At 30.5% G+C, this 144179-nt stretch overlaps 8 protein-coding genes across 16 annotated transcripts in view; 3 read left to right on the plus strand and 5 right to left on the minus strand.

Annotated features, from left to right (window-relative positions):
• Positions 1 to 55630: 55630 nt before the first annotated feature.
• LOC107174041 (uncharacterized) lies at positions 55631 to 58726 on the minus strand. 2 transcript variants are annotated; one of them, XM_089224276.1, is made up of 2 exons: positions 58012 to 58726; positions 55631 to 57637 (listed from the first exon to the last, which is right to left on the minus strand). In XM_089224276.1, the coding sequence occupies exons 1-2, from the start codon at positions 58371 to 58373 to the stop codon at positions 56902 to 56904; spliced, it is 1098 nt and encodes a 365-aa protein (XP_089080402.1). In that variant the 5' UTR covers positions 58374 to 58726; the 3' UTR covers positions 55631 to 56901. The 2 variants fall into 2 exon arrangements, with proteins under 2 accessions (XP_089080402.1, XP_015380325.2); XM_015524839.2 differs by having other exon boundaries at positions 58021 to 58725.
• A 12290-nt stretch (positions 58727 to 71016) lies between these two features.
• LOC107169386 (uncharacterized) lies at positions 71017 to 72690 on the minus strand. Its single transcript, XM_089223610.1, has 3 exons — positions 71983 to 72690; positions 71779 to 71916; positions 71017 to 71716 (listed from the first exon to the last, which is right to left on the minus strand). The coding sequence occupies exons 1-3, from the start codon at positions 72688 to 72690 to the stop codon at positions 71513 to 71515; spliced, it is 1050 nt and encodes a 349-aa protein (XP_089079736.1). The 3' UTR covers positions 71017 to 71512.
• An 866-nt stretch (positions 72691 to 73556) lies between these two features.
• LOC107174017 (uncharacterized) lies at positions 73557 to 78650 on the plus strand. Of its 2 annotated transcripts, XM_089222502.1 has the most exons (4): positions 73557 to 73900; positions 75546 to 76085; positions 76487 to 76676; positions 77896 to 78650. In XM_089222502.1, the coding sequence occupies exons 2-4, from the start codon at positions 75779 to 75781 to the stop codon at positions 78182 to 78184; spliced, it is 786 nt and encodes a 261-aa protein (XP_089078628.1). In that variant the 5' UTR covers positions 73557 to 73900; positions 75546 to 75778; the 3' UTR covers positions 78185 to 78650. The 2 variants fall into 2 exon arrangements, with proteins under 2 accessions (XP_089078628.1, XP_089078629.1); XM_089222503.1 differs by lacking the exon at positions 75546 to 76085 and having other exon boundaries at positions 73557 to 73883.
• A 3280-nt stretch (positions 78651 to 81930) lies between these two features.
• LOC107174060 (histone acetyltransferase enoki mushroom) lies at positions 81931 to 98824 on the minus strand. Of its 5 annotated transcripts, none has more exons than XM_089222469.1 (14): positions 98565 to 98824; positions 90654 to 91363; positions 90365 to 90595; positions 90110 to 90303; positions 87703 to 88952; positions 87096 to 87196; positions 86764 to 87030; positions 86560 to 86691; positions 86356 to 86479; positions 86127 to 86294; positions 85833 to 86044; positions 85343 to 85770; positions 85036 to 85249; positions 81931 to 84942 (listed from the first exon to the last, which is right to left on the minus strand). In XM_089222469.1, exons 1-14 carry the CDS (start codon positions 98635 to 98637, stop codon positions 82477 to 82479), a joined length of 6570 nt encoding a protein of 2189 aa, XP_089078595.1. In that variant the 5' UTR covers positions 98638 to 98824; the 3' UTR covers positions 81931 to 82476. The 5 variants fall into 5 exon arrangements, with proteins under 5 accessions (XP_089078595.1, XP_089078596.1, XP_089078597.1 ...); XM_089222470.1 differs by having other exon boundaries at positions 90663 to 91363; positions 98565 to 98823; XM_089222471.1 differs by having other exon boundaries at positions 88852 to 88952; positions 98565 to 98814.
• Positions 98825 to 99184: 360 nt separating this feature from the next.
• On the plus strand, positions 99185 to 102464 carry LOC107174018 (cytochrome b5 reductase 4). Its single transcript, XM_089222489.1, has 8 exons — positions 99185 to 99735; positions 100300 to 100571; positions 100653 to 100847; positions 101131 to 101473; positions 101549 to 101837; positions 101908 to 102000; positions 102074 to 102244; positions 102303 to 102464. Exons 1-8 carry the CDS (start codon positions 99726 to 99728, stop codon positions 102352 to 102354), a joined length of 1425 nt encoding a protein of 474 aa, XP_089078615.1. The 5' UTR covers positions 99185 to 99725; the 3' UTR covers positions 102355 to 102464.
• A 1096-nt stretch (positions 102465 to 103560) lies between these two features.
• On the minus strand, positions 103561 to 121561 carry LOC107174019 (uncharacterized). 3 transcript variants are annotated; one of them, XM_089222473.1, is made up of 20 exons: positions 121474 to 121561; positions 120733 to 120937; positions 119593 to 119749; positions 119366 to 119517; positions 119029 to 119212; positions 117022 to 117164; positions 116745 to 116895; positions 115690 to 115829; positions 114472 to 114640; positions 112798 to 113252; positions 111464 to 111744; positions 110863 to 111009; positions 110369 to 110782; positions 110087 to 110287; positions 108168 to 108283; positions 107861 to 108062; positions 106635 to 106697; positions 106128 to 106332; positions 104705 to 104754; positions 103561 to 103966 (listed from the first exon to the last, which is right to left on the minus strand). In XM_089222473.1, the coding sequence occupies exons 2-20, from the start codon at positions 120821 to 120823 to the stop codon at positions 103760 to 103762; spliced, it is 3528 nt and encodes a 1175-aa protein (XP_089078599.1). In that variant the 5' UTR covers positions 120824 to 120937; positions 121474 to 121561; the 3' UTR covers positions 103561 to 103759. The 3 variants fall into 3 exon arrangements, with proteins under 3 accessions (XP_089078599.1, XP_089078600.1, XP_089078601.1); XM_089222474.1 differs by lacking the exon at positions 121474 to 121561 and having other exon boundaries at positions 103561 to 103702; positions 103799 to 103966; positions 120733 to 121377; XM_089222475.1 differs by lacking the exon at positions 121474 to 121561 and having other exon boundaries at positions 111464 to 111708; positions 120733 to 121378.
• Positions 121562 to 132055: 10494 nt separating this feature from the next.
• Positions 132056 to 135593, plus strand: LOC107174042 (uncharacterized). The gene is made up of 8 exons (XM_015524841.2): positions 132056 to 132670; positions 132747 to 132850; positions 132909 to 133051; positions 133138 to 133304; positions 133369 to 133537; positions 133621 to 133809; positions 134789 to 134981; positions 135051 to 135593. The coding sequence occupies exons 1-8, from the start codon at positions 132527 to 132529 to the stop codon at positions 135436 to 135438; spliced, it is 1497 nt and encodes a 498-aa protein (XP_015380327.1). The 5' UTR covers positions 132056 to 132526; the 3' UTR covers positions 135439 to 135593.
• A 4365-nt stretch (positions 135594 to 139958) lies between these two features.
• The window catches only part of LOC107174020 (matrix metalloproteinase-2-like), a 47255-nt gene continuing 43034 nt past the window's right edge, over positions 139959 to 144179 (minus strand). The window contains exons 8-10 of the mRNA XM_089222482.1: positions 143843 to 144179; positions 142979 to 143242; positions 139959 to 142297 (exon numbers count right to left, since the gene is read on the minus strand). The exon at positions 143843 to 144179 is cut by the window's right edge and continues 98 nt beyond it. Of these exons, the coding sequence (XP_089078608.1) occupies positions 141948 to 142297; positions 142979 to 143242; positions 143843 to 144179 (951 nt within the window). The 3' untranslated portion in view covers positions 139959 to 141947. The remainder of the gene's footprint in view (positions 142298 to 142978; positions 143243 to 143842) is intronic.

The following is a 144179-nucleotide window of genomic DNA, read 5'->3' on the forward strand; positions in this document are numbered from 1 at the left end:
ATGTAACAACGATAAAACCATTACTAGGTATAATATGATCGGTTATACCGGCATTATTGTCACTTCTACTCGTATGCGTGTCGTAAAAGAAATATATTTACTATTTTTTTTTTTTGAACAAATATTTTTACTCTGCTTACTCATAATAATATATTAATTATAATGTGTTCGGTATAATTAATATCGATGAGATGTATAGGTATAATAACACAATTATCTATCATCGTTACATACCAAACGGTGTAAAATAAAATAATATTAACATTCGGTGTTTTATAAAAAGAAGAGATCTTTTTGGTGGAATTACAAAATATTATTGTATTCATATTTTCATATATATATTTTATATCTTATAATTTATGAGTATATAATAATAATTATTATAGATATTCGAAGATTGGAAAAAACGCTGGCATAAGTGTATTATATCTGGGGGGGGGGGGGCACATTGATGTAGACGAATAATTAAATATTTTTCTGAAAAACGAAAACTTTTTGAACACACCTCGTACACCATATACATATACTATACAATAATATTACAATCCCGCAAATTGGCATTCGACACAATACAACAACCACGATGTAGTAGACACGTCGTTAACTTGAAACGAAAACTATTTCACCGAAATAATTTGAAAACTTTTTATAAACCGACCGTTTTCGTTTTAGATGCACAAATACAATATAAAATACAGTCTTGACGGGTTGATTAAATCGAATTTACTTAATATAATAATATAATAAAGTATGTATATAATATATATATATATATCTATCTATCATAAAAGCGAATAATAACGCCTGAATGCACCCTTTAACGTCTGTAAAACGATGTCCTGCGCGTCGAATACATAATAATATGTTATATTTTCAACAATAACAATAATACATTATATCGCAATAAAGAGTCAGCCTGATGATAATATGGATGCATGTGACGGTCGCGGCCGTTTCGTCAAAAGTGCATTTTGATTTCGTCATGACGGACCAGCGCCAAACCTATATAATATACTACGGCCTCTCAGACCTATATATTGTATATATGTTATATTATACGCACGGGTTAGCCTAATATCACACATGGTTTGACAGATAATTGACAACCGTGTGTCCAGGTGATCCGAGACGCGTTTTTCTTTTCAGTTGTCGGTGTATCTCGACCCCTCACGGTTGCGACTTGCGCACCTTTGTACATATAACATATATATATATATATATATATATATATATATAGGAATATCCGAATATGACACGGATCCGTGTCACTGCAGAGAGCGATGCGCGTAATATATGCCAGTTTATGTTTTTTTTAAATGTATATAGCTTTATACTTAAAAATATTATAATATTATTATATCGAAGGCGTTCGACCGCGGTTAAAATTTTCATAAGGACGTCGCATCGCATTGCAGCAGTGTTACAATATAATATGAAACCTCTTTATATTATGTATACCTATACATACATACTAAATATAATATATGGGCACGTAGTAGAGTACAATAACATATAATATGGAAAACGTCAAACGTTAGATTCTACCATAATAGCTCTTTGGAAGCATACGATTAGGTACTACATACATGTTGTTGATGCGTATTCAAGTATACACACATCATACGCGATACAGTATAATACACAATACGAGTATATTATGCTCACTCAAATCGTCCGAAATCGATAACAATAAAAACGCCATGTCCTGCGAACGAAATAATTTGTTGTACGGGTAGAAACGCGTCTTAGATACAAATAATAATATAAAAAAGTGTATCGAAATCAAACAATAAATATATGCACCCGATTTAATTTGTATTCTGAATCACAGAAATAAAAATATAATACATATACTCAGTAGCATAATATTATTATAATAATAAAATAACGTGAAGGAAATATTAATGACTTGTGAGCAGCTATAATGGTGTTTTCAACAATCAAATAACTGAAATACATTAAAAAGTTATACTACAATGAAAAATAGAAATCGGAATTAAAAAGAAAAATCCAGATTTAAATTTTGCATTTTTAATTTTTATAATTTCCGTTAAATCTCAATAATAAATAATACGGTTTATTTTCCAAAATCTTAAACATAAATATTAAATAAATAATACTGGAGCAATGCTGAGCAGAACATGATAATAGTTAATGTGATATGTGACAACGACTTATACATTTAACTAAACATATACGTCTTACACGTACATTTCTACAGCATTTAAACTGATATATTAATATAAGTTTCAAACTTCCAGTTGGATATTTAGGTGCCCTCGAAAATAAAACACAAAAAATATCTTTAATGATATCCGCTTTGCAGAAACTAAATTCTTATCTCTCTTAATAACATTATGAGCCCAAATAAATTTCAAAGTAGCTACAAACTAAAGAGGTAAATGGTCTTAATCCACATTTCGTACCTGCATCGGAATGCAGATAATAATATCAACAAGCGAGACTACACCATATTTGATATAAAAATATATCTTAAAATATTATAGTTTATAGTATTATTTATATTGTATTATAGTTACTAAACAACTATATTATAATAATAGATGATTGTTTTTTTTTTTTTTTAAATCATTGTCAATAGCGAATATTAGAGGAAAGCTACGATGCGTTATTCAAAGGAAATAAGTACGAAACAAATTTATATTTTCTACTCGGCAAAAAAATGTGCTTACAACCATAAACATTGTATATAATACTAATATAGTATAAACCGGAACATTATCACTGGAACAGGACTATCCGAAAACCCGACGGATGCGGAAAGGGTAGTCATATGGCTGCAGTGTATACATCAAATATCATGTTCTATAGTTATTGTAATAGTGCTACAGCAGCGAGTGGAGCGGTGGTGTAGGTTCGTAATTATTATTGTTCGTTTCTATCGCGAAACCGTGGCTAACGCGTTATACACGCGCTTAGGGTGAGCGGTAAAAATTGTTATTTAATTAGAATATTATTGTATCTGTCGAGGGCGGTTTGTCGCGCGGCGGCGGTGGGGGTCCCTCAACCGGAACTTGATTCATCGTATTTTATTGGGGTCATTATTGTCAGTATTATTGCTTTGAAATATATAAAAATATATATATGTACACCCATCTTCTACACAGCTGTACTTTTTATATATGTATGTATACGAAGACCGTATAACTACCACCACGAGATATATTTATATACATAGTTCCGAGGGACGTTATGGATGGTCGATGGGGTTGCCGTTTGGTGGTGTTCGTTTTTTTTTCGCAAAATAAATCGGGTACACATTCTGTGAAAAGTAAAATTATATTTCAAGCTCGATTTAAAAATAAAAGCCATGCCATGTACGCGCAGCCTTTTCATCGTGCACGCGCGGCTTGCACCCCCGTACTTCTATGTTTAAGTATAAATATATATATTATATAATAACATTGCAGTAATAATAATGAAAAGCCACTTTATGTTCACGGCGTGTTGAACACCGCCGCTCCGTGGAAATGAACTACCAGAGTCGTCGTCGTCGCCGTCGAGGCGGTAACTATATTATTATAATATATATATATATAATAAATCCAGGAAATATTATTTCGATTGCATTTAAAAGGGAAATGACTTTTTAGTGATCACGCGTGGTTTTCTTTTTTTCTTTTGTCCAATCGGTTCTACGTGACTTTTTGAACATAATAACATTAATATTATATATATATATGAGTGTTCTCGTCCGAGAATGAAAACTATGACGTTCCCCATTTTCTGTATCGTAAACTGCAGCCCAACTATTGAGGCGAATAATATTATAAATTATTTCTGATATATAACGAAAATGACATTGAAAAGTATGAAAAAATCCCAAACCTGGGTTAAAATTTTTGGCAAAATTATTGCTGTATAGTTCTATGACATATTAACGGTACAATGGGAATTCGTTTTTTATCACTACTTTTGGGAAAACAGATGTTCAAGCACGACAATGAGTAGCTTTTTTTTAGTATTGCAAACATTTTATTTGCCTAGAAAGTGGGGGGGGGGGTCTAGATTAATTTTTGGATCCTAGGTTTTTAAAATTGATCCTATACCTTTAATGAGGAGGAGTAAGAGGAAAAGAGTATCTTTCTTGTAGCAGTTGAACCTGAGTATTCTACTCCTTTATAGGAGTATCTGCACTGGTGGTGCCATGTGGCCTATCAAACCACTTTATTTTTTTAATTATAGTCAACCATCGGCGATAAGTCGTAATGATAGACTGTGTAAGTGGTTTGAAGAAATGGAACTATGGAAGATTTTTTGTTAGCGTTTCCTTCAACTATTAACTAGACTCTAGTAACTAGGGACTATCCCCGGGTCAGCATGTGATCTTTAACCAGAAAATAGTTCTTGCTATCACCTAAAGGTCTGAGAACAGGTCTGGACTAGTTATCATTATATTTTGTGAAGGGTCAACTTTCCTTAGTTAACCAAAGACTGTGGGCCTTCTTACCATCTCATGGGCACCAGCATCGCTCTAGTAAAAAAAAATAAAAAAATCATCTGATATTAGGAATATTTTAGTTATGTCCTCTCTAAATTTAGGTGATGCGCCAGTGCTTATGGTTTGCCATCAATACCTTACCGTATGGCAACCACAACGTTTTAAAATTTGATTATCATTGTTATCCTTTTTTTTATCTCTTACGATCAAGAAGAATTTACACTGTTTCTGTATTTCTACCACCGTCAGCAGGGTTTACATGTATACATCAGTGGCGTAGCCAGAGGGAGGGCTGATGGGGCTGCAGCCCCCCCTCCCCCCGAAATGTTTAATAAAATTTAAAAATTATTTTAATGGTCAATAATATTCACTCAAAAAGTCTTAAATTGTATTTTACTAATTTTAAATTGTCATCTTTATTTTGTTAGTTTTCTATAGCTTCGGCCGTGCTAGTAAGTATTTAATGCACCGCTGTGTAAAAAATTGATCAGCCCCCCCTCCGAAAAAAAATCCTGGGTACGCCGCTGATATACATTAAGCAACTTAATAAAGACGGAATATTTTCCGAACCTAGCCTAACCTTTGGATTATAAACCCCTTGCCCCCCCCCGTTATACGCCTAGCCTATACGAGATAGATTAAATAGAATCAATTACGTTTATCGAAAATACATGTAGTTATGAAACTATCGAAATCCGTGCGGGACCGTTTGAAAACAAAAATGTAAAAAACACGCACATGAAATTATATCACTCAGTCAATAGTTTATGTATAGCCACTAAACATTTGGGATAGAATATCAATTAAATAACTGAATAATATCACATTAATTTTTACAATTATTTATAGATTTTATAAAATAAACGCCCAAGCAATTTTTTATTAAAATTCATACTCGTATAATACCCGCCATAACATAAATCTTCTATATAATGGCTTCTATATATTATATTCACTTAAATATTACATTTGTTATAGATAATCAGAGATGCAGTAAGATGTTTATAAATATACTTTGGGAACCACGACTGCAGAACGGTACACGTGCGCGGTCCACTCCAGGCACAGAACATAATATCATCATCGGCGGCGGCAGGCAACAGAGAACAGTTTTGTCCTCGCGCGGTGTACCTATGTATTAATATATAGTATAGTAGGTACATATTATATTCATCATCATGTTATACATTTAGTTTTACCCAGCGTGAAGCTGCTCCTCGAGCGGCCAAACATTTATAATCATATATATATTACACGTATATAGGTACGATTATTATTATTATTATTATTATTATTTTATTTTTCATTATTCAATAGGTACACTGCAAGCTGAGCACGGCGGAGTTGACTCGGACCGACGACAGAGTTCCGCGGTCGGAAGGTATATTATAATTTATAGGTACGTTCGGGGGTTGTGGTCGGAGGGGTGTTCTGGAACCGATTACAAATGAAATTTCCCATTGTTGTGTTTGCTTTGATTTCGTTACGTTTGAAGAGACGAAATGTTTGTTGTTTTGTTGTACGTGTATATATCGTGTTGTCTACGATTTCAATGCCACCGCTGTGTGTGTATAATTATATATATAAGTAAACCATTTGTACAAACGTATATTATGTACGTGGCTAGATACATAGAGACTGTGAGAGAAATACACATACAAACACATCGCGGGAAAAAAATATTATATTATGTACATATACACAGAAAGAGATGGATAAGAAGAAGAAAAAAAAAATTAAAGAATAAAATAAAATATTATCTTCGATTGTTATTACCGGTCGGCGACGACCATTATACGGAGTCGACGAATTCGACGACGACTACGATTGTTATTATTATTATTATTATTATATTGTATAGTCAGCCGTTATTGTTATTATTATTATTGTTATTGTATAACTCTTTGTTGTGTGATTCTGTAACACCTCACACCTCATTACCTGTCCTAACACGGCGGGCTATCATTGTCCGTGTACAGTCTTCTGCGCAGGTGTCTTTATAAGCGTTGTTGTTTTATATATATTTATATTTATTTATTTTTTGTTTCTCGTGAAAAAAAAATATACAGACATAACGTATTTGTCTTTGCCCCGGCCGACTTGGTAAAATATTTGTCGACACGCTGCCGTCGTCGGATATCCGCCATGCCGCACACCACGGTTTGAGCAGGATACATACATTTCTGGGATGCCCCGGCGCTCGGACATAACTACTCAGCCACCGTCAACGGCTCGACCCTCTCCCCTCGTCATCGTACTGCTATTACGGTTTCTATGAAATTCTTCCTCCGCTGCCCACTACTGCAATCGCGCCAACTGTGTATACCTATATACGCACGGATAACCCGGCTCCACTCGGGCACTCGGGTGAGAAATTAGTTTTATGATATAATTTTCATAATTTTTCTGGGCACAATAATAGTTGGGTCAATCGTATAGATATTAGTATTCTATCTTTCCCGTATCCTTCTTTGAAAAAATTATATTATCTATACTACCTATTCTATATTGTATAATATTATTGTATAATATAGACAGTCAATAAAATAAATATGATTTTATCAATAGATATGTAAAAACTAAAGATATATTTTAGAAACTAAATACCTAATTTATATAGGTCAGACCAACGAACCTATGTATTTATTTTGTGCTGAGGTGGACCTCAACTTTTATTATTTTACACCATCGTAAGTGCAGGCTCGAGAAGTCTCTCTGTTGCCATTAAATTCAGTATGAGGGTACATAGGTGTGACGGTTGTGGGACGCAGGGGAGAGAGATAGTGTCTGTAGCACGAGCCAATTATATTTTGCAAGTTTCTATGTTTATATTGTTGATACTAATAAAAGTGTTTCAGGCTAAAAACTATGTTCGATCTTCATTGGTGCCCGGATATAGCCATATAATATAGGTACGTAATTTGATTCAAAGAAGTTTGTTCAAAATGAATAGTGCAATGGTGCATGAATTGCAATGTTGCAGAATTTCACCCGCTGTATAAAAATGTTCATAGAAGTCTTATATACGTATAATATATAATATATAATATGTATATCATATTTACATCCGATGATATTGAATTGAGTCCATGCTACTTTTATGTGTTTGAATTGAGTCAAGGGTATTATCTTAATATCTTTGAATTGAGTCCGTATAGATAAAATGTCATAAGTACTTGTTAAGCCGATGAACTTGAACCTTGCATATCATATTATACCGGATACGCAACTATAACGGATATTAAACAACGGTCAGGTGGTATAAATGTACTCGTTCATAATCAATCAGTCGCCAGTCGTGCTGAATTCTTCATGAACACACAATTAGTTAATACTTTCACAGTAATTATCAAATTATTACGAATGAAAAATTGAGTGTATGTTAAGCGAAAAACAAAAAACAATAAAAATTATTTTAAAATAAAGTTTTTAGTTTCGATTCCATGAAATGTTGCAAGACGAGGTTCAACGGTGGACATGTGGTAAAAACTCTTGTAAGTGTTTTTTTTAAATTTACCTCTGATAATGTTACCTATGTCAGAAATCTTCAATGAACATAGACATGATAAGTGTGATGAAAATGTACTTACTATACAGAAAATCAGTAACTCTGTTAAAAAAAAAAACTGTGGATGATATTTCTGTCCAGCCATCGAAGATTTTATATAATGAGTTTAAAAATTGTGACATTTCAACTCTCACGACAAAAGAAGTTATTTTAATCAAACAAAACATTCACCATGCTCGTTCGCTGCTTCATCCAAAATTATCTAAAAGTACCCGTAGGCCGTAAGACTCAAAATGCATTAAAATCAATGAATATTATAACAAATAATGACGAGAACTTTATGCTTTTGAATGATTTCGAAAATTCGGTAGTAGGATTTTCAAAAAAAATGAATTTAGATGTTTTGAGTGATGTAATATATTTATTGACGGGACTTAGGATATATATATATATATATATATATATATATATATTATTAAGAGCTGTTCTAAATGCTTTACCCAAATTTTTACGATTCATGATTACTATAAAGTTTCATAATATGTTCCTCTTGTGTTTTTATTGTTGGCCACGAAAGAGTCGAATATTTATGTAAAAGCATTTCAACATATTATCAACTATTGTATATCACTAAGATTAACATTTAGCCCTTCAGAAATGTATGTATATCTTGAAAATGGAATCCATAATGCAATTAAACAAGTCTGGACCGATGTTAGAATTAAAGGATGTAGATGCCATTTGGGTCAAAATTGGTTGCGCACAGTTCAGAAGTTAGGTCTGCCTATAAAGAATACAAGTCTGGTCCTGAGAAAAGTAGATATCTCAAGTATTTTTTTGGATTGTCATTTTTAAACGAAAATTACGTAGTCCAATGTTTTACCGAAGATTTGATGGCAATAAAACCATGTGATGACGAAACATTGATAGTTTTACAGATTACATTTTAAATAATTACGTTGACAATGTTTTGCACAGTTTCCCCCCAAAGTTTGGATTGATTTTAAAATTAAATGCCTTTTTTCATTCGGAACCTCCAAATATTTCTATTCATGTGGACACTCTTCTGAGAATGCAGTCCGATACATATATAAAACTAAGACTAAGAAGCAAAGCAAAAAGACCATGTAAAAAAAACATAAGAAAAAGAACATTTTTCACGAAAGCAGACTAACAAATATATAAATATGCAAATTAGCAGATTTGACTTTTTAAAATCTGTATCATTTAAATTTTTACCAGCAACTATCTAATTATTAATATTATTATATTACACATCATTATTATTATTTTTAATTGACTCTTTATTCTTACTTATTATTATTCATTATGGGTATGATTAAAAAAAAAAAAAAAAACAGTGTACCTACCTATACAATCATACATAATAATTATTATTCTTAATATTTTTTTAATTAATAAACTCTTTATAATAACTATTATTATTATGATTAAAAATATACAATCACACACATTTTTTGGGAGACGTGGTGTCTTTTGGGTAACGCTAATAGGCTGAAGGGACTCAACTCGAAAAACCTAAAAATATTGGTCGAACTCATCTCCGATAACCTAAAAGTATTTGAGGGATTCAATTTAATCCTTTACATCTGTATACTAACGAAGTATTTTTTTAACTTCGCCGCCGTCGACTGGTATCAATATAATAATTATTATATTATTACTATTTATATTATGCAGTGGGGTCGATCCTGTGGATCACCCGTGGCAAATTTCAGATAATTTAAGGGGCTCGTGGGTGGGATTTTTATGATAGAATTAATTTCTAATGGGTTGTGTTGGAGTAGATTTCAGCTGGTGAGTACATTATTTTAAATGATATCAGCACCACTGCTCCTATTATATATCTTTTACTATGACATATATATTGACCTATTTCTATTTCAGTTATATACGAATATATAATATCGATATGTTACGATCATATTCAGACATATAATAATATTATAATGTATAAAATGTATTTACTGTACTTAATTTTGACTAGATACTTATAGAGTTAAAATTGCAATTATTTTTTGAAAAAAATGTCATTTTCTCAATAGAATATAGGTATATATAATACATACATAACAAAACACGCTATGCAGGCTGAAATACATTATACGTATTTAATAAAATAATTTAAATAATTGACGAATCGTTAAAAAAAAATAAAACACAACAAAAATGGGTAAACAAGTATTTAAAGCCTATATATTATGTATATCATAATATATGGATGTAAATGATTTTTTTCTTATTAAAAAATTTAAGCAATATAAAAAAATTATATTTATAATAATTTTAAAATATGTGATTAACTTTAATTCTAGTTTATGTAAGTAAATAGATAATATTAAATCACGTTTTTAACATGAATATTTGTAAGTTCTATAGGAAATGATTTGATCGAGTGCTTGCAATTTGAAAACTACCCATTTTTAACCCGAGTATATACTTTAGTTCAAAAATTAGCTTTTTTGAATCTAAGTTTAATTTTAAAATTTCGGTTTAGGAGCATGGTATTTCGCAGTTCATCAATTCTCCTGTTCCCATATTTATTATATATACATAGTAGTAGTACTAGTAGTTATATTTTCTTGTTAAAAATGTTTTTCGTCCATTCAAGTATTACAATGCCTATTATCCAATTTTTAGACTCAGTCCTCCGAGTTAGTAACAATACGGACACGACGATTTAATATCTTACTACGGTCTACGGTACACAATATAACGTCCAGACATTATTTAATGCATAGTTAGTTGCATAACGTCATAACAGTCATTATGTACCATTCGTGCGGTTTGCAATTTTATTCGTCTGAGTTCAATTTTACGCAATTGTGCTAAATTGAATCTTTTGTATAAATATGAAGAAATCATATAAGTACCTACTTTGAGACTTGAGTAATAAAATAAAAATAATAAACCTAAACGCGAATAATGAATTAACGACCCGCAATGAAAATGGTGAACATAATTTAATAACGAATATAACAAACGTATATGTAATGGAAAATAATGGTGACAATAGTATTATTTACTACGCTCAAATATTAAATTAAAATGATTATAATATCATTCCTAATATGTTAACTAGGCCGGTGAACTATACATAAATATAATAAACCTTGTAGAAATACAAATGTATTATACCTAGTGTGGAATCGTAGTTTTTGTTTCATTAATTGTGGGGCGACAATGCAAAACGTACTATTTGCGTTTTACATATTTTTCAGGAAAGGTCATTTTCTGCTGTGCATTAAATATTTGAGATATACATGTTGTGAAAATGTTTAAAAATAGATAAAAAACTATGAAATAAATTTCTGCAGGTAAAAGTATTTTAAAATGTATTTTTTGTACTTAAATATAACTTTTTAAATTTTGAATTGGATCAAAACGTACTATTTACAACAAATGGTACGTTTTGCTTTGATTAACCAAAATAGTACGTTTTGACCAATATTTTTACAAAACGTTCTATTTGCATAAATTACATTTTACAATAAATATAATTTAATATAATTATATGTTAAGAAATTAAAATACTTTGACTCAACTAAGTGTAATAATATTACACTTACTAGTTACTTATACTTATTCAATTAAGTTTATTTAAATTAAGAAAATATATAACATATAGGGAACCGATGGTAGCATCCATATAGGTGAAAGGAATACAAGTTAGGTATAATATATTTTAATAAAACACTTTTTTAATAACTTTTAATTAATAAAAACTAAAACAAGGTAAATAAAAGATTAAAGAACACTTAAAAAAGTAAAAAAAAAGAATAATATAATATCAAGTTTTAAATATTTAAAATGTAAAAATTGTGTAAAATATATTTAGACAATGTTCTTATAATTGAAAATTTTTAAAAATAAAACAACTAATAGGTACTGTATTATGATAGAATACATCTAGTTAAGTTATGAAGTATAATTAAGTTTTTATTTAGAAGTAATATCTATTAAGTACCTATTTATTAAGTTAATGATAACATAGTGTTGTTAGGAAAATAATATTTTGTACCTATCTACAATTAAATCAAAATATAGTTCTTAATGTACGTCATCCATCAGTATTATTTTAAAGTTTAGTCTTACATGTGATGAAGAAAATTATAAATTAAAATAAAAAAAATTAACTCAACATAATATAATATGCAGTAATTAAGTGCATTACATAATCTTTAATTTTAGTGTTAACTGTTAATTTGTAAAAAATCTATAATAATATATTCCTTTTCAAAAATAGGTTGTTTAAAAATAGTATAAATAATATGCTTAGAAAAATATATTCTTAAAATAATAATGAATTAGTGTTATATCCAATAAAAGCACTGTTGTATTTAAATAGTTTACCATACATATCTAAGAATATAAACAAAATAATGATACAACTTTTAACTGAATTAAAACCTTATATTTATAAACTTTAATTTAATTTAAATAAAGTAGGTGACTATTATAAAATACAAATACAAATATCTGATACCTGTAACCATTGTGCACATATCTTGTCATTAGATACAGCTTGTTGTGATTCATAATCATAACTTTTTTTTTTTTAATGAACTTACTGTCAGTGGTCCATGATTTGAATCATTGGCAACTAAAATAGGTATCTATAATATAATAATTAGTAATTATTATAATTGCATTAGAACAAAAATGTAGATGACTATTACTACTCTAGACAAAATATACATATAATAAATTAATAAGTTAGTATAAAATAGTAGTTTTCTAATAGGTTAGAAAACAATTTTTATAGGTGTAAGCATTACCTTATTTCTAGCAGTATTAAGAATGTTGATGCTCTACAGCTTCTTAGCATCAACTACCTGAAGATATGAGTTATAGAAATTAAAAAATAGTTATTGATTATTGTATTATAGAATTGGTAGTATACAAAATATTAAAAGTTTTTTCATGTTATTTTTTAAATAGTACAATAATATATATTGTTTTACTAGATGTATGTACCTACCTTGTTTTTCGCCTTGTCCATCATCAATTTTATTCTTTTCGACATGGTAAATTATAATAAATTATAATAATTATAAAAAACATTAAGTACCTAAATAGCAAGCTGCAAGAGTAAGGTACTTTAAAAATAGAATATGTGTTATCATAAATGAATTAATGAAATAGTTTCATTGATTAGACCTTATCACTAAGTTTTGGCGCGCATAATAATTAATGTTTCAAAGTTATAAACGATTTTTTTTTTTTATAATTTAGGTTAGCACGTAGATAATATGTTAAACAAAATACGTATATCATATATTAAATCTATATAATTTAATAAAATGTAACAATAAAAACAAATTTTAAAACACAGTCGTTTTTGTAAATAGTACGTTTTGCATCAATACATTTTTAGTCCTATACCGTGTACATTGGAAATAGTACATTTTGCATTATGAATGGAAATAGTACGTTTTGGAAAAATTGATGTAATTAGCACGTTTTGACAAATTTTTTTTTACTTTTTATTACGGAATCTATAGCAAATAGTACGTTCTGCATCAAACAGTAAATAGATCGTTTTGACAAAATGTATATTGTGCAAATAGTACGTTTTGCTTCAATTTACTATTTTAAAAACGGTTATTGAATGGGAAATAGTACGTTTTTACCTAATCTGATGATGCCAATCGATCCGCCGCCATTTCAAACATATAATTCAATGTATAACTCCATTTTGACAAAAATGCAAATAGTACGTTTTGCATTGTCGCCCCACAATTAGATATTAGTGAAATCATAATAAATTAAGTAAATATGCATGAAAAACAGTTGTGTGACTTTAGAAAAAATATTTTACTTCACGAGAATAACTTTTATGAAACTTATATTTATAGTGTGCTATAAATTGATAAAATACCCCATCACCATATATTCGAATTCTACACAAAATCTAATCATAAATGAATCATAACACTATGATAATAGATATAGATGAGAAATGATGAAGCTTACATTAGATAATCAACCATGTCAACCTTCCTGAAGAATATTTAATGCATTATAGAAACTATGATATCAAATAAGAGAAATTAATTTTGAGCCAAGAAACAGAATAATCCTGCTGACATTCTGCATTGATTTGAAATATAACTCAATCCTCGGAGGAGAATAGGATTGGAAAAATATTGTAATATTGAATCACAACTCTCACGTTTAGAATATATTATTATCACCATAGTCTACTGTCTATTTAGATTGCGTTCGTTGTGATACTAAAATTACATTGATTTAAATATAGGTGCTATATCTTTTATGCGAAAATCGATTGAATTGTAACAATATACAAATAATATATAGGTGCTTATTGTTTGACAATTGATTTTGAGTGTAGTAATAATATAATACTTAACTTTAGACCCAATATTACATTTTTGTATGGTATTCATTCCATTGTCATAATTTTATTTGAATTATAATATGTGAAGTATAATCTCCCGTAAAAAACTCACATTACAAGTCTTTTTTATATGATATTCCATTGTATAGTTTATTCTATAAGTAATATGTATTGGAATATTGGATATATTATACAACTAAAGCACTATCTTTATTTCTTTGGAATTAATGTCCCTTAAGAAAACAAAATTAATATACAATGTATATTATATATTACATTAAATGTACTGTCGTGACAGTCGTAAATAATATAATAAGACCAATTTGAAATTTAATTTAAATTATATAGGTACTTACATATAATAGAGAGATATCGAGATATGTGTAACTAATAATTGAAAATGGAATTTAAACAGATTTTGAAATAAGTGACTATTTTATTTTAATCCAAGACTTACAATACTGCTTGTGGTGTGTTACGAAAATCTAAATATTTTACCCTTTAAACATGAGGTATATTACCACTTGATACACTCTAATAGCGAAGGGTCAAAATAAAAATACCAAGTTTTTCTCCAAGCCATCACAGGTATTTTTTGTAAAGGTATTTGGCGTATTTCTCCTCGAGTTGACCTAAATAGCTCATATTGTATCCAATACTGTTTATATTTTGACATGTTTTTAGATAAACGGCTCACTTAGACTTACGCCATGCTAAAAGTAAATTAATTACAGTTCCACCAAAGATACAAAAGAATCTACATTCTTTTGAATACATATTCAAAGATCAATCTTAACTGTATGCATTTATCATATAAAAAACACTGCTGTTGTCTATATATTTTATGGCATCAAAATATGGACAGCCTCAAACCTTCAAATTTACAAAAGAAAATAATGTTATCAACCAACAATATTTCATTTTATTGACAAAACTTTTCCTAAGGTTCTAGAGACTTTAGACTTATATAAGCATGTAATTAAGTAGTATCAAATTCAACCCAGCATCATTCATCAGCTACTATAACCAATCATCCAAATCCCCTCATTAGAGAACTCGACACAAACAATACACTTGAAAATTCATTTAAATACTAATAGCTCGCTGATGGTGCAGATATTTAAAAAAAATTAATACAAAAAATGAGTTAAATTTAAAAAAATATATATGTCACAATTGGGTTACTTCTTATTTCTGTTCTGGATCAAATCAAACCAGTATTTATAACTTAAATATTTACAGATTGTTTAAACAACCAATAAAAAAATAAAATAAAATATTGGTAGGTACCTATAGATGAAAAATTCATATTATATGTAATATATTTGATACACGCCTGAATGTATTATTTGTAATATGTATATATAATATATATACCTCGTATACATCATATATTGTATATTATGCGCAGCAATTAAATGTATTTTTTGTAATATTAATCTATGGATCACTGCGCTCTTTCATGTTTACCTTAAATATTTAAAAGTTACGACTAATAATCGTAAGTATTAATTAACAAGGCATAAATTAAAAAAAAAAAAAACTTGGTCAGCCAATAAAGAAATTAGCATGGTATGTTTACTATTACCATTCTATCTACTGTATGGTTGTCTTAAAAATGAGTTTTAAATAGCACAAATTTGTGATCGTTCAGCAGTTATACAAAAAATACAAACACAGTAATTAGGTAAGTATCTTCTCATATAAACTTGAACTTGGCAAGTAGCTATATTTAAAATGACTTGTAGTAATAGACAATATTGTAGTTATATAGAAATATGCTATTTGTTAATACATAATTTGCGTTGGTGATAAAAACCGGTATGATTACAAGATTTAACAACAATAATACAGCGAAATTCATTTGACGGTACGAAAAATAAAGTTAAAATTTACAATTTATAAATATACACCTGCATTTGTAAAAAAATATTATTAAATCATACAAGCATAACATATAAAATACCAATCGTAACGTTACTGTCAAACGATAAGTAGCAGTTATGAATACGATTAGTATAAATTGAATTTAAAAAAAAAAAATAAATAATAAAATGTGCCCATAGTATGGGTTTAGACTGTGCGTTCAACGCATTTTTGTGAATATATATATTTTATATTCTATGATTTATGAATATTATATTATATTATACAGATACGTCCTACTTAGTAGGTATATACATATAGGTACGCGTTGTAATAAGTGGACGAAAAAAAAACCGGACCAATAATGAATTTAGTATATTAATATATACACGTTTAAAAGATACATATCATTATATGAACGAATAAATTTAAAGAACGAAATATTATAACGATAATGATACGCAGTTTACTCACACGTACATATTATTATAGAAGACGCACATAAACAAACCGGCATAATATAATAATAATATTGTATCGTGAAAATTATTAAAAATTCATTGCAAACCGTGAAATAATTTTCCGAGAGACGCGCGTACACCTATTATATGGGGACTACCTCTAACCTACCCACACACACACACACACACACACACACACACACGACCAGAGAATAATAGTAATAAAGATACTCACTACTCGCGTATATAATATTATAATATGTGAACAGTTAATCATCATCCGCGATGATGTGCAGTGTGATTCCACAGCAGCCGCATTATGCACCTTGAGTAATATCATGAAAACCATAATATACAATAGTAATAGGTAATAATATATATTAAACCTACTCGCTTTAGTCCTGTGTTGCATGCTGCAGCTGCACGTATCTACACGTATCCATTAGCGTGGCACAATATCTATGCGCATGCCGCGGTGCACGAATTCTCGTTTTCTATATAATAATATTATATACTATGGGTATGTAGGTAAGTTATTTCCAAAAAAAACTAATTATTTAATATGGCGCAAATTATATTTTAGTAATAATTATATTGTAATGCCTAATCATGATTCCGTTTTTCTTTCGGCTCGAAATCGGCGTGTACAAAAAACACACACGTGCACAAATAATAATAATAATAATATACTCACGGACGGATGCCTCAGCTATAATACTACCGCTGTAGCACAAATACGAGTACCTAACCTAACCGCGAATTTTGGTATACACTACATGTAGGATCGCATTATTAGACGAAAATTATTAGTAAAAAAAAAAAAAAAAGAGTGGCGGTCACTATTCAGCAGTATACTTAATCATGTCATATATGGATATATGTATACCTTTATAATATTATTATAGACGCGTGTATAATGTGATCGGTCGCCTGCAGAACGCGGTGACTTCAAGTGCCTTGCCTATATGGAAAATAAATTGGTTGAAATGAGTAATGGATCGCTAGTAAAATATAAATGATATAGTATCATACGCCTGCGTTCGTTTATTTATTATAATACGTATAATACCTACTACGTATACATTGCAAACAGCAGTTGGAAAAATTATTGCGTTTGTCGGTTTTTATAATGATGACGATTGGACTGCCGCGGGTTGGATAGATAAAATCTAGGTTTGAAATGTACATATTTTTATTTATCCGTGATGAGTTTGAGCCGAACGGAAATTTGTATGCCCAGCGATATATTATATAATTCTATATATACATATATGTAAATACAATTAATAATATTGTGAGCGTGGCAGTTTTAGTCATATAATATTATAATATATATATACCTATACAAATGACAAATGCAAAACAAATTATAATGCAGTATATAATCGAGGTATCGCGACATTTATAAAATATCCCTATAGTGATTTTTCAATAATGTTATAAGTTAATATTATATAAACAGAAAATTAATTTTTCTATTATCAACAATATTATGTATAATAGTATGTAGTTGTTTTAAACGTCTGTAACAATAGACTTAAATAGAGCTCATCAATGATCACAAAAGTATACCTAGGTACCCATCTAATAATATAAATTAGTGATTTTAATATTAATGCTTTCAATTAAAAAATGCTTCTTTGTTTAATAGATAAATAAAATTACATATAACTTCATTACATTATATATTATACCCAGTATAATACATTTTTACCATATGTATAATCACGCCTATAAGAAAACTATTGAGGTAATAGAATATTAGAATAGAACATTTCGGTCAAGAGATGCCCAGTAACTAACCACACCATACACACAATTATTCATAGTATTCAGTACGGAACGGTTTCCAAAAACTGAATTGTATTCATTGGTCGAATTAATGTAATTTTTGTTACTTGGAACTTTTTACCAGAAAAACGCGTGACCAATGAGATACGATCATTATACTACGTGTAGAGTACGAATAATCAAGACCTATACCATAATATTTAAAAATCAAAAATGTTTGGTTAATCGAATGTCACATTGATATAATATTTTACACGTTATAATAATATTGAGTTTACGAAAATCCGACAATGACTGCAACCAGTGGTGGATATTCAGGGGGTAGTGATGCAAGAAGAGCACGCCCTTTCTTATTTAGTTGAAAAAATATTTTCATATAATAATCATGAGAGCATAATAAGACGCTTTTCTAAGTCCCAAATTGTCGGCAAACCGCCCGTGGAAGTATGTGTGTCGTATATAAAGTCAATTTAAACTAAAAGGTTTGAAAATTCCATGAAATTTAATATCTATAAATAGAAAATTGGTACCAAGATAATAATTTTATATCTATATAGAAGTCATCAATATTATAATTATAAATGATGCATTTCTACAAGTTTACTTCTGATTATTATTATTATTTATAAACTAAAAGTAAATATTACATTCAAATCATTTTCAGGCAACGATATTCTTGGAAAATTCCTGGATCCACCCCTGAAAGCAACTACAATAATAGGTACTTAAACTATACCAGTTGACCACAATGGTGCTACCACATTAATTATATAGGTATATATGACAATAAGAGTGTATGCGCAGAATGCAATACATCCAGAGACTTACTTAGAAATTTTGGGACGCTGCATGCATAATATTTTGGTGTGACCTCCTAACTTAAACTATAAATTCAGTGTTTTGCTGTGATATTTTTTTTTGTATTCATTTTACTTTTAAGAATATATATATATAAATAATAAAAAGAATATAAATATTGCACACAATATTAGCTTTATAAGTCTATAAGTAATTATTTAATGTTGACTAGTATAAATAAAACGTGTATGACTGTTTTACAATAATATTTTACGAGCGCTCCCAATGATGTTGGTGCCCAGGGCTGCAGCCTCCCCTTATTCACCTCGAAGTAGAGCTCTGACTACGTCAACATTCACCATGCTTATATAGACATCATAACAATCATAATAATCATAATAACGCAATATATATTATACCCACACATATTTCCATTTACCCCGATTGATCCGATAAGAATCATGTCGTATAGTTCATGCGTGTATGACTAAATAAATTGACCCGAAATACAATAACATAAGATATTAATAAAGGGGTAGGCATATCTATTACTTATTTGTTGTATCCCCCCACCACCGCATCGTATACAATTGAAAGCATGTTATTCTATTCCATTATTTTTTTATCATTTATACAAAACACAATCGTACAAATAAATAATACATAAAATATATGCATTTTACTCACACTATTTTATATTGGTAATTTTAATGTTCAAATGCGTTACAAATTGTAGCATGGATAATAATTATTTTTTTTGGATAATTGTTAGTTTTATATCCGGTAGTTGAAAAAAAATGAAAACATAAAATCGCGTATTATATAGGTATGCTTTTATACGGCACCGAGGTAAATTTCGAATATATTTCAAATATTTACTTATATTCACGAAACGGCGAAACCCATACCCCTTCATTTCGTATGACATATACAGATTTAATGAAATAGCTGTATTTTCCGTGTGTGATTTTTATTGCCCGTTGACATGAATGCGTACATATATATTACACATACAATCCGGATTTTGATCTGATACACGGTTTTTATTATTATTATTATATTATTATTATAACCGCTACCCTCACCACTCGGCTTTTTTGAAAAGAAATCTCGCAACCCAACAAATTATACGGTTTTGTCATCATTATATATGTATTAATAAGTATAATAACACGCGGCGCTGTTGTAATTTCACTGTTATTTTATTTTACTGTCGGTTAAAGACATAAAGTATTCATTTTAAATTGCTTTTTCCCGTGTTCGTATTTATTTTAAAAATCTTTTTTTTTTTTTTGATTTTCCAAACATGAAAGTAAAAATTATTATTGAAATAATATTACCTATAAATATTACAGTTGCATATTTGTTCAATCAGACTATATGTTTTCACAGTTATTAAAAAAATAGAAAAATTAATAATAGATTTGATATAAATAATTTGATGTTTTTAATTATACAGTTTTTCTAAAAATCACAATGATACATCATCAAATTATTTTTTATTTCCTAAAGAAAAACTTATACAAAATTATTTATAGATAATTTTAAAATGAAGTGTCCTATAACTCTATCCTAGCTGTTTCGTGGCCGAATAAAATCCATTCTAATAACTGCCACACATACCTATTACCTACAATTTAATACAAAAAAAATTTTTAATTATTATAAAGCTTAGTAATTACATATTGTAACCTTACCTTGTTAATAATTACGCTGTTGTTGATTTTTAATATAACACGTACCTGTTAGTATATAAAATATCCTATACCTATTATAGCCATATTGGTACGCCACATATATAATTTTTTCCAACCGACCACGGTTAAGGTTAGAAAATATTTTATAAGCTTAATGATTTTAATACTTAAAACACTTTTATTTCACTACTAAACCCATTATACACCTGCTGTAAATACTCTCACATATATATATATAGATATTATAATAGTTTAATAAACAGTACCTATAAGTTGGTGTATATAAAACAAAATATACATAAAATAGGTGTAAGCTGCTAACCATTTATGTATATATACGTTATAATAAATACATACGTTGTGTATGTATATTTGTTTTTTAATAGTTTACGTCACACTTAGACCTACACATAAATACCAAATAATAAACTTTACACATGACGTTAAATACGACATTCAGCTGGTTTACGAAGTTTCACAATATGTATATTAAATGCCTAATAATACGGATGATTATAAAACGAATAAGTCAACGAAAATAAAAATCAAACAATAACACAATACGTATAACTCACACATACTTGCATATACAAGTATAATGTAGTGAAATCGTTCGGTTTCATATAACTATGCAGTATAATAGTATAAATTATAATAAAACATACTTTTAATCTTTTTATACGTATACATAATTGTATGGAGTTTTGGGGGGAAAGTTTTTATATTATAATCGAGCAATACAAACCATTTGGAGTAAAAATTTTTAACAAAAAAAAAGATAAAATTTTAAGGAAGTAAAATAATTATTGATGGGACTTATAAAAAATAACTTAGCAATATATAATAATCTAAAGTTCTCTCTAACTCTTTAAATTTCTTTCTGTAGGTTATTGCTATAATAACTTATTGGCATACCTGCAATAGAACTGTACCAAAAATGTTTAGTAAAAATTCAAAAATATTCGATCAAAAAGGTTCGGATTTCTAATGTGTATTATACGTTTCAGTAAAATATAAATAAACTAGTAATTTTAAATAGACCTTAATTATTGGCATCATTTGTGCAATACACAATTTTTATTTAATACCGATGTAAAAACATTTTATTATTATATATTACTAATATATTTTGGTGAGTGGAATCAGTAATATATAATAAAATCATTTTATAAGTTACAACATACGGTTAAACATTAAATGAAACGATGATGATGAATGATGATGTTTGTTAAATACAGAATGTCACGCACACAACGCGTGTTATTTGTAATTTTATTTCATGCGTATTATGATAATCAAAGATTTTCATTTGTACGATGTAAAAAAATAAAATATAACGTAAAATATACACAGATTATAATATAAATGCATATACACATTCACATACGGATAATCTAAAACGATACATTGCACTCAAAAACATAGTAGTGTGTATATTTGTATCCTATATGGCTATATGGGTTATATGATGTTACTGAAGTCATCAAAGCATAATGAAAAAAAATATAGGATACTTACATAATATATTTATATATATTTTTAAACATTCTGACCGCGTAAATCGTTACCCTCTGCGGTTAGTGAAAAACCTAAACAATGAAAAGCCCCATTTGGTGTTTTATAAAATTCCATTGTCGATTCGGTTAGCCAAATTGAAAACCATAGTATAGGATTGGATTTTTTTTTTAACGCGAATTGACTGATCGGAGACCGGGGTAAATACTTTTTATTATAACGTATTTTTTTTCATTTTGGGTTTTTTTTTTTTTTTTTGTTTCAATGCACGTATCAAAACCTTACAATATATAGGGTGGACGAGTGATTTATTCTAGGGTCGTGTGCGACAGACAAATTGCACGCATTGGTATATATAGTATATAACACGTATGTATGGTATACATATATATAAATATGTGTGTGTGTGTGTGTGTGTGTGTGTGTGTGTGTGTGTGTGTGTGTGTGTGTGTGTGTGTGTGTGTGTGTGTGTGTGTGTGTGTGTGTGTGTGTGTGTGTGTGTGTGTGTGTGTGTGTGTGTGTGTGTGTGTGTGTGTGTGTGTGTGTGTGTGTGTGTGTGTGTGTTTGTCAGGCATAAAAAAATCAACCCAAAACATTTGGCCATCGAAAAAAAGACCACAGCAAAGTGTATAGATAGGTATTATAATGAAAATAAAAAAGGCATATTGTTAAAATGTCCCTTGCAAGTTGATTTAAAATGTATAAACTCAAACCATCAGTCCATTACTGATTATATAATAGGTTGAAAAAATAATAATATCAAACCTTACTAATTACTGACATTAATGCTTTGACCTAGATTGGTGTAATAATTTAGATTTAAGTTTACAATTTTTCATTTGTATCAGCGTGATTTACTCATATTTTAGCATTTACCCGAATCCCATAATATCTCCAGGGACAATTATTTCAAAATAGTTTTTATAACAAAATAATTATATAATATTTTATAATCAATAGTATACTTAATTATAAATTTCACGCATAACTCTTTGTTTTCAAGTACATTATATATTTCCAATATGTATTTTTATAATATATACATATACCTATTACGTTATTAATAAATTCTATACTTGAATATATGTAATTTCAAGATAACATTGAAAACATTAAAAAAATTTATCTAATTCAATTTAAATGACGAAATAGCTAATTTAAGACGTAATATCAACGTTTATCAACGTTTTTAAAAATATTTTTAATCCCGTAGGATATACAAAACTATAGTTTTGAAAAAAAAAGTATGCATAGAATATTATTTATTGTTATCAATTTTAAGTTAAAAATTTTCTGCAGTTGTCATTCAGAAAAGCTTTTTAAAATATTTTTTGGGAATTTCCATGTATAAAATTAAAATGTTGAACGAATAATTAATTAGATATACCTAAGCGTAGACTTTGATGAAGAGTTGTACGCTAGAGGTACCTATACTGTAAAACATTGGTCCACGATTCCACTCAACAAAACAGTAAAACTTAATAAGATTTTACTCATACGTTATAGGTCATAACTAATTAATTATTTGTTAAAAATTTGATTTTTATACAATCCTGTTATATAAATTCATAGAAAAATATTTTAGTTTGAAATTAGAAATTATAGATGTACCTATGTTTATATCATTCAATAAAGTAAAAACATCAAAGTTTTCTCCATTTTGATCCGTTTCCTGGTATCCACTCATGATACTATGACTGTTGAAATCTTCCAAAACTATCTTTGTACCACAGTAATTGAAATTATTCGGGTTTTCAAAGGTGAACGCGATGTTTGGTGGTTTGTTAATCGAAGTGTAATTGTACAATATTACTTACCTCAATAGTTAGTATCTCGATCTGAGTGCTATATTCTGTTTTATACTGAATATTGCACTTCTATACTGTGAATATGGTAATTTAATTACTATAGATTCATTTTTGGTATTTTTAGCCCTACGATGGTCTCATTCCGGTATGTTTCTTGGATATATATAATACGTTACACCTTTGTGACTTACAAATTGAAGCAAGAACCTCAATTTTAGTCACAGAAAAGTCTTGGATATTTTGTGTTATCACATTAATTGCTGACAGAGGTGGCCCTAAAAAAGGCCTTATCGAGTTTGAATTCTTACGCGTTCTAGAATCGGTATTGGTAAAATTAGTTCGAGATATTTCATATCCTGGTATGGAATCATAAATCACGATGCATTGAACGCCACGTGCAAGCTCTTACCATGTCCACCATATGGAAGACATTAAATAGGTTAAGAGCAAGAGTATAGCTAAAACAAAAGCTAACATGATAAAATGGGGATACCGGAAAGAACTGAACATACTATGTGAATATGGCAAAGACCAATCAGATAACCACTTACTACAGTGCGCCCTATCCTAGCCCTGATGCATAATCGACGGCTTAGCTATTTAGCCAACGAAAAGCTTCTCACTGGTTAAAACAATATCATTATTTAAACATTTATTTTATATTCATATTTTAATTTTAACCTACTTTATTTTTAAATTACTTTATGTATTTATTAATTTAAAAACATACAGCCCCAGCACCGAACACGATAAGAAGAAAAAATAATAACATATAACAATTATAACTGCTTATAATATAAATATTTTTAAAAATGTCAAATGGTTTATAATTGTATATAATATTATTTATATGAGCAGAGAAGAATCTTTAATGTACCAAACCTAAGTAAAACCTCTTGCAGCTAAACACTTGTCTACCTACTGTCAAAATTACATAGAAACCAGAAATAGCCTAGGAATGTGTTAATCTCATCGTAGCCCTTAGCCTAATCGAAGACAACGTCAACAAAACCATCTCATTTTTTAAATTTACTGATATGTACAACTTAATATAAGAAATTCATGACATCTATAAGTAGCTAATATTTAATTTGTTGTAAGCTAATAATCTAGTATAGTTGATGGCGTACCATATGAATAACAAAAAAATAAAATAAAAGTATTATTTGAGTTTGTAAATTCCCCTTAATTGTGGCGATTATTAGCTATAACATTTCATTCTATGCAAGTGTTCGACTTTGAATGAAGTATAATTGATTTTATGCAATTTATTAAAATAATCCATTTATGTTCAATTTAGGTTCCTATTGAAATTCACAGCACATATTAATTTTTTCACAAAGGGATAATAAAAACAAACTGTATCAGAATTTGTAATTATTTATATTTTATACCGCTATATAGGTAGTGTCGATTTATTACCTTAGCAGTATAAATCAGGTACCTAAACAGAAGAATTGGGTGGCCAAAAATAAAAAATAAATGCTTAGCTTACAGTAGTTGTAACATGCGTTTTTACTGCATGTTTACCATTTAATCGTTATCAACTATACATTCGTCATTCACCTATTTCAACCATTTTATCTAAACAATCTCAACAAAATAAGATAAGTGGGAAGGTGAATAGTTGATTCATTGCAAATAAACAACTACATTAATTTATACTAACCTTAATTTTTGTCTCGCGGCATTGTTAGATTTTATATATGATATAATACAATACATAGCCGTTGATTAATAAATATAATAATATATTGACGAAAAATTGGTCAATTGACTATGCCCAGTGGGTCCACGAAAAAATGTTGGACCACCCTATTCAGTCACACCATACACACACACACACACACACATGCACACGTACGCACGTATACGCACTAATTTACGGTTTTTGGACGTCATCCCCGAGATTGTTAACAAATTGCTTATTCTTCGATTTGCGCCAGCCCCGTCGGCGTCGTATGTGAAATGAACCGAGACAAATTTTTCCCCACGCGCGTTTATATATATATATATTGTTTCGATTCACACGCAGATTCCCATTCTGAAGGATCCGCGGCGTTGGGCGTAGAGAAGGTAGTCGTGGTGGATATAGCAGGCGATTATTATTCGTCGTAGGTATAGATGTGTGTGTGTAGCATATATGAACGGCGCGGCGGTGTATCAGTGAGAATTATTGTACATGCAAAGAAAGAGAGAGAAAAAGAGAGAGAGAATCCCATCTTCAAAAATCATCAACACTATCATTGTCGTCGTCTTGGTGTTTTTTTGTTGTATTAAATTTATAACAAACACCAAAGCGGCGCGCACCGACAAAAAGCCTCGATCGGCTCACACACACACATCTTAAGGCGCATGCAATAATAATAATGATAATAATGTAATGTATTATTTGTTATTATACGGTGCGAATTGTGTGCGGAGTGTTACTAACCCAAAGGATGCCGCGCGCGCGAGGTGTTTGTGCAGTTAGAGTGTGTGTCGGCGACTGCGCGTGGTGTTAGACATATATTATTATTCACCAGCCGATGTTTACCGCGCGCCCCGGGGGGTTTCGTCGGGATTTTTATTTATTTCATTTTTTTCCACTACTAATTTCTTGACGGAACGACGCATACCTTCACGTATGTTATATATATATATGTGTGTGTGTGTGTGTGTGTGTATAGATACACTGCACGCGCTGTTATATCACATCATATTATATTATAAAGGTGTCAATGGGACGGGAAAATTGGCTGCCGAATATAATTATACCTGTATATACGTATATTGAATGTGTGTGTTTCCAGCCCTTTTGCGCGCGCCATAAGGACGAAATCGTCGTCGTCCTGCTGCTGCTTCGGTTATGTATAATAAGCGTATGCATATAATATGGTCCTGCTGCATCTTCACCGATAGGTTTTAAAATACGCGTTTACATAATGTTATATAGGTACATGGTACCTGCGGACTGCAGCTGAATATCGTCCAACTCATTAGTCACATGCAATCATATAGGTCTGCGATGTCGATGATTGGCTTATGTTTCTATAGCATCGTTGTTAGTTCCAAAGTCAGTGTTTCCACACCAAGGAGCAAGGCATGTACACGTTGCTGAGGATTCGCAAATAGCCGTCCCGGAGTAAAATTTGTATTTTCATTTGTAGGGAATAATGAAAAACTAATAATGAGTAATGACTGGTTATCGGATATCGACAAAGAATACAAGGGTTTAGACTTGAGCCGCTAATAGTATTCATAACATAATCGTTTCACGACAGAAAAGCACCATTTTGTCTTTCTGGATTGAAAAATATATAGAGAATAAGCATCTTGACTGATAAGTTCATACGATATTTTCCAGATGTTTCGAAATTTGGCAATAACAAACCATTCAACAAACGCCAACAAATCCATTCACTTCTAACGTATAGATACATTGCCAGATGTACACTTCATGAACAGGTAATCAATATAGACGATTCAAGTGTGAAAATTGATTTTAACAGTTGTAGTTTTTTGGAAAAGTTTTAAATAAAATACCAACACATTTATCTTGAAATTTTAAATGAAGCATTAAAAACCTTGTACAATCAAAACGGATTTGAGTGCTCTTTACTAATTCGAGCCAAATATAAAAAAATTGTCAAAAAAAAGTGCTGTCAAACTTCACGTTATAATCGTTAATTTCATTATATTATGTTCTATATACTATTATTTATATTTTATAATAATTTATTATTCACATTAATTAATTATTCCATAATATTAATTGCACAAACTATATATAATATATATTATCATCATATTACCTATTAATAATCAATCATTTTATTTATGTTTAGTAATTATATTCATCAATAAAAAAAATAGACATTTTGAATCCCTATTGTATAGTTTGTAAAGTAAACACAAAAAAAATTATATTTTTATTCAATTTTCAAGGGATGGACGTGAGATTTTTGAAAATCTACAAATGGGGCGTATCAATAGAAAAGATTTGGAACCACTATCCTAGGTGGATAGGTTATCAAAATTGTAAATGGCAGACGTCATTGTACACGTCCTTTTTTATGGATCGATTTAAAAAATATCTCAATTTCGTATCTATTACATTCCATGCTTTATTAATTTCCATATATGTTAATAAGTTATCCATTCATTTTTAATGGATGATTATTGATTTTAAATTAATATGGGTAAAAAATTCAAAAACTATTTCTTCAAAAAAAAAAAAAAGATGAGGAATTTTTTTTTAACTCTAATTAATGCAAATCAAAAATAACTTATGGAAAATTTTTAATTGCGATGATTATCAACCTACTAAAAATACTCAATTCTTATAATTTTTCGAACGATATGTTCAACCTAACTATCTTACATAATTATACGTACCTATACTACCAAATGTACCACATACAAAGGAAACATCGTATTTTATTCATATTTTCTTCACTCGGCCGTCAATATGTAATCAACTATCAACGCATGAAAATGTATAATTCATGAAATGTACAAATTTAATAAAGATTTTTGTCGGTGAATTATATTTACTTTCGTATAATACCCATAATGTATTATTTATTAGGGTCTCGGTGTATTATTTGAACGCAATGGCCAATGCATCATGAACAGTTTCTAAAGCCAACCGACCAAAATAAATGAAACATTTCTCTTTTCTTGTAGAATTAACTCACTCGTAGCTATAGTTTTTTTTCTATTTCGAGAATAATACTTATAATATACCTTCAGTTAGTTTTTTACAATTTATGTGTTACTTTTTCGACCAATTATTTGACTTCCCTTATATTATTTTATTATTATTTATTCATCACATATAAGTTGCACGCCGAGTATGCGAAATTGGAAATTTTTGTTGTAAATAACAACTTATTACACTTTATTATTATTTATATAATATCGTGGACATTTTTAATAAAGTATTTTAAAAAAATAACATAAATTTAAAACACTGGTGGATTTACTATGGATTATATTTATATACCTATATAAGTCCCTAGCTGCAGCACTAATATGTCGATATAAATTATAATGTACATTTATATTGTATAACGATAAAATGTATTGACGTTTGATTGAATTGAGTATACAATGCTATCATTCATACTATCATACAAAATAATTGTTTAGTCCATGTCCATTTGAAGACTTTTTACCGACAACATACAAATTAACTAGCAATATAAGAATACCACACGTGTTAAGATGATATATCACTCTTTTGATTCAAATTATTATTATTATTATTATTATTATTGTTACTAGTATTATTACAATACCGGTGTAATTTCAATAACGTTCCATAACAAACCATTAGTACGTGGACGTCGGACAGATTGAACCCTGCAGGCGGTTTTAATAGACATAACGTAAAATGTATTTTACATTAATTTATATTACAATATTACAGGTATACACACAAGTACGAAATCCGTGTATCTCTATATACTTGCTCTATGCTTTCTACTCATCCGCCTTATTATTGTGTTTATATTGTACGGCAATAAATTATATTTTATACAATATACCTACCAACATATTTTTTTAAATTTATATTTAATATTTTTAGAAGACTTTTAATACCTGGTACCTATAATAAGTATAATGGTAAAAAGTAAACAATCCAAAATATTTATTCTTCGATTTGTAAATTTGTAATATTAATTTAGAAATATTAAGTCAAATGAAAATATTATTTTAAGTTTTTTTTAAGCATAAAATATTATAAATAAAGTACTTTTTTTTTTAAATTTTATATATATCTTCAGCAACATGGGCCATAAAAAAATTAAGTACTATTCACTATTTTGTATCTCTATTTAGCTATATATTTACGTCATGTATGAAATCAATACCTAATACAGTCAAAACGAAAGATATTTTATTCATACGAGTATAGGTATTATAAAAATATAAGTAAATTAGTTATATGAAATGCTAAGTGGTAGTTCTTTATTAAACTAACGAGTTCGTTCATTATTTTTATATAAAAGCTTGAAAGTATTATTAATAATATAGGCACTTGATGAAATATGGACTTACTTAACTATTATAACCATATTATAATATTGTATAGGTAATCAATATAATAATAGGTACCTATTTATACACTTAGAATTTGCCATTTATATGTTGTAATAGAAATCATAAATAACTATATTATTAAGAAAGAAAACGTTTCAACCGTTATGGTATCATAACTTCGCAGTTTAATTTCAGTGCTTCTGAAAAAACTGCAATAGAAACAGATTCAATGATAAAATGTAAGCATAATTAATACATTTCACACTGAAAACTGATTGGCACTTTCACATTTAATTGCTAATATTTAACTAAAGCAACGTTTATCTATAAACTAATAGTATCCATTAATAGGTACTTTAGTACTTAATAGTTAATAGATATAAAAATGCACAGTCTCTGTATAAGTTAAAGTATTTGGTATACATATAATTTCCAGCGTAATATAATTTAATAAAACGAGTGAAAGTATTAATATTGAAAGTAAGTTAAAAAAAAATATTGATTCCCATACATATTTTCAAATAAAAGAGGTAACAATTTTCCTGAATGTTTTAATCCTGTTATTAAGCTATATATATCTACTATTTATATTATAGTTTATAAAGTAGGTGTATAGCTCAATAACAGGATTACATTCAGGAAAATCTTATATATCTATAATGTTACATATTTATTTATTTATTTTCACGTATTAACTTAACTGTTATTAAAAAAAAAATAAAGCTCAATTCTTGTTTAAATTGTATCAAAATAAATTATTTATCACAATAGTATATCCTTTTTCGTCTTATGATAAACGAAAATGTTTAATTGAATTATTCCATCATCGGATATTCTAAATATCTTGAAATTAAGTTTCGTTAGAACACTATAAAGTGTTGTTTTAGTTTTTAGTTTGATGTTAAATTCTATATTAGGGTTTTGAACATATTCACCCTCTATTGGCCATAATATATGACTAATACTTACCTACACCGCTACACTAGCTGTCTCGGTCTAGAAATGAATAATATTCAATTGAGACAAATGTAGAGCTGTACTCTAAATTTAAACATAATCCCATCTACTTAAAATTTCAACAAACTAAATGAGAATTTATTGAGAAAACGTGAACGTGAATAAAACATATTATTATGTGTTTTACATATACATAATAAATATATATCTATATAATATTATGTGACAGTTTTTCGATAGTGAATTAGGTTTAACTAATTATGTTGTATTCAGATGTGATCGTAATAGCGTTACTAGTAATTTTTATAGAGGCTCTCATTGCCATTCGTAATGATGTTGTCTGTGAATTATTACCTACCACAGCCAATACTGTAGACTCTACAGTGTAGAGCATTTATTTATAAAATTCCATGTTCAAAATGTCACCTTTGTTGTTTGTTCCGTTTACATCCCTCCTAATAGCCCAGCGCCTGTCTTTGAGTCTTTTATGTCAGCATTCCAGTCTACTACCTCTCTCAATCCTGGTTGTGTATTCATGATTTGTAGTGACTTCAACTTACCTGATACCTCATGGTCTAATGACGACTATGGCCTAATCTATATTGTTCATCTTCTAGCCCTAGAGTGCATTGTGTTTCTGATATATTTGCTTTTAATAATTTTTTTCAGCTTATTGGGATTTGTAATTACTTTGGGGGAATTCTTGATCTATTGTTTTCCAACAATTACAGTGCTTTGGTAGAAAAATCAGATGTTGTCTCTGTTCCAGGGACGTTCCTATATAATATAAGATCCACTCTCTGCTTTCCATTATAGTTGATATTTCGATGTTCCCTTGACACGGGAATTTTCCTATCTTTATTTAAGATTAGTTCAGTCACATCTGTACAAGAGACTGGTGTTAAGACTGATGTAAAGAACTAAAGAATTATAATAGACCGATTACTATCCAAAATCACATTGCCAAAATCTTTGAGCTGCTTGTCCTGAAGAGTATTCGGTCAATTCTATTTTAGTCGACGAACAATATGGATAGTTTTTCATAATTTTATACTGGAAGCCTTTGAAAACCAAACTCAGGTGGGTGTTATTTTTACGGATTTCTCCAAAGCGTTTGATCGTTTAGACCATAATATATTAATTGAAGTTTTATATAAAGCTGGATATGATGACCCAATTCTATCTTGGTTCAAATCTTATTTATCTGGTAGGGTCCAATCTGTTAAAGTCTTGGGATGTAAATCTGAAGCAGTCTACCTTCAGTTGTTTCTCAAGGGGGGCACTTATCCCCGTTGTAGTTTTCTCCATTGGTTAATGGTCTAAAATTGGTTATCCCTGATTCTAAGTTCCTTATGTTTGCCAACGATTTGAGAATTTTCAGCACAATTGAGTCTGTATCTAATTGTGTTACCCTCTAGAATGAACTCGATATGCTTGTTTTGTGGTTCAATTCTATGGGACTAAGCTTCAATGTAGGAAAATGCCAATCTATGTCTTTTGCCCGTAACAGTAATATTATAAACCGCACGTATGTCGTACATGATAAATGGGTCAACATTAATATTGTTACTAGGGAGAAAGACTTGGGTATTTTTTTTGTCCAAATCTTGATTTTCATTACCATATAGAGGCCGTTTGATGTCGTGCATTAAAGATGCTCGGCTTTGTCATACGTACGTTAAAAGATTTTAAGCTCTCCAGTTCTCTCAAAGCTCTGTATTGCTCTCTTCTTGAATATTCTTCTATTCTTTTGGACCCTTTTACAGTCGATGACTCTTCTTGCATTGAGAAAGTCCAGAGGCGTTTTTGTTCTTTGGCATCATTTATTTTAAATATTCCACATCCATCGCATGATTATAGCCGTGTTATGAATAAACTTGAACTTTTATCCTTGGCTGATAGAAAAGTATAAGAGCTAATATGGCGTTTTTCATAAGTTTACTGACAGACGTGTGGATGCTCCCTTTCTCCTTTCTTTAATTAGTTTTAAAGTTCCTTTTCACTTTACTAGGTCTAATTCTCCCTTTGTTATTCCTTTCCACAGCACCAACTACGATAGAAATAATCCTCGTTTGATGCGCACTTGTAACGAGCAATTAAGCTTCTTTTAAAACGCTTAATTAATACTATTTCAGTCTGCTTCATCATTTTTATCTTTAGTTTGCTTTTTTTGTTGTTTATTTTTTTTTTTACATAATTGCCATTTGTCTATTTTATATATTGTTTTGGCGTTTGCTTACTTTATTGTTATATCTTTCTTAATCTTTATTATAAATTGTATTGTACTTTTGGGCTCCAAGCCCGTTCACAAATATATATATATATAATATACAAATTGGTAAGAATTCAATTCTTGCAAAACTTAAAAAGAAAATCACACAACATTTATTTATATCTCTCTTCACATACTAAAACAAAATATATAAAACTTAATCATATTAAATACTCATCCTTCCATCGCCTTTTCTATCCAATCCTGAAATACTAAAACATACTCATTACACAACTGTAAAAGAATTGTCTATACTCAACTCACCTGTTTATTTCCAATTAGACAAAATAATAAATAACATCTCTTCTATTCTCAAAGAGTCGCTTCGCCCACATAAAACCTACTGACATTCCATAAATACATTCAAATTTACAAACTTATTTAACCAAATTTCAAATGTCTATCTTAAAGTTTATTTTTGTATTATAATTTATTAACAAAATGTAAAGATTTAAACATTTTGTGGGAAAGTCGAAAAAGGCCATGAAATAATTTCCACTGTTTTTACTTTTTTTTCCGAACAATCAAAACCGGTGAGAAAAAAAAATAAAAACGCGGGAACTGAAAATGTGACTCAAGTGGGAAATGAAAAATCGATTCAGTCATACCACCACTGCTACCACTAACTCCTACCCACCCATGGTGCCACTGCCGCGACTAGTCGCTGACATCACCTGCAGCGGTCTTTGCTTGTCCGGCCGTATGGCGTATTTTTTTCCTCTTTTTATATTCCGCCCGTTTGCACCGACTAGTCGGGGAAAAATACCGATCCAGGGGGATACGCACACACGCGCGCGCCAGTTCGTTTACACGATCACAGAGATGTGCCGCCATAAAAAGCAGTTAGGTGCTATTAAAAAAAAAAAGAGAGAGAAAATAATATGTGTGTAGGTGCCAAAGAGAGCGTACGTTGTTATATACTTATATATATACATGTGTATGCGTACGATATATGCAGTGTGTGTGTGTGTGTGTGTGTGTGTGTGTGTTATATGTAAAAAGATGATAGGTTATAATATTATGTGTGTGTGTGTGATGGGATGGGTAATGAAACAATCAATTCTGGACGATGAAGAATCGTGTCGGGCGAGAGGGTGCCACGCTGTCTAGTGCCGGTTCTCGGGACCGGCCGCGGCCACCAAACCGCCGCCGCAGCTGACGCGATTGTGGTGTATACGTATATAATAATATAATAACAACAATAATAATATTATATTATGTAGGTGCTTGTGTGGTATTATAAATATATATATAGAGTCATAGCGTCTCTCCGCGGGAGTACCGTTTACGCCGACGTATTGTATACTATTATATATAGATATATATAGATAACGTATATACCTAAAACCTAATGCTGCAGTATGTACATATTATCATACCTTTGTGAAAAACCGCGGTCTGTGAGAAAAATATACAAGTACCGCAGTGCACGAATTCGTGGGTGGAGCCGGTGTATATAGCTATTATATTATTGTATATTATATAATATTATATATTATACTTAGATAGGTATGTGCACGAAATTCAATGAGCCATGAGTAGGTACACATTTTATAGATGTTGTATTAGAACTGATATGCTTTGCATAACGCTTTTCAACCAATGCAGTTCGTGGATTTGTATTAAATTTGAATTTTTTTTTCAAGAATTGTAATTCTCTTTTTATAAATAGATGGATAATAAATAAAATTATCAATTGTTACAGGTCACACTACGGCCATATAGAATTTTAGCAGTAGACGCAGAACTGACTGTACGCGCGTTTGTCTTCGATATATAATCACTCGATCATATTTAATTAGGTATATGAGCATTATTATGACGATTATACAGAACATAAATACTGTATATTATTGAGCTCGATTTATTTTTCGCGTGTGCTATTGTAATTTAGATACGATTAAAATTATGTGCGAGGTTTTTGGGGTAAAACTTAATATGGGGTTTTTCAAACATATACGGTAAATGATATACCTATACAAGTGTATAACGTTATAATAACAAATATCTACACACAACACGAGAATTCGTATTGGACGTATTGTATATTATACTGCGATCGTATTATTTTTTTAACTTAAAATTCCTAGAGGTGGTTTATCATCATTCATTTTAATTTTTAACCCTTTTTTTTTTTTGAAACGAAATCGAGACGAACTCTGACCAATTTCGGTGTAATCGTTTAGATAATAAACGTAAAGTATTATGTATGTGCCGTGAAACGTGTTGGAACGAAACGCTATTTTAATGTGTACACCGGCGATGGACACGAGCGGTTATTATATTATATACAGTCGGAATGATATACTTGAATGCATTTTGCCGCCGTTGCAATTCTTACGATAATGATTTATCACTGTTGTACCACACACACAGCACATTTGCGTGTCAATTGCAATTAAGTTTGTAAATACTCAATACATGTAAATGTGTCTAATGCCCGTGTGGCTGTGTATATAATGTAATAATAAATTATATTATGCACCCGTAGGCATAAGCCGATCATAATAATTTAGACCGAGAATTATAAATTTAAAAAACAAACCACCTATTCGGCGTGTACGATATATCTACCTATATCATACTATTATTGCGTGTTTCCGTAGGAGCTGATTTCAAGTTCACCTATATCTAAAGAATGCAAACATAAATAATTAATTCAAATTTGAAATGAAGATGCAATATCATCGCACTGCAGGTATAATAAGTAGGTGCTGTACCATGTACCAACGCTTCAGTAACTGCATTAGCAACATAATAATTTAGTAATACTAAGCACTTTGTATTTGATATAAGTACTTTATATAGATAATATAATATATATTAATATGCCTACTAGATTTTGTTTCATTTTTAAAGGCATTCACCGATATCGCTCTAATTCAACGAATATTTGATTTGCGAGAGTATCGATAATATAGGTATTATAACAATATCCAATGTACTTAAACATTATTTACACTGACGGTGTGACTTTATAGTTGAACATATTATGAAACATAATAATATGTTATTTTATGAACATCAATTTTGGAATAAAAATGATTAGAACGGTATTAGTTATATTAGTTAATGGTCATTATAAATCTTATCGAAACATTATATAATACAGGAATAAATAATATAATTTATAATGATAAGTCACAGATCAATGCTACAAAGTGTTAAGGATTGTAGATCTGCGTATTTTTCGGACGATTTGAATTCACTATTGAGAAGGTATAAACACCGTTATAATTATGCCGAATATAATAATAAATCTCCACAAATGTAGAGACTACAATTATTGCTATTATTATGCCTATCACCAATGGGAATAAGAAACAAAAAATCATATTGGTGACGTACAATTAAATAACTGTATGTATATAGTATAAAAATGTAATTTCAGGTAATAATCGGCATTTGTTGAAGGAAAATGGGCACCTGCCCATTATAAACCTACTTAGTTTATTGATTATTTTAAAACATTGTAATACTATTAAATCCATATCAATGATAGTTTTTGAATGTAATATTAAACTACTGCTAGATTCCGCATTCGCCACAAAGAATAACGGTAAATCGTATAAAAATTAATGTTTTGCAAATCACCGGAGCAAAATAATGATGAATGTTATTCGTGAGAGCCGTAGAGATCAACACACGACGGCGTGTCCGCGGTATATATATTTTGTTTCCTTTTGTTGATGCCGCCACATCTTTGATCGTGTCGCGTTAAAATGTCGATAAAAAGAAAAATAACAAGGGTAATTATAACGTTCAAACGTGTTTTATAGATGTTCGATAACAGAGCAGGTAAGAAAAAATAAAATAATAACCTAATCTAAACCGATATTGGTATTTTACCACCCACTCCAAATCATAATTTGCTAGACGTTATGGCGTCTCACTGTGACCCCGACCGCACGTGCGTCTGTATGAAATCTCTGGAGCTCGAGGAGTATCATAATAATAATAATAATAATAATAATAATTCTTGAAATTATATTAAAGCAGTCGGGAATACCTTTACATACATTCACCAGGATATTAGAAAAAACACCAAAACCAATTTGATATTAAGAAGGAGAATTAATTAAAATATTTTTATGTTAAATTTAATATTTTGGATTAGTATAGATTATTATAATCTAAACTTAAGTTGAGATGATTGAGGCTGTGGACCAACGTTTTACGGTGCACTCTATGGCCTATATCCTCAACTTTTCTTAGGAATGTGCCCTTATTTAAGCAACTGGTATATTGAAAGTTTCTAAAAATCAGAATGATTGATAGGTATGAATCAATTCACAAGATATTAAAGGAAAAAGTTAATTAGTCTAAATATTTTGAAAATACAGAGTGCACCTTTATTATAATAATATGTGACGAAAAATTTCTTGAAAAAAGTATCTTTTTTTGAAACTACAAAAAGATAACTAAAATCATTATTTTTTGTTCTAATATTAAATACCCGATTTCGACAAAATTTAGAAATGATTTGTTTTGTCGAGATAATAAAAATAATTCAAATATATTTTTATTTTTTATTTTTTTTTTTTTTAGAACTTTCAGTATAACTATTAGAGTTCATTTGAATTATATTACAAAAATTATATTAGGATAAGAATATTACGTTCTCGTATACACAATACCTATTTAATCGGATATTTACGATATTTTGAATGGCGGTAAAAACAACTTTTCAATCATAATTTATAGAGTATTTTCCAAATTTTAAATAGGTAACAAAAACATTTTGTTTTCTACATTTATATAAAAAAAAATTGGTGATATTTTTTTAACCGAGCTAAAAAGTCAAATAATATATTTAATGAGAACCAAATCCTTGACGAAGTATAATAATATGTGTTTAGGTGATATCAATTTTAAATAATAAAATTGTACACACATCCATGTATAGGTATAATAGTGTAAATTTTTCTCTGCTGCAGAACGTCCGTGACGTGCTCGTGTTTGATTTACAATAAGAGTATAGGTACCTATAGTAATGGGTTATGAAACCTACGATGAATGGACACGTTCGACATTAGTTTATGATTATGTTCAATGTATACAAGGCATACGCAGTATATATTTAATAATTTGATAGTATAGTGTATATTATTCTTTGGTATAATATAGTGATTGTGCTGTATTATTTCCAAAGGTTAGTAACCGGCAAAAACATAATCAGCTGGCAGCTCTCCGACCATTGTTTGAACGGTTCCCGTGTAATTATTATCTTCGACAACCATTTGAAACATAATAATATATAGCATTATAGTAAATATATATATATATATATTATAATATCAATATAATATCTGAAATGAGAAGTATAACATAATAGCAGTGTTAACTGTTAGTAGTACCTATATTATTACTATTGTAATTCCACTTGTTATTATCTTTATCGATGACAAATCTCATACTAATGAATACATATTATTATTGTATTATGAAGGTATTACGGCCGCGATAAGTTATAATTGTTGGATGCTCTGTTGTACAATCGGGTCCGAGTGTTTTGAAAATCGTTTTGTTTTTATACTATAGCAACAGTGACGACGGGGCGTTCAGCGTGAATGTATAGCGGAAACTTACAAATCGAAACCGACACGGCATACGTCATGCTGGAAACACATTGCGTACACGTACGTGTATATGTATTTATATATAAATTAAATAATGTTAAAATATAAGATTCGGCGATGTTTACATACGAGTATAATGTATAATATCAAACTGGTAAGGTGGCTGCAGATTGAGTATCAGAGTGTAAATCATTAAGTAAGTATATTATGTTTGAAAAATGGCATTTACCTTAACATAATAATATGTGTTATTATATAATATAGGTACATTATTATAATAATTATTTATATAGTTATACGCTCTAATGATCCAAAACTAATACAATTTACCAAATACTAGAATGCATTCAACTTAAATACCTAGACACAAATATTGAATTTTTGTTTTCCGTGTTACTATTATTTATTTATAGGTATTCAGGCTTAGGTGGGATTTAAAATGTTAGCATTTTTTTAAACATATATATAAGTATAGTTAAATATACAGCCAGATCAAATACAAACCATATGTGAATAAATAATTGTGTTATGAACAATCTGTATTTTGCTTTTTAAATAGACTATTTATTGTACTTTATCCAACTTATTAGTATAACTATATACTATTCTAAAATAATTGTTATTTTTAAAGAAACTAAATTATATTACATCAGCTTTATGGCAATATTATGCGCTTTCACCGCCAATAACAATCTCTATACAAGTTCATTAACTTATACTTAAAACTTTGTTTTTGGAACCGAATGACCTTGATACGGAAACAGTATAATAATTATATAACGTGAGAAATAAAATATATTAAATAACAACAATTTTAATATAATTTGATCAAACATTTTTTATTTTGGTGGAAATTCGATGTTTTTTCAGTGCATAATTGGTCATTTTTCGATGAATCTTGAATTTTGCAAGCATATTTTAATATTTGTGTGTTTGTTGGAGCAATAAATCTTTAAGCTTATACAGTTATATTATTTATTCAGTGATGGAAATTACAACCACAGGTTATCAATGTAAAATTGTCAGAAAATATTATGGCACGTATAAGTATTTTTATATACGTTTGATCTTTGATACCTGAAGATGCAGATATCAATGTCATTACTCGTTTATTTGTACTAACGTATGTTATGTAAATAGTAATTATGATATAAAAATATTAAAATATAAAATATGACTAAATTTCAAAGGTTAAAATTTTGATTACTTCAAGTATGTATATTATATATATAACTGATTGAATATAAATCTGATTATTAAAAACTAGTATGATGCATAGGTATATAAATATGTGCTCAATGACAAAGATATTCTAAAATATTTATTTGAAACACTGAATTTAATTCCTGTTTATTTTCCTCGATATAATATACGTAAAACACTGGCAATATTAAAAAAAGTCTAATTTTCTAGTTTCTCTATATTCTTTTAATCTTAAAAAATTGATATGATGAACACTGCTGAAACGTAAATATAATACAAATACGTCATACCTTATACATTTTAACTTAAGTTTAAATATGATGCAGTTAATAAGTTTATGACGAAAAGAAACTTTACAAGTCAAATTTGCCCAAAAAATTATATTATTAAAATGTAAACTCTATCTAGAATGTTCCATAAAAACCTAAATTTTAATTTTTTTATAAACCTTTAATACTTCAAATTTTTATTTCCTTCATAGAATAGGAAAAATCTAGAAAAAAATAATTTGAATTACATAAATTGTGTTATCTTTGAATTTTGTTTATAAAATAAAAATAATTACTGTTTTAAAAGTTAGATAATATATATTTTAGTGTATATTTTAATTACCTGCAGAATATAACTATATAAACCATTGTATTAAATTTAAACGGTAATAACTTTGATAATAATTATTCTGACCTAGCTATATATCGAATAATAATCAAAACTAATTAATATAATTTAGTGTTTATTTAAAGGCACCTGCTGGTATATATTTAATTAGGAGAAAAACTTAGGCAGTATGTAATCTTGTTGACTCATCACCACTATTCAGGATCTGTGTATTAGTCATAAGTAATGTGATAAATGAACTTTATAGTGTGAGTTTAGTTGGACATAGATAACGGTGTTACGCAAGCGCTACCGACGCGTACAATCAACGGCACAGAAAAACAGAAAAATTAAAAGCTTGATTATTTACTCAAAAACTCTTTCAAGAAAAACTCTCTTAACTCGTTGATAGATTTGATTTCAATATTTTTTTTTTAAGGCTAGAAAAAAAAACTGCATCTAGATATTATCATCATGATGGACTTATTAGAAACTATACATTTTTTTCTAAAAAGAAAAAAGAAAAATAATAGTCAAAGAAATTTTTTTTTACTTTACAACACTTTTTATAAGATTTTGATTTTAAAATCGAAATAGTTTTTTGGAAATCGCCTTACGTTAACTATATAATTTATTATCAGCTACCAAAAATATGCCTTACATGTGGAATTACAACTACAATCAAACATATTATTATTACCGAATGCAGAGACACAAAGGAGGCAAGACAAAAATACAACATACCGGAACACCTTCACGACACACTGGGCCCTGACGATGAATCCATCCAAAATATAATTTTATTTTTGAAAGATATTGAATTGTACAGTTTAATTTAAATTATCATCACTATCATGTAAAAACTAGCCAATGGTCACGTTACCGAGACTTTTTTCTTAATAAAATATTAAAATAAAAATGTATTATCATATTTTCTTGCATAAAAAATCCTTTATGGCTGCCGGGTATACTTAAGAACTCACAAGACTCATTCGAATTAGATCTGATGCGCATGTTTACATATCAGTACCTATGTATATTATATAAAGTGCACATAAAGTACCTGCACTTTACAGACCTCCTTAATAACAATTATTAAAGTTAATTACGGTAAGAACCCAACCACACTTATTTATCTATTTGAGCCCCTGATAGAGTATATAAGTAATAAAAATATAATACTTCCTAATTTCCTATACGTGTAATATCTACACCTACAAATGATATCAATTTCATAATATTCCATTTGTATTCACTTTATAATCCATGCTCATTTCTGTTTTTACCATACTTAAATTCTTTTTTTGATCATTAGCTACCTCCATAATGGTCTCCGAGAATTATATTCGTTCTACATAATATAACCAATTAGTCTTCATCACTTTTGTTGTACTGTTACGAAAAATATATTAAAGCCATTTTTTTTTTATTTCTAAGCCCAACATGATGTGTAGTCTTTATTTTAACCTTTGACCAACGTATAATGTTAGACTAACAAATTAAAAAACTTTGGCTTGTCAAAATATTCTTCTATATCGACAATTTTATTTTGGCGTTTACAGGTATGAGTATAGAAATTCTATATTTTATAATATATTTAAATAAAAATTGAATATTGAATATTGTTATAAGTGCAGCAATGTTTGTGCTTTATTGCATTATTATCTATTCTATACATATTACATCGAAGTAATAAGATTAAACGACTTATTTTTTCAATCGATCACCGCGAGATTACCTAAATATCTATGGAATGTTTGGGATTTTGACTTAGTGGCTACAAAAAACTTAATAATTGAACGTTTGGTGAAACGCACTACTATAGAGTTTCATATTTACTAGCATAATACATAATATTACTATAATGTGTTGAAACAAATAGAGATTTCGCATAGAATTTATTTGGCTTGTGTGAATAGTATTGGGATGTATTCATACTGCAGTATGTAATAACTAATAACACTAATAATGCGTAATGATTACAATTTGTTATTGAGCTGTGATTGTCGGTGACTGTGTGTGCTGCATCGGTGGCGGCGGTGGTGTAATCGATGCGAGAGACGATCGATTAGGCGGTGCAGTGCGCGAGGCTGCGGGTGCATGGATGCGTATAATGCGCTGCACCCGTACACTTAACACCTGCTGACGCCGCCAATGGACTATTAATCGTCAGCAGACACTGTATGTACGTATACCTATTTCGTTTCTGTTGTTCGGGTAATTTCATCGGGGGTTTATTTTTTTCCTTATTTTTTATTATTATTCTGTTCATTTCGTATGAGCTATGGATTAAAAGGTATACGAGATGCATACACACACAATGATAATATTATATACATTTTATGCAGCGAGAGAAGGGAAGAAAATAAAAGAAGCCCACCACACACACGCACACGCATGCATATATACATAAAGAAACAAACTATTTGTTCCTATGTAATAAGAGTATAAGAATCCTGAAGCCGACACGGTGTGTTGGCCGTTGACAATGCAAAACGGATTGGGCTACTTGTGCGTGTCAAGTGTGAGAAAACCTACGGCGGCGCTTAAGTGTTATATTTATAAAGCGGTCAAATACTGGTAGACGTTAGTAAATGATACTTTATGCATTGTGCGCAAACATGTTGTGAACAAGAAAAAAAATAATTACATACAAACTATTTAAAAGTTAAATTTGAATGCCTATTTAATATAAATGTAATATTAATTATTTTATATTATTTTATTTATATAAGAGACCGTGGAAGTAGGTACCTACTATTTTAATTACACTTAATAATTTGTCTTATCATAAGCAAATTAATTGTAAAATGACTGATTATAGGTATATTATATGTATATATAAGAATATCATGATGTGTAAAAATAATATTTGTATAATATAGGAGCAAGTAGAGTAAGTAATTAGTTTTTTTTGTTATGCAAATAAATACCTAAATATTAAGAAATCAAATATATTTATTTAAAAAAATAGATTGTTGTTAATAATAACTATCGATTTTTTTTGTATGTCATTAATTTTAGTAACTTTAATAAGATTAATTAATAATAATGATATAATCGAATTGCGTCCCGTTTTATTAATATCACAAGTCACACCGGTCGAATTTACTATCTGCACAATGTACTTTTTTGAGAAGCAAGTTTAATGTAGCCGTTAAAATACTTGGGAAAATGCTGACACAGTCAGTGTGGTTGTGGTATATAGTTAACGCACACATTTCAGAAATGAGACTCCGACGGGTATTATGCATACAATTCGTTTTAATTATTGTTTCATATTCTTTTATATAATATGTAGGTACCTATATACAAGTTAATTATTTTAAGGACTTTAATAATGGATATAACTTGCTCTAGTTGTTATCATAGATTATTATTCAAATTACACACACATATCCGTTAGGCAGCAGTGACATTTAATACTAGTTATATAATATATTATAATAAACGAACAACAGGTGTATAATATACATAAATATACTAAATTATACTACTGTCTAATATTACATATATATAATGTAGGTTATTATGTATTTTGTGAAATATTTTATTGTTGCAAATGGACACACACAGTAGAATATTTGGAAAATTGGAGTAGGTATAAACAAGGTTTCTTGTACCAGCTAAATTTAGTCGTTAAACTGCAGATAGATCTTTTCGTACCTATTAAGTTAAGTTTTAGTAGGTACTATAATCATTCAAATTCGGTAAAAATATCATCTGGTAAGTGAGAATTATAAAATGCTGTACTGTCTTGAATATTTTGCGATTCGTTAGATATTCAATACTAAATATAATAATTTATTGAAGTATTTATTAATAATTATAATACAATTTAATACATTCACATGACAAATAAAGGTGCAGTTCCGTAACTATGTCCTTCAGTCATAATGACCAAATATTATTATTATGTTATTGCTAAAAAAATTAGGTATATATATATACCATATATTTCATATTATATATTATGTTGTAATAAAAGTACGTAAGATAGGTACTATAGAACCTTACTAGAATTATTGTACGTTGATAGTTTGATATATATTACATAAGCATAATAGTACCTATAATCAAAAACAAAAATTTCAACCCTGCAGGATTGAAGTTATCACTATCCGCTGTCAACTATATCGTATATTACACTCGTAATGTATAGATTATAAATTATATAATAGGTATATTATAATGGTGTTTGGGTGAATATAAATATTGACTATATTGTAGTATTGTTGTTGAGCATCGAACCTGTAGGACTCGGTATTTTAGAAACTATTTATGATGTTGAGGGGCCGTAGCGAGAGAGGGACCCCCATCTGCAGTGCGTTCGTTTCCCATGACCTACGAGTTTTTATAGGTTGTGTATAGATATGTATGTGTGTCTGTCTGTCTGTCTGTCTGTCTGTTTGTCTGTATGTCGTGTACGCGTTATTTCGTCGTCGAAATCGTCCTCATCCACACACACACATACACACATCATACAAACGAGACAGCCATTTTGTTTTTCTCATTTTTCCGTGTGCATATGCCCATAGCGGCGGTAGCGTAGCACGCGCTCGGAACAAATCGAAATCGTCGGACGTGCCACCGCAGACCGTTTTTTTTCTATATATACGCATACAATATGTATATATATATATATATATATATATATATGCCCAGTCACGTCGGAACCACAGTAGGTACCTAAAATATATACATAGGCATATGTTATATATACGTGCCCACGTCATCGTCTTGTTTTATATCTCGTCGCACGCCGGTCGATAAATTTGTTATTGCTTTTTTTTCCATCCCATTTTCTTCTTCACCGTCGCCGCCGCTCGTTCTCGTGATCTAATGATATGCACCATTTCACTGTTGGGTCCGTTGCGCTTAAACGCGGCCCATCATTCCACCGCCGACGATGCTGCTGTTAAGTGTGTATCGTGTACGGCAGTCGGCAGCAGCGGTCGCGGGTCCGACGGGGTTGAAATAACATAATAGTAATATTATATATATATAATATCATATAACCTTATATAAGGAAGGAAAAAAACGGTCACTATTGGAAATTAAACGGTTAATCTATTGTTGTGCACGAGAACTGCGGTGTACGTATATATCATGTTACGTTATTATATGCTTACATGCACAGAGTGAGATAGAGAGGAAGGATGTGAAATGAAAAAAAAAATGAAAATACCACTGACTCCGAGAACCGTCACATAGTAAACCGCGGTGGCGGCGCTTGGTCGCGGGGCGTGCTCTACCGCGGCGTGTTCGATTAAAACGTACGCGCGCGCGCGTACCTACCCATCCGGCAGAACTATATTATTAACATAGCCGCACTGAGCGGATAATTTCGAAAGATATCATAGGTATTCGTAAGGGATTGGACTTGTCCGGAAATGGATGTGTAAACGTGTTAAATAAGTTTTTATCAATTTTATGTTTTCATTTAAGTTGTGAAAATTGCATGTATATTATATTGTTATAGATATAGATAGGTATTATATTCTATTATATATTAAGACCGAATTTATCATAGTGATGACTGGCAGTAAAGTAAATTTAAATTTATACTTATTCTTCACTCTATACATATCATGTATAAAAAATGCAGGGTTAAACAATATGAACACGCTGTTACTCTGCAAGTAGTAATTATGTAAGGTTTTCAAACTTTATAATACCTACGCATTTTTTTTATTTTCAACTTTTACGGTTGATGCTTTTAATATTAGAGTGTTTCCTTTTAGCACAAATAGGAGGTAGAGAAACTTCGAGGGACTTGCATGGTAAGTCAAACTCCATCAGCCTCCTCCCTCATTTCGCATGTTCTTATGAAAATTAGCATATTTATACCAGCTATAGGTATTCATTTAAAATTTTTGTTTGTGATTTAGAAAATCAAACTAATAAATATTAAAATTTACCAACTTTAATAACAGAATGAAATATAGAAAATTTATAATCAAACCCTGTTTTAATCCTTTAACATATTTCCAATAATTTAATTTAATTTATATAGGTAGGTTTTCAATAAAGGCCATAAATTAAGATATTTATAAACGTATAAAAGATAATTACTATTATTATAATATCCATTACTAAACTACTTATGCATTTTTTGTTATTTTTATTACATTTTTTAAGAACTAATACGTTTTTCTGTCTTTTTTGAAAGAATTTAAAAATTCGATATAATGGGTCTTTCTGTAATTAGCGGCTCAGTTATTATTTGATTCATATTTTATTCAACGTTATTACATTACTATAATCAAGTCATTATTCGTAATAATTTAGGTATCATAATGACAATAGTTTGTATTCTTTGTATAGGTATTGATATTATTTTATAAGAAATAAAATATACTACCGCGGTATTCATTGTATCTTGTGCACTGTGCGTAAACGGTAAACGGGATTTTATACACAAAAAAATCGATTAATTTGATCGCAAAAATCGTCATCACGTCGTATACCGGTAATTGGTAATTAAACGCGATCGATTTGTAAAAAATAAAAAAACAGCACCCGCGGTGGCGGTCGTCGTTATACGGTGTTTAATTGTTTCTTTTTCGATGCAATTATACAGAAATCCGTTTTCACGGAAAATCCATTCATTCACTAAATTTTACCGGATCGAATAAATTATGTACGCACAGCATATCGCACGTACCCTGGGTCTCGGACGCGTGATGACGATCTGCTGGGCCAGCCGCGCACGTCCGCGGGAGGTAATAGATTTGTCACCGTGTCGGCGGTAGGTGTGCGCGTATAACTATGCATATTATTGTAATATAATAATATTAATAATGACTGGGGATCACGTGAACAACTATAAAACGACGGCAAAACCAGCTAGCCTGTATGTATATGATGTGTGTGTGTGTAGTACAATACTATCTTTACAAATGTGTAATATAGTGGATGATACACGTCTTCTGTACACGCATAATAAAATATAATATGATACGATAGCGCAATAGGTTCAATATTATTAACTAATACATATATTTTATACGTATACCAAATAAGTATATATAAGACTATGGAGGGTAATAGTGGTGCCCCGTGGAGGATGTGACCGGTTCCCATGACGCGTAGGTACCTATACTATATAACAGTAGCCGAGTAGGCGATAGCTACAACCTACGTCGTAGGATTTCCGGGCCATTGGATCCATAAGAATAAAAATATATAAGGTGAACGAGACGAAGTTGTGACGATTGTATTGATGATATATATATATATATATACATGTTTATGTTTATAAATAATAGGTATATACATGAAAGATGTGCGGGTGCTATAGTGCATGTTTATACGCTCGGGGAGAAGAGAAGTATTATAGACAGATAGATAAGTAAGAAAGAGCAAATTAGACCGTTCAACACGCCAATTAGCCTCCATGCTCCCGTGGTCTATTCCGCTTTGACGGGACCTACCACGACAGCTGTCGATATCTTATGTATATATATATATATATAAGTACGACCCTCGACCAAGTCGAAAACCGAAACCACCGTGTATTACACTCTATTGTGGTATATTAGAGAGAGTGAGATAAAACAACTTATAATATATATCGCATCGCCCAACCTGATGAGCTGCTCGTCGTTTCCGCCGTTCAAATGATCCGTTTCCTGTACTTATTGAATTATCAACACGTCACGTCAATTATCGTATCGTCTAAATAATATGATATTATATTTCTTGGTGTATACAGATAGATATAGATAGCTAGTATAAACTAACGACGTGACATATTTTTCGAACCGTTTCCCAGGCTGTCGTCACCACGATAAATGTCGGATGGGATTCCGCGACCTATGCCCGCAAAGCCACGAAGTCACCCCCAGATCTGCAGCAAAGATGTTGAAACTGAAGTACAACTATAGACACTATACATAGTAAATAGCTAGGGGTCAGAATCCTCAAATGTCCTTTTTAAATAAATTATACTAAGTATTGTTTTTTAGAAAAAGTTAGGATATAATATTTACATTTTTAGCTGATATTCATAAAAAAAAAAATATAGTTAAAAGTTATATTTACAGCCACTCTACCTATACATTATAACTAATACATAATAGGATTTGAAGGTTTTATTTTTTGGTGATATTATGCTCTTATAACTTTATATTACTCACGTGGCCTCATAAGTATTATAATATCCTTATGATGATGAGTTAGGTATTTTTGAATTTATAATATCCAATGGTTGTAAAATATGAGCTATACTTAAATGTGCTATTTTTTTCACTGTTATTCCGTAGAATATTCTGTGAGTATCATCTAGGTGCAACCCGCATCTATGATCTGTGCGAAACATTTGGCTAATTTATATACAATATGAAATATATATGTAATATTAAATATAGCTTATTTATATTTATTGATATATTTATAATGTATAGCATAATATAATACCCGTTTAAATAATATTTTTTAAAGAACGTTAAAGAACATTAACGATACTATTGTATATATATATTATATATATATATATGTAGATTGTAGGTACGTATACCTAAAATGTTTAAACGTCCACATAGTTCGTATATACATATAAGTAAATCGTTTATATCATATTTATATATAAATGTATATACTTTTCTTTTGTATGGAAGTTATTAGGCCACCGGGCAATCGGGCGGCTGGTATATCATATTATATTACTACGCCCGTGGGCCTAAGCTAATAAGGAATTACAACGTTGCAAGTGAAACCTTTACGATAAAAAATCCTCGGGCGTATACATTATATTTACCGTAAATACGTTATGACGAAATAAATATTAACGGAGTGGACGACAAGAGTACAAGATGATTATGATTATTATTAATAATAAATAATAATACAGTCTTTAAAAGTTCAAAAACACAGAATTTTGAAACTTGCGATACCAATTTATTATTACACCGCGGCACTGTGTAGACCGAACTCATTGGTTAGTATATACATACCTATAACTTAAATATTATTAATATAATAATACATACATATATGATACGCGATACACATATTATATACACACACGTAAATAAATTTGTGTTAAAATTTAATTTAACAGCTGCAGTATAACTATTGTCTATTGATTTTAAAATAAGTGTTAGTTTTGCTGTAAAGCATTTTGGAGCACTTTGTGCAATCTCGCGTATACACGTCATACTCACATGACACATACCACATACCGATGGTGCAAATAAAAGTACCTACTAACAGTTCGCCTCCTCCCCTAAACCACCCTTTATAGTCAAGGATACTCATTTGAGTTAATTACACAAGTTTTAGATTATTGTGTGAATCGCTTTTTGATATTAAAATTAAACTTGTAATTGTTATCCGAAAATGTACAACCACATAATAACCTAGAAAAAAAAGGAAATGAGCTCAAGTAAGAAAAACGATTCAATTGAATAGGATAAAATTATTGTAAGATGTTAAATCTAAATTAGTTTATTGTAGACACAAAAAATAATTATTTAATTTAATTTAATTTAGTAATATTTGCACATGCCAAATACGAACGGTTTGGTGGCGTTCAGGAGACATTCACACTCACGTGAATTATAATTTACTAAACACCTATTGACCAAAACAAATTAAAGCAACTATACATGTATAAGGACAACAATTTCCTATTTGCTATTAAATATTTAAATACTCCTTAAAATACCGATTCTTTCAACTTTTTCAAAGAAAAATAATATATTCAATTATTAAGATATAATAATAATTATTTTTGTTCAGATATCATGAAAATGGGTATAGATTTGTGGTGTGCAATTTTAATAATTTAATACCGCAATAGGTATCGTAAGAAAAAGCAGTTTATAATAACACAAATCCGGGAAAGAAAACGCAACGATTTCTAATCATATTAATCTTCTTTAATGTCTGCGTTGTTTTAAATCTTACATTCCCATACATTTAAGTAATGACATTGTCAGTGCCTTGGCTGAGCTGGGACACTCAGCCAAACACATACACAACGTCAAAAATAAAAATAAATGTCCTCTACCTTTATTTTTTGTTGATATTTTAACAAAAGACAATAACAAAGACATCTTCGACATCAAATTTCTACTCAATACTAAGGTATTGATTGAGAAACCACACAAAAAAAGACGTGGCCCACCACAATGCCACAACTTTCAATCCTATGGACACATGCGAAATAACTGCTGCCACCAACCTAAATGTGTAAAATGTGGCGAAAACCATCATACGAACGAGTGTTCCAAAGACCGATATAGTCCCGCCAAATGTGCACTTTGCACTAAGGAACATACTGCTAACTTTAAAGGATGCCCAGTTTACAAAGCTGCTTACAAAAAACCGTCCACCCTGTCAAGGGCTCTGATTCCAACCCCTACCAAAATACCAAATCTTACGCTGAAGCTACCAAAAATTATCAAAATTCACACACGGAACTCAAAATCACCGACGCTCTCTCAAGTTTTATATCAAATTTAAACTCACTAATTAGTCCCCTTATCTCCCTTCTTTCATCAGTCTTAAATGCACTTACAGCTAATAGCACTATTCCATAACCTTATCCACATTAAAATTAATTAATTAACATAATATCTTATCTCTATTCCTTTTCACATTGTATTACTTAAAAATATCTATACCTATTATATAATCAACCAACACAACATTATATTATGTAAAATTAAACAATTGTAAACTTGTAATAGCATATAATATGCTGAAACATTTTAATATATTAAATAAAAAAATCTTACATTTTATAGATAAGAGTGTTCAAATTTTTTTTTGAGTATAATACTATATATATATGATATTAATATATTATATATATGTTATATAGTTATTATGCAACATGGATTTTCGACCATAAAAGTAAGTAGGTACCTATTGATACTTAATTGGCTGTGTAGCAGTAAATTTAAGATCTTATGAATAATTATTCGTAGATCATGAGAAGAGAAATATTAATTAAATAAAAAAATCTTCGTTTTTCTTCTGGGGTGAGTTAATTGGTTCTGTCGCGATTCTGTAGATAGCGTTTATTATAATATCTACCTATTAAGCTGTGGGATTAAACACGTATGTCGTATATATATATATATATATATATACTATATAGGTATATTTGACAATTTTAGATTGGATAATTACTGCACGTAATATACTTAATAGTAGTGTATTACTTTAATAGTTTAATACCTATAAACTTGTATCAAATCTAACTATGGAAGAAGTCGGGAAATAATGCACAAAGTATTTCTTACCATAATAATTATTTATTATACAGATGTATATAGAGAAATCGGTAAATTTAAAAGTCCTAAAAATTGTATGGGTACCTTAATCAAAGATTATATTATATGTATATTTTGTATAATATTTAACAAACGCGTTGGTAAGTAATATTACATGAGTAGATTATAGACACCTATAGGCACCTATAATATTTGTAAGTCATATTAAATGTTTAACTAAAGTCAATAATAATATAATGATTATAATGTAATACGAGTATTAAATTGGATTTACATAATTTTCAGAATTCCAAAGAAATATTTCACGAAAAATCGAAAAAGTACCGAAAATCGATTACATATAAATTGTTAAAATGCATTATTTTATTTATTAATTTTTTTTTTATTATTATTCAGATATTAGATGAATATATTGACTGCTGTAAGTACCTTGCAGGCTGTATTTTATTTAAGTTACTTATACGAGTACATACTGTATTAGATATATTATATACCTTTAAATATTTTAGAAATATGACATTGATCATTATAAGTGCGAATTATCACCGATAAATATACCACTATACAAGAAAAAAAGAGCGGATAAGCATAATGTTTCCCAAATTATTTACCCGAAATCTCTGATCTGGAAATTAAATCTAATTAGCCCATTTTAATATACGGTATTATTTATGAGCACGCGTGCGTATAATATATTTTAACTAATACGAATTCATATATACATGATGCCTAAAGGCTGAGGTCCGAGGTAAATGGTCAACAGTTGTATCGAGGCACACGAATGATATACTTATGTCCTATAATGTATATGATGTATTATTATATATATATATATATATATATATATACCTTAATATCAAGTAGGTACCGTGTATGTGTACAATGATGTATTATATATTTATATCTATATGCATGTGAATATATATAAGTTCACGCGTACACAAGTACACACTACATCATGCGTATAATGACACGATGTGTAAAAAAGTCATTATTACATGCACAGGTAAGTGTATTATAGAGGTATGATAATAGAAAGGTATATTACTTGTATTAGACACATATTATGCGCTCATTTGGCGAAGCACATTAATTTTGTATTATTTTTATTTTATTTTTTCAACTTGATTTATGATATATAATATTATTTATATATAGGTACCTCTAACGATTATATTTAATTTACCTCTCGTCTATACGCTGCAGTCACTATGTAGACTACGCAGCTGTAATACGCTAGCTATATACGACACGTCTCAACAATTAATACACACTCTTCAAATTATAATAATCATTAATAAATAAAAATTGATTTATAACAGTAAAATAGGTGTAAAGATTTGTTATGTTTTTTATTATCTCGATCCTATTTCCGGACATGCTACAGCTAGGCTACATGCGGGTATAATTAATAAGAGTTGATGTGTTTACTTGGTAAGGTTTTTTGGTAGAGTAAATATTGCTGCATAATAATTTAGTCAATTTAAATAATAAAAAAATTAATTTACTACTATAAAATGGTGTAAAAGTTATAAGAAAAGAATAATTGACAATAATATATGTATAAACGGGACTTATATCACTGAGGAGCACATATGCAATTACAGTTCTTTTGGCCCAAAATAAAATTTATAACATAAATAATAATTAACAGATAAAAGCAATAGCCTTCTGTTTCTATAATAAATATTGAAGTAACAATAGATTAGCTAATATTCTTTTGTAGTCATAAATCGAATTATTTTATAATATTACGGCCTATACCGCGCCTTCCTATTACTACACGGTTATTCAAATTAATAAGTCTCGCTAAACTATCCAACGTAAAATAAAAAAATAAACATTTGTAAGGTCGTTTCAGAGTGTAAATAATAGATACGCACTTCAACCAAACATTGTACAGATGTGACACGAGATTTTTATTATTATTTTTTTCTATGAAAAAAAATTGTAAAAACAAATAATTACATTTTGACCTTCACGGTATGCAACTATTATACTACCTAGCTTATACCAACCACCCATAACATATTTGTCTGAAAAAAAGATTTTTTTCACATCTTGAAGCAAAGGTATACAGTTGTAGAATGATTATAGACGATTTTCGCTATATTATATTATAAATATACATAACAGCTATAGTGTTCACTAGCTATTCCTACATAGAATTGAAAAACACGTTTTTTTTTTTCTTTTATCGACAATGACGATACCTAGCCGAAAAGAATATATAGATATACCTATAGATAAATACATTTGTGTGTGCTTGAAGAATAAAATTATTATACTATACATTAATTTATAGGTATATACATGATATTAGGTAGGATTGTATTGTAGACGCGACCTCTTTCATTCGATTATAGTTAATATAACATATTGGCTGTGGTGCAAATAATTTACAGATAATAAATATTTATTGTTTACTGATTATATTATAAACTGTATAGAGATTCGTATAACTGCGCAAAAAAGACTACATCGGTGCAATAACGACTATTGTTTATTATATATAACATGCGATATAATTTAAACCTATATAGATGCGACTTGAACTACAAGTTACAGGACTATACGTCATACGATTACATTCTGCTCCGGGCCCGGGATTTAGTCGGGGAAGAATAATCCACACAAATTTGGGGTCCTCGCAGTTTTGTAATTATTTAACGGTTAGGTTACAGCAAAAAATATTTCATTTAAATTTAAATATCCTTAAAATATAATAGGTATTTACAATGTTTATATAATATTATGGAACTTTATTTTTCTACTTACCTAATAAACCTACCTTAAAATTTTTAAATATTATAAATAAAACAATATATATTTTTGTATTTACGTATTATTGTACTAATGTACGTTTTATATGTGTTCAAATTAATGAGTATTATTCTAGTTGTTGTGAATGTTAAAGGTTTTTTGTGCCTTTCACAATCTCCATGCACGGTCAATCGTAATAATATCGTCGAATGCGTTTCTAAATGATATTATGTACACCAATGCAGCGTCCGGAATTATATTATAATATGTCAAATTTCATAGTGTATAACGGTTAACAACGAATTCTACCTCAAAACAAGTCAAAATCAATAAATTATTTGCAATTATATCGATCATATATACGAACGTATATAGCTAGAGGTAGGTACCTATACGTTATTGCAAGTTTATTATGTTTATGTTATTACAATGTTTGATTTCTGAAACATAACATCACTTCTGCAGATGCAATATTTGCTGATATGAGCAGCAAACATTTTGCTTATTGTTAACGCATACAACTGCAGTCATGCCAGCATATAAAACAGTACCTATATTCATACTTACTATATGCAGAATAGAGTAATTTATTTTACTTTATTTTCATATAATATTAAAACAGATAAAAGCGTGATCGATATCTGTAAAAAGGTATTGCAGTAAACAACAATAAAAAAAAATACAAATAAAACACCATCTTTTTTTTCTACGAAAATTGCACATTTATTCGATGAACATCACACTGCACTTGAATATTATACATATAGGTTATATATAATTCAAATTCTATACGAACACAATTATTACAATCTCAAATTATATTGCCTAATAATAATAAATAATTTTATTCACCTTTTTTCGTCAAATTTTTACATCAGGAATATCAGGGTAACAGAGTTATAACTTTTTAAGTAAGTAAGCAATTTATATGAATACGTAGTCATATTCTATGCATAAAAACTAAAAACAATAAATCATAACAATAATAAGTGTTCGCGGTATACATTATATGTATTAGAATAAGGTTAGATTCAACAGCGTGGACAAAAACGAAATCACATCGACAAATAGTATTGAGACAATATATAATAATGTATATAAATTAATTAATATTAATTTTCATCAGAAATACAAAGTTATACCTATAATTATTACTGCATATTAAAAACTACATCACAGAATAACGAATACTAAAAACTACAATTTAATAATTTTCTTATATAATATGTATTCTAATTTATTATGTATATAGGTTCAGTACGTCATTATTTTATAATATTATAGTGGGCGTATATAATAATATATACATATAGTTCACACGATAATATAATATGTATATAATAATAATGGCTAATTTTATACAGACCTTACAGATATGAAAAAAACAAACAAACAAATAAATTATGTATATATAATTTAAGAACAACGGTTTAAATAATATAAATATATTACATATAATAGGTACGCATATACATATATACAATATGTATTGTATATTGAATCGTGTACATTGCGTAAGTATGTATATAATACATAATACCATTGAGTATATACAATAATATGTATACTCAACGATAAGGTCCTACCTAGGAATATATGTACATAGGAAAATCTATACGTATTACGATGGGTATTGAGTATATAGGTACATATTATTGTATAATAAGAGTGGAATAATCGTCGCCGCGAAAGTGTGCACGCTACACGAGAGTAGATATATTAGATTATTCTAATCATCATCATCATCATCATCATCGTGCAAAACGCAAACGCTGCGCCACGCTTATCCAACACGTATAATACCTACATACGAATCCAAAGTGCGGTCGGTCAAAGTTCGATTTATTACCAAACACGTGACTATACATAATATAATATTGTTATTACCTACATATAATATATATATATATGGGCTAAAAATATATTGTATATAGACGGGAAACGCATTTACCTTAATTATACTTAAATATTAGTTGTGCGGAAAATAAGACGCCGCGGCGTACCGTAAATAGTGTTGCTGTTGTAGTTGTTGTTGGTGGTGATGGTGCAACTGTTGCAGCTGGTTATGGTGCATGTGGTGTTGGTGGTGGTCTTGAAACGCTATCGCTGCAGCGGCCGCTGCGTGGTGGAAATCGTACGGCATCATCAACGGTGCCCGGTAAGCGGCCGGCACGATGGACGGGAATCTTCGTAAAATGTCGTCGTCTACGTCGTCGTCGTCATCGTCTGTGTAGTCCGCGGCGGCCAGCGGCTTCGACGGTGCGGTGTGAGACGTCGCCGACAACGGATCGGGTCCGATTAGGCTTTCAATGTCAAACGGTCTTTTGACGGCCGGCTTGGTTGTGCAAGCCGTGACCGCGTCCACGGCACCGATGACGTGCGAGTGGTCATGTGCCGCAATAATGTTACGGCTGCGGCTGCGGCGGCGTCGGTGACGGCTGTTGCTGCTGCTGTCATCGTAGCAGTGCAGCTGAAGGTGATAGGGAGCGGCCGCTGCACCGTGTTGAGACGTCGGTGGCTGTGGCTGCGTCGGCGGCGGCGGGCTGCCAGCTGATGACGAACAAGGCGACGAAGACGACGCGGACGACGCGCCCGACGACGAAGCAGCCGTCAACGACAATGACGATGAGGTCGCCGATATGGATGGATGGTTACGCTGCATGTGCGCCAAATTATTGGCCAGAGCGATCAGTTCGTTGTCCAATCTAAATATAATATAACCATACGATTATAATAACCATTAGAATTACACAATATGGACATAACAATATACACATTATTATTTGTAAGACCGACATATTTTACTATTATTTAATAATATATATTTATATATATTATATACCTAAAATTATAATATGTAAATATACCTCAATGTATAAACATTATTTAATAAGTAAATGTGGAAGTGTGTACTTATGTACCTACCTACAGGTCCCTTAGGTATAATATTATATAATATAATTATATATAGGTATAATATGTATAAGTTATTATAGGGTATTGATAATATTGTTAGAATGATAAATATTAAAATATATTGTCCCTATAATTATATTATAGGTATAAAAATTATATATACTTTGCACACCTGTCTTTGTCGGACTTGACCAGCTTAAACCGTTTGCGGCGTCGTAACAGCGAACCGTTTTCGAACATGTCCAGGGCGGCCGGGTGCAGAGCCCAATACGCGCCTTTGCCCGGTCGGTCCGGCATCCGCGGGATTTTCACGAAACAGTCGTTGAACGACAGGTTGTGCCGGAGCGAGTTCTGCCATCGTTGCGTGTTCCGTCTGTAGTACGGAAACTGGTCGCTGATGAACTTGTAGATGTCGGATAGCGGAAGCATTTTCTCAGGCGAACTCCATATGGCCATGGCCGTCAACGATATGTAACTGTACGGTGGTTTTTGATCGCCGTATGAGTCGCGACTAGGCCGCGGCATTTTTACAAACTTTTATGTTTACAGTATTTTTGATATAATATTATGTACCCGACAGTATAGGTATTTACGTTTGAATGAAATGCACAATAAATCTTCGACCGTAAGTGTGGTTTTGCATTAAATGTTCTCGACAGCAACGCGCACTGTAAAAGTCGACGCAGCACCAGTGTACGATATCCGATTAGGTATACGGAAATAAAATAACAAAAACCGTCGTCGAACGGAATATTATAAATTATTATTACCGAAAATCACACGAATAATATTACTATTATAATTACTGTACCGATGTTAACGCGCACGGCGTAACAAAACGACTGCGACGGCGTTCGAGTGCGGACTGAACGGACGCGGTGCAGTTGCGGCGGCGTGGCCGACGGACGTCACGGTTAGGTCAGGTGGCCCGCCCAATGACACGCCGATGCGGGACCAATGGCTCAGGAGGCGGCCGCTGTCTTATAGCGCCGCCTTCCGTTCCCCCCGTCCGACAACCGGTCAAAGATCTTAGCGTGATCTGCAGCGGTGGGGACGGTTTTTTCCTCCTCCAACAGAAATATCTCATCAAAATCGTCTTCTACTCTCCTCGTCGCAAACTCACGACTACCGCGTCGAAGCGCTGAGCAGATACGTTTTTCTTGAACTCCGCGGAGCCACCCGATAATAATAATAAATACTTAGGACGATGATCTGCGTGGAGCGCTAGCAATAACGTTCTGCCGTTCGAAATAAAAATAATATTATATCGCATTCGATTTTATTATCATTTTCATTTTAGATGAATCTAACCAATATCATGCGTGTCCAAAGTTTAACAGTATTAGTGTGTAGCAAAAGCCTGAAATATTCAAAAACATCTCATTCAAAATAAAAATAAATTAATATTTTTGTAGAACTATTAAACCGCCAGACCACCTAATGAGCTCCGAGGTGCTTAATGCTGCTCAGGGTCTTGAACAAGATTATATATAAAAGTGATTCTGACTCTCAAAAAACAGGAGACCGTGGCTTGAGCGAAAAGGCAACTTACTATTTAGAACGTTAAATCCAATACGGCGGGCTCCAGCCGGTCCGAGTATTATATAGAGAAATTATCTTAACGTGATATATCCAGGATGGTGGACTTATAATGTTAAAGCAAAACGAGACTAACTACATATAATTGTATAATATAATACAACCAACTATTTCCCATGGGCAAATATTTATGTTAACTGAGCGAATTAAATACCCATATTTTTGTACGATAATAGGTAATATCAAATTTATAAGGGAGAATTATGTTTAGTGCCCACAGTGCTATATGTATATATATATACTGTGCAACTGCATACAATAATGATATCCATATTATTATTAAATCATCTACTTGGTATAATATTATAATTGTTGACAATTTTTTTTAGGACGCACTTATACTTTAAGAATACTTTATTATATCGTAGTGGACCAACGACCAACATGATTCATGACCCTCAACTAAACTTTAAATACCTATACATATAGATAATTAGGGCAAACGGGTTTTAATGCAATGTGTGCATTATACTTTAGAGGAAATCCTTGGTAATGCTTTTCAAATACAAAATACGTTTTATACATCAAGCAATTTAAAACATAAAACTTTATTGGTTATTTTCGAGCATTTAACCATTATTTTGTATTTTTGTTAGTATACACATTGTATTATAGATTGCGTTTGTTTGTATATTATACTGTAACTGTATATTAAGTATATATATATTTATTTATATTATGTCTAAAAATAATGCAGGGGCGTCATTTCAGGTTTTTTTTCGGGTGAGCGAAGTTTCAAGCAGGCCATTTTGAAATTTCACCAGGCCATATAAAAATAGGTATACATACGTATATTATGTATATTATCCTGCATTCAATTATTTCCATACATTGTAGACCGATTATTACAATTTGGTTTTAATCATATAAATAATTGTGCATTCGTAGCTCGTGCATTATTTTAGGCTTCAACAAGGCGCAAGCCAATTATTGTAACATTCTAAAAGTAAAGGGTGCAGCCGCACATCCTGCCATCCCCCAAATGACGCCCCTGTATTAAATTAAATCAATGGTAATTTAAACTATTTTGTTCTGATAATTTATCTATTTAGTGATAATTTACTAGATGGCGCTTCTATTATTGGATTAGTTTAAAACTAATAACATAGGTGCAAAGTCATTCTTTCCAACTAAATAAAACATCAGAACCAACTAATCCTATAACCAAACCAAGAGATTTTGAATGGACTATGATTTTAAGTACAATGTTAATAATAAACAATTAATATTACCTCATATAGTTCATCTTAAAAACAATTAATAACTAGAATACTATAGATATCTATACAACAATACCTATTGATTATGAAGAGTAATGCGAGTAATTTAAAGTCAAAAATTAAATTAATAAGTTAAGAGTACGTAACAGTTGTATTTGTTGTCTCCGTCTTACCAGTGCGTAATATAACAAATGTACGCTCAGCTGCAGAACACTTATTGTAGCTCCTTTAGTTTAAAAATTACAGTGAATCGACCTATTATATGAAACTTGATGGTAAGAACATTATCTGTGTTTGTTCATTGGGTTTTGTAAATAATTCAATTTTTACCATCAAGTTTCATAATAGGTTCACTGTAATTTTTAAACTAAAGGAGCTACAAGTGTTCTGCTAAAAGCGTAAATTTGTTGTATTACGCACTGGTAAGACGGAGACAACAAATACCAATGTTACGTGCTCCTAAGGTTGCTAAGTGGTCATGATATTTTATTAAATTATTCGTAAAAAATAAATACTTTTATAAAAACAATAGCGTCAAAACAACATTAATAACACATTATTATAGATACCAAATGAATATTTGGTCACAAAATATAGGTAAAATACCTATTAAAATGAGGCATGACCAACGATACACCTGGCGAGACACCTATATGGTATAATACAGATAATATATACATGTATATGTGTATATGATAATATACATAAACTGCGGTGTGCCGTGCCACCGCTCGGTCGTAATTTATCGATATCCGGTATTTCACTGACCACTTCCGCCGTGATTCCGCCGCCGTCCACTTAATCAACAATTTTCTTCCGCTGGGGGACGCCGCAGCCAAACACATATTATTGTCTATATACAAGCACTAATATTAAGCAGCTAGATAGACATTGGCCAATGTCTGTGTTTACCCGTACGCCGCGGTATTTGTTTATTTAAATATTATTGACTATAATGTTGATTATGCGCTGTCCTTGAGCTGTTCGTCGTCACCAGCGACATTATATTTATGTAAAATTTCTCACTGTTCGCGCAATCGTCCACTATATATACCATTTGAACGTCGGATCGGGTGCTATAAATCGTAAGCCATCTCTCGCTGCAGCTTATTTTGTGCGGCACTTCAAGATATACCAGTCACGAGAACCGGGAAGACGAGACATTTTGATTTTGACGTCCTCTTATTGTTGTTGGGCCTCTGTGTGGTGTACCATGCTGTCTGCATCACGTATTCTCGCTACAGCTTACGTATATACTCACCGTCGCGAGCCCAAGTAATATACGCTCATCGTTTTCCGCTTATTTCTGAAGTCTGTTCGTCGTGCGTAATGTCGTTACCAATCCGTCGCCGACAGCATACCGAAAATCGACTAGTCTCATCTTATACGCGTGTAGTGCGTCTACGTGCTCGTACTAATTATACCGTAATCGGCGTAATCCAATGTCACGTGCCCGCCGTTACGACATTATTAGTCGTTATTCACCATCACGCCATCGTCGTCATTTGAATTGTTAATTTGTTACATAACTATTATTTATTGCCGCGTAGGTAGTGAAATCGATTATCCACCAAACCGTATTTGGTTGAGATTACTATACTGACTACCCGGCTCCGTTAGTACCTAAATCCATCAAATTATTTATTGGTCTATTTGTGTTAGAAATTTATTATTATAAATATTATTCTTATTTCATTATTCTCCATTCATATATATATATATATTATTATCTATACGTATAAAATCCAAATACCTACCACTGACTCGCTGATTACTGTATCTCAAAAACTACTCAACGTACGATCTTGAAATTTGGAATAGTGGGTCCTCCAATACTTTCACCGTACATTAAGAAAGGATTTTTAAAAATTTTGATTTTAAGGGGTTGAAATCAGCAAAACTAAATTTGTACGTGTAAGTTGTACATTTATATACATATTGCAGTGTATTTATATAACAAGTTATTAAATAATAGTATTAGTTTCATACAAATTCATACTAATTGCATACTAAATATTGGTAAAAAAAAAAATAAAGAAAATCGTATGTGGGGGTGCCGCCGTGCCGCGGCCGGGGTATAACGTTCGACCATGAATCTATTGGCTATATATTTTTAACTTGATAAGTATAACCTTTAATTATTTTTAAATTGCAAACTAGAGATTTTTATAGAAATAATAGATCTAATACATATAAATTTAATTATGTTTATTATAGGCTTGCTATTGGTTTTACAATTCAGTATGGATGAATAAGAAATTATCAATTCATCAATACATACCAATTTTAAAAATTATTTCAACTTTACAAAGTAATTAATTCGACAAAATATTATGATCACTACAGCTACGCCGGGAATTAAACGACGAAATAAACATAAATTTTGAATCATAATATAGATATATATCATATCGTATTTTTAACGGACAACGAAGTGCACGAAGATCAGCTAGTTTTATATAGGTACGTGTAAAGTGTTATACTGATATAGTATAATATTGTACAGGCCGGGTACAGACTACAGACAATAAGACCCGGCCACCATCATAATTTGTTTGTTGCGCTGCACTCAAACACCCTGTGCAGTACGTGTGTATATATCTGTTTGACTGTATTAGCAATTCAATAGAGTTCGAGGACGGAATCGACGAGCAAGACTATTGAACGCTAATGTGTAAATATGCATAATATGTCGTAACCATTTCGTGAAATCGATCTTATCATGAAAACATGACCATTTTGTGAAATGGAAACACGTTTTTTGCACTTTATGAAATTCAAAAATATTTCACGAAATGATCACTCAAATTTAACATCGTGTAATTTTTTTCACAAAGTGAACGACCATTTTGTGTTCTGAAATACAACATTTAACAACTTATTCTACCTTTATAAATTTAACTTAAATAATTATGTATAGTAATAAAGTTTATTTATATCATATTAATTTATTAACCGGATTGTAAACATTTTTATTTATTAGAGCAAGAAATTGAATTGTGACAACAACTGTTACATTTTAGACTACCTTTAAAACAAACACATCTTATCATTTGACAAGCACTTTTACACAAACAACTTAAAAATCCCTGACCTCCAGATACAATTTGGACAGTTTTACGCTATGTTAATTATTTTTGTTTGTTTGGCTAAAATATAATTCATTTTCCTGCTCTAATAAATATAAATTATTGATTCCTTTCAAACGAAGATTGGCGACGATAAAAGAATATAATAATTGTATATGTGATTCACTTCTCTATACATAATATATAATAATATAGAGGTTATAATGATTAGCGCAAAAAAACAGTCCATGACGATTATTGGTCGAAACAATTATTAAAAAGTTTTAAAAAAAAAACAATGGTTTTTTTAACGGACGGAACTCGTCGGCGGTACAATGGTACTAATATATTTTTTAGCGTCTGTGCTAATAATATAATATTCACGCATTCGGCGCAACGGCGATAACCAGCTTATAATTATAATCTACATAATATTATATAACTCACAAAGATCAATAATTAATACAAAAATAATAACGATTATGTTTGACTGAGTGTGTGTATGGGTCGGCCGGTTGATGAACGTAATCTGCATTATTTTGGTAGCAATAATGTTTAATGTTTATTAGATATATAATATTATATACATAATATATATCACCCTATATAATATGATATAGTTGTAACTCGGGGCATACTAGTTGCCACCCGAAAAATACGAATTGCCTCCTAGCCTTATCATAAATAAAAAGGTTATTATACACTAGTTGCCTCCGATGATCAGGTTAGTTAATAATTATATACGAGCTGCCTCCCAAAATTTTCACTCTTGTTGCCTACTGTATTGGATCAAGTAGTGGTTCATAAACTTCATCATGAAACACCTCGAAAATACGTTAATCGAATTTAATTATTTATAATGAAAGAATATATACATTAATAGATATATATTATAAATATTATATATATACATTTTACATTTATAGTTTATACAAATAATATATAACTTTTAAAAATTTTTCTTTCTCTTTTTCCACTCTCACTAATCATGTTCCACACTTCAGATTAATCCATTTTAAAAATTAGTTAAAAAATTTAAAACCACTTATAAAACTTATAAAATAAAAATTTAACTTATAAAATCGTATAACGCGAACAAGTGTTGGAAATCAACTAAACGATTCTCGAATTCTCGATCACTTACGTTACGATACCGTAAATTATTTATTACGTATGCTGCTTATCAGCGGTATCTTTTTCATAACACGATTGCGTGTCTTGATGTTAAGATTAGATTTTTATTTTTATTTTACATTTGATCATCTTAATGTTTAGTTATAGGTATAGGTATATTCGTATCAAATATCAATGCACAAAAGTCATAAATTACGACTTTGAAATTACAAACTTATTTTAATACATGCTATTTGAAAATGTTTGGAACCACTTAACTACCCATTGGGAGGCAACTAGTACGATACCTTTTTCGTTTACGATAATATCTAGGGTACATAGGCAATTCGTATAAAAATGATTGACCTTTATTCTTCAGGAGGCAACTATATATAGTGTGCGCCCTCGTAACCATAGGCGCACATAGGGTGTGAATTTAGGGGGTGCTGAAATAATTTATAGTACACAGACCCGTGGGGAGCGAAGCCCCCCACTACACCACCCTAATACTATAATAATTGCATTGCAATAATTATAAATTTTATTAAAAATAAAAATAAATATTTTGTAATTATATTAAAAGTTATAATAACATGTAATCATTAATTATTAATGTTAGACAAAATTTAATCTTCTGTTTGATATTGCAAATGTTTGCATTATAATTTCCCCCTCTATTTTATTGGTAAGATCTCTCTCAATGCTAAGCGTAGATAGCTTGGTAAATCTTTCTATCTTTCTTGGTCCATATTGGTGCGTAACCAGTTTTTCAATCTACGCATAGCTGAGAAGGAGCGTTCACACGTTGACGAAGAAATTGGAATTGTTATTCCCAATAGCTTACAGACATTTGGAAACGAACTTTTATAACATTGATTTTTCATGCCTTCATATATAAAGCTGGCTGGTAGACTATTCATTAAAACCATCATTTCTGCTGATAAACTAACTGTTGATATTTTCAAAATATCCTGATATACATAAACAGATTTATATAATAATATTTCAAAAGATATGACTATGTAATAAATATTTTAAATAGTTTATGCGGTGCTAATTTTAAACCTGGGAGTGCTAAGCACCCCCAAGCACCCCCCTATGCGCGCCTATGCTCGTAACTCGTATAATTAGTGTATTATGAGCTATAACGAATGATATGTTCATATAATAATTATTTCTATTATTACATCATTCATCATAGCTTAGATATATTTCTTTATTTATACGATTTATTTCACATATAAAGAAAATTGAATAAATAAAAAAATATTCCACTATGTACACCAAAAAAATTTGTCACTGATTTTATAAGAAATCAGTTGTACCCAAGGGTACACATGACGTATAATGGAAAAAGTACAATATTATATGGGTATTAGGTATTTAGTTAAGTAAAATCTAATGGATCTATAAAAAAACATAACAATCTTATAAACCTAGATAGGTAATTATGATGTTATAATCTTGTAAATTGTAATCGCAACATGTGTTATACTGTTTTGTGAATTTTGGGACATTTTTCGAACAGTTATTATTGAAATTGTTACGTTTTATAGGAATATGTTCTGCTGTATTATAGGTTCCTAGTAAGTAGTACCTAGGTAGACTGCAGTAGTGTAGGTATTGACTGTTGAGTGAACTTCGTCATTGAATAAGTCTCAGTAACATACCTATATGTATTTTGCATGTGTGTGAAATTAAAATTTAATAATAAATCAGTGCATACGAAAAACGATCAGATTAATTAAGTATATTTTACAATATATAGATACTTATATTGCTTTTAAAAGAATATCATTGAGTATAGATAGTATAGAGAGGCCATCTTACCTCTTTTATGATACGCAATGAATTAGTTCACTTGAACTGTCAATAGAACGCAAACCATGTTATTATAATGAAAATATAAAAAAATACAATGAAAACTCTATTAATGGACACCTCTGAATATTGGACCTTTCCCAATAGTGGACACTTTTATATTCCTCGTCAAAGATGTATGATGCACATAATAGGAGTTATAACCTTATAACCTCTTAATAGTGGACCCTCCTAATAGTGGACGTGGACACTAAAAACTGGTACCAAAATTAAGAATTGCCTCTCATAAATGGACACAGTACATGTTCATTGTACATATTATATCATTACAAAGAACTGAAAAATTCACACAAAACAGATTAAAGATATTTTTAAATGTAGGCACATAAACATTAAACATTTTTATACATTTTTTTTTACATTATTAGTTGTCCGCAAAACTAAAAAGGTTGATATAGTTGTATAACTAATTCTTTATATTATAGTCTCTCTGTAGTGGACAACTCCCTAGCTATAGTGGACATTTTTTAATTCCCTATAAAGAGGTTACACTGTAACAATAAGAATATTTTTATTGTATAATGTGGTTTACGTTTCATCGCCATCATAATCTTTGCAATATAATGTTGCCTATTCTTTCATAATTCGGTAATTTGTGACACCTGTTTTTCCGTCTGCTATTTCAATGCTCCAGTTGTTGACAAACATCTTAATATTCGTAATTCGTGATATTATTGTGCTGTGTCAAGAGGTTTTTTATCGTGCCATTATTGTTGACTGAGGTAGCGTCGAAGTAATTCGAGTGTTTTGATTTGTATGATAAGTACGAGTCATGATGGTATCTATATATAGGTATTATAGTTATATTTGATTACTTACTTATTATTAGTCTGAAGTATAATGTTATCTCGGAATTTAGACAACACTTACACAAGTAAGTGGTTCAAAATTATCTATAGTATAACTATATATAACTATACATAATAACTCAAAGTATACATACTTCGGTAGATTGTAGATATTAAAATAACCTATTATTTTTTAACAAAAAGTGTAAAGCTTTATTATTTTTTAATAATACAAATACACTCGTGTCTAATCAACAATTGTATTTATAGACTACACCATTCAATTTTTCCATAACCGCCGTGAGATTAACTTTAACGTAGGTAAGATTAAAAACGTCTATTCTTTCAGTTACTATAATCGTATCGTCGCTGTCGAGCACGGAAATCACGTTGTTATTGCAAAGCGTTTGTGCATATTATACACGTCCACGTGGTTAGTGCAGACGTTGATATATGATCAGTTATTGTGGGCCAGTGGCCAAATCTCATCACTACAAAATATTATCGCCGACCGCTCCGCGGACAGACGACAAAGTACGCAGGTACCCAACAATAATAGCAAAAGAGACGGCGCTGCTGCCTCGAAAGTAACGATATATATATTTATCGCTGCGCTAGTGCCCATTTTACGTGACGAGAGCAGTGATGGTAACGGTGATGACAAAAAAATAATAAAACGTGGAATGAAAAAGTGGTACTGAGGAATCGACTTTCATCATAACTAGTTACCACGATTACCATGTACGATGCTCAGCTCTATATAATATGGTTTTTCGCCCGCGCGTTTATGCTGCCGGTGGGCCATGGACAAAATTGGGCGAATATTTCCACGGATCACAGCACGTAAACCGTCACGTATCCCATCTCCACGTTGCGTATATTGTCTGGGCGCGTTCGTGACTAAGGGCACGGGTTTGCAGCCGCTATATCATTATTTACACCCGGAGCATACGGCGACAAAGAACGCCGCGTGTCCCCCTCATCTTGCCCCGATCGCATGGCGTTTTGCGCAGTTCCTCTTCGCTCACTTCTGCACCAGCTGACCGGTATATCGTCTCTTTAATACTGTATACACGCACCGTTCGGTCTGTCAGCGATAGTCTCACTGCAGTCTATCACGACGAAAACTACACCGCACAATCCAAACATAGGTTTTAAAATATGCGTAAAATGTTGTGTCACGATATTAGTTATTGAACTCCTCTGAAACGGCTTGACCGATTTTCATCAAATTCTCTGTGCATCTATAGTTATGATTTTAATATCATTGATTGCAGATACAACACGCCATAAAATAACTTTTTAAACCTTTTATATACATCTTTCTTAAATCATCAAAATAGATTTTTGATTTTATATTATAAGCTGAGTAAACACTACGCGTTTTATTCAGTCGGTCTGAGCTGGATTCTATATTATCGCTCGTACGTTTTGAGTGTATTGCACTACAATTTTAGGATAAGGTCTTAGCATAGCTAAGTGTCCAGGTGATGGAATTTTTATTTAATATTTTACGGTTTTATGTAGATTGGTATTTGGTTAAGAAAATAATCGTGAAGTTGTTAAAATATCTACGGTATGAAAACTGTAGAATATATCGGTAACTTTTCCACTCTGGTAAAATATACTTTTTTAAAGCATAGGTATTCAAATACAGATAATACAAATACTTAATTTGAAAACTTTTAAAAATATGTATTTGAGTACAAACACAATCATTAATTGATATGACTATAAAAATATACTGATCCGATTTTTCTATTGGAGTATTAGAATTTGTATGCGTTTTAATTTATTCAAAGAGAAAATAGTTGGTAATGGTCTAAAGTATTACCCAGCCATTCAGGTTTAGTTGACACACCTGATATTTAGTATTTCTCGTGTTTTTGATGTTCTAACCATTTGCAGATATAAAAAGTTATAAGTACTCCAGATAAAAATAAAGTATAGAAATTATTGTATATACTATTATTTTGACTAACTGAATTATTATATCATCCGAATTATATATAAACCTGCACAGTTTTAATAGTTTCTGTATTTTTTAAATTTCAGTAAGTGGCACGTGTCAACTAAACCCATATGGTTTTATACATTTTAACACAAAAAATAACACGTAGTACATGTAGTGTGATTTTAATTTTTTTTTTTTTTGTTATAGTTACGACTTGTTTTATTTTAATAGGATTCAGAATCATTTAAATCTATACTCTATACTGTATAGTAACTTATAAGTTAAACCTAGAAAATCTTAAAACTAATTAAAAGGGAAACAATGTATAAAAAAAAATTAATAAACTTATACTATCTTCAGTAATGAACTAATGACTTCATATACCTTTGCATTTTTTAAATATTCAATATTGTCTAGTGGATCACAGATTTTGTTAATCCAAACTTGATGTACCTTTGATGAGTATCATCATGTTTAACAGTTACACAAGAAGTGTTATTAACACTGCTATTAGTGCTATTGTAATTGACGATAGGCAATTAAATTATGTCAAGACAGATGATAATTTTGTTTAATCATACACTGCGCTGAGATTGTTGAATAGGTACAGACTGTTGCCGAAATTACTACATACTTCATGCGCTTCCACTGCAATCTTGCGAACCAACCAAATCAGCTTGTTTCTGTAGAATTAAACTCAGTTGATGTCCCTAATAATTCATCTAGAAGACTTAAAAGCCGCTAGTTTCATGGCTTGGCTCAATTAAATTAAAGAGTTCAAAAAATCAACTGATATGTAATATTATAGGGCTAAGAACTCAATGCATTTAAAAAGTAGGTTATAAATATGCAAGCACTTATGCACTCAAAAAGTACAAATATGCTTTAAAAATATGCACTAATTATTTTTTTTTTAATGCAGTATTTTCATAAATACAAATATTAAATATAAATTATTATTTATATATTACAATTATGTTACAAGGCGTTCAATGTATGCAATACTGATACACATGATCGACTATTATGATATACCGTGATCTACATTTTTTTTTTTTTTTTTTTTTTATTAACATAAAGGCTTCAATTACTAGGATTATTAGCCTATAATTACAAAATGATAGTTATACAATTTAAAAGTTGACATTGTCTTTATAGAAATAGATCTACATTTATTTTGACTAACATACATAAGTAGAATTCAACCTTACCCAGTCAGTTAAAGCTAAAAGGAACACATGATATCTGTAATCTGTTGGCTGATAATATTAATCTCATTCTATCTATTGGTATGTTTATTATTAAGATGAACCTCAGGTATACGCGGGACGAAAAAACTTCCTGAGAATTTTAAATTTATGAACTTATAGTTTTTTTCAAGTCTTTAGTGTTTATTATTTTCCAAGTGTTTTATAAAATTTTAAGTGTTTTTATTATCATAATTTTATTATTTTAAAAATCTTTTCTAAAAAACATGGCTGGTTCAATCACCGACAACGCTACCTTATACAATAATAAGAAGAAGGCTTTCACTTATGTACCACCATCACCTCCGGCTGAACTCATCGAGTCTACATCCTACACGATAGACTTTACAGCTAGAAAATTTATAATTGCCGGTATCGATCCAACAGATCAACTTCAAACAGTTGTTATTTTATTAACATCGTCACGTTATGTGAAAATTAGTATAAATTTTCTAAGACGGATATTCTCGCTTATGGGTAACGTACTATCTTTTATATTAGACACATCACAAAACTATAAGCGAACCACATTTCTCGAAACCGATGCTTATAAAATATCGAGTATGGTGTATAACGGTTCAAACGTTCTGGTAATTGAATCCAAGACTGAAGACGGGTGTAGAGTTTTATTAAGTCGTTCAGATTTAATAAAACTCCGGGAATTAGAATGGTGTATTACTGCTAGTATTAAAGAAAAAGAAGAAAAAATAAAACCCGAAATTATGAAACAAATGGATGAATATAAAATATATTTGACTGAAAAGTGTTTACGATTGGATTCACCGCCTAAAAATTTACTGGAAATGGAAATTTACGTTCGTAACATGGAAATAAGACAGAGTATGACTGCACCTCACCTCAGCCAAATTAAAATGTTTGCGGCTGCTCAAATAGCTAAACAATGTATGGAATACTAGAGTAGATATATCATAATTTTTCTGTATACTTGATATTTCTTTGTCTGGAGAATAATTTGGCGATATCGGTGAATACCCGCACTGAAAAAAGTTTGTGTTTAAATATATATATGATTGTATATAATATAACATTTATGTATTACCTTAACTAAATTATTGTCATTCTCCAACGGATTGATTTCATCCTCTGCATTCATTTCTTCTTCCAATCTATCCATTCCTTTCATTACTACTGAATAGCTAGGTGATAGAGATGACAGTCCATGGAAATCCTTATACAACTAAAATAAAAATAAATGTTATTTAATATTTTATATACGAAATAATATATATAATTAAATTATTACTTTAGGATTTAGTGTGTTCCGGTATTCCATACATTGTTTAGCTATTTGAGCAGCCGCAAACATTTTAATTTGGCTGAGGTGAGGTGCAGTCATACTCTGTCTTATTTCCATGTTACGAACGTAAATTTCCATTTCCAGTAAATTTTTAGGCGGTGAATCCAATCGTAAACACTTTTCAGTCAAATATATTTTATATTCATCCATTTGTTTCATAATTTCGGGTTTTATTTTTTCTTCTTTTTCTTTAATACTAGCAGTAATACACCATTCTAATTCCTGGAGTTTTAATAAATCTGAACGACTTAATAAAACTCTACACCCGTCTTCAGTCTTGGATTCAATTACCAGAACGTTTGAACCGTTATACACCATACTCGATATTTTATAAGCATCGGTTTCGAGAAATGTGGTTCGCTTATAGTTTTGTGATGTGTCTAATATAAAAGATAGTACGTTACCCATAAGCGAGAATATCCGTCTTAGAAAATCTATACTAATTTTCACATAACGTGACGATGTTAATAAAATAACAACTGTTTGAAGTTGATCTGTTGGATCGATACCGGCAATTATAAATTTTCTAACTGTAAAGTCTATCGTGTAGGATGTAGACTCGATGAGTTCAGCCGGAGGTGATGGTGGTACATAAGTGAAAGCCTTCTTCTTATTATTGTATAAGGTAGCGTTGTCGGTGATTGAACCAGCCATGTTTTTTAGAAAAGATTTTTAAAATAATAAAATTATGATAATAAAAACACTTAAAATTTTATAAAACACTTGGAAAATAATAAACACTAAAGACTTGAAAAAAACTATAAGTTCAGAACAATTTATAAGAATGTTTGAAACGTAGAGGAGAATTACAAGTGTGTAAGACTAAGAACAGACTGATTGAATGTCGGCTCTTACAGAGCCAAGTGTCTATCGACGGGTCCATTAATGGGTGGGAGATACAATATTGAGCTATCAAACGTTTAAGCGATTAAGACATTTTATATTGTTGTTGTTGTTGTTGTCAAGTATAGTATCTAAGGGACAAGAGTTCACTATGTGTACGCGACTAAGACATTTCCACTAGGTAATGGGTATTTTTCCAAAACTGATGTTGTCGCGTATATCTATGAGTATAACGTACAAACGATTAAGATATTCTTTAGTACTAACGACATTTTATATTAAAGATTGGTAATTAATATGTTATTCAATAATAGATATTTTTAAATTGTTGTTGTTGTCAAGTATAGTATCTAAGGGGCAAGAGTTCACAGTGTGTACGCGACTTATACATTTTCACTAATAGGTATTTTTTTAGATTGTTTATTAAACGGTAATGTTTTTGAAGTATGATACAATTTCGTGGGAAGGTACAAATATCATTATGTATATCAGTTATTATTGTGTTATTCATTAATAGATATTTTAATTTGTTGTTGTTGTTGGTACACGTGTCGTATGCTATCTACGGTCGATTTATAGGTGTTGTATGCTATCTACATTATTAAAGTTATCTACACATTTTCCCATCCTATTTTTAATACATTACCAATTACGAAATGATTGTATTCGTATTATGTTGTGTCGTCTAATATGTGTTCGGTGCTTAATAAACGATAAACGTGTTCGTATTATTATATAAACGTATTTGTATTTTTGTGTTTATTTGAGTTTTATGAAAATGAGTAATTTAGGTGATTTATACAGAAATATTATTTTTAACGACGAATCTTGTGTCAAATTTTTAAAAGAACGTGGGTTATTGCCGAATTCAAATGTATGTACTAAATTAAATGCTATGGGTGAAGTGTGTGGTGGTGACATGAAAGAAACATTAAAAAATAGTCGAAAACGAGATGCAACTGGTCAATTAGTTAAAACCAAATACATGAGATGCCAAACAAGAGGTGATAAAATTATTTAGGTAAGGTGAGAATACATTTTTTTCGCAACATTTTGTTGTTGTTAAGTATATCTAAGAGACAAGAGTCTGTAATTGATAACTGATAATATATATATAGCTCACATAACGGATCGTAAGGTAGTGGGAAGGTGGAGGATAATATATAAAATATGTATCGGTCACGTGATGAGTAGATGGGTTCAGGTGGAGGGGTAAATATACAAAATATGTATCAGTCATGTGATACGGGTGGAGGGAGGGGTAAATATACGTCACACACGTATGCGACAGGTGGCGGCGGCGGTGATGGGATGCGGGGTGTGGGATGTGGGGTGGGGTAACGTCGCGTACGTACGCGAGTGACGAGGAGGGCCAGGAAATGCGAGGACGGTGGACGGGGAGGTCAGGGAGGGAGATACATTGTGTACGTGACGAGTCGGGCGGCGGGTTCAAGATAAGCGGATGCGGGGATGTGGATGCGGGGATGCGGATGCGGATACAGGGATGCGGGGATGCGCGGTCTGAACTCTCATTTTTATACTACTACCACTTCTACATTATGTATTTATTTTCTTTAAGATATTAATTAATATAATTATTATCTGTAGATATTATTAATTAGGGAGTAAACTGCCGTAAAATTTCTCGAAAAATGATTTATTTCCTAAAGCTCCAGAAAATATGAAAATTAGAGCAATTTAAAGCAATCAACAATTTTCTGATAAAAAAAATTATAAGTTTTCAAAAAGTTGAAAATATTCTACTTACGATAAAAATTATTTAAAACTATAAAAACAACCAAAATGTAGACATAGATACAAAACTTTATTTTAAATATTAAAAAAAATTTTAGGAATAAATTAAGCTATATATATATATATATTATATATATATATATATATATAATATATATATATATATATATATATATATATATATATATATATAGCTTAATTTATTCCTAAAATTTTTTTTAATATTTAAAATAAAGTTTTGTATCTATGTCTACATTTTGGTTGTTTTTATAGTTTTAAATAATTTTTATCGTAAGTAGAATATTTTCAACTTTTTGAAAACTTATAATTTTTTTTATCAGAAAATTGTTGATTGCTTTAAATTGCTCTAATTTTCATATTTTCTGGAGCTTTAGGAAATAAATCATTTTTCGAGAAATTTTACGGCAGTTTACTCCCTAATTAATAATATCTACAGATAATAATTATATTAATTAATATCTTAAAGAAAATAAATACATAATGTAGAAGTATATATTATATATATATATATTATATATAATATAATAAAATGAACAAAAATAGATATTTCTTTAGCTTCATTATAAAAGCTAAACTTTGAATCTGATAGTACCATTGTTATCATCATAAAAAAATTCAAAAAAAGAGTTCATAGTGAAGTAAAAAGTAAAAATTTAATGTATATATAGGTAAGCGTACTTTTTTAGAAAATTTCCCAATTTTCCAAAAAAAACACTCGTTTTTCCAAATAATTTTCCTAAAATGTCGATTCCTAATAATATTAAGTGTAGTGACTTCAGACAACCATACATAAAGTACAATACCTACTAACATAATAATAATATGTATAACCTATATTATATTATACCTACCTGAAATAATATAAATACTTGAAAATTCTAAAATTTTAGAATTGGTCTCGAAGAAAATATTTGGTGAAGTATCTATAGGCAGGTATACACAAATCATTTTGAATACGCCGTATAAGTATAGTAAGTATATGCCTAAATATATTAGGTATATTAATATATATATAATAATATGATCGACAACTGCAGTTCTACAAGTCAAATATACTTATCATTCATACGGGAACTTCTATGGTTGGTACATATATATAGGATATTATATATAGGACAGTGAAATGGAGTGCGCACGATTACTGTGGTTGCCAATGGGGTTGATGATAACGGTCCTACTTCCGCACGGTAACACGGCCACCTTGATAGACCTGTGTCACGGTTACCGGTACGGGGTGACCACGTGCTGGGACCCGACACAACGATTCAACGTATTCGACGTGCAAACGGGATCGGGACCGAACGGAGCGTTCACCACGGAGAGTTTCTCGATGCCCGAACACTGCGGCACTCACTTGGACGCGCCGTTTCACTTTAATCCGAACGGTTGGAAACTAGAAGACATCCCCCTGGAACGGATGGTGGTTGAAGGTATATAACTGCGGTTTGAATGCAACCCAGCAGAGATTGCGACAGAAATAATTATCCGTACACTTAGATGGAGTTTGACACACGCTTAACTTTATTTAGATATATATATATAACCACGGTATCGGGAAAAATATGGGACAATCAAAACGATAACGTACGATGATGCATTGATACTTATATATTAATTTAGTATTAATTTGAGTAAAAAAATGTAACCAAGAAAACGTTTACTTGCTAAATTAGAAGCCAATTCGGTGTTATGAGTTATCTTGTCTGTTTTCGGTATCTCGGTGAATAATCTCAATGCTTTGTGTATTAATATTTAACAATATATTATATTCTAATTCATCATATAAATTACTTAACTACGTAATAACGTTACTATACTTATATAAATATAGGCGTACACGTGAATGTAAGTAGCGAAGTCAACGGAAACAACGACTTTTTACTGACTGTTGGCCATTTGAAAGCTTGGGAACAAGCCAACGGTCCGCTGCCCAAACGATCCGTGATATTGGTGAACTTCGGTTGGGCTCACAAATTTGGTGATCGTCGGTTGTATTACAACAGTTTAAGTGAACCGTATAGGTACCTATATATTATTATTATACATCAATACTGCCTACCAATTTAAATTGACTGCTGTTTCGAGGGAAAACCCTTTTTAAATTTTAATAATTAATTAAAAAGTAACTATAATAATATATTCAATGCTATTTTCAACAAGTGCAATTAAATATCTCGTTATTTAAACAATATAACGTATAACATATAAATATTCACGCGTATAAAAAAATCATATATGATTTCAAAAAATTTATATCACAGCTCTAATTTTTTCTTCAACCTATATAATAACAGTTTAACAATCATCGGTGAAACCTGCAACACGCTATGATGATAATTAGGGCTCAGATATTTATGCAATTGCATATTTTTTTCTATTTATCCAATTTAATGCTAACCTATGTACAAATTTAATTCATGTTCAACTGAATCGAATAATAGTTACTATTTTTACTTTGCATATTTAATGGTTTTGTAATTTAATGGTATATTTTGACATTTTAAAAACAAAAATTCATATTTCAATTAATTTTTTTTTAAACAATTTAAATTAACAAACTATATAATTAATTTCACAATTTATATATCTACAATATACCTAAGCTTTATAGATGGTAACTATACAATCTACTACGCATTAACGTAAAATATAAATGTTTTATTATTATCGTATTTGTTTGGAACTTCGGACTACGGTACATTACTGGATACCTAATACGTATATTATAGCAATAATAGAATTTTGTTTACAGCAACGACTGGACAACGTATTATTAGTACGACTTAAATTGTCGTGTCGGTCGAAACGTTATTATATTTAAATTAAAAAATGTATTTTGAATTGTATTAAAACAAAATATTAAATAATCATAAAATATATTTTATGCTTTATGAATTATAATAATTTTTTGTGCATATTTTATGTTTTTAATGCATATTAAATTATAATGTTTAGCGCATAAACGCATACATGTTACAGTATTTATAAGTGCATAAACATCTGAGCCCTAATAATAATTTAATATATAAATCATAGATGAGGTCATCATATACAGTGTATATAAATAATACATCATGTATAGGATTATGATTTATGACCCTATAACAAAATATAGCCAATGTTTTTAAACGCAATTTGCGTTGTGACATTTTTATTTTTTACCTGATATGCCTACATATGTAGTCACGTTTAATCTGGTAAAAACAATAATGTATAACCGAGATAGTTTGTCACCCACAGATTTCCCGGACTGTCTATAGGCGCGGCCCAGTGGATCGTCAACTCAGGAAAAGTGTACGGCGTCGGGGTGGACGGACCGAGCGTGGACCCTGGATGGTCGACGACGTATGAAGTGCACGGGTTGCTGTCCAAAGCCAATCTGTACAACCTGGAAAACGTAGCATTGAACGGCACAACACTGCCACCAAGAGGGTTCAAGCTAGTCGTCCAACCAATCAAGATCGTCGGTGGCACTGGCGGCCCTGTCAGGATATTGGCTTTCACCAAGAATCTGTTCAAATCAACATGATCGCCACCTGCAGTGCAGTGCCCTACCCAGGATTTGTTTTCGGAGGGGGGAGGGCTTAAACATCCATACAAAACTCTATAGGAAAATAGGAAATAATTTAAAAACATATTATATACATACATTTAATGTACCTATTATGCATTTAATATATTATATTAATGTAAATTGTCACAATTTTAAATCTAAGCTCACCCGTCAACATTATGACAATGATATGACACATTACTAAAAAAAATATCTTACCTGAAATTTCGGGGGAGGGGGGCTTAAGCCCAAAAGCCCACCCCCTGGATACGGCACTGCTGCAGCGGATGTGCTGAGATTTTTGACCTCGTATTTTTCCTCACTGTCACGTCTCACGTCCACGTATAACAAACTCTAAATAGATAACCATGCTCTGTATGTACATTATATAATAATATTATAACCTCATAATTACACTTATCCTGACGTGAGCTCTTCATAATGCAAGTACCATTTTTTTTTTTGCGTTGTAATTTTCCGTAAATCACATGGTTTCAAGTTGTTAAAAAACCAACGTTTTTATTAAAAAATTATATTTTAAATATTTTTATCCTTATCATTTTTTAAGTTTTTTACTTTTTTGAATGGCAACATAGTTTTATAATTTCATATTCCAAAGCAGAATATTTTTCTAAAAATTTTGATACATAAAAATCGAATTTAGGACGAGTAGTTTATGAGTTATAAGTATTTGAAGTTTAGACAAGCGGAGTAGTGGACAAATATTTTGCGGGGTAACCCCGTACCACTCCACTCTGCCAATCTAAACTTTAAATACCTATAACTCATTAACTACTAGCGCTATATTGGTTTTACAATGATATTTACCTATTAATTATTTTTCTTTTTTATTTTGTAAATACTTTTTCTTTCTCTAAACTTGCTCAAAAGTATCAAGTGTAGGCGTGTAGCATCTTTTCTGAAATGTTATGTTCTTGAGCTGGTACTTTAGAGTGGTCATTTTTTTTATAAGCATTTAAAGTTAGAATTGTAGATAACATTGCTTCTTCTCTAGAAAGAAAACATTTCTGCTCGGCTTTTTTTCTAGATGTTGCTCAGGCATTCGACCGAGTGTGGCACAAAGGACTTTTATACAAAACCCGATTTCTTCCTGCTACTCTCTATCTCATTATCAACTCATTTCTCTCTAATCGTACCTTCCAAGTGCGCTGTGACGATGTTCTCTCTGAAACTCATTCTGCAAAAGCAGGTGTTCCCCAAGGTAGCATTCTTGCACCCACGCTCTATAATATTTACACATCTGATATTCCTCACTCTCACCTTACTAGCCTTGCAACTTTTGCCGATGACACATGCATAATATCCTCTGATCCAGATATAATAACTTCAACGGAGAACCTTCAATCTCATCTTAATAACTTACAAAATTGGTTTAATCTATGGAGAATTAAAATAAATGAAAATAAATCATCTCATATAACATTTACGCTTCGACCAAATACCAGCCCCTCGGTTACTCTCAATAACGAAACTATCCCTAGAGAAATATCTGTAAAATCTGTAAAATATCTAGGTATTCATCTAGACCAAAGATTACATGGGCCACTCACATTAAAACCAAAAGAAAATCAATGAAAATAAAACTTCATAAACTTCGTCAACTTCTCCGTTCTAAAATATCACTTAGTGACAAAACTCTTGTATACAAACAATTAATTCGTCCTGCATTGACATACGGTATAGAAATCTGGGGCTCAACCAAAAACTCAAACCTAAATCTTCTCCAATCTTTTCAATCGATCAGTCTCCGTCTTATGACAAATATGCACCTTGGTATGTTAGTAACCTTACAATCCATAAAGACCTGAATATTCCAACTCTTCTCACCCTCGCTTCAACACACTATAAAAAATTGCACTCCAAAACAAATAATCATCCAAACCCGCTAATTTCTAACCTCTCCTCCAAGACTCTCCCGGATAACCCTCCCCGTCGACTAAAACGTAATTGGCCTCGTGATTTACTTCGCTAAATAATAAAAAAAAAAAAAAATAATAACCAGTTTGAAGTAGTGTCAATGGACGCTCCCTTCAGTCAAGCCTCCCAACCTTGTAAATAAAAAAAAAAAATCTCACATTTACTTATTGTTTTATTTTTATTACAGATTGTAAATTTATATTATATTAAAAAAAAACAAAAGCATTTAAAGTTCAAATTTTTACTAAATCCGTAAAAATTACGGCAATGTTTAAGTTATCTTAGATAGAAATGCATATGTTTTTCTTTTTAAATCTAAGATTTAAAAATTTTTAATAATCTATAATATATCCTAGACAGATAAACTGTCACTGCACAGAATCGTTTTGCGTATATAATGATATAATATTATCATTGGATTCAAATTTAATTCCATCCATTACAGTAAATCACTTGTAACTTACTGTACAGCAGAACGACATTCACGACTTACCTTTTTTCTATTGCAAGGATTACGATTGTACCAATCGTCACGGTCAAAACGATAGGTTAGGAACATGTGTGTGGCAAAGATCACCCATCCGGGAACTAGGCTGGTGCTGTTTCTCAGCGCACATCAGTAACTTGAAATTGACACTACGTCACACCTAGCCACAAAATTTTAATTATTATGAGTGAATGGTCATGTTATTATAAAATTATGTTGGCTGAAAAGTACCTAGTGTATAAAATTAAAATCTGCAGTGCAGGCCAAAAATGCACATATTACCGACATATTTGTATTTTTTTCAATTCGAAATGAATTTTGAGTTATTTTTTTTCATTTTGTAAAAAGCCAAGAGTTCTATTTTATATTACTAGATAGCTTTTAAATCGTCAATCGTTATAGTTTGTATTAGTGTCTTTAGTCGATTTTAGTTTTTTAGTGAGTACCTTGTTTTTTCTCTACCTACCCGAAAAAAATGAATTTAAAATTACTGTTGCCAAATTGAGCCAATATTAATATATAAGTGGATGTTGAAGAATATGTAGAACTTGAAAAGAAACGAGGGCAGTGGCGGTTTTTAGGGGGGCGAAGGGGGCGCTCGCCCCCCCCCCCCCCCCCCCCTTGGATATTTTTGTGTCAACTGGTATGTTCTGTAAGTTATATATGCATATATATAAGTTATATATGCAACTATCATGGAGGGTGGGGGCATAAAAATAGAAAATAGCCCCCCCCTTTGATGTGGTATCAAAACCGCCACTGAACGAGGGCCTACACGTTTTCGTTCGAAATTTTTATAAATAGGTCATAGGTACTTTTATTCACATAATATATTATTTAGTATAACCTATAGCCAATATTTGTACAAAAATTATTATTTACACTAGCAAATTTTTAATTTACTGTGCAATTGATTAATTGAATATTGGACCTGTTTCTTCAATAACGTCTATATACGATAATACTTATAAATTACATCCACCCTCAAGAAACCACACATAATTTCACATTGTTACCGGTAGAGTTAAAACAAATTATTTAATTGGACATTAACTATATATTTAATTATTTTTTTCTTGAAAATGTATTGCAAATAATTTCACGTGACTCTAAATAAAGTTTGCGTCACCCAAGGAGGCCCTGGTTAGGAACCTCTGCAATAACTTAAGTTATACCTCTCGCCATGGTATAATAACCCATACTGAATTAAATGTCTTTAATGCCTAGATTGTTTTGGATCATTTCAAATAAAAAGATAAATAGCTAAGATGATAATAAAATAAAATAAGCGTAAAAATTAATTTTTAATAAATTAGTTATGTATATTTTTATACAATTACAGTAGAAAAAAATAAATAACAAGCTGAAACTAGACTTTCAAGTGTTTTAAAATGTACTTATAGACTAAGGAAATTCTTTGAACTTTGTACAATAAAAACTTGACGTACCCGTTCCTTTAACATATTTTTTGAATTGTAACGTTTACATATTGATCTCAACAATCAACAGAAAGAAAAGTTAATAATTAAATACAAATTGTTGTGATAAATAAAAAAATAAAAATAATGCATAGCATACACAACTAAAAAAATAAAAAATACTGTTTGTGAACTAACATAACTTAAAGATAAGAATCGGTCTGTTGCAAATGTACTTTTCTTAGGGTATAAAATGAATTTTTTGTTGTCGTTTTCATCTTAATATAACAAACTGGTAACATTTTTTTCTTCTTTATTGTATGTTTATAAAAAAGTATATTATGTTATGATGGTGAATAACAATCTTTTAATCATTAATATAAAAAAAAAAAAGTTAATAATAAAAATAATAATATAACAAGAGATTATCTATGCATGGACCCATTTAGTGGTTGTAAATACGAGCCGTTGTATGCCGAAGTTGGATACACACTATTCTGATGGTGTGGATCTTGTGTATGCGTCGAGTACTGCAATTGTCCAGCTGTCTGGTTCATATAACTAGTAGCAGATGGTGGTGGAGTGGATTGTGACGCTACCCTGTAACCGTTGAAAGGAGGTGGTGCTCCATACTGCATTGTCATGAGACCAACATTAGGTGATGCCGGAGAACCTCGTGTTTGATGACCATACTGTCGTGACTGATTGGTCTGACCTGCTTGTTGGTACAATTTGTGATAAGCAACCGCAGACTGTTGCAGCAAATGTGCAGCGGCTGCAGATGCAGCGGGAGGAGGTGGAGTCATGTTGGCTGGGGAAGAGGCTGGCGATGATGCAGGTGAAGAGATATGCCTGCGATGGTGATCCAATCCATTTGTCATTTGCTGAAGTTTGGAAAGATTGCACGAAGCCATCTGTGCAGCTGCAGCAACTGCGTGTTGGTTAGAATGTGATAAGTAAAAATCAGCAGACGAACATGTGCCTGCTTGTTGGCCCATTCGGTGTTGGATCACGGAATGGTGATAGGGACTAGAGGGTGATGGCTGTGGCATCATGTATGTAGCTGTTTGATGGTGATGGTGATATGATTGTGTGTGGCTAGGTATTGGTGGAGGGGTAGGTTGTTGAGTAGACGGTGCAACAGGCGTCTGATTCTGTTGAGCCAATCTCCTTTGTTCACTTTTTTTACTCCGAGATTTTGTCTGATGAACAGGAGGTGGCACCTGAGAAGGCACAGGTGGAGTATGATGATATTGGGATGAATGGGCCAAATGATGATGGAGCGATAAGTGCATCATAGATTGATCTGTATATGGGGATTGTTGCATAACAGATGAATATAAAAGACTGTTGTCCATAGTTTTAGGCAAGTTCATTACTTCTTTGTCTTTGGGTAAATTCATGTTGACAGCATCAGTTTTTTTGTCTGCATACATGTCTTTTGTTGTTTTAGGAATATCTGGATGACCCATACCTATAGAATTATTAATTTTTTGATAGTTTAGAAACCCCATGGTGGGCAAGTATTCATGCAATCGGGATTTATCTACTTGTGGCACTTCAGTGGGCAAACGATATGGCACAGTTTTTGGTGAAGGTGTTGTTCTTTTGGATTGCTTCTCATGTTTGACACCATCATATTTAGGGACAACTATTGTGTGGTCAGCCACAATTGAAGGAGAATAATTTTTTTCAGAAACTTTAGGTTTAGATTGCTCCACGACCTTAAATACATCTTGTGAACTATTAATGGGTGTTGGAAGACCTTGCAAGTTCTTTATATATTCAACAGAATCTTCTTTATTAAACATTTGCTTGTTTATATCTGGCTGATGCATGTCCAATTTTCTATAATCATTCAATAAAGCCTCACCATATTGTTTTGAATTTGGAAGTACAGTGCCTGATTTACTGTATTCATTTGGCAACGGTTCACTACCATATTGTTTGACATTTGACAACAATGATGAATCTGGCAATGGCTTACAAAAATCATTTGTAACCATTGTACAATTAGTGTACTGTTTATCAGTGATAGAAGACAATGAAGGCTGTACATTATCAGTTTTGGAAAAATTATTGCATGTTTCTGTACTATTTAACATTCTTGTATCAGTTTCAACAGAATCTTCTTTAAATTTAGTTGATAAAACAACTTGATCATTAAATTGCTTTGTTTCAGTTAGAATAACATTTGTCTTATCATAGTTATTTGGCATATTCTCATTTTGCTTCATATCCAGAGATACAACACTATTACAAGGTTGTACTTTAGGTTTTTCTAATATTACATTATCCATATTAGATTTAAGAGACTTCTCTAAATTGCATGTAAATTCAACAGCATTGTTAGAAGATTCTTCTTTAGATTCTGATAGTTTTATTTTAGGAACATCATTAGGCATATCACCTACAGGCTCTCTACCATTTGAACGTTTTATAATGTCATCGTCAGTTGTTACTTCTACAGAGTTAACATTACTACCTAATTCATTTTGCGTTTGTTCGATTTCTTCCTCCTTGGAATTTGCAATGTTATCACCATTAATTTTAGAACAAATAATATTTTCAACAGTTATCTCATCAGCCTTAACATCCGTGTTTGTTTTAGAACATTCAGCTGTAAAATTCTTAGAATTTTCAATCAATACGTCAGTATCAATTTGATCTATCTTTTCCTCTACTGGTTTTTCTTCTTCTAACTTTGTATGATTATCCTCTTTTTCTTCGCTAATGTTTTCTGGACTCTTATCATTGCATTCATGTAGGTTTTCTTTTTCTTCTTCGTTGTCATATTTTTCAGATATTTCATTATTTTCCTGTTTTTCTTCTACAATCTTATTGTTCTGCTCATCATTGTTGTCTAGTTCGTCAATGTTCTCATTTTTCACCTAATAATCATAAAAATAAATAAATTAACAGATAAATTTTTATATAATATATTTGAATATATTAAAAATACTATAGCACTACAATGTACTCACAGGCTGTGATTCTACATTTTCGTCAATAGTTTCAATTTCAAGAGACTTTTGTTCTATCTTTCGAACTTTCTTGACTTTAGGTTCAATGTTGTCATTTTGAGTTTTGGGTCTTTGCCTTTTACGTGATCTGCCTCGAGGCAATTTTCTCTTCTTTTTTTGAGGAATAGTATTTTTAATATCAGGATTTTCTCGCTTGAGGAAATTTGTGATTGAACTGAAACAAATTATCCATAATTATAATATACATCAAAAAGTATATTAAGGTACTTAAAAAAACATGACATATATAAAAAGAATTTTTTTAAACCTTTGTTTGGTTTTAGCAGGGGATTTAGGTTTTAATATTTCTGTTTGTATATCTTCAATCCTCTCTTCCTTCAATTCTTCCTTCATAATGTCTTTTTTGGCAGATTTTTCATCAGATTTCCAGTTTTGCTCAGACTTTTCATTTAAGGAATTATCTTCAATGATGTTTTCTTCTTCTTTTAAATTGATTACTTGTCCATTCATATTATTTTTCACATTTGGATCTTCTTCGACTTGACTTAATGTGGTGTCAATAGATAAAATAGAATTAGGCTTCTTTTCTGCACCATATAAACACCTACGCTTCTTCTTATCCATTTTCCTACGCCTCTTTATCATTGGCATTCTTCTTGTAATGCGCTTCTTTTTAATTGGACTTTTGATTATTTCAATTTTTATCGGAAGAGGTTCTTCAAAGTCTTGGTTATCCTAAGCAAAAAATTATAATTATTAAAAAAAATCATTTATATATATTATCGGGAAGAACTAACTTTGTCATCTGGTGAAACTAATAAATTGGATGCTGGCATTAGAGGAGTCCATCTTAGACATTCTGGGTCAATTGGAATTTGTTTAGATGAATTTTTCTTTTTTAAATGAGCATCTACAATATTCCAGTCAATACAAATAGTCAATTTTTCACAGATTTCAACAACCATGTTGAGAGATTGTAATGTGTATGTAATATCATGTCTCATTAAACCTGAATGAATGTTGTTATTATTGTTAAAGTTATATCACAACAAAATTTATATCAAGTTTCAAGTAAATTAATCTTAAATTACCAGTTTTACTGCTAATATCATTAATACAGATAGATTCATTGTCTCTGTGTTTGTCTAAATATTCTAATATAACAGCTTTCCAATATGCGTGATATGATACTTGACCCAAGTCGGAAAGAGGTTTTTCTGGTGTTCCTGGTTGTCCTTCAATTTTTGATAGAAGGTAGCCTGAAAATATGAATTTGACATGATATTTGCTAATACAACTATGCATATAATTTTAACATACTGAATTCAATAAGAAATCGTCCAAACCCTTGTCTTTGATATTGAGGCATAGTTAAGATACAAGATACATTATATTTTTGCTGACAGTGTTTTTCTTTAGAAAAGTAACCGACCAAATGACAGCCCTTAACATTTTTAATAAAAATAACAATTGTAGAGAACTATAAATATACAATATTAAATATATTTAAACAAGTACACTTACAAAACCGTCATTTTTTGTCAAAACATAGAAAAGGAAAGGTTCAACATCATAATACAAAGTTTTATGATCCAAAAATAATTTTGCTAATAAACATAATGTTTGGCAATAGATTTTATTGGCGTTTCCATCAACCTATTTAAAAAAATAAAAGTAGTTGTAATTAAAATAAAGTATACCACTTATGAATTGTTAAATGAATTTTACTTCAAAAACACTCAGATTTCCACGCCGATAGATTTCAGTAGCAGGTGGGTGTCTCCAGTTACAGTTGTGCATGTGTCTTTCCAAAACTGATTTACTTTTAGTATATTTTAAACAAAACTCACAAAGAAACAGTTTCGGAAGTCTAGCATACTCTTGCGGAAAAGGAGATGAAAACCATGTCTCTACTTCATATTTACCAAATTGAATTGCAGCAGGACATCTCACTGGATGATTAGACGCAATGAACTCTGGAGCTTGAATTGTACTCTAAAAAGCAAACGATCAATTAGAGATATCACACATTAAAATAAAATAAAATAATTTTATTTTACATTCATTGCTCGTGTTCTTGTCTCTTTATAGATTTCAACATCCTCATGTAAAACGCCAGATGGTAAGTCTGATGCAACAAGGCGGCTCATATTTTCCAACACTGAAAATTATATTTATTATTTATTACTAAGGCTGGTTAGTAAGCCAAAAAAGTTAACTGCAGCAAAACACTAATAAAAAATGTAAAAGAGCATAGCAGAATACATATTAACTGTTTAAAAATACAGTAAAACTCATTAACTTGTTTAATGTGATTATTTTCTAGTTTTATGATGAACTATGTCTACCATAATACTTTATTCAACAGTTTTCAATAAATGTAAGCAAACCACCATATTAATTGTGTAAATTAAAATAAAAATTTAATAAATATGCAGATTACATTTTTTTAAAGCTGTCTGATATGCTCTCAACAAATAGTTGCAATATGTGGAAAAATAAATTACTTGGAATCTACATACTACGTTCTCTTGATTGAATCAAATTAACAGAATTAAAAACCTAAATCATGCAATGGATTAAAAAATTTGTAAAAGCCCTTATGAAATATGGTAGTATTTATGCAGCTGGCGAATACTAGCAGGATTTTGTAAGGAACTTGCTTACCGGAACGGGTGACTGGACGTATCGTCGGCACGGACAGATGGTCACGGAAGGCGGAAGGAGAAATGTCTAAGGATTTATCATTATTAAGCATTTTATCACCCTCTATTTCTGCTACTTCCCTAGTTTCCATCAATTTTGATGATACAGCTGACTTAACCAAAAAACTAGGAGATTGTTGTTTGTCGAGTATTTTAAGCTTTTTATCAGCACAAATGACTTTTGAGTCAGATTTAGTGGATAATTTTGGATCTTTTTCATTTCGAGGTCGAGTACGAGATTGTAATGGTGTTGAATAGAAATGACTTAACCCATCAAACAACCCCTTCAATTGAATAAATCCAGCAATAGGTTTATCTTTCTTACTATTATAGACTTCAGGTTTTATAGGTTCAATGGGAGCTTTGGCAGCCAAAGCAGCAAACCCCCAAGGTTTATCTGAATTCTCTGTCAATAATTGTTTAAACAGAGAAATGGGTGAATCTGAATTATCTGATTTCGAATGTGAAAGTGGAAAAATTTTAGGTTGTGAACAATTGACTTTAGCAATTAGTTTTGGTGCTCTTAATAATACTTTTGGGGTTACTTTAGATTGATCATCATTTTTTTTATCAATTTTTTTTATATTACTTGAATCATTCAGTTTATAACTTGAACGATGTTCATTTTTTTTAGAAGATTCAACAGAGACTGTTGTTGAATTACAACTTTTAGAAGACAGATTTGAAGGACTTTTGTTTAAATCGGCATTATTCCTTGCGGCGAGACATTTCGGGAGAGGAAATACGGGCCGGCTTGGACGCACAGAAAGAGAACAAGCATGCGCACTGCTGCTACTACTGCTGCTAGAGCTGTTACTACTATCACTAGAGCTACTGGTTGTGCTACTTGAACTGCTGCTGCGACTGCGGCTGCTCGAGCTTGAACTCGAGCTGCTAGAGCTGTCACTGCTGCTAGAGCTAAGGCGCATTTTTAGGGGGGCATTGACTTTCGGCACACCAGATCCTCTCCCGTTCACACCTCGCGCATTAAACGCAGCACTTTGCCTAAAGAATTTTGCTTTCTCCTTGGAGATAGCAGTGTCCCGCCGCACACTGCCGCTAATCGGAACGGGAGAGGGGGGAGCCGAGGAGTCAGGAGAGGAGACATTACCGTCTTCCGTGACATCACGTTGATTCATTGAACTCGAAGTGGATGAAGTCTTGAGCTTAAGATCTTGCACTTTTAGATGTTGACTTCGACCACGACTAGACCTAAAAGTTTAACATTAACAATTTTAAAAGGGAAAAACTATAGGATTTTATAATTAAAATCATTAGTCAGATATTAATTATGATTTAAATGTCCTCATAACTTTATTCAATATATTTTATGAAATTTTAAGGATTGTTATTTATTATAACAATTTTAAACAAGTTATTTTCGATTTTGAGTAGATAACTGTTTTTTTCTCTTGAATACACTTTTTTAGTTGAAACAAATGCTTTTATTTTTAACTTTGTAGGAGGTTTCTGATCCTAATCTAACCTGGTAAGTAAATTATTCAACCTTGTATATACTTCATGAGGAAGTTTATAAAAAAAAATAAGCAAACAGTAATATTTAGACAAATCTGGTAATTTAAATTCAATATTTGTAACAGCTCAATATTTTTTTCTAAATATTAATATTGATTTAGCACGATACATTTTTTTTTTAATGTTTAGCTATTTAAAGAAATTCAACTTTTTTAGTTTAGATTAGATAATCTGGTCAAGATGACCTCGCAAAGAGTGCCTTCCTGCCACTCAGATTTAATTAACATCTACCACTTACATATATCGTGTTTTGGAAGTTCTAATAAATAATCATTAATTTATATAAAAAGTGCAAAAACTATTTAAGGCATAATCATATTGTATTTATAAATGATATATTTAAACATTCAGGTGGTAAAAATAAAATTAGATAAACTATATATTATGAATAAATAAATCGTAAAAAATACATAGTTCATAAATGTTTAGGCAGGCGGTCAAAACTCGGCATATGATTGTGTCCGTTTAATTTACCTTGCCACATTAAGTCTGTAACATCTCATTATATATTCTTAAAATACCTAACATTATATATAATTTTTACTTTTTATCTGCAGCACATACATATTTTATCAAATGATTAGAAAACATTAGAGATGGAAGTGGTAGACGTCAATTTAACCTGAGGGGGAGGGGACAATTATTTAAGTCCAATTAGATTTATGTATTACAAATTATATCGGTCAGTAATAAAGTTCAAAAATATCAAAAATAACGTTTACACTAAGTATAGTATAAGGTGTAATTATTTTGAGAAAAAACAGTATAAAAATTAAAACCATATTGATAATATTTGCCACATAAACAACAGCATCAATATTAAATTAACATACCTTTGGTTTTTAATACTTGACTTTTTCCTACCCCTCCGTTCTTCAAATGGTTCTACCTCCATAGAAATGGTGGTGTCATGATGATCTAAGCAAAATGAACAACGCCATGCCGATTTTGGTTTATCCACAGCCGGAGGTTGTAGACATTGCATATGATAACCTCGATCGCATGTATCACAGTTTAATAAAAACATCTATGAATAAAACAAAGTTAATACATGTGTAAAATTTTATTTTTGTTTATGTTGTACTTACATGTTCAGTCACTGAACAGGATGGTATAGCTGAGCATGTTCTACAGTCCTGACAAAACCATCGAGAACCACGAGCTAACAAAGCAGTCAAAGGGCCACTACATTTAATGGCTAAACAAGAAGGATGTAATGAAACTCCACAACCACCTCTACATTGTTTTAATGATTCTGCTTCACCGCAATGGTTTCTTGCTGATGTACCTAAACAATCAGCACAAACATTCCTGGAAGCCTATTAAAATCATGAAATCATGATATATAAATAAATACTAAAATAAAAAATATTTAACCTTTATTACTTTATTTATTTCTTTGTCACTGGCTTCATTATCTGTCAATGAACTAGTATCACAAACCGATAACTTCTTCCTTTTTCTTCCAGCTCTACGGAGTGAAAGGGGGGTTGTTCCGATTTCATTTGAATCTACTTTAAGCAATCGTGCTTTTCTTCCAGAACTATATTTTAAGACAGGTGTTCCAATCAATGATGTAGTAGAATCTGGACTAACAGGTAACCTATATAATTTTCCATCCAACACCAATAAACCCTTATCAACTGCTTTGGTCAATGTTGATTTGAGTAATGAAGTCAAGTCACATCCTTCATTTTTAAGTTCTATACAATAGGCATGCTGAATATACCGATCAATATTTTTATACGATGAACCTTCTTCATCTAATTGGCCTACTACTTTCACCAAAATTTTTGTTAAATCAGTATCTGCATTAATAACCAGTTTACGATTTGCAGTGCCACCAGGGTTCATATAAGTATTTTGGCCTTTGTTGAAGACTTTCAACACAGCACCACTTTCCACACATCGTTCAACTTGTGTTTCAATATCCCCTACAGAGTAACGATGATGTTGACGTATTGCATTCACAATACGTTCCAAGGATGGCCGCTGCTTTTGGCCACGAATTTTATTTACTGCGTCCAAAACCCATGTCTGCCACTGGGAGAAACTTACACTGGCATTCTCCTTTTCCTTCATGTTTCCTAAAAATTGAAAATTAGGTAAGTATGATATTGAACAAGAGGTTTAAAAAAGTAAATCAACTACCAACAATCAACTAGGTACTCAAAGTATCTACCTACCTAAATATTTGCTATAAATACATGTTTACTTCAAGTTGATTAAGGTTAACAAATTAAAAAAATTCTTATATAATAATGAAATGAAATAAAAATCAACAATCACATAATGATTATAGTAAAAATTACTTCCATAGTTCATTACTTAAATGAAAAATGAAATACTTCATAATAAAAAAATATGTTATTTATACTAATAAATAACACAACCTTGATGAATTTAATCATTTGCAAGGCAAGTTTTAAGAATTATAAATAAAAAAATTAGCATTTAAATTTAGTCTTTTGAGGTTATGAATAACCTTTAAGGTTAATAAATGTTAAAATATAAATTCTATTTGTAAGTAAACTTCAGTAGATACCAAGGTACAAATAGCAATTGTAAATTTATTGTTGATCGATGGGTACTTATAAATTACTTTACTAATTGGTACCTTAACATAAGGAAATATATAGTTGGGCAATAATATTATGTGACAAAGACTTAATGTAATAATTTATTAAATTGTATCATTGGGTACTAAACAAGTGCCACCAGTAACAATTTAAAAAGACTTGTTCGAGAAGAAAACAGTAGAATGGTTGGAATACATGACGATAATTATTAACATTATATTGAAAAAGTTAATAACAATTGAAAATGGAATGAAATAATATTATCTATCTATTAACTAATGTTGGCAAAATCTAATTGTGCGATAGTAGCTGAGAAACTATATCATCGCCTAGCTTATACTTATGTATGAGGGCAATAACCAAAATGCATGTAAACTGTAATTTTCTGTGGTATTCTCAACAATAATACCTATCTACAACAGTAAGTTTCAACGATGGTTACAATTTTAGTGCAATGATAACATAGAAAATACAAAATATAACTCACAAGCAAAACGTTTCGACGATATACAAATTTCCATAACGATTATCTTAATGTACGACGAAATTATCGAAAGTTAATCCGAAAAGTTGCGTACAATATAGATATATTTTAATATAATATCGTGTATTGTCGTGTGTACAGTGTTTCGAGACAGTCGGAAAGAGAGCGATGCAGAGGAGTGAGAGAGAGAGACGGACACTAAGACGGCGTATCACAAAGAAATCGTATTATTATTATTACTAAATGTACAATCGTACGCTGCTATCACGATTCACGGTCGCGAAATGATAATCGCATTTATATTGATGGGGAAGGTGGTGGAGAACCGGGGAATATCGACGCGGGATAATATCATTATATCATGAATCATAACAAAAATTATTTTCGGTCGTCGATCGCACTGAGATAATAAAAATAATAATAAAAACCAAGATAACGATAATGTTCTATTTATCGCCGGGGACACCGAAAAGGAATCGAAAAACCATCGCGATGGATGACTACAATGACAGTCAAGTTACGCGAGGTGGCACTGTGGCAGTCCGTCAAGTCGGGGGGTTAAGGCTGCGGCCATTTTGGCGACTATCGCTGGTGTGGAGGGGGTGGGAGGGAACAAAACAAAACACCCTTTCCCCCGCCGTGACGACCCAGACAAAAACCGCTCCCTCCAAATATTTGACCCACATAGTACACACTGTACAAGAGATTATTATTTATTATTGTTAATAAATATGCGAATACGCGCCCGCACGATCATTGATCATAGCTGCCAGAAGGCAAGCTACTGCTTACAACGATGTTATGCGGCGGGGGGAACGGAGTTTCGTAGAAAAAATACCGATGATGAGGACAAATTTAAATCGACAATTCGACAACAGCACAACACTCACCTCCTTATAATTCAACGACGGGCACCGCAACTGCGCAATAACGATAATCGGTCTGGTCCGCAATAACACCGCCGACCGTCCGCGTAGTTGTAGTCGCAGCGGCTTTATTGCACATAATAATAAATTATATTACTATTATTATTATTGTCACTCGCTAGCACGCACGCACGCGCCGGCACTCGTTGGACGTTCTAAACACTTAACACACAAGCTCGACGGCGGCGGCGACGAACCGGAAGGTCCGTTCACAGTCGTCGCGGTCTCCTACGTCGTCGTCGTCGGCGTCCACCGCGGACAAACGGCGACGGCGGCGGCGTCCGACGCACTATCAACCGACGGAAAAAGACGGAAACGTATACTTAACTATGCGAGCGCCCAAAAACCGTTACGTGATTCAGCCCCGACGATTTTTCGCGCGCGATCGACATAGGAAGGGACGACGATGTATCGGAACGAAATCCTCTTGTCTGTTTAGTAGCGTTTCCGAATTAACCGCACGTTAAATCTTGAAAAATATTTATAATATAATGTAATCGTTTGGAGCGAGTTGGATTCCCGACCGTAATACTCGTCTGATGTTTGTAGTACACCTGGACACGCGCGAGAGAATATGCCATATGCGCACGCTCGCTCGCTGTTACTGACGCGGCGGCTCAACGTCAATGGGGTACGCGCAGTACGGCCGTACGGGGTTTCTCGCCGTTTCAGTTGCTACGCTAACGACGGCGGTGTGTGCCGGGTAGTGGGTACGAATGCAGTGTATGTCGTGTATTAACCATGACGCTCGTGGCGCGCAGCCGCGTTTCGCCGAAGATGGCCGTTGTGGTAATCGACAATTCCGGACACGGTTATACTGGTTACGCGCCGACCGCGTCAGGTTGACCAACGTTATCGCCACCGGCCGGTCTTAATCGTTTTGTACGAAGAACAACTTACATTAAAAATAAATATGTTTACATGTTTACTGTTCACTCACATCGTTTACTTTGGAATATAAGTTGTCACATTTAATTGCCATGCGAAGAAAAACAAATGACAATATGTATCAAGTTCTTTGTAGTAACGTATGATAACATTTCACTAGACCGTTCCCGCGTAAAATATTTCGTCTTTTAGATTGCCGCTGACGTTTAATGTTAAATGTTTAATGTTTATACGCAACACGCTTCATGCCTACAACCCAACAGTTAAAAGTTGTTGTCAGAGATATGGATAATAAATTATCTACAACTGTAGTTGTTATTGTTGTTGTTGTGTTATTGTCCGTTGTTATCAACTACCATCCCCACTATTTTTACAATTTGTACAACACCTGTCTGTTTTCATTGATTTGCCTAATAAATAACCCCGGAAAAAATATCCACGAAAAAAAACCCGCGAAAAAATAACCACGGAAAAAATAACCCTATAATAAAAATGATTTGTAAGTAATAAAGTATAAATTTGTAAAACAATGTCAATAATATATAAATAAAAAATTCTCATTATAAAGGTGGAATACAATACAATTTGTCAATTTATATAATATAATTTGGTAGTAAAGTATACATTTTACAAATTTATTATTTTACAAATAATGTCAATAATATATAAATAAAAAATTCTCATTATAAACGTGGAATACAATACAATTTGTCAATTTGTCAATTTATATAATATAATAATTTGGTTTTAAATTACCGAATTACCACACTACATTAAATTTAAAATAAAGTTAGTACTGTTAGTAGTACCTTCCTTATCCGTTATAATATGTCACTGTACCTAGCTATTGTAGGTATATCTGATCGATATGACAGACAGACCGTGCTTTTAATCGTTTTTATCGTAGGTATACAATAATTTATCATTAAATCCAAAATCAATATTATTTGTGGGAACATAACAATTGTACGTAGGTAATAGGTATGTTATACATTTAGATTTGAGATTAATTTGAAAACTTATATGAACTTATATTATGGGGTTATTTTTTCCGTGGTTATTTTTTCGCGTAGTTATTTTTTCGGGGGGTTTTTTTTCGGGGTCTAAATTTCCGGGGTTATTTTTTCCGTGGTTATTTTTTCGCGGTACCATTTTCATCATATCAAGGGATTTAAGAAGGAAATTTATTGGGTATTGAGAAAATAAAAAAATCCTTAATTATGTATTTTAACTACTTATGCGATTTGATGTATTAATAGGGATAATAGGTATTTTATATATCTAAAGATAATATTTTTATTTTTTTTTTAATTTGTATATTGAGATAAATTAGAGAAAAAATAAACCTAACCTAACCTTAACTTATATACAAATAAATCATTTTTTTGTATCTGCTCTCCACCACACACACCTTAGACCAAAATCAATGGTATATACAGATTAACGATTATACCGATTTACACTCGGTAGTCAGTTTTTTGCAAAATGGTCCACGTTGTTCGGAGAAGTTTGAAATACTCGATCTGATGAGTAAAAGTAGTACACATCATCATTAGTTTGCCATGGATACAAAATGAGTTATATTTTTCAAATGCCTACCTAGAAGATGCCAACCTCATTTCCGAGAAGCGGTTTACGTACATCAATACTCAATGCTCAGTGATTGTGGGTCCGTCATTCCCTCCTCAATTTACTACTGTTATAACAGTGATAGTGCGTAGTCTGTTACACCGTAAAAAATAAAAATTTATCGTGTTTTTGTAAAACTTGTATAGAATACTATAATATAATGTTGGATAATAGCATAACTTCCATAACGCAAATTACTCAAACAAAATTATTTTTAAAAATAATTTCTATGGATTAAGAATTAACGCGCTATTTTAATTATTTGAGAAAACCCATATATTAATGATATTATAGGAACTAGGATATTAGAGAGCAGCTAAAAATAAATATAATTAATTTTATATTTGTTATTAAAGATCCTAATTCCTAAGAATTAATGTTAAAAGCGGAAAATATTATGTTCGGAACAAAAAATAAAATTAATTGACATAATATGAGTAAACCTAAGTCGTAACTCAAAAATAATAATCTATTTTGTATTGCTGTTAATACATTATCTTAATGATTTATAGGGTTCGGGACTTGTATTAACATATTATTTAATAATGACTGCAGAATAATCTAAATAAGATAAAAATTTGTTTTATGAAATAACGGATTGAAATACAAAAATTTTGTTTGCATATATTTACCATTTTTAAGGCAAAACGCATATTTTACAAATTTTAGGTAATTTTTTCTAAAGGTTAACATTATTTATTTATTTTCTTGCGTCGGTCAATATACCTACCTATCGAACATACACAGTAATGATAAATAAATAAATGTTCATAAATTAACAAATAAATAATAATATAATGTTTATTGTTGTCAAAAAAAAAAATTATTCTAATTCAAATAAATAAAAAATTTAATAGCTATTAAAAAAATATTGAGTTGCATATTTTCGAGCATATTTCGGTTATTTTAAGTGTATATTTAAATGAATATTTCCTATAATTTGCATGCAATAAGTCCCGAACCCTAATGATGTATTATTTACCTCAATGAGCTCAATGTTTATTCGGTTACCAGTAACAGCAATAACCATCACCATGTATGGGCGTATATTAGATAGGTACTTATATATTTTTTTCATGTATACCATAAACAAATAACATCGTGCCAATGAACAAGATCAAGATTAACATAAAACCATAATTTATTAATTAACAATTGTTATTATTAAAGCCATTTTTTAAATCTAAAACTAGTGTAACGTGAATATAAAAATATTTAATCCAACGAGTAACGTAATTTTATTAGCTATTAGTTTATTACTTTTCAAAAGTAGGTACTACATCACAGGTATCATAGGTGTAACTTGGCGCCGGCGAATGGGAGGCAATTACCTCCACGACAAAAAATTGACTGCGAACTGAACTATATTATTACTACTATTAGTTAATAACAGGCTGTTCTGACTGTTCTGAGGCTGTGAGGCGCATAGCACACTCGTACCTAGTATTATGTTCATTAGCTACACACATACATCTAAATATAATAGTATATTAACTATATGGTGCGATTTGCAACAATTTTTTTTACACTCACGTGAAAAAAATACGCTTTCTCTAGCAGTCTAGTCCGTCTGGACTCATAGCATGCATATATCATAGATCATGAAAAAATATGCAAAACATTTTGTCATAGTCTACTTTAAATTAAAGCACTTAAATGTACAATTAAAACGAAGTAAAATGATCAAAATTAAATCATATATAACTGCCAGTAGTTTACCCAATTAGAATAAAGACAAATAATTAAGATAATAATTATACAAATTTGAAGTCAACTCAACATATTATTATATTAAATTATAAATTTATAAATATTTTAATAGTAACTGTCAAAATATTTTATTTTTGTTATACCATTATATACTAATAATATTATTATTCTTATAAATATCTTAGAATAGACTAATAATTACGAGGAGCGCACGTGATTGGCGGCGCGGGCGGGCGGGCCATTCCAATAACCATTTAAATAAAAGTATAAAAATAAATATGAGACTAGTTGTAAACGACACACGTTGCGACGTCTTGTTTTCCCCAGACCGGTATGCTATATAGGATTTGAAAATTACATTGTGATATTCTGGGTATTATTAATAGTTGTGCCACGAGACAAGTCTAGCTTATTAATTATTTTCGAGTAATCGTAGACATAATATGCCCTTATATTGTCATGGTTTTCGCTGCAAATTTGTGAACGTAGTTTTTATTATGGTGCAATGTTATCTGAATATTAATAATATTATAATTGTCATTATGCCTGACGATTTATGAATGCGATTTTTATCAATGAAATTATAACCCTAAACGACAAAAAAATAGAACAGTTTCCCCTTATTTCGTTTATCATAAAACATGTATTTAATTATTTGTTTAAGTTATTTAATTGTATATAATTTTGTTTCAAGTTTTTCAACATAAACTTTTTACAGTATAGATTAAATACTAAGTGAAGAGGGGGTCCAAGAGAAGTAGCTCCAATTTTTCAAAAATCTCCTCAGCAAATGTTCCTATACATGCAAAAATTATTCGACTTCCAGTTGCCGAAATAAAATGCCCACGTGATATGCCTAAACACAATGGCGTGGGTGATTGAAATGTGAATGTTTTTGAAATAGACCGCGAACAGTTTAAAATTAGCATGGTTTTCAAATAAATCATACCAGCGCCCACGAGTCTCGATAATAAAATATAAATATTAAATATAAAATAATATAAATGAATACATTATAACGAGCGTTATAATTTTAATGAGTGTAATAATATATTTCCAATGAGTTACATACCTGGTACTAAACTATTATGATGCCTGTATTCCGTTTCCGTAAAAGCCGTGGTTGTACTTGTAACTCCAGTCATAACTTAAGATATTATACTTCGGTTATTAGTTCAAGCTTGACACATCTAAGACTGATATATACAATATAGTCATATTATACATTTAAATGTCTATGATGTTCGAAGTCACGGTTTCGTAAACAGATCTGGAAGAAACCTTAGAAACTGGAAAGTAGTTTTGCACGTTGCCACAGTATGCAGAAGTGCAGAAGTGCAGAAGTGCAGAAATGCAGAACGATTAAATAAACTATGAACTATGCACTAGGAAGCGACAGCCGATAATGAATATTGAATAATAATGATTAACGAAGTAATATTGTCGTTTCACATTATGATATCTAGCGCGCTCTATGAATTCATGTTCAAAACAAATCTAAAATGTTATCATTGAGTATGATATTATATATATATTATTATGCTATAAATTAAAATTACAAAGTGTCATTTCAAATTTTGCTAAGTTCCTAGTTCCTCCTACATTTACTTTATACAACACATGCAATAATCAAACATAATACATTTCGTATTATCTCGTGTATTCGTGTTTATGTAATAAAAATATCAATATTTCATTATTTTAATTTTTTTTTCAATCATTCTTGTCTTTACAGTTTCCCTAAAGATCTGATTTTTTCACGAACCATGACGAGTAGAACTTCAAGAATTCTAAAATGATACAAACCATAAAGATCTCTTTATATGCCTAAAATCTGAAATCTTAAAAGTTACATTTTTAGCTACACTGCTGCTGCATCCTGCAGTCGTCTTCGTAGAGAAGGGGAACGTGGATTGTCCTATAAAGTGATAAATATATATTATCTTTATCTATAACTGATAACGAAATCACAGACTTGATAATATTATCGACTGAAATTTTTCTCTTTTGCCATTAACTAATTAACTATGCATTTACAGTTGTCATGAAACAGTAGTTCTTGCCCTTCCTAGTTAGTACTATAATAAGTTGTAGATATTACAGTGATTTTTTACAGATCTTTAATTTCCCGAGCGTATTAGTCCGAAAGTCTGTTTTTCAATTACAATTATGCTGCTTGTAAGTTCGAATCGATAAATTAGTGTTGACGGATACAGCCTCACAGAATTCAACCATGGCTACCGGTTTGTAAATTATTAATTTATATAACATGATGTATTCGATTCTGAACATCGATAGTTGTTATTTTCTTTGATAGTGTTAATACTTAAGTTTTTCAAATTTCATTATGATTATTAACTTTATAAATACAGGTGAATCTGTAAATCCTTCAAAAGGTCCAAAGGGTTGTTGACATTCCTAGGGAAATGTTTCCAAATGTATTTATTTTATTTAAAGACCCAAAAACTATACTTCAACCGTGTTTTTGTTATTTATTTATACCAAACATTACCTATCATTGTTACTGTGACTGATTGTTTTTATTAATTTCTATTTATAATCCCTTAAAACATGTAACATATGTAAACACAATTACGTCCATGAAGATGTGTCATAATAATTTAATTTAAATTATTTAAGGAAGTGCGATCACTGGATTGTTTCTTCCCTCACCATACTCCTGTTTTTCAAAATATTGTAGCACATATTCTTATATGCCTTTGTTTATAGATTATTATATTCTCTAACAAAAATTTAAAAAAAAAATAATTATTTATTTAATATTGTTGTTTTTGTTGAAACACCAGGAACGACTAGAAATAAGGTGGCACTTGCACCTGGTCATTCTCTGATGGATTGGATTCGTTTAGGCAACTCTGGAAGTGACTTGACTGGAGTTGGTGGTAAAATGTTATCTATTTCCAAATCAGAATTAGCAAAGCACAATAAGCGAACAGATGCTTGGTTGGCTATTCGTGGAACAGTTTACAATGTCACCCACTACATGGACTTCCATCCTGGTGGTATTGATGAATTAGTTAGAGGAATCGGCACTGACGCTACCAAGTTATTTTCAGAGGTAACTAAAGACTTATAGTAACAAACAATTTAATTGTTGTTAACTGTTAACAAATTTTTTACGAAAGATTGTGAACAACAGATACATGCTTGGGTGAATTATGAATCAATACTTCAGAAGTGTGTGGTTGGCCGATTAGTTAATGAAGAACTGTTTAAATTGCCTGATATTTTGAAAGCCGCTACAGATGTCTCCGAAAATGATTTGAACATGGATTGGTTTCAACAACTTGGCTTCTTATGTTTTGTATTTTATACTAAAACACCATATCCTGAGGTATGTAAATTATCCATACACAGTTGGACATATTTTTATCTAAAAGTTGTGATATCCAACAATTAATTGTTTTATTATGTATTTGTGACTTTCAAATTATACATTTTTTTAATTTTTTCTTCTTAATTTTCAAAAATTATATTTTTACTTCTCTATAATATCTAGTTTTAAATATTTATTGCTGATTTAAAGCATAATATCCATAATATTGGATTTATCAAAACTATACCAATATTTGTGTATAATTAATTCTGATAGTCTTCAATCTTTTTTCTGATTTCAGGTGTCTATTACTTTAAAACAACCCAATGAATTTCATTTTGTATTGAATGGAAAATCAAGATGTATCACTTTGCATAAAAATGTCAATTGGCCTTGTATTGTAAAAATAGTAGCAGACATTGGAAAAGTACAAGTTAAACTGATAAAAAAAGCACTTGGACTTTGGCCGACATATGGAACTATATCAAATACTAAAAATATTCAAATTGATTATTGGAAATGCGAGCTACTTGATTCATTTAGTGTTACACATAATACTAAATTTTTATTATTTAAGTATGAACAGAACTTGTATAATCATGTTTATCCAGGGCGACATGTTTATATAAAAGCTAATGTGAATGGTACGAATCTAAAAAATAATCATTCAAAAAATGTATTGAAACATATTTTCTAAGTATTTTAAATTGTTGTTCTAGGTCATGTTGTATCACGGCCATATACTCCAGTATGGCCTTTAGTTGAAACAACAGAGTATGGGAAAATCTCTGAAGACACTTTATGTTTATTAGTTAAAAGTTATCCAAATGGAAAATTAAGTAGACATTTGTGTTCTTTAAGCCAAGGAGATTTAATCGATGTCAGCCGTCCGCAAGGTAGTTTTGAGTGTTGGACATCAAAATCAAACCTTATTTTATTGGCTGCTGGTACTGGAATTACACCAATGTTACCAATCATATGGAGTGCTTTGCATTCTTCCATTAAAAAGTAATTAGATTTTCATACTAACAGTAATCAAAAGACGAATGTTTTATTATTTTATTTTAATCACATACAGTTATAATATCACATTATTGTTTTTCAACAAAAAAGAATCATGTATAATTTGGAAAAAGTATTTAGATGAAAAAAGTGCTGCTTACTTATCAAGGTTAGATTGCTATATACTATATTATACACTATATGATTTGATATTAATTATTAAGTTGTTAATATTTGTATAGACTGACTGTACATTACATTTTGTCAGAAGAGGAAAACTCCAAGGGTAACTCAAAAGGACATATTGATGAAAATGTAATCGTTAAATATTTTCCTTCGATAGATAAAGATATAAAAAATGAATATGCAGTGTGCATTTGTGGCCCACCAGGCTTCAATAAACTATGTGAAAAGTAAGAATAAACCAAACATTTTAAATTATTGATATAAACATTTTTTTTTCTGCAATAGGTTAGTTATTCAACAAGGTTACAAAAAAGAAGACTACTTTGTTTTTGGTTGATATTTGTTGTATTGTATTGCATTTTTTTTTTACTTTTTTTTTTAATACAATATTATGCCATATAGTATTTTTGAAAATGATTTTATTAAATTATTGAAACAAATTAATAATATTTGATTTCTTTGAATTGGTGTTTCCTACATTCTAAATTTTATGATTTAATAATAACAATATGAGTTACCTATACTAATTAAGTAATGCTTGTTAACAAGTTAGATAAATCATATTTTCTCAGTTAAATCACTATAATTTGCTTTTTAAATCTCAAAAAGTAGCTTTATCCTAAAATTATAGAGCATACATTTTTTTATCTATTGCACTCATGGATAATTACATTAATAATACTAATAGATGAACAAAAACTATTTTGTAATAATTCTGCTATGAAAATAAACAGTCTTATAATAAATTCTTAATAAATGCACAAAAAATAAATAGTTAATATTGTATTCTTAGTAAGTCTAACATTCATATTTTATTAAATTTTGTTTTGACGAGATACTAAAATAAGTAGTACCTATGAATGATTTATTTATGTATATCAGAGGTATTCAAACTGTGTTTTAGTTCAAAGAGAAGAACAACAAATAGTGATGATGATTTTAGATAATATATATTTTTTTATTCCTAACATAAAACTGTTAATTTAAATTGTATTGCATTAAAACATATTTTCCTCTCTGTGCCTTTACTAATTTTAAACCCACCAAAATATGAAGAGATGAAGGAGCCGTGTGATGAAAAAACTATACATACTTCTAATGTATAATATAATATTACAAATTTAATACACTTAATCATTTACAGTGTATGATAATACACTATTATAAAGCATAATATTTGAATATTATGATTAGAGAATTTCTTACATTATAAAATATGTGATGTTGAATCTGCGATACTAATTATAGAGCAACTTCTGTAGAAATAATGATGAAAATAACTATTTATTAATAATTATAATATTATACTTAGGTTAAAAACGAAATTAAAATAACAATTCATTAGGTATATTGATATATTGTGTTATAGTACATTGATACATTAAGTCAAAAATATTTATTAGCAAAAAAATTGTATCTTAAATTCAAAATTAAACATGACAGACATATTCCAATATTTGTACCTACATGGTGCATTACAATATGATATTATGATATGTTGCAAGTAATAAATATTAATAAGTTAATAATGAAATCGATATAGTTTATCAGACGAAAATACGAAATATAATCAAATGATTAGGTATTACAATATATTGGTCAGCATGCAGTTTAACATAACTAATTATTTTCGTTATGTTACTTGGTTTGATTACTTAAAAATCGGTCGTAAAAAAACCTTCATCCTATCAAAAACATACATGCATCAGATAAAAAACGAGTATATTATTATGTTATAATAGTTATCTTATTTTGCGGTATTGATACCCGTTGAGACATACCGAAATCTCATTGCTGACAGATTTTATTTCTGTGGTAGTGATTTTTCGAGGATCGGCTTCGTGTACAGGACTAGAATACAAGTTTGATATTGACGGAATCTCATGGAGCGGCGCTAATAGAGTTGCCTTTATTCCGTCCAATTTTATAACATCTGGATTTTTGGTTTCCTTAAAATCAAGAATAACTTACTTTAACACGGAGGTAAATAATCTGAAATAGGTATTAAGTATACATTATAGTTAATACACTACAGATTTACAAATCTTATAACAGTGTTTTACTATTTTGTAGGTACACAAAGCACATAGATATATAGGCAATTGTCAACGGGGTAATCATATTATAATATTTTGATTGAGATTTACCACGTTTAATCGGTAGGTATCGGTATCTGTGTTACTATAACGTCTGTAACACCAGAGTTATACAATAAAATACCTAGTATAAATTACCATTCATAATAATTTGGGGTTAGGTGTTTTTCATAGGGTAGATTAGAATTCACTTACTAACATTATCGCCCACGATAATTTGATAATATTATATCGACTTGCAAAACCATGACTTGAAGACCGAAGTCTATTTTCTATTTACATTAAATCTTTCGATTCACTACACACACATTTACTTATTATGTTTAGCATGAAATAATATATTAAATTGCCTAAATGTTACGCCGTGGAACAAATATTAGTAATATTATATTAAATTAAATTTTCAGATAGCCAAAATTTATTTCTGTAATCTCCGTCAAACTGTCAAAGCGTTCGCTAAACATGCGTTATAAAGACATAAATTATTGTATTTTAATAAATTAGGCTTACCTAATTAAGATGTCTAAATGGTTAAAATTAAAAAATATTATTTTCTATTATAATTAATAATTGTACAATATAGGTAGGTACCTTTAAATGTGTATTCACCATATTGTTGTACTTCCCTTCGATTGCTTCAACTGAAAATTGTAAAAACAGTTAATAATATATTATAACGTTGTGGTTCATGTGGAAAAATCATTTTAGTGGAATACTCGGCATATTCGGGCAAAGTAGATTATAAATATTTATTTCATTTATTATATTAATTTGAATACGGTGCCTGGGAAATGTATACGTACATGCTATAATTTTTAATTTCTTGTTTTGTTCCTTTATTTTCAAATTACATCAAACCTTCTATAAGCAAATGATTTTATTTAAGTAGTGTCATAACTCATTTATCATTTGTAGATAATCAGTCAAATTTTATGATTATTACTTATTATGGTAACGTAAGCTGCAAAACTATCTATCGCCCACGGCCCACCGATAATGAACGCTGCACTGACAATGACCTACCTAGTTAATTTTCACCTATCACGATATTGTTAACTTGCAGCGTAATTCGTATGAGTTCATGATATGTATTTTTATAGTATAATACACCTACATAGCTGACCGCAGACGACAGTAGATACGCACTTCTTGCCGATCATTCTGTGTGTCTTTTTATTCTTTCTATATTCAGCGTGTGCGAGTTTTTTTTATATTAAAAATAAACTTATTTGTCGTTTTAATGATATGTTAATTACTCAATCTAACAATACAATATATTTTATTTGAGTTTTAAAAACTAGAAATTATATATCAGACATTTTTTTTAAAACTTTTAAAATTAAAATTCTGCCATATATAGGCGTCTGAAATATAAGCCTTCGGGCCTACTCCCAGACATAGCACCATACCCAAGAATAAACTTGAGCTTTAATACGATGAACTTGTATTACATTTAAAATAATAATAATCGTAACAAACACAACACTTTTTAATTCCAATACCAGTTTTTGTATACAAAGTTTGGCCTAAAATAAAATATGTAAAGCAGGGGCGTCATTTCAGGTTTTTTTTTCGGGTGTGCGAAGTTTCAAGCAGGCCATTTTGAAATTTCACCAGGCCATATAAAAATAGATATATATACGTATATGTATATTATCCTGCATTCAATTATTTCCATACATTTTAGACCGGTTATTACAATTTGATTTTAATCTTATAAATAATTGTGCATTCGTGGCTCGTGCATTATTTTAGGCTTCAGCAAGGCGCAGGCCAATATTGTAACATTCTAAAAGTAAGGGGTGCAACCGCACACCCTGCCACCCCCCAAATGATGCCTCTGATGTAAAGTAATAATCTACAAGGCTTGATCAACTCGGGCATTGTATATACTTTGCCCGATCTATATTATTTACAAATATTTTAAATATTTACAATAACTGTATATTTTATTCACACGAATCTTAACATGTACATCGACAAAAATTATTATCATCAGTCATCACATGCATACCATTATTTACGTTGGTTTCCGACGGCAAAACGTTTTGAAGATTCATGTAAACAACGACCATTTCCGGACGTTTTTCAGTTACGTCTTCTACGCACGCTTTCCCCAAGGTTATAAGTATTTCGAAAATATGAAATGAATCGTGTCCAGCTTTTTTGTCAGCGATATTTGCAATCGAAGATTTGTCGTGCTTATTCACCAATTCTTTCTGAATTAAACATTATTAGAATAAGTCGATACTGCAATACTGCATACGGCAGTGGCGGTCCTACGGGTGGAGGGAGGGGGGGGGGGGTGTAACGCCCCCCCCCTTGGTTAAATATAAAATATAAAATTATTACATGAAATACATTTTTTTATGACTTATATTTTTGAGTACTTATTGTATTTAATGTGAAAAATATTTCGCCCCCCCCCCCCTAGAATTGGTCAAGGACCGTCACTGGCATAGGGTTTGCGGTTATGAAATAACTAATAGATGCTTAATTATTCATCACGACATAATCTTACCAAATATTTGTAATTTTTGTATCTATTGAATGCTCTTAGACCAGTCGCGATTTCGAACATCACCTGTGAACAAAAATACATATTGCAATACTTTACAGACGTTTAAAAGATAACATACATGAGATTATATAAATCCCGTTTCGTGTTGATTGTTCATTGTACTAGTACTACATATAGCTGATTGTACATTTATACTCGTACATTCAATGTAATATAAACCTTTGAGAAATAATTATATAAGATGATCTAAGAATATCGGCACAAGAGAAATTGAGTGAATATCCAATGTCATATAACAAAAATGCTCATAAAAATTAAATTCGATTTCTGATAGGCATTTTTTAATTGATAAAAGTAGAAAAACTCACGAAGAATCTTGTATTGAATTTTAAAACCTTGGATAAAATTTAAAAAGATAAATTTTTATGAATTTCTAACCCAAAATAATTTGCCAATTTTTGTAATTTTTACATATTTTGTTAAAATTCAAACTAAAAAATTGTGAAAATCTATTTTTTCTTTCATTGTAACAATATATTAGGAGCCTTGAATTACATTTTGAACTTTTGAAGATTTTTACAAAAAGAATAAAATTTTAATGTAATTTATAAAAAAAAAAAAAACTAAAAAGATTGAATATTTCAAATGTCTATCAATAATTTAAAATTATTTGAAATATTTTGAAAATTTTATCAAGTATAGAAAATACTAGTATAAACATTTAGTGAAAATGTCATGTGTCTAGCCGTTTAGGATGATTTTGTTTTTGAGTTACACCAATATTAAAATTTGTTTTCTTTAAAATTGATTTTGCTTAAAAATTCCCGTTTTTCCTTAATTTTTTTTTGTTTTTCCGATGCTTTTGAAAATTAGTGGAAAATTCAAAATTTGACCTCCTCAATGCACCAACTAGATTCACTTTCTAACCGGAAAAGCTACTGAAGTTGAAAATCAAAGCATTATTTTGACAACTTATTATGTACATAGTACATAGACAACAAAAACAAAACACACAACATTATAAAATCAATACATTCATCGATCAGCTCAGAATCTAAAATGTTTGCCTTTAAAAAAATGTAGTAACTTAAAATTATGTAAAAAAAAATTTTCAAAGATGTTAATAGTTTTTTAAATAATGAGTGTCAATAAATAAATATAAATTCTTAGAACAATATTATTTATCATTTGAGTTTAACTGCAACCACGCTGAATTGAGCACATACCACACCGAAACTGTAAGTGTCCACCTTGGTCGATAGTTTTTTGTTCCTGAAAAAGTCTTCAGGTAAATAAGGCTTTGTACCACACACGTGGCTGACATCAAATTCAACGCTTTTGTTAATTTGTTCCTGCAGCGGTCCGGTTCGAGCGAGTCCAAAATCTCCTATTCTGGGCGTAAGGTTAGAGTCCAAAAGTATATTGGCACTATAAAAACGGACATTGATTAATCAATATGTTAAAGTTTAACAGTTAAAGTTATGTGATGCATAAGTATACAATAGAATTGCGTTTACTGTAAATTATACCTACCTTTTTATATCGCCATGGATCAAAGACGGTTCAACATTGTGCAAAAATTGTAAGCCTCTTGCTATTCCTGTCGCTATGTTTCCACGCATCTTCCAAGATAATGGATTTGTTCCATTCTATATAATATGATATGTACAACTAGAGAGTATTTCAAAATAGTATTGTCAACGTGATGAGTTTGAAAAAAAATTTGTAGCTCACGTAAATATTACTTTAATTTTAAATTTAAGTGTATATGCAAAATAAAAATTGTTTATTGAAATTAAAGAAAAACTTTTTTCAAGCCATTCTAATAAGAATAATTTACAATGTATTGTAATGTATACAATACATAATACATATATATACATAAATATATTAACTAGGTATATCAAGGTGTTCAACCCAGTTCTTACTGTTCTGTCTGTTCTTAGGAAGGTCGGAAAAATGTTTAAGCAATGTTTTTTTTTTTTTTTTAAAACAATTATATTGGGGCGATGCCCGTTACACAAAAAGTGTATCTTTCCCTTTTCCACCAATATCCGTTTCCACCAAATAAAATTATTTACCATGTTTTTATAAAAACAATTGTACCTATACCTACTACTATATTCTACGATTGAAAAAAAAAATATCAACCAATTGTATATATAATTAGATACAATATATACATAACTAAATACACTAATATATCATTTTTTTCAATCCAGCATTAGTATTTTAAATAAATGTATTACTGTATTAAAGATTTTAATATAAGCATATAGTATACAAATTATTTTGGTAAATTAACCGTGGTTTAATTATAGGTAGCTCTCATTTGGTGGTAACGGATATTAGTGGAAAAGGGAAAGATACACCTTTGGTGGAAACGGGTATTGGTGGAAAAGGGAAGGTTCTATACTTTTTGGTGGAAACGTGTTACGCCCTTATATTGATAGCATTAAAGATGATTGTCTGCGGTACAAAATGGGTACGTGAATGATAATCTAGTTTTGGTTCACGTAATAGAAAGAAAAAACATCAACTATAGAGCATTAAATAATTTTAGTGATGTGATGAGGTAAGAATATATTCATCATAGTGTAATCAATATGTATACAGTATAGAATACCAACTTGACTCTTATAAATATTTTCTTTGTATATGATTTTCATAACTGATACTGATGAATGATAATTAATCCTTAATCAAAATATTACATACTTGCAAAAAATTAATTTAGTATTTATTATTTTTGTAAAATCTACTAATTATTGAATAAGGAGTAACATACTTTTTATACATTTGTTCAGAGAATTTACCGTATAGTCAGTATACATTCATCCTTCTCAAATGATGCGTTTGATTTATATTTATAATATATTTTCATTCAATACCGATTATACAATTAAACGGCACTTAATAAGTATAGTGAAAGCAATAAATAAATAATTATGATCTAGGCGTATGAAAATATGATGGTAGGTAGGTATGTAGGATATACATGTCAAAATATTAAGGTAAGTGGACAATTTTTTTTCCAAAAATCCTAAATTTCTAACCAGATTTTTGAGTAAATTATAACTATTTGTCATCGTATTTTGGATGCATATATAACGGATAATAACTTAAATCTTAATACTTATATAGTCTGCAGCATGAGAATTTTCCTGCAGTAAAAAGTGTATTGATTATCGTGACATTAAAATAGGTACAGCAAGTTGTACAACAAATTACAACAAATTGTACAATAAGTACAACAAATATTTTATCGTAATGGTAATTTATACGTATAGCCGTATAGGTACTTGGCTACTTGCTAAAATGGAAACAATAAAAACGCATTTAGAGTAGACTATATGATATTATAATACTATTTCTTTGATTATTGGTTATCATATTATTTATAAAATAGGTATATATATATATAGAGAGAGAGAGAGATAAATCGTATATACCTTGCATTGTAATCGATCTTCGAGCGACCCGTTTGCCATAAATTGATATATCAAACAAGATCCAGTCAAATGGAAGCAAAACCCGTACATGGACAATACGTTATCGTGTTTAACTGCGTTCAGATACATAATTTCTTTCGACGGATTCTGCAAAAGCCTGTCACCCAAAGTGTGCATGTTTACTACTTTTTCAGCTACTCCCTATAAAGTGTGAAATAAAGATACGAAATCAACATTTAAGGCATAACCCATTTTATGGTAATATAATGTCATCACGCCAACCTCGCCTTTCAGTCTTTTGATCGCTACGTCCGTGTGCCTCCAATTGCCTTTGTACACCACCCCGAAGCCACCCTCGCCAAGCACGCGGTTCTGGTTCCAGTTGTCAGTGGCCAACACGAGTTCTTCATATTGAATACGTTGCATGAAAGTTTCCTCGGAATCTTTGCTGTCATTGTTGACGTGATGCATGATGGTCATCAGATCGCAAGAATCGCATTGGATGTTGCGTATGTACAACCAAACAGTCCTGTGCAAGTTAAAATAAACGGACAGCAGGCAAACGAATGAAACGAAACTCAAGGCGACAAAGGAGTAAAAATAATCAATTTTCCATTTTTTACAAAGTTCGTATTCATCCATGTTGATAACCGGAACCGAGGAAGACGTGCAAGTGATTTTCTTCATATCTCCGATCTGCAAATTCAATGAACCGATGAATTACCGCGATTATCTGCTCACTGCAGTAATTTTATATTATGAGTATGAATTCGGACCTTTGATTTATATTTTTGTAAGGTGTTTAACAAATCGCATTCACATGGCCACGGGTTTCCTGATAACATTATGACGTCTAGACTTTGCAATAATGTCAATGCGTTACCGTTTAGGGTTGTTAGTTTGTTATTATCGGCAAACACAACCTTCAGAAATAATTTAAAATAACAACATTATATTAGAAAATATACATTGTTCGAGTGTTAAACATAATATATATTATTTTTAACATATAATTCAAAATCGTAATAGTATTATAGTTTAATTGAAATTAAATAAACTATAAGCTGCAAGCTGCAGGTGTATATTATAGACTCTATATAGTAGACCTAGATAGTTACACGTTATTATAGAATACTAACTGCATGCATGTAGGTTAATCAAATTTTGATTGGAAATTATTTCTTAGGACGTATGGCAATAAAGCCGTGCAAAATATAAATACGTTCAGTAAATAATTGTTTTACTCATTGGTATTATGATTTTGATTAATATTTTTCTAAAATTGAAAACTTATTGACCTTGCAGATGATGGAAACAATATAATATTCATGTTATGCATAAATACAACGTATACTAAATTATTATTATTTTTCTCACTTTTAAACTTCTAGGTAAAAGATTGGCATCCAATGTCTTTATACTATTATTACTGATATCCAATAAAGCGATACGAAAACTTGTTAAATTAGGTAAGACTTCAATCAAATTGTCTCTCAAAATTAAACTAGTGGACGACGAAGTTGTGTTTAAATCAGTAATAATCGCAGAAGGGTCAATTAGGTTACTTTTTGAACAGTCAATCTTGGTTGTATTGTGTTTCGGAAAAAAATAGCATTCGCAATCTGTAGAACAATTATATTTTTTGTCAGCAATCATTCCTATAGTAAATAAACAAATTGATGAATTATTATTATTGATAGCTTTAAAGATAATCCAAATGTGTCAATACCATGCACTACCTCTAAAATTGTAAAATTCAAATCAAAACAAATCATTTATTATAATAATTAATTAGGAAGTAATAAACTATAGTTGAATATTTTTGTTTAAATCAATTTTTATTGCAGTTATATAACTTATAATTGTCGTACAGATAATTGTACCAGCTTATTACAAAAATATTTTAATATAATGATATTTAAGTCTAATGTCATGGTTTACGAGGTGCACCACGTGACGACTGTAATAATTAAATCTATATGCATCTATCTATTGAAGATATATGTTTTTAATAAGTTATAAGAGTTAAACATAATTTTAATAGTTAAAAAGCTCATAACTGCCTTCATGAATTATCTGTTATATTTTGATAATTGTTGATCTATCATAGGTACACTAGAAGCTAATAAAAAAAAAAACTGCCTTAATGAATTCAAAATAAAAACAATTTCAACAAAATGTAAAAAATTATATTGCTTTTAGTTTTTAAGTTTAGTGATAGTCGATGGGTCAATTAGTTCTAATATTAAAACGAATCAAGCTAAATCTGAACTGATAAATGTGGCGTCCTATTAATTAAGCAATTTTTTTAGTTATTGTGCTATTTTTAATAAAATTTTACATTTAATATTCTGGATATACCTATTACCTACAGACGAATACCAATCTCGACAATACTGCGCATTTACTTCATTACATCGGCTGTTAACCATTCATTGAAGCTGTCTCCAGTTATTTGTGTTTGCATAAAAATATTTCCAGAACCAAGAAGTGGTAAATTAATGTTTAATGGTTTATTGGTAAAAAATTAATGGTTGTTTAATCATTGATTAGAGCTTGTATTATATATGTGTTTAAATTTAAGGAAGACAGAAATGAGTAAAAAATATCGGTTATTTTAACCAGACCTAAGTCGAAGCAAGTATAATATAATTTATTTTTATTACAAAGCGATCTGATTAAATTTATATACAAAATACTTATTACTTTACCTATACGGAACGCTGCGATTTTAAACACTCCACCGCAATACTTGTTTGCGTCACCTGAGCATTGAGCAGAACACTTGTTATCGTCGACTCGTACCGCACCGTCATCCGCCGGATGGCTGTTTCCGCAAAAACACGATTCCCTGTTAGATAGTTGGAAATATTCGTAGCCCGCTCTGTCACAGTGCTTGGAGCAGATTCTCGGCGTGTTGACGTACGGAAATTCGATGGACTGGTTTTTCTTGAACGCTCTGTACACGTCTGTCTCCTCGTAACAGCCCAGGTAATGGTCACTGGCCACCCTGGATGTTTTCAGGCCAGTTGAAAACACGTTGTAGTGGGTACGATCGCCGCACACACTTTCTGTACCACCCGAACACGGGACATTGCAATGAGGTCCTCCCGCTTTGACTTTGGCTTCGACTGGTGGACTGTCAAAACTGCACATACACTTCGTCCTGATCGCGTATATAACATATCGATCGCAGACGTAGCGGATCACATCAAATAATTATTACCATATAACACAATATTAGTGCATACACATGTATATATAGTACCTAGATAGTCAGTGCCGTACGTAGCGGTAGAGTTCTAAGGATCTAACATCTAACCCCCTCCAAAAATTGTTCTAATTTTTTCCTTTTAAATAAAATCTCATTAACCATATTATAATCAATAGGTACACAGAGTAGATTATTGTTAGTCATTTTTTATAGTTATAAAATAAATTGTAAAATGGCAATAACATGGATAACCTACATATAATTTCAATTTTATTTCGGCTTATATTAAGAACATTTTTAAATGTCTACCTTGATCGTCATATCATAAATCATTTATCTTCAATTATAACCACGTGTATTACGACTTGAAGCAGTGGAGTACTTACGGAGGGGATACGGGGAATAGACCCCCCTGGTCTCTTATTTATTATTTATTTATAATATTGTGATGTTATAAAATGATGTCCTGAAGAGTCTTTGTAGACGGTCAGGTTAAATTCTCTAAACGTATAAACTAAAATACCGAATTCTATACTAATTCTATCATTTGTTTTAACCAATTATTTAAAAACTGTTTACCTAACAAAAAATAATGTAAATAGGGATTAACCATTGGTCTACTCAATATAAAGGTAAAACCCTAACCGAATTAAATCTTGCGTACGCTACTGTAGTTAGTATAATAGGTAGTTAAGTAGTAGTTATCAGTACTATTATTATTAGTTATTATTATTATATAATACGTTATTGTATATTTATTACAGCCATGGGCTATATGGGATATTAATTTCTCTTGAATAAAAGCCTTTTTAAACAGGACCAGAGGCATGCTTAGAAATTGCATATTGGTGAGGGGGATTTACCATAAATTTTTCTTTAGTTTAAAGAGCGGGGGAGCTATCTTTTTTAAGAATTATAGTTATCAAGGTGACGAAAAATTATGAATAATCACGCAAAATATAACTTTCTAAAATTACAACAAAATACCTAATATACCAAATTATTATAATAATAGTATACATTTTTCAAAAATTTGACAATTTGACATATTAAATCTATAACACGACTATTACGATTTACGAGTATGTCACATGGCAAATATTATATAATAACAATAAAAATAATATTATTATTGAAAAAAATATCCATAGAGACAATTCGAAGAACTCACGAAGACACTAGTGCTACAAATGGAAACCCTCGGGTGAAACAACTAGACGCACATTTTTGTGAGTTCAATTCAGTAGGAAATGATATATTCCATCCATCCATCACTGGATACATCCAAGAGTTTTCGAAGCATCCAAAATGAGTATTTGATAGATTTCCGGTAACCTTGCCTACATATATAAATACAAAATACAATCACCAATTACGTTTCGTACCTGACTTTATTTTCATAAATTAATTTTAGAGCAATTTGATGCACCTAGCTTACTTAATAAAATTAATTTTCATGTGCCAGGACGTGACAATTGTCATACGTCATATAACTATTGAGTCCTTAAATATGTAGCTGACTACCAAAGAAATAATCTACTTACCCGGGTTAAGCATATGCGGGTGGATAAATAAGAATCTTTTTTTACTCTAGTGGTTTTACATTTTTACTAATTAGTATTACCTGTATAATTTCATTTTATATCCATTTTAACATTATTATAAATATTATATTTTATTATTTTTACATTTTGTTTGTAATTTTGTAACTCGTTTCTCATTTTTATATTATACCTATAAGCATTATTATTATTTGTATCAAATTATTTTAATCATTATTTATTTTTAAGTCACTGTAATTAAGATACAGCTTGTAAAGTTGTACTCTATGACTCCCGTATACACAATGAGTAAGTCATTGTAATAAAGGAGTGTATAAAGGCCGGGCGGATTAAGGCGTCGGCTGCGACGCGCTCCATCACCGGTTCGAATCCCAGTCACGGGTGGCATCGCTTTCTGGGCAGTTCACGCTATCTAGAAAGAGAGCCCCCCCCCCACCAGGGGGATGACAGAAACCTACGGGTGCCTATACTTCGTGCCTATACTCCCGGACATAGCGCCATACGAAAAAAAAGGTGTAATGAACCTATGTAATAAATTTGAATTCAATGGAATTTTGGACTTTTTCTTTTAAACAAGCTTATTGTGTGCTATAGTGGACTCCTATAGTCCTATAGATAATCAAACCATATTTAATAATTGGGCGAATCAAAAAAAAAAAAAAAAAAAAACTATAAAGAGACCTAATCGCTTTTTATGTTTTAAACTAGAAGCTGTTTTCATTAAAAAAAAAAACCAAGTATTTGAAAAGGTCTGCATCATATTATATACCTAACACGAGGCCGTGGATCAATAATTAACAATTAAATTGAATATGAAATTAACAAACCAAACCAATCATTTTCATAGATACTAATTCGATCGGGACCACCACAATATTCCGATTCGTCTCCGGGACATTTTCTACACTCTTCTGGCTGTTTCCGTTCGTCTGCACTTGATATTTCGTCACTGCACTCACAATAATCCCTAAATCGATTATATTATATGCACGTATATACGTATATTATAAGTAATGTTACATTTAATGTAGATAGTCAAAAACTAACGATGGTGTACAGCGTGTTCACCGATTCAGGGAATACTGAATTTCTCGGCCGGATTTGTTTGGAATAAATCGATTTTTTTTCACAAACTGGTGGTATATGAATACACATTTTTCGATATATTTGAAAATTTTTTTTTTAATTGCAACACCTATTTTTAACACCTAACCTATTTTTTAAAAGTAATTTTCATGTATCAACTATGTCTCTAAGTTCAATATTGACTGAATAAGAGCCATATCAATTTTATTAAATAATAATACATTTTTAAACATTTATAATTAATTTTTATTGATTACTTTTTGAATATTTGTACGTATTGTTATTTTTAGAAATGTTATGAACAATACTAACATAATATGAATACAAAATTATTTATTAAAAATCGACTTAGGTACAACTGGTACTGGCGAACAATAGTTATTTTATAATAATTACACAATAAATTAAATAAATTGTTCAAAGTTTGCTCTCTATTTTCAGCACGACGGAGCTCCTGCTCATAATGCTCATATTATTAGAGATCATTTAAATCGGGTATATGAGGGGAAATGGTTTGGCACTTATGGCCCCATTGAATGGCCAGCAAGATCTCCAGATATTATACTCCACTAGATTTTTTTTTTATAAGTTTCTACTGCGTATTCGCAGACTTAATTCTCAAAAAATGTTGAAATGTATCGAAAAATGTGTATTCATATACCACCAGTTAGTAACAAAAAATCGATTTATTCCAAACAAATCCGGCCGAGAAATTCAGAGTTCCCTAAATCGGTGAACACACTGTATATTTGTATATATGATATATGATATTAAACAAAAAATAAAATATATGTACTCGTTGACTCCCGCGTATTTATATCCTCTCTCGTTGCAAATATAAAAACACCTGTTCGAATCAATGGTTTCCTTTAAAATGTATATTTTTTTGTCATACCGAGTGAATCCTTCTAAATTGTAACATCCGACCAAATTTCGTAGTGGATAATCTGTTTGCAATATAAAATAAATAATAATTATAATGTATTTATGCATATGCAGTGGGAACTAAAAATTAAAAAATCCTAGTATATAGATAATATAGGTTTATAAAAATTTTAGTATTATTTTCTAACCAACGATTCCAGTAGAATAAACGCTCAGTCTCCACAAACCACCACAGTTTTTCGACGTGTCACCCGAACAGATGGCATTACATTTTGCGTCGCTTATTTTGAATTTTTCTGAGGGATATTGATTACCACACCAACAAGCAGCTCTGAAAAAAAAAAAATTAAAATCAACATAATAATTTGCAGTATATACGTTCAGCATTAGATTTAGAGCAATTATGTCAAGTCGAAAACTAGGTAGTTATAAAGCAATTTGGTCGTCTTTCCATTTGAAAGCTTTGAAAACGCACATGAAGTTAATTAATTTTAGAAAACCTACACTCAAATCTATTCTTCCACGATACTATTTTCTATTATTTAAATCCTATTTAGAAAACAGACATTTTTCCGTTTGATCTGTTTTCTCCTTCCACGGAAGTATCACCAATCCACGCAAGGGTACCTCAAGGATTTGTAACAGCACCTCTACTCTTCAATCTATTCACCTCAGATCAACCTACGGTAGGTAAAATCCTAGCCTAACATTCTAACCTTAAGTGCCTCCAATGAGTGGCTTCTTATCTCCTGACACTCAAGCCATGTTACCTCCATCACATACGCTTATTGTAAAATAATATTTTTAGATTGTGTATATAATAATAATAATATATGATAAAAAAAAAACCTACACATTTTTCCAATAATACTTTAGATAGTGATATAATTATTTGTTGAGACATTTGGTAATAAATAAGTACATAAAAATAAAAATTTTTGTACATAAAGTACTGATTAATTTATTAGAAATGTGGGCGTTTTTCTGGGTCTGTGAACCATAATATTATTTGTTATCCACCTCTTATAAAAAATGATAAATATACTCCACCACGCATGTTTAATGTTTTATTTCGAATTATATTATTTAATTTTAACGAGTTTATATGATCGTAGTAAAAAATACTTGTAATATTTTCTATACTACCATGAAATCTAATAAATATATTTTATTTGATAATGTCATAATATAGTGATTGTTATTTATTATGCTTGTGTATAATGTTTGATTGAGAAAACTGTTTTGATAGCATTTGACGATTCTTTTAGATTCTCAGTTCTGACTATTCGTGAACGACGTCGACCTATATGGCTACATACCTAGTAATTATCTACACAATATAAAATTATATATAGGTAACTATTTGTTATGATGTATCGAAACATAAATATAATAATAGGAGCATTTAAAAAATCCAAAATGAAATAAAAATAAAAACAACTGTTACACCTAAATGTTTATTTACATAGTATAATTTGTAACACACGTAGACATTAAGCAATTGAATATTATTTTTTTTTATATAATATTTTTAATTATCATTCCATATATTATTATACCTACATTTTTGTATTGAGGACCGTTGCGATTACGATTTATTTTTACAAGAATTTTATAGTTTTACACAGGTTTTTATATTACTGTTCAAAATATTATGATGGTACGATTCCTGTTAAATAATTACATTAGCATATTATCCATTGAATATATATAGTATACGGATCTGCTTAACATAATTCACTATAATATATATTTTGTAACGCAACATCGAAATATCGAATAATTCCACTGAGTATTTTAAATAACACAATTGGCACTGAGTGAAAATCGTATATATAAAAATAATATTATATTCGTGGTTAGTAAAAACATGGATACATTAAACATTTTAGTATCCTTCGAGGGATAAAAATATAACACTCCATCTCCTAATTATAATATATAATATATTGGTGTACTGCGCATTATTTTCACATTCCATATAACTACCTAATAGTCCTGAAGAAAACATGTAACCTATATTCAATTATGAAATAAGTTTGGAAATAATTAATATATCAGTTTTTACTATTTACAATACATAATATTTTGTATTCGCATAATTAGATAATTAATTTAATCAAATATAGCTACCTTATACTCATCATAAATATACAATATAATATAAATTGCGTGTTTATAAATATTAATATTACCCCTGCTTTTCTCCATTTGTTGTTCCAGAGTACAGAAATCCGATTTTGAAACATTCTTCGGAACATTTCTGTGGAGTGTTATCATCGTACCTCTCGTGGGGGAATTTCAGCAATCGGTTCTTGTCGTCACCCATTTTTTCTCCATAACATCCGAGGTAGATCGCTTGAGGATATTTTTCATCGCCTTCAAATTATACATATATATGCAAGATTATTACTCATTTAAAACATAACTTATCTTTTATAGTATTGCGTATATGTGTGTATATTAAATAATCTGCAGTCTGAATGGCCCTATCTTAAGTATAACTTTTAGATATCTTAAGTATATAAGTACCTATTGTACTTGTATTATATGTTTTAAACATTTTAAAATGCGTTCGACACCTCTCGTTTGAAGCATTTCCTGAAGCGTTGCATGACACATTGCAATCGTCATCCATTTCCTTCGTCAGTTTAGACATGTAATTATTTGTGCAGCGACACAATCTATGCACGAACACATGGATATCAATAGCATATGAAAATACGGTTACTAAAAGAAAACCGATTGTTTTATCTTACGGTTCATTATTAATTGCGGCATAAGAGTAATTGTTTGTGTTACATTCGTCCGAACATTCTTGAGGTGTCAAAGAAGCTAATGATAAAACTAAACCGTTTGAAATATTTAAATCATCGTTCAAAAAACATCCCAAATATTCTGAACTTGACACTAAAACTAAATAAAGAAATTATTAAGATAGGTATTATATATGGCGAATAATGTTTTGATTAAAGTAGTTAATGTTTAATTGTTTGTGTGCGTATAAAAGAGGAGTTAATTCGACGCTATTCCTGTGAAATAAAACAACTAATTTTCAACACATTTTGACCCCTTTTGAGCTATTAATAAACATTTTACATTACGATATTTATTATTTTTTTTTTTTTCATATAAGTAGAAAAAAGTCAGTAGAAAAAGCTTGGTTAAAAAGCTTGAAAAAAATAATATAAGGGTTCTAATAAGTTTTTATTACTGCAGCTTAATAATATCAGAGATTTGAAGAATGTAATTAAATAGTAATTTATAATGTTGACAGATTTCGTCAAAATCATGAACATTTTCAAATCATTTTTTAATGAATAATATATAAAATATTTGAATTTAAATCAAGTTTTGCCATAAGTATTTCAAACTGTAACCATTCATCTGAAAAAATGTATAAAATTTAGTAGATAACAATTTTAATTAAGATAAAATTAGACATTTCAATGAAAATTAAAGATTTTTTTGTAGTTTAAAAATATTATTCTTGGGCCCTTGAAACTCCTAAAGTATATCATTTTATTTTATACTAATAATGTAATTTTATAATACAATCTTTGCGGCAAAACTGAATTCAACTTATTATATTACTAGTATAGACCAATAAATTACTTTAATAGCAATATAATATCATAAAATATATTTAGTAATATAGGGTGATTTTCGCTCAGAATCATTTTTGGCATGCGATCAAATTCAAATTCAACACATTCATAATATAGTGAAGACTCCTATGAAATCTAGTACATCTAGTATCTATACATTGTACAGCAAAGCAGAACACACTTGCCCTCCTTATTTTGATAATCAATCGATGTTGAGCACAATAACATATATTATTAATTTTGGTTTCCATTGTATAATAATTAAATATGTAATATAGTACCTATACTCACCAGTAAAATTGCAGGTATATAAAAGGCATACAATGACGTTACTCCACAATGGTGGCGATGTGGTTAAACGTTTAAAAGACATTTCTCGCATGAAGGAATTTACAATAATAATGATATATTACAATAGGAGGTAGTGGCGCAGTTTCGTCGAAGCTGTTGCTGTGTGGACAGCATCCGATTGAATCTGATCGGCTGACAATTACACCTAAATTAAATTATAATTTTTAAAACATAATATTATAACACATTATAATATAACGCGTGTTAATAATCATATATTTCGCAACAAATCTCGATGGAGCGGTCGCGATTTCGGCTAAGTCTCTTTTTCTGAGTCTACGGCACAAAAACTTAATTGAAAAATTAATTTATACTTTGATATATATTTTAGTATCTTATACTATAAATATAATCATATAATGCAAAAGTTGACTGTCGGTCAGCCCGCGACAATGAAGAACGCGGTTGTAGACGTATAAGATACTAATGGGTAATGTGTTGTTTATAAACTTTGTCTTCTCTGTCCACGATATTATTTTCGAAGTCGTAATACTAAATATTAAAAGCGTCATAATATTGTCAACATATTATTACATAGGTACTGCGAATAATAATAATAATAATAATAATAATGATAAATAATGACGACAAAGGTCATAGGCGATGACGCGGTGTGCTATTCGCGCGCGATTGCTATGTATCCCAATAATAATAATAATTATATAAAAAAAATTGTATTACAATGATATTATTGTCTGTGCAAAAAGTGTAATTATATTGACGGCGCGACGGTGGTCTGCGTCAACTACTGCCATTTGCTACTAAACACACACGCGGGTATTGTAGAACTACACGACTTTCCACCACTCGCGAGGCACGAGCGCCCCTATAATATACAATTTGTTAGGTACTTAGTAGAACTATAATAGTATATTTTGTTGTATTTTGTGTTGTAAAATAATTTGCTATCAGTTATAATATTATATCTTAAAAGCTAAAGGTAATTCAATTTAAAAATAATGTTAAAAAAATGTATAGCTTTTAACTTTGGTTATTGGCTAACCTTGCTGCAGGGTCGTAATCGTAAACAACGGGGAGTGGGCGTCAGATCTTCCGTGGATTTTTTCAAAGACATTTTATGAAAATATGTTAAATTATTAAAAAAAAAAATTAACTGTTTCATTTTATTATACTGTATGTTTATAAGGTATTTACATACTATCATATAGGTGCATACTAGTACTAGATTTATAGAATATATATGTGGACTTACTGGAAAACGTTGTAAAATAAGTAGGAGTCGTTCTCGTAGGTGTATGAAAAACATTATGGTAGACTCGAAGCACTCTTAATTTAAACTTTAAAGTCTTTTTTTTACCTCACGTCACACAGTACATATACCTACTCCTAGAATAAAATTAATAAATGTGACATAATATTTTAATTACGATATTTCAATATTCTATTTATATATTGTGTATAGATAACATTATGATTTATGGCGATTGATGGCTTGAAGCACATATATATTAGGTATTCATTTAGATTTTGGAATTATTGTGAGTTTCAGAGTTTCAATAAATAAACTAAATACGTGTTTATAAGATTTTGTGTTATATAGGTACATCATACACATAAATCTGTGTTTTCAGATAAGTATAATTGATTTTTACGGTATTTACGAGAGTAGGGACTGATATGTAAGGCGATACATCATTCTTGTAATCTTATCCAAAAGCGAATCCTAAAGTTTATTATTTTAAAATTAGGATTGATGTTCCTATAACCACTATAGCACATATTTGTTGTTATTCCGGAAGAGGACGATTTATTATTCTACTATATTGAACTTATCATCATGTTTAACCATGACCTTGCCTGTTGAGTGCCATTTTTACTATTTTAAAAATTAAATAATTTTTTTTAAATATTTAAATTTAATATATGAAAATATACATTGTTTATAGAGATTAAGACTAAATTTATATAATTTGTCGACTATACTCTATATTATATTATTTATAGCTGTATAATAAAAGCAATTACATTGTATTGTGACCATACTACGTTATTATACTCTTGAGTCTTGGTTTGTCGATTTACGAGTATATTCTAATATAGGTAGTTTTAATAATTAAAAACCATTCTTTAAGAATTGAATTGTTTAAATTTAAATTTGTGTGTGCACAAATCTATATAGATATACCTATATAGTGTACGAAAATAAAATCGAAATCAACACTAAAGTTGTTTAGATAAAAAAGAACCTTTTGTTAAGGAATGTTTCATCTACTTTGAAATAACAAAATAAAGATAATTTTTTAAGTTATAATGTTTTATAAGTGTGTTTTGTATATTAATATCCACATAAATTGTTTTATTTTGTCTAAATTACTGCAATAATGAGAAGCATCGATGTATTTCCGTATTGGTTAGGCTATGTATATTGTATAATTTATATAACTATATATAAGTATATATTGTGATTGTAATAGTTATTATACTGCACCGTATACCATACGCCATACAGATAGGAATGTAAAAATAAAATAAATTTATGAATAAATATAGAAGGTATGCTATAGAAAATAAATAAAATCACAAAATATGAACTTTTTTTTTTATTATTGGTCTTGAAATTTACAGTAATTTCAGCTTCGACAACTATGGGCCATTACCGTTGGATTAATTTATATAATTATTATGAGAGGAAAAAAAAATTTGTTGATTTTAATATACAAAATAAATATGTAACTCTTTGGACATTTTGTGTCTTATAATTATTTACATGTCAAAATTGTTGTTGTTAACTTATAATAACTTTAGTATTTGAGATTGTTTGAAGAAATGTATTGTTTTTGTTTCATTTTCAAGATTTGGACCTAGACTTTCTCCAATGTCGTGGCTTATGTTTAATTCTTCTCTGGTTTTTTGGTATATGAACTTTTATCGTGGTAAAGAAGCAGTAAACTGTGCATTGTTGATTTTACCTTAACATTAATTTAGCTGCAAGGTTTTATTTCGAAAATTGGAATAGAATAAACCCAGTAACATACTATAACCTATAATATATGTATACCTTTAAACGGTTAATAAAATAATAAAGTAATTATATTGAATTAAAAAATATATAACATTAATTCTAATTAAAAATAGTAAACTTATTTAAAGTATATTTTGTGCTTATCTATCTATAATATTTTATCAAAAGAAGAACAAAAAAATATGATATTTATAGCACTCAGTACTCTACTACTATTATCTAAATATTGGAGTTCTAATAATTAATTAAAATAACTAAGGTTTCAAGTTAATTAGAAAATTGAATTAACAATATTTAAGTTTAAATATTGAAAAATGTTTATCTTATAATTATATTACCGTTACTATAATGGAAAATTTATATACCAGTTCGTAGTATTTCACGGAATACTGATATTATGCTGACTTGTATAGATAAATGTATAACATCCCTTTGGGATATAAAACTACTGCGTAGTACGTATGTATTAGAGTGGGACACTAGGAATTTAGTTCTGGTTTTATGAATAATTCCTATAATTTGCCAACTGCAAATTGTCAATCTCGACTCGTTGAAAATTTCTAGCAACATATAATATAATATTATTCGATTTAAATTGATTGTAAGCTGCACGGTATGTTTATGTAAGTCGAAAAACTATTTTAAATTAATAATTATTATTATACCATCTACGACTCTACGCGGAATAAAATTTTCTCAATATATACTTAATACTTAACAAATTATTGTATTAAGTTTAAAATGTTTGGTAATCGGTCAAAATATTCAAGGACAAAATATCCACGGACAAAATACAAAAATTTATCCGTTTTTACGTAAATTAGTAGATTATACTTTACTTTCTAATAAAATTAACTCCTAAATGGCTAAATTGCTAAATATATCAATTACGTTAGTAGTAATGGAAGAATTACATCAAACTTCTAATCTGTATAATTCCAGATTGAATTATTATTTTTTGAGGAATTGATAATAAATTTATTGAACATCATATTATACTGACAAATGACAATATTCACTGATTCGGAAACCTTATTTACTGGTTTACTATAACTATACAGACGAATTGCGTTCTTTTATCACTCAACATAAATCGGTAAATATTATATATATCTATAAAAATTATGGCATAAAATATTTATTGTTTTCAAATATTGAAGTAGTTTTTGCTTTTAATTAAAATAATATCGTAATGATTATATAATTATGCCTATAACCTAAGTCCTTAAAATGAATTAAGTATTTTTGTGTTTCAAAGATATGAAATTGTATCATCATAGATAATTTTACAAAAATAAAAATTTAATCTACCTATTCAAATTTTGTTGATTATAATTTATAACTTATAATCTATTTACTATTACTTAACATAATCATTAAGAGTCACTCTTACAATGTCCGGTTAAAGTTAACGGAAATTTAACCAAATATTGTAAGAATGGCCCTAAATATATATTTTCAAATGTTGGTGAATTTGTCCTCCCGTCACAACAGTTATAAATTTATAATACTGTAAACTGTTTGCTACTAGTTACTACTGATCTAACAAGTTCGAGGTCTGCAATATGAATCTACTTTTCGGTTAGGTACCTTTGTGCCTAATTATTAGTTATTACTATGGCTCGGAAGTTTATGCATTAAAAACTATTAATATATTCGCTAATAAAATCACTAAAATATCTGTAAATACGCATTTAGTTTCTTTTTTACGTTAGGTTATTTTTGGTTGAATATAATAATTAAAAGTTAAGGAAAAAGATGCACACTTTAATAAATATATGATATATTTTGAATTTACCTTAATAGCTATAATTTACAATTTAAAATTTACTATAAAGTACGTCTCACTGGCTCCTACTATCATCCTTTACTCAAAGTAAATATAAGCTGTGACAATATACACCTACTAACATATTAATTGCGTGTTATTTTTAAAATAAAAAAATTACAGGTTCAAGTCTTTTAGTATGAAAAATAATAATATCAAAACGCATAATTATCATCATTTCAATTATACTAAAAGCTATTTTCGATAAACCACATATTATACGTGCATAATATTATAACAGGTAAGTATACTTATTACTTAATAGGTAATATGTGTACAATACAGGTTTAAATAGTAACTTAAAATGTAAAGTGTACGTGTGAAATGTAGGTACCTATACTATATTATAAAACGTTCTGTAGAAACTTAAATAATTATTCTTAAATTAATGTTGTTGTCATAACAGTCAGCGTTAAGGAAGGGGGAGCAGTAATAGATTAAGATAATTTAAAGACTGGAGCCAAATAACATTATATCAGAGACATATATTATATATATAACCATAATTAAAATATTATAGTAACTCATTACACATTAGGTTACTCATATAAATAAATACCTATAAGTAACCTATCATCTATTATATTTTATATTTCAATGTTTTTTCTTACTTTTTGGAAACAAAATCTACTATAGATCTCTAAAACGAGGAGTGCTATACATCTGTGAATACATCACAGTGCCGTGCCCCCCCCCCCCCGGTAAAGCCCCCCCCCACCACCTACACATCATAGACCAACATTAATCGATAAGTACATCAAAACTTTAAAAAATATATTAAGACTTTTTACAAAAATAAAAAAATGAAAAAATGAACAACATATTTATAATATTCTTTTTTTACTACAATATCAGAAACATATTGAAACATTTTAATTTCATAATCTTGTTAAATAAATAATAATTTATACATTTGAAACCAGCATAATTTTTCTGGGTTTCATGCAATATTTATTCAAAATAGTTTCGGTATTTATCTGATTAAATAAATCTTTTTCAATATACAACAAAGATAAATAACAAATTATATTATACGATCAAATAACTATACATTTTTTCAGGACATTTCCCATCATTTAAAAACATAAAATTCATAGTATTAGGTATATAATAATAATTAAATATGAAAAACAAGGGGTATTAAATTTTAACTTGGGGGTGCTAAAGACCTTTTTGCACCCCCCTCCCCAGTCGTGCCACTGAGTCTCATTTTGTTTGAATGAGTTCTCCTCATTTTATGACAAAGTTTATTTATTTTTATTGTTATTATATAATGCACTGCATTTCTTTAAACTTGATACGTAACCCTTGATGTTTCAATCATATAAGTAAACTAAGAGCTTTCAATCGATCACAATTTATTCCTTTAATTTGTATTGAAGCTATTGTTGGATATTTCTAAATTCATGTAATTTTATACTTACCTATTTAAAAGTGCCATGTATCCAGTTTCTTTTGCGAAACATTTTTTACAATGGTTTTACATTTGCTTTTTTATTTTATCGATTATTGATCTAAGACCTAAGATATAATGGATTTTAATAAAAAAACAGTTATTAATTTTATAAACTTAGATATTTATGATATAGGTAGGTAATTACTAATAATCTTGTAAATGCCACTTGTGTTATTTATTTATTTATTTTATTTTATTTACGCCAAACGGCAATTACAAAAAGTTTATAAACAATAATAGAACAGTAATAATATTACAATATAGGTACAGCTTAAAATTAGACTAGTTTACAAAATGCACATTTTATGATATTTTTTTTTAACTTCTATAAGGTCGATGCTGGATCAGATGTTATAGGTATTCGGAAATTGATACGGTATTTATAAACTCGGAATACTGGTATGATCCTCAAAACTGAGTCAAAAGTATAATAAACTATTATTAATTATCAAAAGAATACGACGTGCGCTACAGTTACACAAACAGTAATTTTTATTATTGTATCATACGATTCAAACGCGTGACTTGAAGAAGATCGAACATATAATTTTTATAATTTTTAAAAAGCAGGTTCAAGGTGATTGAGTCTCGAGTCAGTAAATGTTTAAAACAATTATAACATGTATATTAAAAATTTTAGGGAACATTGGACAAGGCATGTTTATATAGTACACCATACACAATGATGCTTTCACGACGGCATATTTGGTGCAGATGATGTTGATATAGTAATCAGTTGTGGGCCTCTGGTCATATATGCATCGCTATACAAAATTGTATCACCAACCATTTCGGTAGACGAATGTACCTATCAAAATAGATGTTGTGTGACCCGGTCTCGGAAGTGACGATACGCGGCGAACGGCTTGTGCGCTATGACTATGTGTCGATAGCAGTGGTGATGACGACGACAAAAAAAAGAAGCAAAACGTGGATCGAAGAAGCGGTATTGTGGAATCGATGACCGAATTACCATTCCATTGATACACTCTATGATGATGTACCTATAGTTTTCGCTCTTGCATACTGTCGATGAGCCTTGAAGATAGCTAATGGCTGACTTACCAGTTACCACCGAACACCGCACGTAATCTGTCACGTATAAATCCACGTTACTTTATTTTGTCTGGTTGCCTTCGAATATAATATTATAAGAGTGCGAAGGCTGCGGCTGGTATCATTCACTCGGGAGCAACGGCAACTGAAGAACCGCTCGTCCTCATCGACCTACAGTAAGGCGTTTTGCGCAGTTCGAGTATTGCTCCTGTTCCGCACAATTTTAATAAAATCGATAACCATGACAGCAGATTACGTGATACGACTCATTAACGTTTGTCATATCGTTATTATTGCCATGTTATTACCTATGAGCGTTTGAGCCGTCCACCGATATCATCGGCCCGAGCATATTCGATCCTACTTGTAACTACGTTCGATTGCTATTCACACGCACATGAAACGTGTAGTCTTGTTTTCGTATATTTCAAAGTATCATACACTCGATACACATACACAAGGCCAAACTTCCGCCTAGGCATACTATAGGCAGCTGCCTAGGGGCCCTTGCCTTCCTGGGGCCCTCAGGGAAACACACACAAAATGGGTATCACACATATAAATTGATCAACACGGAAAATAGTTCGTGAATAATACCTATTGAATATTATATTATTGAGAGAAAGTAATTTAGAAATTGATATTATTATATGTTGTGTTGTATTTTTATGGAACCGTATATAAACAATAAACATAAATAAATACATTTCGTGGTGTTTATCAGTGATTGTTTTTTTCTATTCGATTATATTTTTAGCCGAAACCTGTTAATAAATGTATAGCCGTAAACATTTTTTTTCGGTGCAAGCAATATTATTATCGCCCTCTCGCCGGCATATTTTTCATCCAGTCAAGACACTCAAGAGTCAATAAGACATCCCTATTCTTAAGATATTGATATTAATTATTATCGCGTTGCCCGCCCGCTCTTCCATGTGTCATTAATGTACATTACGGCCATATAGATACATATAACATAATATTATAATTGTCATTTGTCAGTCCATCGTCGTTATCATAATATTATCGGAAACCAGACCAACCCTTGACTAATCAACTGAGATCATATTATATTCACATGACTCCAGGGGCGTATTTAGATTTTTTTCGGGGGGGGGGGGGGGGGCTGTGGTATTTTCTCCAACTTAAATTCAGCCTATATGAGTTAGAAAATTTACATCTGTTAGGACATAACAAGCAGACTTCATAAACAATTCCTGGATTTCGGGGAGGGGGGCTGAAGCCCCCTCAGCCACCCCCATAAATACGCCCCTGCGTGACTCCATTTCATTAATTACTCACTAGTCAACTATACCACTATACCAGGTTCTGTCAATTTGTGGTAATGTGAATTGGCTTTATGCCATATATAATATTATTATAGTATTATTTTTATCATACATACTTGTAATTTATGAGAAATTTTTAACGATCACCTCACCGAACAATAATTTCTCGTAGCCTGCTATCTCCAACGTAATCTTAAGAAAGATTGGCCCGTAACAGCTCCATCCCAGATCGGTCAGATCAACTGTTCGATCAGATCCTGAACACGTTGCTCATCATTTTACTAATCGCCAAGCCTGGGCAAGTTAATGATAATTTTTAACTGAGTTAAGTTAATGGAAAACATTTTAAAAAGTTTAAAGTTAATAGTTAATCTAATTCTTTTTTTAACTCAGTTAAGTTAAAAGTTATATGAACATTTTCAATTAACTAATTAACTTAAGTTAAGTTATTTTTTTTTTATATAATATCTATATAAATAATAAAAATCATAAATATTATTGACCACAGGAAATAGCCAATAGCTTTTCTATACATAGGTATTGAATTAATAGAATTATGTAGTAGGTATGAAAAAAATACAAAATTGAAAATGCCGAAACAAATACAATCTTTTGATTTATTAACACACTAATACAGACGACTGACAAGTATTATGCATTTTTTTAAAATTATTAAATAAAAATAACATGGTATTTAAGAATGTACTCTAAATACTTTTTCAGGAAACTAAAAGTCTAAAACTGTTTGAGAATATAGCCAACTATATACTTCATTATATTTATTATTTAATTATTTATAAATTAACTTAACTCGAATTTGATTAAAAGTAACTTGTTATTTATTAAGTTTATATCAATTAAAATAAGTTAAGTTAAAAATTAAGTTTATGAAAATTAAATTTTAAAAAGTTAAGTTAAAAGTTAAAATTAACTTAACTTTTAACTTTTTAACGCGTTTATGCCCAGGCTTGCTAATCGCACATATTTATTGTTGTGGCGCCAGGTAAATACTGATTTTATTACAATTTCACTATAAATTTGTCCTAGAGAAGAATGCCATACGTTTCCACTTGTGAAAAATGAATTATGTTTAACACTTTTTGGTAGTTCTATTTTCATAAATTTATTATATTAAACATTTTAAAGTAAAATAAACAATTTCTTATAGAAATATACTCGATGAATTCAATGGAACTATTAAATTTTTATTTCACCAAGATATTTTTGTTTTGATATTCATACTAAGTATACTATACATTGAATATTCACTATTTAGAATTGTTTAATTGGCTAAAATTTCATAATTCTGGTTAATTCTGGTTTATATTCACGTAGCATACCAAAATGTACTGATCACTTACGTACGATTGAAGAAATAACGCTGTATATTAATTTTTAGTTATATGTAATAACACAATTTGGAAGTAATAAAAGTTAGAAAAAGTTTAAATTTATTACAACTACACATTATACATTTTTTTCATTTTAGATTCTGAGCTGAGCGAATTGATTTTACTATGATGCGGTTTTTTGTGTTTGTACAAATTATCGCCTAATTTTATGATTTATGAATAACTATTGACATTTTTTTATTGCCTTCAAATCTGAACATTTATGATTACCTACCTATTGCAAATATTAGAATTTAGTAAAATGTATGTATGTATTTTATTAATTAAAAAAAATTTAATTAATGATATCATAATAGTGCAATTGACATACATTTTAAACGATAACTATGTAAGCATTTACTATTTGGCGCCTTAGTAATTTCGTCAAAAAAATGAAAAATAGATAATCTTTGTTAAGGAGATTTGATCCCATGATTATCTGTCTTTGTCTAACGCACGCACGATACAAAATTTTAGACGTGTTCTTTGCCAAACATATGAGGCAATAAGAATTCTATAAACAAATTTGAATCTGTCTTGAGATTGTCTTTCCCACATTTTTGACATTTTCCCCCAAATTCCTAAAAAAGGTGTAATAAAAAAAGTAATTAAAAAAATATTATATTTTAATTTACGGAAAAGTTAAAATCAAAAAATCTAAAATGTAGAAAAGTCGATGTCAATCAGAAGAGCGACGTTTTTTTAGTTACCAATTTTTCGGGAATTGAGGTAACGACCAACCAATATCCAATAACCAGTAACCAAAAGAGTGACGATCACTACTCGGTTTTTTTCTTTGATAACAAGTACATTTCTTTTATCTATAAAAAAGTAACAACAGACTTGAGTTGTAGTCTTCCTTTACTTTTTATATTTTATCCAGTTAGTATGTTAAATTTGTATTTCGTGCGGATTGGCGGATTGCGATAGCATCATTATCTGTTTTCTGTATTCAGTGATAACGCGCGCGCGACCACTGGCGACGGAATTCGGAATTACTACCAACACGACGGACGAAAATTCACTATAATATTGCTGCGTTACACGTATGATAGCGACATAGCGTCATTATGGTTAATTTATTATGAATTTAACTGCAATAAAATATTGCTGAATTTATTGCATAAAATAAATCCGAACGAAAAAGACTAATGACTATTCCCATTAAAATGTCTAAAGGCAGCAGAGTCCTTTTCGACGAGAGTTGGTCGTCGTATGATCGTACCATACGCGTCGCCGTTTGGTCGTCCATAAAACAAGTTTTTTTTATCATTGTCGTTAATGTTCAACAATCTTCAACAGCAAGTCAGCAAGTGACGGCGGAACGGCACACGAATCCGAAGCATTTTTTTTTTCAAATCCCTAACGAAACAACACGTGCTAAATATAATCTATATTATACATAGATATTATTAATTAACAGTATTTACACAACGCCCGCTCGTAGTATCTATTCTCTATCGGTAATCAGTATTATCACAATCGCGCTGCTTAAAATCCAGCGGTTGTAGTGGACGAAATTTTTTTCTCAATTATTATTTTTTCTCACTGATAACGAGTGGCTACCAGTCCGCGTGAGAAAGTTAAGAAACTTACTGGAGGGTGCTCTGGTTATCGTGTCGATCTGACTGCTACAAAAATGCGTTGAACCGAAAACGTACCTGAGATTTTGATGTGGAGCAGCTAGAACATTAGGAACAGGAGTAGTTCTCACTTTATTTGGCGATTGCGATGGCGGACAGCGATACTGATGACATCCTGTCGGAAGGTTTCTTGGAACCTGGAGAACTATTGGACAGTGACGACAATCAGCCAGTTGACAACAGCACGTCGGCGCGGACCAGCCAGCCGATCACACATCTTAACAGACCCAAAGTATGTGCCTCGTTTTATGTTTACCTCTTTATGCATACTTAAACAATGATACTGATCCTGATGTGTTCCCCATAAGTTGAATAGAAACACGTTCCAAACTGCCACTGCGTCCAATTCGGATCAACAGCCCACACATTCATTAGACATCACTGACAAACAAGTCCAGTATGTTTTAAACAGGTATGTTATGGTAGATTTGGGTAGAGTTCAGTAAGTCAATGTGTGTTTTGTTTTCCAGTCTTGGCATGAACAAAAACGACAAAGACATTCAGCTGAATGCTTTACATTTGCACGGAGTCGTGGGAATGACCACTAAAGATATAATCGATTATTTTGATAAATATGATCCTAAATTTTTGGAATGGGTATCAAATTCTGAATGTTAGTTGATTGTTTGTTAAGTACCTACCTTAAGCACTTTTAGATCTGTTTTATCATGCATACAATTTTTGGGTCAATATTTTCAGGTAATGTTGTATGGTTAGATGATCGAATGCCTACTAAGGCGTTATTGGACTTAACTCGACCGATACGCGAACTTAAACATATTACGAATACAGTTAATGATGAATTAAACAATGAACCTGGAGTTTTAAATGAAAATCAAAACGATGACCACATGGATCAAGATGACGTAAGAGCAAATTTAAATTTAAAAAATGTAATTTTCTATTTAGTCATATTTTATGTGATTTTAGGTATTAGTATCAGAAGATTATGTCAGCTGTGTGGGTTATGAGTTGCCTCCAGGTATGTGGCGGAAAGCAATTAAGCCATATGAAAAATCCAAGTGCATATTGATGAGATATAGTACTATATATGATAAACTAGATGTAAAGAATAAAAGTGCTGATGTAGAAGATGGAGGTCTATATTATATAAATATTTTGAATTATTTAATATACTTAAACACTTGAGTTTGCTAATAAGTTTTTGCATTTTATTTGTAGATTATGAATTATTTTCCCAAGAAAGTCGTAAACGTAAGTTTATACCAGTAATCAATCATCCTGATATTGGAGATGAAATGTTGAAAGATGATGTTCGGTGGAAATTGGCCAAAAATCCAGGAATCAATACTTGGACTGCAATAGCCAAAACTTGGAGCCAATATGACAATGCTATGGATAATGCTAAATGTAAGTTTTTTTTGTTTTTTTAATTTGTAGTATTAAAAGTAAGCCACATAGTTTGTTTAAATAAGTTAAACTCTTAGGAAACAATTTATACTTTGACATCTAGTTTTTCATGCAGTTCTCACTTCATATACATACATACGTATTGCTCAAAACCAATCATTTTCTCAATACAAAAATTTAATGACCATAGTTGCTGGTACTTAAAAAACTATGAATAGAATACAATTTCATATTAAACAGTTATGCATACCAAATAAATTTGTAAAAATAAAAATGATCTTAAATATTGCATAGAAGTAACCAAAGCTCCAACCATCTATTAACATTGTTAAATAGTATTATTACAATTGAATTAAATAATACGTCTTGGTATGAATGTATCCTGAGTATGACATAAATATACATAATCTTATGACATAAAATAATAATTTGCACTCGTTACAAGTTTTAAATTAGCAAGATGTTTTATTACCTAAATGGATTGGCAACATTTTAAAGTTGATAAAGTGTGTATTAACGTTAGTATTAACATTAGTGTTTTTTTTTACAAGTGCTTTTATTTGAAGAAAATAAAATGTTATGTATTTTTACAACAATATAAAGCCACGTCCACACCTGAGCATGCACAGACCGAGCATGTGTGCTCATGTCGTGCGTTCTACAAATTTGCATGATTTTGACGCACAGCGAACACGAGCCGAGTCTGTCGGCTCGGCGTGAGCACACATGCTCGGTCTGTGCGTGCTCAGGTGTGGTCGCGGCTTAATATTTATTTTTGTTCTTAGAGTGTTGGCAATACATAAATAAACATAATATTTGTTATAAATTTAAAATTTAAATATATCCATGACAAATAATAAAACCTTTAAATAAAATAAGCAGCTTCTAAGCAGGGTACCTAGTTAATTAATGACGCAATGTCTTATAAAATTATATTTTATACTTACATAATTGGTATATATATGGTTTATCATTGTAGACAAATCCAAAGTACGCACTCCGTCGCCACCACCACCCACATCATCATCAGGTGCAGCTAGTGAAGACGACGACGACGATGATTATAATGATGCTAGGTATAGAGAGAGCAAAATACCAAGAATGCGCATGTATGCAGATGATGAGACACAAGCTATTACAAGGAAGCGTCTGAATTCAAGTTCAAATTCAAGGTTTAAATAACTAAGAATAATCCATAAAAATTAAAAGGTTTTCATTTTCATACTATTCTTTTTTATTAGACATCAAGTAAATATAGCCAATGACTTGCGAGAACGTCTTAATGGACGTTTGGTATCTGCTAAAGTAGCCAAAGCTATTCGTGCTGCTAAAGCGCATCAGTATCTTGATGATGAATCACTTGAAGTAGATGTTGAAGATGTAAATGATGAGGAATTCTCTGATATTCCATTTAGCCGTGCAACTCGTCGAGATATTCCACGCCGCCAGTATTTACATGAAGATGATGGTGATTGCACAAGTGATGAAGATGTGTACGAAAAGAGACATGTGAAGAGTAGGCTTGGGCCTCATAGAAAACATGGTCACCGCTATAATGCTCGTTCTGTGTCTCCACTCCAGATACAAATTAATAACGATAAATATTATAAGCGTTTAAATCGGCGTTAATAACATAATTAAATATGGATAATGTTTTTGATTTTCTTAAATCATAATGATTCATTTTAAAAATGGATAAATTTACAATATACTTATACAACAATCTATTTTTCATTTTATTGTTGGGAAAAAATAAAACACAATCATTTGTGTGATTATATGTATTTAATGTGTTAATATTTTGTAATAACTATTCCTAAGCTCTTGATCAATTTTTTTATTTAACATTTATGACTTATATTAAATTCTATTTTTAAATCTAAAATTAAATTAATCTGGTAATTTTTTAATTTAATTTATAATTATAAATAATGAATTATCTATCAACATTATGTTTAGTATTTTTTTACAAAGATTTTTTAAATGATAATTTACATTTTACATAGTGAATGTCTCTAAATTATAATTGGACAGAAATGCTTTTTTTTGTGTGAATGAACATTTATTAAATATTAAATATTTTAAACCATTTATGACTTATGATTCTAATCAAAACTAAACCAGTCCAATTATAAGAAAAAAAAAACATTCTTCAATAGTTTGATGGGGCTATAATTTAATATATCCATGTATCTTAAATAAAACTAAATACAGGCACTCAATTCTTTAATGAAAAAATACACAAATTGTGGTTAATCCAAAAAATAAAACATAAGCATCATATAAGTTTGCTCGATTTTAGATTGATTATCTAATAATGTCGTTTAGATCTAATGTTAAACCTTTAAAAACATTTTTTATTTAGACTCTAAACATTAAAAACTAGCAAATTTTTATTATTTTTATCTCGTTCTAAACTAATTATTATGGAGTCTATCAAGTATTTAACAAAAGATCTGTTGAATTTGAATAAACTAAGTACTCTCAAATAAATATCATGAATAATATTAAGGTTAATGCTCACATAAATGTGTTTGTAAATAATAAAACCTGATAAATAAACTTGAAAACATATTATATAGTAAATATCACACAGCATAGATTAATAGCATAAAACAATTTTTATATTATATTATTATGGATGTTATGATATAACTTAGTACCGTGATGTTTAAATTTAATTAACTAACTAACTTAAATTATGTGCCTGTCTCCAGGGTGCTCATAAAAAACGCGTATCGCGTTTGACAGTTTCTGACATTCCATCTTCTTTCCAAAGATAATTGCAACTGAACGAAATAAAAATCAGACAATGATAATAACATACATTTATCTCGAGTCTTAACTACCTATACATAATATATTTACTTGTTCATGTCAGAAAACAACAATGATTTAAAAATCATTTTATATCGAAAAATTATGATCTGTGCAAATTAAATGTATCTTAAATTGCGTACATGCTCGCAATATTGTTAATATGTACAGAGTGGTTCACCAAACATGCTCACCCTCTTTTTTCTTTGATAACGCAATAAATTAAAATACAATTTTTAGAATCGTTATTAGGTATCATATTTTCTAATTCTCGAGTTTTTAATATACATATGGTAAGAATTGTATAAATACATAAGTAACAATAGTATATAACAATATAAGTTATATCAGTGTATTATTTATTGTACTAATGACTGCTAGTATAGTTAAATCTTAAAATTGTAAATTTTATAAAATACCTATTGATTTAACTCAATATGCAAATATAAAAATAATCTAGTAAAGTATTACAGATATCAAATATCTATACATTTAAATGCATTTATTAAAGAAAAGCCCAGATGCCGCGGTAGGATAGCCTTTCCCTCCTCCGTGCGCACTCTTAATTCAGAACCCTAATTCTACAGTACAAGTACCTATTATGTATATCTATAGCTCATAGCAGTAAGCCATCGGCGTGTAGCCCAACGAGTAGTGATTGGTTAAAGTGAATTTTACTGTTCTTATAATTTCAGGCAATAATTATACGGTCATATAGGCGAAGCATAAAATACATAGACGAACACCTGTTCCATATATACGACTGAGGCAATAGCGATACTCGAGACGATCACATTAACCTTAGATGATGAACATCCCAACCACATAATATTCAGTGACTCCTCCTTGGGTGCCCTTAATAGCATTAAAAACCAGTTCAAACCCGGAGACATAGCGATAAAAATACTGAAAAAATTAAACGAAGCCCTTTATAAAAACAAACAAATCACTCTCATAGTCTCATGTGGGTCCCCGGGCACATCGGCATTGAATTAAGGAAATGAACTAGCTGATAAACATGCTAAGCTCGCAGTCACAAGCTCCGCATGTAAAACTATTTTTGGACCCACCTACAATGACCTTAAAAGATGCATAAATGATATAACCAACACCAGATGGTTCAATACACGGAAACAACAAAACACCAAACGTAACAGAATTAAAAGTAGTACCTTCAGGTGGATAAACAGCTCTCTTTAAACAGAAAAGAAGAATCGGTACTTATAACAGATTGAGAATAGGACACACGCGGGCACCTAATGGCTATTGGCTAAGGAAGAACCCCCCTTGTGCGAAGTCTGCAGTATTCAAATATCAATGAAACACATTATATAACAGAAATACAGAATGCCTAAAATATCAGCAAGAACGACAAAACACCGGATTGGATACGACCCTCGACATCGCATTAGGACCCAATGCTGTGGAGAACAATAAAATGATAGTTTTATTGAAGTCAACAGGCCTCTATCACTTAATTTAATAATTTGCAATTGTTTTCTTCCTTTTTTTTTTGTTTCTTTCGTTTTTATATACCTAAATACTAAGAAACTATACTTTTACGCCAAATACCTCTTAAAAATAAATAAATAAATATTGTTAAAATAATTAAATCTTAAAACTTGTAAACTTACCATAATTTATTGTAACTAATGGCCATGTAGCTGCCGAGTTTATTGATCAATAAAAAAAAAAAAATACTTACAAAAATATTACCTAATTTTCATGAAAATTATGTGAAAGGTAAAAATAAAGTACCAAATATTGAAAAAACCGAAAAAGAACATTATGTGGAAAAAAGCAAAATAAAGTCTACTTCGTTAAAATCAGAACAATTCAAAACGTATTTATATTTAAGAATTATCTTTTTATTATAGACCCATTACGCCCATCAAAAGAAGCATTTGCTACAAAATGCGAGGCCTACGGCTACTAATTAGTAGTTATTATTAGGGCTCGGATTTTGTAGCAAGAAAAAAGCATTTATTAATTTAATTCTAAAAAAAAAATTTCAATTACACATAAAATTAATTATTAAAAAAATACTATACGTATACACCTCACTGATTGTCGATTGATATTTACCGGCCAACTAAAGTATATTAGAACGTGCTATAAAAATACGTAGGTATAATTCAGATAATTTTCCCTTTCCTTGATTCGTAAATACAACTATAGATAATTGTACATACAACTATTTCGGCACAATAACGATAGTTATTTTATCAGTCATATATTTATTACTGTTTTTTTCACTGGTTTTATAATTTCTGGTAATAATAATATATAGTCAAAGACGTATAAAATACATAGAAATAAGCTAAGTTTTCAAGAAAAATATGTAAAAATCAAGAAAAAATAACAAGTTAGAGGGAAAAGGAATAAAAAGCAGATTTTGTGGAAAAAAGCAAAAAAGGCAAAAAAAAGTTTACTTCATTAAAATCAGAACAATTCAAAATGTATTTATATTTAAGAATTATCTTTTAATAATTAATAATTTAAATTTATTATAGACCCATTACGCCCATCAAAACAAGCATTTGCTACAAAATGCGAGGCCTACAGCTACTAATTATTAGTTATTATACTACATAATAAACTGCCTAAATTACCTAATTTAACCTTTTTTTATATAATTAAAACCTTTTTTTTCGAACCGACGGTGCCACCATCGTATATTTGATAACAATATTAATCTTACAGGATTTCACAACAATGTGGGAAGACGAGACAATACCCCAACTTACTCCCTTACCTAATCTAACCTAACCTAACCTAACTGCCAAAGTTAGTGACGCGTATCAATAAAGAAAAAAATCTCTGTGGCTCAAATAATTTCGATGACCTACCCTTCATAATAATATTGTTATACCTTCCGATAAAAATTATAATTTCCTTCTATCAATACCCACCCGCCCATATTTAAGGTGTTTCCTGAGTAACATCTAGAGTCCTGGGGCGTAATTTGAGGGGGTGGCAGGGTGTGCGGTTTCACCCCTTACTTTTAGAATGTTACAATTGGCCTGTGCCTTGCTGAAGCCTAAAATAATGCACGAGGCACGAATGCACAATTATTTATATGATTAAAATCAAATTGTAATAACCGGTCTATAATGTATGGAAATAATTGAATGCAGTATAATATACATATACGTAAGTATATCTATTTTATATGGCCTGGTGAAATTTCAAAATGGCCTGCTTGAAACTTCGCACACCCGAAAAAAACTCTGAAATTACGCCCCTTATTTAGACTACGTTACACGGCGATGGGTCCAAAAAAGGTTAAAAAAAACTTTTAATTTTTAAGTACAATTAGATAATTTTATTTTAAAAATTACAAAACCATAGTCTGTAAGTAGATAAAATACATTGGCGATTTCGATACAAATAAAATTACAGGTACATAAATATATCATATCGTAAATTTAGGTATATGTATAACACGGCTTATAAATTAATAATTATTATAATAATATATATTATAAATAAAATATATACATACATATTTTAGGTAATGTATAAAAACGTTATAATATAATATCCATAAATCGATTACCTATAGGTATAGAAAATATATTTATATAAATAGGTATAAAATGTAATAGTGTTGATAGAAAAAAATATCACAAAATTTGTCAGACATTGTAACAACGTTGAGTTTATGACGACACAATGTAGCCGCAACACTACTGCAACCTCGGATAAAGGTTGGAGTAAATGGTTGGTACAGAAGTCAAAGGTTTAAAAACCCATATTTATAAAATAACAATTTCTGTAAACAAGTAGGCGTTTTGCGATGTACACCTGCTTAATATAATTTTATATATTTTTACTATAAATCGTATGTGCAAGATGTCAGGATGATTCACTAAGTTGCTCACCTATAATAATGCAGTTCTCATTAAATATACATATATCATATTTACTTAAAGACCATATTATTAAATGAAAGAGAGTTTTTTTATTACCTTCATAAGGAGTTTCTTTTTAAGATACAAACTTATATATTTTAATGAGAATTGGGAAGTTCTGATATAGAAAGTGCCTACTGTACATTGTAGATTATTTAATGGATCGTTTTTCTGAAAATGCAGACATATCGAAATCAAAATTCGAACGAGTCGTTTTTGAGTTATAATGCTGGGCTTAGGAATTTGGAATATATAGGAGTCGCAATGAATTGAATATTTTAGTAATCATTAATCTATCGACCATATACATTTTTAATTTGTTAAAAGTATTATCAATTATTAAAAAACATTTTTAAGGACTATTATCTTTAGTAGAAACATTTAAATGGTTGAAAAACTATTCATTCGAATTTTGAATTAGGTACCAATTTATTTATATCAAAATTAAAAACAATTATCCACTACATTTTACAGCAAAAGGGGACTCTCAACTAAAAAATAAAAGTTTGTATCACCAAAGTACACTTCTTATAATTTTAGAATAATTTCAAGAACTTAAAAATATGGTATTTAAGTGTATTCAAAAATCAGAATTTGAATGATTTTTTAGCTAAATATTAAATGACAAAATGAGGTGAGCATGATGCTTAGTAAATCACAATGTATATACTATATAATATATACTTAATACATTATCGCGATGTGCATTTAAATTCGCATTCGGTAAAAGTACAACGAGGCGGATGGTATGAATGCTTGAAATTTTTAGGGCGAGCGTAGAAAAATATAGCACAATATTCAAAGAAACGCTGTATGAGAATAATGCTTAAAAATATGTTGTATTGGTGTTGTAAATCAATAACAACTATTTAAATCATAAAAAAATTGTAATATTCAAACATGCATGATTTGTGGTTGAAAAACTTTAAAATATAATAAAATCGTAAACGTGGGATTACGAATATTATTGTAGGTATCGAAGTATCGGAAGTATATTATAATATAATATTAAATCACTCAATTTTTTTGTGGCAACACAATACTTGCACCCTGCAAAATGTGAAACATCAGGATTGCCAATTTTCAGTCTAATTGAATTGTTCGTTTATTTTTCGCATATTCGAAAGACTCGAAATTGACACTGTGGTATTCACATCGCACGGTATATAATAATACATAATCAGATATATCAGTTAGATAATATTATTATTTGGTCGAATAACTCGATAAAATCGCGATTTTCACTATCCATAAATCATCACAGTCGAGGACCAGGAGTTTTACAGAGGATGCTGAATGCAGTTATTATACATCACAATAAGTATTATAATATTATCAAATTATCATATTTCGTATATATATATATACATATATGATGAGCACGTATATGGTTTTTCGTGTCGACGGTCATCGTGCCCACCGAACGATTGTCGCGAGTGACGCCATCGTGACCGACCACACGATGACCGGAGGTGGCGTATGACTGATGACGACGGACCCCGAAGAGCTAACGTCGCCGCTGCCAGACGGGCCGTCGTCAGCGGCCCGAAATCGGCCACCGCGACCAGCAGTGCCCTTCTGACCAGTCGTCCGGCCCTTGTTTTTGATTGGCCACCGATCTCCGTTTCCCCCACCACCGGCAGTCGCAGTACAATTGAACCAGAACTCGCCGATCGACCTGGGCTCTTCCTGTTCGACTCGCATCCTGAGATCGTTGAACTTCCAGAAATCGCGATTCTTGAAGAAGTACGTTGCCCCTGTATATGCGATAAACACACATTATCATTGTGTTGTCATTTATAATCGGTCATACATTTATTTGGGTAGGTAAATTATAGCAAATAACGTAATATTATGTACAATTTATAAATTGATAAACATTATAAAATAATTATTTAATTATTTTTAGTTGACGACTATTTTCTGTCTGTTATAACATTATTTATTTTCCTACTGAAATTAGCTAATATCATTAAATCAATGCTGTGCATAGTGCAGGGTGTTCCAGCACTCAACCGACCACACTGGTCGGAAACAAAAGATTCACCGCCCGTTGGTCGGAATGAGGTAATTTTTCAGAGTTCGAACACTTCAACTGACACAGAAAATTAAACTTTCAGTGGGCAAACGTGACAAGAAAAAATATGTCTGGCTCGTGCGGGAATGCAATTTCAGTCTCGGGCTGATTACTGCAGGCCTCGCCGTAACGACTCGTGTTGCAAACGATAGTTGTGACTTAAATAGCTCATCACTTCCCGTTCCCGCCCTTGCCAAACAACGATATTATACTATATTAATTTAATAAGTTCTAAGATTTTGAACTAAACGGTTATAGAGTTTGATAATTTGCGCAATACTGTTGCTTGCAGCTGTAGGTACAAATCATTATTATGTTGCAAATCGTATAATTATTTAGCTATTAAAACGGTTCCACTCACCGTCGTGCCATTGGAACGCCGCGTCGATGTTGTATCCCGCGCCCCGCCATATAGACATGTCTCGCGGGTAGTCAAGCTCCATCTGGTTAGTCTCATCGTCGCACCTCCAGTACATGGTGCCGCTGATTATGTAAGTTTTGCTGTTGTGCCCCCAGACGAATGCCGCGTCCACATGGTCCAACTCTTCCGGCAGTCCGAGCGTTGTCAACGGCTTCGGGTATCCTGGCAGAGGGTTGTTGCCGTCGAACAAGTAATATTGACGACCTGCGCGGGGAATGAGTGTTTAAACATATAGGTGTCACACAGCAATAATACTACACTACGATTATATTGAATCATTATGTAATATGATAAAAATGATAAAAAGAAATACAGATCAAGAAATATAGGTATATCATACAAACTATTTATTAAAAGTTATTATTTATAATTATATTAGAATTCGATATACTATACTTATAATAAGTACTGGGCAGTTAAGTCAATACTTAATTGTTTAGAAAGTTATTGTGTATTTTATTTTTTGAAATCTGTACTAATAATCGACCCATCCCTTGTGTAACTGGACTGGTCTAGTTAACCAAGAACCATATCTTCGATACTTCGACATGTGAAATATGGGGCCAGTGCCCAAAAAGTAACATATCGCTTAGGAGAAAATAAAAGAGGATGTAAAACCGTTGATTATTACTAAATGCCGAAAGTGAAATCATCGAGTTCGAGTCAGCTGTACCTATACTTTTATTAGTTTTTATATGTATTTAATGACGAAAAAATATAAATAGTTAGGTTTTAAATGTTTAAATGTTAATGTGCGATAATGCTTAATAAGTAATAACTAAAAGTAAAATGGGTATAACTGACCTATGAAAAACACAATCTTGCCGTCTTGCCTTTCGTACACGGCATCCACCTGGTTCATGTTGTCGGGCAGGTTGTACCACAGCCGGGAAATTAGAGCCGGATATCCAGCGTATAGTCCCTTGGCGCCTAATCTCCATGTGTATTTGCCTTTGAAGAAAAACGTATCCTTTCGTATGATCGACACTGCATCGAAGGACGTGTTACAAAAGTCAGGTTTGTCGTCGACGACCACCGCCACGTTCGGTCGTCTCGGCGGTATTGTTCTGCTGGTAGTGGATGTCACGGGGGTTACAGTAGTAGTGATACCGGGCATAGACTTGGTAACTATTGTCCTGGC

The sequence above is a fragment of the Diuraphis noxia genome, unplaced genomic scaffold (assembly GCF_037042655.1).
Source record: "Diuraphis noxia isolate RWA-SAM2 unplaced genomic scaffold, SU_Dnox_SAM2 contig0003, whole genome shotgun sequence".
Classification (NCBI taxonomy): domain Eukaryota; kingdom Metazoa; phylum Arthropoda; class Insecta; order Hemiptera; family Aphididae; genus Diuraphis; species Diuraphis noxia.

Coding starts and splice junctions, on each gene's coding strand:
- LOC107174060 (XM_089222469.1), bottom strand. CDS start 98,637: ATGACTGGAGTTACAAGTACAACCACGGCTTTTACGGAAACGGAATAC. Junction 86,692..86,763: donor GAAATCTGAGTGTTTTTGAA/GTAAAATTCATT, acceptor TTTTTTAAATAG/GTTGATGGAAACGCCAATAA. Junction 86,295..86,355: donor ACGATTTCTTATTGAATTCA/GTATGTTAAAAT, acceptor TCATATTTTCAG/GCTACCTTCTATCAAAAATT.
- LOC107169386 (XM_089223610.1), bottom strand. CDS start 72,690: ATGGCTGGTTCAATCACCGACAACGCTACCTTATACAATAATAAGAAG. Junction 71,917..71,982: donor GGAACACACTAAATCCTAAA/GTAATAATTTAA, acceptor TTTTTATTTTAG/TTGTATAAGGATTTCCATGG. Junction 71,717..71,778: donor ATGACAATAATTTAGTTAAG/GTAATACATAAA, acceptor AACTTTTTTCAG/TGCGGGTATTCACCGATATC.
- LOC107174019 (XM_089222473.1), bottom strand. CDS start 120,823: ATGCGAGAAATGTCTTTTAAACGTTTAACCACATCGCCACCATTGTGG. Junction 114,641..115,689: donor CTATGAAAATGATTGGTTTG/GTTTGTTAATTT, acceptor TTATATATGTAG/GCAAGGTTACCGGAAATCTA. Junction 106,333..106,634: donor ACAAAAATTACAAATATTTG/GTAAGATTATGT, acceptor TGTTTAATTCAG/AAAGAATTGGTGAATAAGCA.
- LOC107174017 (XM_089222502.1), top strand. CDS start 75,779: ATGGAGTGCGCACGATTACTGTGGTTGCCAATGGGGTTGATGATAACG. Junction 76,086..76,486: donor GGAACGGATGGTGGTTGAAG/GTATATAACTGC, acceptor ATATAAATATAG/GCGTACACGTGAATGTAAGT. Junction 76,677..77,895: donor AGTTTAAGTGAACCGTATAG/GTACCTATATAT, acceptor TGTCACCCACAG/ATTTCCCGGACTGTCTATAG.
- LOC107174041 (XM_089224276.1), bottom strand. CDS start 58,373: ATGCCGCGGCCTAGTCGCGACTCATACGGCGATCAAAAACCACCGTAC. Junction 57,638..58,011: donor GACAAAGACAGGTGTGCAAA/GTATATATAATT, acceptor TATTATATTTAG/ATTGGACAACGAACTGATCG.
- LOC107174018 (XM_089222489.1), top strand. Junction 100,572..100,652: donor CTACCAAGTTATTTTCAGAG/GTAACTAAAGAC, acceptor TGTGAACAACAG/ATACATGCTTGGGTGAATTA. Junction 102,245..102,302: donor TTCAATAAACTATGTGAAAA/GTAAGAATAAAC, acceptor TTTCTGCAATAG/GTTAGTTATTCAACAAGGTT.
- LOC107174042 (XM_015524841.2), top strand. CDS start 132,527: ATGGCGGACAGCGATACTGATGACATCCTGTCGGAAGGTTTCTTGGAA. Junction 132,671..132,746: donor CACATCTTAACAGACCCAAA/GTATGTGCCTCG, acceptor GTTCCCCATAAG/TTGAATAGAAACACGTTCCA. Junction 133,538..133,620: donor TGCTGATGTAGAAGATGGAG/GTCTATATTATA, acceptor TTTTATTTGTAG/ATTATGAATTATTTTCCCAA.